Source organism: Lynx canadensis, chromosome X (assembly GCF_007474595.2).
Source record: "Lynx canadensis isolate LIC74 chromosome X, mLynCan4.pri.v2, whole genome shotgun sequence".
NCBI lineage: Eukaryota > Metazoa > Chordata > Mammalia > Carnivora > Felidae > Lynx > Lynx canadensis.
Genome location: NC_044321.2, coordinates 77,882,683 through 78,026,861, shown reverse-complemented (window position 1 = coordinate 78,026,861; position 144,179 = coordinate 77,882,683). Strand labels below are relative to the sequence as shown.

The 144,179-nt window shown below is 36.2% G+C and overlaps 1 non-coding gene across 1 annotated transcript; it reads left to right on the top strand.

The window, feature by feature from the left end:
* The first annotated feature begins 64,435 nt into the window (after positions 1–64,435).
* On the top strand, positions 64,436–64,542 carry LOC115508021. The gene has a single exon (XR_003966910.1). It is a non-coding gene; the product is annotated as a U6 spliceosomal RNA (small nuclear RNA).
* Positions 64,543–144,179: the final 79,637 nt, after the last annotated feature.

Genomic DNA, 144,179 nt, shown 5'->3' with positions numbered 1-144,179 from the left:
TTTTTTCTACCACCTCTTCAGGCTCTTCCAAATTATTTCTGAGTTAACTTCATAACAAGTTAAAATCTGGGTTTCAAGTATTTGCATGCATATTGTCTTCTCTGAGGGCTTTTGACCTGTGCACTGTTAGAATAAAAAATGATGACTCAGCCTGTAAGTTCGTCCTGTTTTAGGATCCATAATGAAGCACTATGAAACAAGTGTGTAGTTCTTTTTGTTTCTTAATCCTTAAGTATACCTCATTTCTACTTTAAAGTTTTGGTATTCCCAGAACTGAGCTCAGTGTCTTACACATATGGATCACTTGATACCTATTTGCTGGTTGTGTGAGCTTTAGACTAGCACTTCCAGGAATTGGATTAAGGTAGGAAGGTGGTCATGGTGACTATTTTTTTTTATTTTTTATAATTCTCAGTGTGAAAAGTGGATAAAACTAATATGGAGCTCTGAAGTAGGACAGAAACAGCAAGAGGAGTTTGTCTCAAGTTTATTAAAATTGGTGGAAAAAAGGGAAAAAAAGTCACAAAGCTTTTCAATGTCTTGCATAAATGAAGTTTAAAGGTTTCTATTTCATGTGGCAATTCACTACTTTTCTTTAAGTAGACACAGTGTTGCCTCTCCATACAAAAGGCAGAACCCCTAAAAGTTAGGCTGCTCTCTGCCCTTTTGAAAAATGGAGGAGACTGAAAATCCATCACTGGAAATTAAGAGCTGATACTCAGTTTTCATGCCAAGGAAATCAGAGGCCAAGAGAAAGCCAGTGGGAAAACATTTCAGTCACCCACAAAGCTGCAGGCAAGCTGAGGCTTTGAGAATGGTTTGTAGAAGGTTTGGTCACCAGTTAATAAGTTCTTCAGACAAGACTAATTAATTCTGTCTTGGCTGTTAGTTATGTAAAAATTTCCTGTTCAAAAGACCTGTGCCATGAAAGACATGGGCTATATTAAAGGCTGTAAGCTGACTTAACAAAACAAGTTTGGTAATGGAACTGTCAATAACAGGCATAGGCAAATATGCTACAGCTTGAGTCAGGATGGAGCCAGGCTTCCTGCATGTTGTTCCCTTCTACAGATGGGGCAGCACTTGGTAAAACTGACATGGATTTGGAATTTAAAGCTACATAGTGATTTCGGTATTTCATTTTGCTCTGAATCACTAAGGATGATTCAAAACTAAAACAGATGGCCATGCAGCTACTGTGGAATATCAGCTACAGGCCAACCTTTTATTTTTCTTCAGAGCATTACCTCTTACAACAATTTTAATTTCCAAAGTGTCTGAAATGTAGCAAAACATATTTCATTGGGAGAGTCTATAATATACCTCTTTTGCTTACAACAGCCTTTATAACTCTCAGGAAACTCTAATGCCTCTCAGAACTCAGAAAGCCAGCATGCACACTCAAAGTCTAGAGAATCTTGAAGCAGTTTGATAATCATCAGGAGTGGTTGGGAGGGGGATGTTGTTGGGATCGCACTTTGTTGTTTGCTTTTTTTCATTTGATTTTGTCTTTGACTAAAACAGTACAGGAAGAAGCATGATGACGATAGTTAACTTGGAAAAGATAATCTAGCAGGGCTAGCTGCCTCTAAAAGTCTGTTTCAGAAGTTTGTAGAACAGAAACTTAATAGCTTCAGACTTATGATGTGTGTGCATGTTGATTTATACATTCTTCCATCTCTCTTAGAGATCTTTATGTTTTTCACCTGAATGTCTAACTGCTAATAAAGTGGTCTTTTTTTTGCCTGTTCCCTTATTTCAACTTTTTATTTTGAAATAATTTTACATATACAAGACAATGGTAAAAATAGAAGAGAAAATTCTTGTATACCCTTAATCAGCTTCTCCTCATATTAACATCTTATTTAATAACCATGGTGAATTTATCAAAGCTAAGACATTAATATTGGTATATTACTATTAACCAAACTGTAGATTTTATTTCAGTTTCACTGGTCTTCCCACCAATTTTTTCCATTCAGGATGCAATCCAGGATTTCATATTTTATTTGGTCATCATCTCCTTAGTTTCCTATCATCTGTGTCTTTTTTTTTTCTTTCTTGATTTTTTTTATGACACTTTTAGAGAGTACTGACTGAACAAGGTAGTTTGTAAAATGGCTAATTTGAAATTTGGCTGATGATTTCTATGATTGAGCTGGAGTTACAGATTTGGGGGAAGAACACTACAGAAGTGATGTGCCCTTTTTTATTCACATCATATCAGGGTATACTGATACCAACTTATCACTCATGTTAATCCTGATCAGGTCCCCTTCTTTTAAAAAATGTACCTGTATAGTGGGTTTTTTAAGAATGTGGCTAAGATATTGGACAAAGTATGACGTTTCTATCACAATGGCTGACACTCAGTAAATGTTCATTCATTCATTAATTCATTCAGTATCAATTATTTATTGAGCCAACCAATGCAACCAATGTGTCAAGACTGTTCACACATTTATCTATTCAATGAACAAACATTCATTAAATGGCAATTTTATCCAAGGATGAGACTAAAGCAAGGCAAATGAGGGATTTGCCTTGGATGCAAAACTTAAATATAGCAGTAAACAAGTGCTAGTTAAAATGAGAATAGTCTATTATTTGAACACCACTGTTAATGGCTGATAAGTTACATCAACCTTGATAAAAGTTGAAATTTATTAGATCTTTGTCACTTAGAATTTGTATGACCTTGGGCTAGCCATTAACTAAGTCTAAGTTTCCACAAACTTAAAATGGGAACAATGATAACACCTACCTCATGAGGTTTCTGTGAAGATCAAACAAGATGCAAGATATAATATGATCAGTGCAGGACCTGGCACTTAGTTAGTTTGACCTTTCTTCTATTGTTTATAAGATTCTATCTTGTCTTATTCACTATTGAAATTAATCAGATAAATAACCCTACCAGCTTAGAACATCCATGCAACAACCATCACTGCCAAAAACACGGCCACCAATCTGTGTTATAATAAATGTTTAAAATGTAATAGCTTCTTTTATTATTACTATTGATGTTATTATTATTATTATTATTATTATTGCCTAGGAGGGTGAAATGGATCCCAACTACAGACACTTTTAGAGACTTCCCTTAAGAATTATCAAGAATTGTGTGTCTGAGATTTTACTCTAATTTCACGGTGCTACAGTTTCATGTATGCTGTTAAAAGACACAAAATTCCTGGATCAGAGACAAAAAATTTTATCACTCACAGCAATAGTGGCAGTCAGAGTACCAACATTTCCTTGAACCAGTTTCCTTGGTCCCAATTCCCACAGGGCAATATAAAGAAGGGTAGGTAATATCTGCACATACAGTGGATTGGTTACAAGAGAGGAATCCTGCACTTAGGAAACCCAAATCTTTTAAAATTGGCAGTAAGTATATCTTACCTTTGTTTCAGAGGGAGACACCAGCTCTAGCTTTTAACATTGTTAACTGTACAAGTATCTATGTAAAGATAATATAGAACAAACACAGTTTGTGCTGAATTCTGCTCACTAGAAGTGCAGAAACACAAAATATCTTTGAACGATTGTGCACAACAGAAAGTAGCATACATTTGCCCAATCTTATCTTTTCCACCCAGAAAGATGATTTCATTAGGGAAAAATCCACAAAGACAGGTGTTTCTTAACTATTATCTCTCCCCTGATTTTCCTTAAAGGCCTACTTATTTTGTTAAGTAGATCTCACTAGATTCTTAAGATGACAGTCTGACCTCTCACTCTGGAATGTATTCTAGACCAGAAACACCTGTGCTCTGTAGTGATGTGAATCATGCCTATATTCTGACACTTTTAGTTTCTACTTGGACCCTCTTATCCAGTCTAGCTCCATGGACTGCTCCTCTAGCTTCATTACTTGGCTTCTGCATTTCGTCTCTTTTTCTGGTGTAAGCCAATATCTAGAATTTGACCTCAGATTTTACTCTTGATTGATTAATGGGTTTATTTTCAAACTGTTCTATTTTTGGCTGATTTAAAAGTTTTTAGTGAACTTCAAATCATGTATGGCCTGAGAATGACCTGGTCTTGTTCCAAGGTGAGATTGACCTTCCTATCTGTGTGTGGGATCTGTGAGGAGCAGCTGGGAGCTGCTAAAGTAGTTCACATAGATCCAGACTCTTTCTTTAGCTTCACCTGATGAAGCTGTGGCAATTTTCCATCCTTGGTAGGGGCAACCTAGGGGCCCGGCATATTGGGTACCTCCTCCCCATGGACTACAATATCAATGACTACTTTCTACTCCTATATCTTCTTTTAGGGGGCTGTCCTGTCTAAGCAGTTCACTATTTTTTCTGTGGAAGTCTGGCACTACAGACCTATAGAAGTCTCCTCTTTAATTGAACTGTCACTTTGAGTGTATAAAAAATTGCTTTATCTGGCTGCAGATGCATCTTATAAGATACAGGGTCACAAGTGAAAGTGCTAGAGCTATCATTTATAAAGGCAGTTTCATTTATCTCACCTGTTTAATTCACAAATAACAATTTTTTATTTTCTGTTAAATAGCTCTTGATCTTAACCCAGAGGCTAAATCCCATGGAAATTTAGAATTAAATCCATTTATTTGTTTCTTAATTACACAAAGGGGAAAGCATAACATATTCTGAATACATTCTTTCCAGTGAGCATATATATCTTTGAAGGCCTACTGACTGTCTGCAGTATGAAAACAGTGAATAAGCCTAAGCCAGGGATTCTCAGGATAAAAGGAAGCACAGATATTTGGTCAGTTTTTCAGAAAGAAGAGCATAGATATGGGAAATGATTTTTTTTTCTATTTCCTTGAGGAAGAGCAAAGAGCAGAGTGTTTTTGTAGTGGTGGATATAGACACCTGTTGGTAATGATATAATAAATGATATAATAAAACTACCATTACAGATTCTTGATCATATTACTTACTCATAGCATCTTAAAATGGGAAAAGACTCTAGAAGTCATTAGGAAAAATTTTCTTGTTTTTATAAAAGATAAAGTTCAGAGAATTTATTTGCAAAAGTCACAAAAGTAAAACTACCTGCACCAGTATTTATACTTGTTTCTTAGTACTATAGTGCTAATTGGTTTATAATAGGTGATCCATAAATAAATATTAAAAGAATAAAGGGTTGATTGAAATGCTCTAACATATATTACCCTTCCTATGTGAATGATTCTTGTTTTAATAACCTTCATATTAAAGTGTAATATACATACTGAAAAATTCACAAATCATCCATGTACAGCTAGGGTGTGAATTCTTAACAAAATTAGCACACAAAACCACTACAGAAAAAAAAAGAAAAGTTTATTACTAGTATCCTTGCTGATGTCCTCTCTCAGTCACTACTTTTTCTCCCCAAATCACTATTCTGACTTACATCCCAATTGATTAGTTTTGTCTATTTTTTGAAATTCATTGGGGGCGCCTGGGTGGCGCAGTCGGTTAAGCGTCCGACTTCAGCCAGGTCACGATCTCGCGGTCCGTGAGTTCGAGCCCCACGTCGGGCTCTGGGCTGATGGCTCAGAGCCTGGAGCCTGTTTCTGATTCTGTGTCTCCCTCTCTCTCTGCCCCTCCCCCGTTCATATTCTGTCTCTCTCTGTCCCAAAAATAAATAAACGTTGAAAAAAAAATAAAAATAAATAAAAAAAAAAGAAATTCATTGAAATAAATCATATATACTCTTTTGTATCTAGCTTTATTAACCAAATATTATATGAGAGATTTAGCTATATCGTTGGGTGTAACTGTAATTTTTTCTTGCTGTGTAGTATTTTATTATGTGCCTATGCCATAATTCACTTATCAACTCTAATATTTATGGATATTTGGGTTATTTCCAGATTTCATCTTATGAATATTGTTGCTATGAACATTCTTATTCATGTCCTTACTGCACATTTGCATTTCTTTGGTGCACATATTGGTATATATAACAAAGAGTGGACTTGCTAATGTGCCACATGTTGTTGATACTGTTTCATATACCCTAGACCCATCTCTAAGGTCACCTACAGCTGCAGTGCGCCATTACTACAAATGCTAACAGTTTCCCATATTTAAAAAACTTTTTAAAAACCTTTATTTTTCAGAGAGAGAGAGAATGGGGGAGAGGGTTGGGGAGAAGAAAGAGGGAGAGAGATTGCAGTACATACACTAGAGATTAAATCATTCATCATATAGACTCTAATATAATTTAGTATTTGGCTACTTTTCAGATGATCATAGGACCTTATAATAGTTTCTCTCTTCTCCTACATTTGCATTATTGTCATCATTTATTTTAATTCTATGTAGATTTTAAACTCCACAAAGTATGATTATTGTTTCATGTAGCCAGTATGATTTATAATTATCCACACATTTAACATTTCAATTGCTTTTTATTCTTTTTTTTTGATTTCTGTGTACCTATCTGACATAATTTCCTTTTGCCTGAAAAAACCTTCTTTAGGATTTTTTGTTGTGAGTACATTGGTTACAAAACCTATTTATTTGTCTACAAATGTCTTAATTTTATTTCCAATTTTGAAGGCTATTTTTTATGGGTATAGAATTCTAGGTTGGCTCATAGTATCTTAAAATGGGAATTTTAATACAGTACTCTAAAGATATTCCATTATCTTGTGGCTTCCATAATTCTATCTTCTTTTCATAATTCTATCAAGAAGTTAGGGGTAAGATTTAGTGTTTATTTGAAAGAAATGGCTCTTTTTTTCCTCTCTAGATGCTTTTAAAATTTTCTTTTCTTTCACTTTTAAATAGTTTTACTCTGGTATGCCTAGATATACATTCTTTTGTATTTTTTTTCTGCTTAATTTGAAGCTCTTCTTAACCCTTTGGTTTGATATCTTCAATCAAGTTTAGAAAATTCCTGATCATTATTTCTCTAAATATTGCTTCAGCCCAATCTTTTTCTCCTTTTCTGAGATGACAATTAGATATATGTTAGGCTTTTTCATCATATTCTATGTTTCTTATAAATTTCTGTATTTTTCATTCTTTATTCTTACCATAATTCAGCCTGGATATTTCTTGCTAATATATCTCCTGGTGCACTAGTCTTCTGTTCAGCCACTTCCATTCTTCCATTAAATCCATTTTTATTGAATGCTAGACATTATGTATTAACATCTATAGAGGTTCTGTATAATGTGATATTCTTCAATAGGGGATAAACCTTATCTTTTGACAAGTAGCAAGAGTAGGAACTGATTACCTTAATCCAGTCATGAAATGAGCTGAATCAAGGCTGGATTTCAAATATTATAATGTTTGGTTTTATTCTGGTTTGCTGTCATTCTTAGGGTCTTTCTCTCAAGGGGTCCCAATTAAGCCTGGTGAGTTTTCTAGAACTCCTCCTTTGAAGGTATTGAACTCCAAATCTGTCTACATAGATCCATTGAATAGATGATAAATTTATTGTATTTGCTTTCTGATCAGCTCAGTTTCTAGCTCTGTGCAGCATAAGAATCAGCAAATAATCCAAGATATCCTGAATACTGGTCTCGCCTCAGTGAGTTTCTTTTCTTTCTGAGATCTTGGCCCCCTCAAATTCTGACTACATTGGACTTACCTTAAAACCCTGAGATTCTTTTTTGTATCTTATATAGCATTGCTATTTTTTTTTAAATGGGGCAGTTTGTTACATGCAACTCTTTCTTTTTAGGAGCAGAAGTAATAACTTATTCTTAAGCAACCACATTTTAAATGATTAAGATATACAAGGTTCCAAAATTTTGCAATATCTATTGAATAAATGTGCAGAAAGTAGTTGGGAGTGGTCTGTCTTGTTATGAGTTTTTTCTTTACGATAGAGTTTTATCAAATACATGTTATGCAAAAGACAGATGTCTCCCTGCTGCATTCAGCTTAATGTAACCTAAGAGTTGCAATTAATTAAAATTTACAGAGCATACAAAACTCTCTAACTCTCTAACATTACCTTACTTGATTTACAACGGAAAATTCTTGGTTTAACAGTCATGTGAATAGGGTTCCTATATATTGACTTAGATGCATGTATAATAATTATTCTTGCTGAACACTGAGCATCATGGATTTATAATCATCACTTAATTTTACTATGTAAGATTTTAAATTTTAACCTGTTGTCTGTCATATATACATAAGGAAACCTACTCAATGAGAGGAGCCTTCATCTCAGCTCATCCCGACACAGTTGGTATCAAGTTCCTTTCAGAGGAATCATCTACTATTACCTTTCACTATCCTTTTCACTTAGCTCTTCATTTCAACCATGTGCTCCCACTTATCTCTATTTACACTGTTAAGATTATTCATGCTTGGACACTGGCTACTATTCAAATGGACAGTGTATAAAAACTCATTACTTAGGTTGTCAATGTTTTTTGTTTTGTGTACTTCTCTTATGAATATTTTTCTTTGATCTTTCAGTATCTACAAAAATTCCAGGTTTCTGATGGTGTTAGAATTACACATTTGTCAACTGCAGGTGGGATGGAAGGGTCATGCTCCAGAGGGTTGAATATTAAAGTCTGCATGTACGCCAGAGGTGGGAGAGATACTAGAGGATTAGCTCAGAGAAGAGCACTAACATTTATTGATTTCTTACAATATTCTAGATGCTTTGCAAATAGTTCTAACATTCATATTGTCTTTTTAAAAATGTTTTAACATTTATTTATTTTTGAGAGACAGAGTGTGAGCAGGGGAGAGGCAGAGAGAGAAGAAGACACAATCCTAAGCAGGGTCCAGGCTCTGAGTGGTCAGCACAGAGCCCCATGTGGGGCTGGAACCCACAAACCATGAGATCATGCCCTGAGCCAAAGTCGGATACTTAACCGACTGAGTCACCCAGGTGCCCCTAACACTCATTTTATCTTGATAAGAGGGAATCACCCCCTCATTTTACAGAACTCAAGGCTCAGAGAGGTAAAATAGCTTTTCTAAGACCATGTAATATTGAAAGGTAGAACTACTATTTAAACTTTCAGGACTTTGCATCCCTGAGTTCTTTTCAAAGAAGCAAGTGATGGGAAAAAGTTTAGACATGGAGGCAGGATAATACAGTGATAGATGTATACATGTGTTCTGCTTTCCAGGGGAACTGAACTGAGGAACTGAGGATTATCATGCTAATCAAAAATGAGAATTAGTTTCAGGGTTTTTAGGATTAAATCTGTAGCAGGGGCTTCAGCTGAAGACAGCACAGGCTCCAGGAACTGAAGGGACACCAGGGAAAACTGAGGTTATAATGCTGAAACTATCAAATCTAAATGCCAAGTTTAGAGATCAAATGCAGTTTAAGGCAAGTTTCAAACCTTAACAGAAACAGGATGAATTGGCAGAAGTTCAGAATGAATATTGGGGAATGATTTCCAAATTATTGCCATCAATTAAGTAGGTATTTGTGACTCATCATTAAGAAACATGGTTTTTAGGTGGGTACTATAGGTTCAAAGGACCAGAATTAGATCACAAATTAGCTAAAAGAGACAAGAGTTACCAGTCTATTCAGCAAGGTAAAGGTTCTAAAAAAGGAACAGGTGAATGTACTGGAAAGTAGTGACTAAAGTTGTGTGGCACTAACACTTGCTGAGCACAAATTAAAAGCTGCCAAGTATTCTATCCCCCAGGTCAAACCCTTTGAATGAGAGATATAGAAAGCAGCTCAGCCAAAGGTTTGAACTGGCTAGGAATCCAAGACAAAGAATGACAAATAAGTCTAGTTCTCAAAATAGCAGTTGCTGCCACTAGTCAATGAACAGTTTTCCAGCTCACTCAATATAAAAGGTATTTTAATCTCCCTATTATCTTTTTAGCCACACTCACAGATCAGCATTGCCATCTATCTCCTTACACACCAAGTTCTGGCAACTACTTAAAGGAAACTGCCCAAGCTCTTTGGCTCAGTGCTCTGTCACAGTTCACAAGTCATACCCTGATTTTTTCTGCACCTGGAAACTGTGGGTGGGGCTGATTTTCTGCTAGACCTCAAAGACTAATGCACACCTGCACATTCTTTTGTTCCCATTGACAAGAAAACCATTTCACAAAACAGCTTGAAAAGAGTGTCACTGAAATTGACAAGCTTTGTCAAGAAATTTGTGCAACAATTTCTACATGGGCCTTGATTTTCATAAGACTGGAATTGGATGATATTTTACAGGATCTTAGAATTAGTATCTCTTTTTTTCATAGCATGTTTTCTCTTGCATTTAATTTAGTAACTTCTACTGGGAAGAGAAGATTAAGAATTACTTTCTTTTGGTATGAATGGATTCAAAAAAGTATCTCTCCTCTCCTTAGTTATCATGCTAATTTTGGGAATTCCAGGATGACTTCTACATTATAATGCTGTTACTTTGAGAAAGTATTACTTTAATTAGTGTCCCCTGCTAATTTGCTCAAACTAACATTCAAAGTTGATAAGTCTTCAAAAGGGAGAAAAACCTGCTGTAGCTAAGAGGTAATTTCAAGGTCAGAAAAATGCCAGTTTTTGTAGTGGAGTGAGTGTGAGAAGAAATCTAGGCTTTGGAAGAGTGCATTCACAATTTTCATTCAAACAATCCATGATGTTGTCAATCTTGGTGCACAGTAGGTATCCAACAAATGTTTCATCATGTTGCTGCAGCAAATTATTGGTGCCAGTCAAGGAGCTAGAATTGTGAACATTTGGTTTTAAGCAAAGGTTTAGGAAAAAGACTGTAGTAAGGGATCAGAAAAATGACTGAATCAGAATCAGAGCAGTAAACCAGGCTTAGGATATGTGGAAAACCAATGGTCAGAGACCAGGTGAATAGGAAAGAAACAAGATACAAATTAATGGAGAAACAATGCAGGATGTCTAAAGCTCAGGTTGTCTCTAAGGCAATGGGAGATACAAGAAGTCTAGAAGCATATGGCCCAAATATAGTCTCTGGAGATAATGGGAGTAAATAAGCTGAAACTGAAAAGACAAAATAAGGCAAAGAGACTAGGCTACATGTACCAAGCCAGTAGTTGTAAACTGGTGGTATTATTCTAGCTAGGGACAGGTTTTACTTTATTTTCACAGTATTTTGAAAGGGAGTGTGAGTAGACACACACTTGGTTGTAGTACAGTATTCTTAGCACCTGTTGTCCTATATTAGACCAATTTCATTTGTTATTCTTGCTTAGTTTATGTTAGACATTTCAGTTTGCTACTTCTGGTGGAGGCCATCTGCTTGACATTTTACTCCCACATCTTTTAAGTTCCTATGACCATTTAGTCCCAACCACCAGGAGTGGCTTTGCCCTAGTCTGGGACTTCTAAATCTGTTTCTAATTAAAAGGAAGTAAATGGGTCTGGTCTAGTTCTTCCATACTTCAGCAACATATTGACTGTGCTTCTTCTCTAGTGCATAATTTTGTTCCAAGTTGGGCTTTTTACTTATGGTTTGTAACTAAGTTCAATCCTTATACTTCAGTTTCAGTACCTGGATCCTTGACTTGTTCAATAGTATTGAAATCCTATTTTGGCATCTTGTCTAGTTCATTGATATGGGATAGCAGCCCTTACCTATGGAGTGAGTTTATTTGTGAGTCTTTATGTGGGATTTGTAGCCATTTTAAAGCCTTTGCTCAGCCACCTACCTATCTTCCATTCAAATGATCTAACATAATACAGCATGAAATATACAGCATGGTAGTTTTTAATTGGTGTTTTTCACAAAGTTATTACTACACAGTAGCAATATTTGTTGAAAGCCTAAATTATCAAATAGGCAGCCTGAAAAGGATGAAGAAAAAGTGGAAAAATAAAATTAAGGATGGGGAGGATGATATTACATATGTATGTGTAAAACATCTTGTCACACACATATGCACATATGCACAAATACAGTTTTTACAAACTGAAGTGAAATAACTGGGACCAAGTTTGAAAAGAAAACTTGATATGGTAGTTATTGGTGGTTTTTTGCAAATAATTCTTGCTCCTCTCCTTTTCTGGGCCCATTGTAGGATTGTGCATCTTGGCTCCCTCATGGTTTGGTGGAACTAGGTGATTAGTTTTGGCCAGTGGGTTGTGAGTGAGAGTGAAATACCTCATTTCAGGGCTAGAGAGCCAGAACATTTAATTGCCTGAGTGATATGGTTTCCAGATTTCTTTCCTTCTGCCTCTGTGACTGGGGATGTTTAAGATGGTGGTTGCTCTGCCAGCCTGAATTTCTGAGAGATCCTTGAGTAACTACAATTGAAAAGAGCACCCTTTAACCACCACCAGCACCTCCAGCAACCCATGGTGGAAATGTAGCATGAGGAGGAAATACACATTTGTTGTTTTAAGCCACTGACATTTGTGGGTTTTGTTACTATCCTATTAGTATAACCTAATCTAACTTGATGGATAGCTTTGATCCTAGCTTAGATATCATGCTCTTTTCTGTATGTTTCTCAAACAGAAAACCATATATCTATTGGTGATTGATAGTTGGGTTTTAAAAGAAAAAACTTATTTTCATTTATTTTGGATTTTTTTGGGGGGGAACTTATTTTTAATCAAAGTGGGGAATGTTGATTCACAAGAATGATCTCCACTAGCTTATTCTCAAATACTTGTGCTTAAAAATCTTCAAGTCATATACTGACCAGGATGATAAAGATGAGCTTGAAATCTCTATGAGAATAAGGGTATCAATAAAAACACAGTTTGCTGACCAAGCCTGTACATCCCAGTGTAAAAATGAAAATTTTATTTATTTTACAAAAATGGACTTTAGTAATCAGCTTTGGGTCAAAATGCCAAATGCTAGGGGACAGTAGAAGAATTTATGATGATGTATTATTTGAATGTGAATAAGAAATATTTGAGACTAGATAAGAAGTGTAGCATAAAAAGACAGGTAGAGAGCTGTTATGACATCCTATTCTCATACTTTGCCCAAATTCTAAGTAATATCTTCCTTTTACTTCATATTTGTTATTTGTTTCATTTAAAGTCTATTAGTGATATTATATAATCCATATGCTGTTAAATATCCTGATGTTGTCAGCATTAAATAATGTCATGAATAATTTCAAACTACTGAAAATTGAAATATTTTATAACTGAGATTTTTTTGTTGATTGAAAATTTTTGTGCAGAAATTTAGTCAACCTCCTATTAGGTTATTTCATCTTGCTAACATTTCTATAAAATGACCAGGAAGTCTATTTAAAAAGACTTTCCTTTTCTTTCTGTGAGCCAGTCCCTGAGCAAAAACTCACACCTCCTTTTTTTAATATAATATTTTACACTCATTTAAAATAATAAATAGGAAGGGCAGAAAGGCAGTGTGTGCTACATGGACTGGTGGGAGGGAGCTGGGGCAGTGGAGGGGCAGCCTGCCTGACAAGGCAGAGCCCCCGAGTCGGGCTTCCAAAAGCCTAGGGGCTGGACTATGTGACTTCTGACAGCCAGCAGGACTTAATATCTGGAATGTTAAAAGTGAAGAGCTCTGCTCTCAGGGAGCTGGGAAGGCAAGAGGACACCGGGAGGGAGAGTTGTTGAGCCCTGGAAGACAGAGCTCAGCTCCGCAGGGAACAAAGGCACTGGCAAGTGCCATCTCCTTCTCCTATCCCCCAGCCAGAATTCCAAAGGGAACCAGTTCCCATCACCAAAATTGCTTGCACCCTGCAAACACCCAACACTGTGCTTCTGTGGATCTATCCCTCCAAAAGGTCTGCCTCCCTCCAGGTGTTGAAGGGCCCCTCCTGCAGGGGACCACCAATGGCAAAGTGAGCTAAGCCTGTCCCTGCCACCCCTGTTCACCTTGTGGATCCACCCTGGCTAATATGCCAGATCCAATCGAAGAGGCACCACAAGCCTGGCAATGTGCAAGGAGCCCAGACAGGGGCCACACCACTCCACAGTGAGTCCTGCCCCTGGGAGAGGGGAAGATAAGGTACACACCCGTCTGACTGTGGCCTCAGTGATGGGCTGGGGGCAGACATCGGGTCTGACTGTGGTCCCGCCCACCAACACAAGTTACTCTGGACAGTACAGGGGAAGGGCCCTGCAGTTTGGTGCCACCACAGGGACTACCCAAAATGACAAAACGGAAAAAATTCTCCTCAAAAGAAACTCCAGGAAGCAGCGACAGGTAACGAGTTGATCAAAAACGATTTAAGCAATATATCGAAACAAGAATTTGGAATAATGGTCATAAAATTAATCACTGGGCTTGAAAAAGTATAGAGGACAGCACAGAATCTATTGCAATAGAGATCAAGGAACTAAAAAATAGTCATGAGGAGATAAAAAATGCTATAAATGAGGTGCAAAATAATATGGAGGTGACCAAAGCACGGATTGAAGAGGCAGAGGAGAAAATAGGTAAGTTAGAAGATAAAATTATGGAAAAAGAGGAAGCTGAGAAAAAAAGAGTTAAAAAACCTCCAGGAGTATGAGGGAAGAATTAGAGAATGAAGTGGTGCAATCAAATGGAACAATAGCCATATAATAGGAATTTCAGAAGAGGAAGAGAGAGAAAGGGGCTGAAGGTGTACTTGAACATCATCATAGCTGAGAAATTCCCTCATCTGGGGAAGGAAAAAGGCCTTGAAATCCAAGAGGCACAGAAAACTCCCTTCAGATATAACTTGAATCGATCTTCTGCATGACATATCATAGTGAAACTGGCAAAACACAAGGATAAAGAGAAAATTCTGAAAGCAGCTAGGGATAAACGTGCTCTAACATATAAAGGGAGACCCTAAGAATAGTGGCAGACCTGATTACTGAAACTTGACAGGCCAGAAAGGAATGACAGGAAATCTTCAATGTGATGAACAGAAAAAATATGCAGCTGAGAATCTTTCATCCAGCAAGTCTGTCATTCAGAATAGAAGGAGAGATACAGGTCTTCCCAAACAAACAAAAACTGAAGGAATTTACCACCACTAAACCAGTCCTACAAGAGACCCTATGTGGGATTCTGTGAGTGAAATGTTGCAAGGACCACAAAATACAGAGACATCACTAAAAGCATAAAACCTACAGACATCACAATGACCCTAAACCCATATCTTTCCATAATAACACTGAATGTAAATGGACGAAATGCTCAACCAAAACACATAGGGTATCAGAATGGATAAAACAAAACAAAACAAAACACAAGACCCATCTATTTGCTGTCTAAAAGAGACTCATTTTAGACCTGAGGACACCTTCAGATTGAAAGTGAGGGAATGGAGAACTATCTACGATGCTACTGGAAGTCAAAGGAAAGCTGGAGTAGCCATACTTATATCAGACAAACTAGACTTTAAATTAAAGGCTGTAACAAGAGATGAAGAAGGGCATTATATAATCATTACAGGGTCTATCCATCAGGAAGAGCTAACAATTACAAATGTATATGTGCTGAATATGGAAGCCCCCAAATATATAAAACAATTAATCAGAAACATAAGCAACCTTACTGATAAGAATGTGGTAATTGCAGGGGACTTTTAATACTCCACTTACAACAATGGATACAAAATCTAGACACACGGTCAATAAAGAAACAAGGGCCCTGAATGATACATTGGATCAGATGGACTTGACAGGTATATTTAGAACTCTGCATCCCAAAGCAACAGAATATACTTTCTTCTCGAGTGCACACGGAACATTCTCCAAGATAGATCACATACTGGGTCACAAAACAGCCTTTCAAATGTATACAAGAATTGAGATCCTACCATGCATACTTTCAGACCACAATGCTATGAAGTTTGAAATCAACCACAGGAAAAAGTCTGGAAAACCTCCAAAAGCATGGAGGTTAAAGAACACCCTACTAAAGAATGAATGGGTCAACCAGGCAATTAGAGAAGAAATTAAAAAATATATGGAAACAAATGAAAATGAAAAGACAACAATCCAAACGCTTTGGGATGCAGCGAAGGCAGTCCTGAGAGGAAAATACATTGCAATCCAGGCCTATCTCAAGAAACAAGAAAAATCCCAAATACAAAACCTAACAGCACACCTAAAGGAACTAGAAGCAGAACAGCAAAGATAGCCTAAACCCAGCAGAAGAAGAGAAATAATAAAGATCAGAGCAAAAATAAACAATATAGAATCTAAAAAAAGTGTAGAGCAGATCAACGAAACCAAGAGTTTGTTTTTTGAAAAAATAAACAAAATTGACAAACCTCTAGCCAGGCTTCTCAAAAAGAAAAGGGAGATGACCCAAATCGATAAAATCTTGAATGGAAATGTAATTATTACAACCAATCCCTCATAAATACAAGCAATTATCAGGGAATACTAGGAAAAATTATATGCCAACAAACTGGACAACCTGGAAGAAATGGACAAATTCATAGTCAACCATAAACTTCCAAAACTCAAACAGGAAGAACTAGAAAGCTTGAACAGACCCATAACCAGAGAAGAAATGGACTAAGTTATCAAAAATCACCAAACAAATAAGAGTCCAGGACCAGATGGCTTTCCAGGGGAATTCTACCAGAGATTTAAAGCAGAGATAACACCTATCCTTCTCAAGCTGTTCCAAAAAATAGAAAGGAAAGGAAAACTTCCAGACTGATTCTATGAAGCCAGTATTACTTTGATTCCTAAACCAGACAGAGACCCAGTAAAAAAAGAGAACTACAGGCCAATATCGCTGATGAATATGGATGCAAAAATTATCAATAAGATACTAGCAAATAGAATTCAACAGCATATAAAAAGAATGATTCACCATGATCAACTGGGATTCATTCATGGGCTGCATGGCTGGTTCAACATTTGCAAATCAATCAATGTGATACCTCACAGTAATAAAAGAAAAGAACCATATGATCCTGTCAATCGATACAGAAAAAGGATTTGACAAAATTGAGCATCGTTTCTATATAAAAACCCTCTAGAAAGTCGGGATAGAAGGAACACACTTAAACATCATAAAAGCCATTTATGAAAAGCCCATAGCTAATATCATCCTCAATGGGGAGAAACTGTGAGCTTTGCCCCTGAGGTCAGGAACAAGACAGGGATGTCCACTCTCACCACTGTTGTTTAACATAGTGTTGGAAGTTCTAGCATCAGCAATCAGACAACAAAAGGAAATCAAGGCATCAAAATTGTCAAAGATGAAGTCAAGCTTTCAGTTTTTGCAGATGACGTGATATTATACATGGAAAATCCAATAGACTCCACCAAAAGTTGTTAGAACTGATACATGAATTCAGCAAAGTTGCAGGACACAAAATCAATAGACAGAAATCCGTTGCATTCTTATACACTAATAGTGAAGCAACAGAAAGACAAATAAAGAAACTGATCCCATTCACACTTGCACCAAGAATCACAAAATACCTAGGAATAAACTGAACCACAGATGTGAAAGATCTGTATGCTGAAAACTATAGAAAGCTTATGAAGGAAATTGAAGAAGATACAAAAAAAAAGAGGAAAACATTCCATGCTCATGGATTGGAAGAATAAATATTGTTAAAATGTCAATACTACCCAAAGCTATCTACACATTCAATGCAATCCCAATCAAAATTGCACCAGCATTCTTCTAAAGGCTAGAACAAGCAATCTTAAAATTTGTATGGAACCACAAAAGACCCGAATCGCCAAAGTAATATTGAAGATTAAGACCAAAGTGGTAGGCATCACAATCCTATACTTTAGCCTCTACTACAAAGCTGTAATCATCAAGACAGCATGGTATTGGCACAAAAACAGACACATCGACCAATGGAATGGAATAGAAACTCCAGAATTGGACCCACAAAAGTATGGCCAACTAATCTTTGACAAAGCAGGAAGGAATATCCAATGGAAAAAAAGACTGTCTCTTTAACAAATGGTGCTGGTTGAAATGGACAGCAACATGCAGAAGAATGAAACTAGACCACTTTCTTACACCACTCACAAAAATAAACTTAAAATTGATAAAGGACTTGAATGTGAGACAGGAAACCATCAAAACCCTGGAGGAGAAATCAGGAAAAAACCTCTCTGACCTCAGCCGCAGCAATTTCTTGCTTGACACATCCCCAAAGGCAAGGGAATTATAAGGAAAGATGAAGTATTGGGACCTCATGAAGATGAAAAGCTTCTGCACAGTAAAGGAAACAATCAACAAAACTAAAAGGCAACTGATGGAATGGGAAAAGATATTTGCAAATGACATATTGGACAAAGGGCTAATATCCAAAATCTATAAAGAACTCACCAAACTCCACACCCGAAAAACAAATAACCCGGTGAAGAAACGGGCAGAAAACATGAATAGACACTTCTGTAAAGAAGACATCCAAATGGCCAACAGACACATGAAAAGATGCTCAACATTACTCCTCATCAGGGAGATACAAATTGCAACCACAGTCAGATACCACCTCACACCAGTCAGAGTGGCCAAAATGGACAAATCAGGAGACTATAGATGCTGGAAGGGATGTGGAGAAACGGGAACGCTCTTGCACTGTTGGTGGGAATGCAAACTGGTGCAGCCACTCTGGAAAACAGTGTGGAGGTTCCTCAAAAAATTAAAAATAGACCTACCCTATGACCCAGCAATAGCACTGCTAGGAATTTACCCAAGGGATACAGGAGTGCTGATACATAGGGGCACTTGTACCCCAATGTGTATAGTAGCACTTTCAACAATAGCCAAATTGTGGAAAGAGTCTAAATGTCCATCAACTGATGAATGGATAAAGAAATTGTGGTTTATATACACAATGGAATAGTATGTGGCAATGAGAAAGAATGAAATATGGCCTTTTGTAGCAACGTGGATGGAGCTGGAGAGTATTATCCTAAGTGAAATAAGTCACACAGAGAAAGACAGATACCATATGTTTTCACTCTTGTGTGGGTCCTGAGAAACTTAACAGAAGACCATGGGGGATGGGAAGGGAAAAAAAAAGGTTAGAGAGGGAGGTTCCAAACCATAAGAGACTCTTAAAAACCGAGAACAAACTGAGGGTTGATGGGGGGGTGGGAGGAAGGGAGGGTGGGTGATGGGTACTGACATGGATGCCTGTTGCAATGAGCACTGTGTGTTGTATGGAAACCAATTTGACAATAAATTTAATATTTAAAAATAAATAAATAAATAAATAAATAAATAGACAAAGACACACAAAGAAATTTACATCCAAATTAGCATATACTGCAGCAATGATTTTGGGAATAGATTCCTTAATGACACTTACCCATTTAACCCATCCCCCCTCCCACAACCCCTCCATGAACCCTCTGTTTTTTCTCTATATTTAAGAGTCTCTTATGTTTTGTCTCCCTCCCTGTCTTTATATTATTTTTGATTCCCTTCCCTTATGTTCATCTCTTCTGTGTCTTAAAGTCCTCATATGAGTGAAGTCATATGATTTTTGTCTTTCTCTGACTGACTAATTTCAATTAGCATAATACCCTCCTGTTCCACCCATGTAGTTCCAAGTGGCAAAATTTCATTCTTTTTGATTGCTGAGTAATACTCCGTTGTATTCATATACCACATCTTCTTTATCCATTCATCTATCGATGGACATTTGGGCTCTTTCCATATTTTGGCTCTTGTTCATAGTGCTGCTATAAACATTGGGGTGCATGTGTCCCTTCGAAAAGCATACCTGTATCTCTTGGATAAACACCTAGTAGCGCAATTGCTGGCTCGTAGGGTAGTTCTATTTTTAATTTTATGAGAAACCTCGATAGTGTTTTCCAGAGTGCTGCACCCAGTTTGCATTCCCACCAGCAGTGCTAAAGAGATCCTGTTTCTCCGCATCCTTGCCAACATCTGTTGTTGCCTGAGTTGTTAATGGCTTCCTGTCTTACATTTAGGTCTTTCTTCCATTTTGAGTTTATTTTTGTGTATGGTGTAAGAAAGTGGTACAAGCTCATTTTTCTGCCTGTCAGTGTCCAGTTTTCCCAACACCACTTGCTGAAGAGACTGTCTTTATTCCATTGGCTATTCTTTCCTGCTTTGTCAAAGATTCGTTGGCCATACGTTTGTGGGTCTATTTCTGGTTTCTCTATTCTGTTCCATTGATCTGAGTGTCTATTCTTGTGTCAGTACCATATTGTCTTGGTGATTTCAGCTTTGTAATACAGCTTGAAGCTCAGGATTGTGATGCCTCCTGCTTTGGTTTTCTTTTTCAAGATTGCTACTACTATTCGGGGTCTTTTCTGGTTCCATGCAAATTTTAGGATTATTTGTTCTATCTCTGTGAAGAATGATGGTGTTATTTTGATAGGGATTGCCTTGAATATGCAGGTTGCTTTGGATAGTATTGACATTTCAACAATATTTGTTCTTCCTATCCAGGAGCATGGAATCTTTTTCCAATTTTTTCTGTCTTCCTCAATTTCTTTCATAAGCTTTCTATAGTTTTCTGTGTATAGATTTTTTACCTCTTTGGTTAGATTTATCCCTAGGTATTTATTTTATGGTTTTTGTTGCAAATGTCAATGGGATTGATTCCTTGATTTCTCTGTTGCTTCATTGTTGTTGTATAGGAATGCAACCGATTTCTGTGCATTGATTTTATATCCTACGACTTTTCTGAATTCACGGATCACTTCTAGAATTTTTTGGTGGAATAGTTTGTGTTTCCGTATAGAGTATCATGTCATCAGTAAAGAGGGAAAGTTTGACCTCCTTTTGGCCAATTTGAATGCCTTTTATTTCTTTGTGTTGTATCCTTGCTGTCGCTCAGACTTCTAATATTATGTTGAATTACATTGGCGAGAGTGGACATACCTGTCTTGTCCCTGACCTTAGGTGGAAAGCTCTTTATTTTTTTCCCATTGAGGATGATAGTAGCATTGGGTCTTTTATATATAGCTTTTATTATCTTGAGGTATGATCCTCACATCCCTACTTTCTTAAGACTTTTCATAAAGAAAGGATGCTGTATTTTGTCAAATGGTTTCTCTGCATCTATTGATAAGATCATGTGGTTCTTGTCCTTTCTTTTATTGATGTGATTAACCACATTGATTGTTTTTGCGGATATTGAACCATCCCTGCATCCCAGGTATAAATCCCACTGTTGGTGAGAAAGCAAACTGTTGCAGCCGCTCTGAAAACAGTGTGGAGTTTCCTTAAAATATTAAAAATAGATCTACCCTATGACCCAGCAATAGCACTGTTAGGAATTTACCGAAGGGATACAGGAGTGCTGATGCATAGGGGCACTTGTACCCCAATGTTTATAGCAGAACTTTCAACAATAGCCAAAGTATGGAAAGAGCCTAAATGTCCATCAACTGATGAATGGATAAAGAAATTGTGGTTTATATACACAATAGAATACTACGTGGCAATGAGAAAGAATGAAATATGGCCTTTTGTAGTAATGTGTATGGAACTGGAGAGTGTTATGCTAAGTGAAATAAGTCATAGAGAGAAAGACAGTTACCATATATTTTCACTCATATGTGTATCTTGAGAAACTTAACAGAAGACCAAGGGGGAGGGGAAGGAAAAGAAAAAGTTAGAGAGAGAGAGAAAGCCAAAACACAAGAGACTCTTAAAAACTGAGCATCAACTGAGGGTTGATGGGGAGTGGGAAGGAGGGATGGGTGAGTGATGGGCATTGAGGAGGGTACCTGTTGGGAGGAGCACTGGGTATTGTATGGAAACCAATTTGGCAATAAATTTAATACTGAAAAAAAACAAAGAAACCCAAGCTTTAAGCCCCTCTTACTGCAAGAACTCAGGAGATTCAGCCCCTCTTGCTTTCCAAGCCAATTGCTATAAGGATTTGTCTTCTGTGTGTAGGCTTTGCTTTGTGCTAATCTCTCACCCTTCTCGGGGATCACAGCTTCCTCCCCTACATGGCAGCCATGATCCATTTTTCTCCCACCCTGTGTATCTCCCTACCTTCTTTGATCTGGCCTTTTCTCTACCTTTAGTTGGTGAGTTTGTCTTGCCAGGCAAAGGCAAGCTAGGGTCCTCTTACTTCACTGCCATTTTCCTAAGATCAACTTATTGGCATTATAAATAATCTCTGCTGCTAATTACTAGTTTCACAGATGATCACGTGACCATTTTTGTGTTTCTAAAAACCTATTATATAGGAATTGAGAAAATTAGCAACATAAGAAATTTATTGGTTTTTGGATGAGGTGAGGTAGGGTGAGGTCCCAAATTGTACAAATTTAATGTATAAAACTTATTCATGTTTATCTTCCTTTCATTTAAATATTCTACCTTCTTAATCCTCTCAGATTCCTGCAGCAAATTTCTCTAAGGATAGAAATAAAATCCCTTAGAGAATGACAGCCAAGGGGAATGAACTGGGTCAGGGAATTTTAGCTCTTTCCTGATAATTTCAATCTGACCCGAGTCAGTAATGAATGTTGTTTGATGCACTATGGGAAGTTTGATTGTAGTCTAGGGCCAAATCTAATGGGAAAGTATATCTATCAGCACAGCATATCACCACTGATCAATCACATTTATGATCTCAACAAAGGCAAAATGCTTCTCAAGGAAAACAGGTTGGTTTTTCTCGTCAAGGCTGAGATTAAAATCCTCTGAGCCAAGATTCTATTTGCCATCTTTAGTGTTAGTACTGCAGAAGTCAAGTCATGGACTTTTAATTTGATTAAAAACTTAAGTGCCCTCAATCCTAATACTTTAAGTTTGCATCATGCATCATTGAGTCATAAGATGGGAAACATCTGTTTGAATTTGCATGAAAGTATCAAACAGAGGCTTCTTAACACAGCTCATGAAGACCCAGCAAAAGCAGAACAACAAGCAGGTCAAAGGAGTGATAATGTTATGACCATATCCAGGTTCAGAAGTTTCCAGGAATGTCTTGTAATCAGGAAAGTCACCAGGCCATTAATCACTAAGGTCAGAGGAGGGAGACTGAAGTATATATCAAATGAAAGTCTCTATTTCATATGTAATTAGGATTGGGTATTAATTATAAATATGACATAATAAATATGGTGGGCAAAAGAATACCACATGACTCTTGGTTCTCAAATCAGTATATGAGCAAATATTACAATGTTTCCATTGTAGAATGTGATACAATAGACAAGGAGGAATTGATCAGTCTTTCCAAAAATTCTAATAAAGGAAGACCTGAGTTTTCCACTTTTACTTTATTAATCAGGAAGAATGTAGGGGTGCTTGGGTGGCTCAGTCAGTTAAACATGTGACTCTTGATTTCAGCTCAGGTCATGACCTCATGGTTCATGGGATTGAGCCCCGCATTGGGTTCTGCGCTGACAGTATGGAGCCTGCTTGGGGTTCTCTCTCCCTCTCTCTCTGCCCCTTCCCCAGCTTGCACACACACACACACACACACACACACACACACACACTCAAAATAATAACACACTTAAAAGAAATCAGGAAGAGTGTATGAGGAGTTTGCTTGCCCAAACTCAAATGCTCTAATACATTGGTTCTTAACCTTAACTGTATATTAAAATCAGTTGGTGAGCTTTAAAAACTGAATACACTGACTGGACCAAACCCCAGCAATTTTGATTTAATGGCTCTAGGGTGAGGTCAAGTACCCATAAATTAAAAAAAAAAATCTGTTTTTTTTTTTTTTTTTTTTTTTTTTTTTTTTTTTGCCAGCTGTTTGAGAGTGAGATGTAACACTATCAGGCTCTATTTACAGGCTAACTAGGGGACACCCAAGTGGTGAGACTTCAAGTGCTCTAAAATATCAGTTTTCTTAAAAATAATTCTGTCATCAGCCCTGCTACACTGCCTAAAATAACTATGTTAAGATTTGTATAGCTAGCTAACGTGCAGATGTTATCTAAGAAAGTTAACAAATTTATACTTTAGTTTTACATTTTAGTTTTACATTTTAACAGGAAAGCAGGGGCGCCTGGGTGGCGCAGTCGGTTAAGCGTCCGACTTCAGCCAGGTCACGATCTCGCGGTCCGTGAGTTCGAGCCCCGCGTCAGGCTCTGGGCTGATGGCTCAGAGCCTGGAGCCTGTTTCCGATTCTGTGTCTCCCTCTCTCTCTGCCCCTCCCCCGTTCATGCTCTGTCTCTCTCTGTCCCAAAAATAAATAAACGTTGAAAAAAAAAATTAACAGGAAAGCAGCTCTAAAACATGGAATGCTGTCTGAAGAGGGAAGTTATGACTATGGTGAACAAACTCCCCTGTTAATCTAGGATTGAGGAGTCTCCTGGGATGCAGGAATTTCAGTTTCAAAAGCATGATTGTTCTGTGCAAACCAATTTGAGTTGGCAGCCATTGGTGTGAGTGGAGCGTCAAGAACTATGAGGCTTGGAGCACCTGGGTAGAAGTAAGGAACTCTAAAGATGGAACAGAAATCAGAATGAAAGACGCATTCTGTTTACTTTATCATTTTGCCTGAATATGATATAACAACAGTGGGACAGGATCATTCTTTGGAATATCGAATATTGTAGATTATTTTTCTTAATTGTCATCAAAGGTATCATTAACACATGTTAAGGGTCAGATAGACCTGGGTTTGATTCCAGCTCCAATACTTGCTCTGAGACTTTGTCTAAGTTACATAAACTCTTTAAGCTGTATTTTCTTCATCCTGAATGAAGATGATAATATATAAATCATGAGGCATAAGTTAAATAATATATGTAAAGAATTAACACAGTATCTGGAATGTAGAAAATGGTTAATATATGTGAGCTATCATCATCATCATCATCATCATCATCATAGTCCTTCTCTACTGAGCTCATCACATTTTCTTTTTTAAAGAAATTGTACTATTTCCTTATAGGTTTTAGAAAACTGTTTAAAACCTATGTCTACAGATATTTACAATTCAGTAAAATAGTTTGTTTTTAGGCACTGTGTAAACACAGAGGAAGTGAATATCATGTGAAAGCCTGATATTATTAGAATTATTAGAATTATTATTAGAATTATTAGAATCCCTAAATTTGTAAATAGGTTGGAGGTATCAGGACAACATTTCCTTCTAGGTCCTTGGTTTAGTTAATTTTGCATTCTTCTCAAAACACGCCTTTGACCTTCAATTATATCTTTTATGGTTCAACCAGAAATATTTGTTCCTCATCTGATGTGTGCCAAGGACACAATAACAAATTAGACAGTCTTTTCCTGAAGGGAGTTTTAAGTCTAAAAACCATATTACTCTAGTAACAGAAGGTAACTTTCATGTGGGCTTGACTGTTTATCATCTGAACAATGTGTGAATGGTCAAGGTAAGCTTTGATCTCTCTCTTTCTTTCTCTCTATTTTACTTTATTTCTCTATGGTAACCCAATGTATGAGATTTTTGAGTCTTTATCAGCTGGAAAGTCAATGTCATTTGCCTTCCCTGAATTTTTAAATTATCAATGACTATTAAATGGTAGAAGGATTAGATTTCTCTTTAGTGGCTCCAAAGAACCAAACTAAGATAGATAAATGTGTTATCAGGGAAACAGAGTTTGGCTTGAATACAAAAATTTGCATGGGCTCCTCAGCTGTGGAAATATTTGAATAAATGCTAAATTACCATAGATCTGGGTGATTATAAGGTTTGTTCCTGTATTTAGCAGGACATTGACCTGGAAGGTCTTTCTTCTTAGTTCTGAAGTTCTATAGAACAAGGAAAGCTCTCTAATGGGTTAGATTTTCATGCTACTAGCAAGAATTGTTTTTTCAAAGTTTCTCTGTTGACATTCTTGGGCAGTTTAATCCCTTAAACATATTATTTTATTCTTGCTAAGTATAACATGGATAGTTTCTTATGTAAAGGGTACACATGAGTCTTTGAGAATTTACTATTTTCTTATTGTCAAAAGGAAATGTGTAGAATAAGACTCAACTCACAGTAAAAAGCAAGATAGAGACCATCTACGATGTGCAAAGCACTTCTTTTATCAAGGAATATACCCTCATCTTAGTTATTGCAAAGGAAAGATATTAGCCCCCACCTCATTTCTCCTGCTTGTGCTTTCTTGAAGTCTCCATTTGGCCTGGTGAATTATCTACCCACATGCTCAGCTTTGTTCCAGCTCTCAGAGAAATCCCATTTGAAGTTTATAATTTTTTGGTTCTTCCTACTGGTCTGACTCAGGACACAACATCCTAGAATTTCTGGGTTTTTGTGTTGTTCTTAAGTACTCTATATTAATCTGTACCATGTAGACTACATTGTAGTAGATTTACCATTGTAGTGCTGACAACTGGTTTTCTGTATTGACTCTTGAGTTTCAGTTCTTCCTTTCTGGGTACCACAATTTGTATATTTAAACTTTTGCTTTAAATTGTGCTCTGACATTATGTTCCAATAATCAGTATAATATATCTTTTTTCTTACATTATATTAGTAATAATAATAGCTATATATGCTGGTGCTTATTATGAGGCAGCCTTACCATACTTTAAAAATTGAGATAGAAAACTTGAATTTTCAGAGTAGTAAAAAAGTTTAAAGTGGGTGTTTCCTTCATATGAGAACAAACTACTGAAATGGAGGTTTCTTTTTTTTAAAGACAAGAAGTAATTGGTATCCCATATTTAATGATTGTTATGGGGATAAATATTTAATAGTTTTTTTTTTATCATTCAGAGATTAAAAAATAGAAAAGTGGTTAAAATAGAAGCAGTAGAAATTTCTATTGAACATATGAAAACCTTTATGGTTATCAAGGTGTAGCAAACCCATTATGGGCAGCTAGATACTGCTAATTAGTCTCTTTCTGCCTTAAAAAATTGCTTTAAAGTTGTATATAGAAGCCATTTCAATTAAAAAAATAATCTTATACAATTGGTCTTTAGGTACTGTGTAGACATACAGAAAATTTAAATTGTGTGGAAGATTGATATTATTAGAACTAAAATGCTTCTCTGCTTGACTCCTAGAAGTTAACAGGTCCTGGAATCTTTTGCTATCCAGCTACCTCAAGGCTGGAGAATAGAACTTCTAAAGGACATTCTAATTCTCAGATTCTCATCATTCTCTGAAGTTGCAATTGATAATGAAACTATTTGGATCAGGTAGGAAACATTTAGTTATTTCTCTGTCCACCAGAATTTTAAAGTACACATTTTACATGATTTTTATAGTGAAGAGGTAATTGCATATTTTATCTCTTTTAATGATCATAATTAAATATGATTCATTACTTTAACTTCATCAATAAATCAAAGTAGATCACAAGGCAAAATTATGTCCTATACAACCATCTATGCATTGTTTTAATGAGAAAAAAATTTTAAGGAAGAGGGAAAAGTCTCTGCTTAGATCCCAGTGTCACATTTTACTCTCTAAGACTATCATAGCCATTTTCTCAATATCTACCCTGTATTAAACATAGATGAATTCAAATAGGCCTACCACCTCAGAGTAAATGATTTCTGAGATACTTTCTGTTAACACTCTAACCTTATCAATGTAATGTTGTTTGTTCATAGTAAAGACTGGTGGATCCAATCTCATGAAGCTTCCACAAGTACCTGAAGGAGCAGACTCAGTTGCAGGAGCTACGACTTCAACCAGGAATACAAAGCATGCTGACCAAGGGGTGACAATCTGCAGGCATTGTAAAATAAGCTGTGAATGTGATAGGAGAATGGTCAGTAGTCTGTAAGGAAGCTGTGTGATGTCTAAATGGGTAGATAGAATGAAAAACCAGAAAATATGGGGGAATACATTTTAGGAGGAAATTGAGGGAAGTCTGAGACCTCAATTTTCTCACCTGCAAAATGGAGCTAAATATTACCTATGGGATAAAATATTGGGAGGATTGAATGAGATGTGCATAAAACATTCAGCACTTTGCCTGGTACTTATAAAGAGCTCAATAAATAGTAATTCCTATAAGACTATGACTAGTAAAAAGTGTGAATCCCTTGCCTAGTATTAATTTTTCAGTACATTTCTGGGTCATTTTTGCAGTAGTATTGAAACACTGACTTCTACTTAGCTTGAAGTCAGTTATGAATACCAAGCCTCTTAAGTGGTACTTATTTTAGTGAGGCCTCCTCTGTATCTGTGGTTATCTTTTCTTTTTCATTTTTAAGATTGTTCCTAATACTTTGTGCTTTCTCTTGTTGGCAATATTCCAGCTTCATAGGATCATTTACCAATATATCAATGTTCATTTTGCATGTTATTTCTGTGCCATAACCCTGTCAGTTTTAATAGCAGGTAGACATTTGATTAACAAATTTTAAATTTCTTAGTCATAGAGACCTAACCCAAAGCCCTGTCCCCTTGCCTTTGTCCGACAAAGGTGCTGGCTCTGCTCAAAGGTCCACAGACACCAAATAAAAAATTGTCAAAGAAGGTGGAGCATATTAAATTGTTTTGTAACTTGAATTTTTATGGAACTACTTGTGGGCCCTGTGACACCTAGTTCCAGTCTTACCTCTATGGCTGAATTAGATGGTTTATAGATGGCATCTGTTCCCAGCCACCCAAGATTTATGAATAGAAATTTTACTCCCACATCATGGGAACAACAGCATTCCTTTGAATGTGACTGTTATCACGACTCAATGAAACCCTCTCATTAATGTGTAATAAAATACAAAGTCAAATGAGATGCATTTTAGTGATTCAGTTTTAATATCCTGATTGAAGAATCCAAGGAAATCAATTTGGGATGTTAGAAGTGTCTGTGAAAGGTAAATATTTTTAAGTAACTATTTTTCATTGATGATTGTATTTAACACATCTTATGAAATACAATTTGTTTTTATTGGGAAAATGGAAAGAAATTAAGAATAAATAATTGAGTTCAGGTATAGCATGAGGCTGTCCAAAAGTTTATTAATTCATATTACATGAAGAAATTTGGAAACTAAATGGACATCATTTGGTTTAGCCTTCAAAGTAATTATTCTTCACTTGATTTAGCATACTATATAAACATGAAAATTAATGCCTATGTTAATTAACAAAGTTTTGTTAGCATTTTTATTGAGTATTGAAATGCACATGGATTAATTGTAAGCTTTATTGTATTGCATTCAAATAAATATCATATATAAAACGCACAGATCAGAACATGTTAAAATTTAGCTACAATATGAATTAATGCAAGGCACATTTGATCTCTGTTAGAGAAAAGAATTTCACTGGAGAAAAATAAATAATGAGGGGGATTGCTTCTGAAATATTATTTGGGATTATTAGAGGCCACAGGCAAATAAGAGGTGATGGCAGTCCCACTTCTCCCTTTTGTTAATGAGAAAATAATTCTTTGAGGATATCTTTGGTTTCAAGCAAAATCTTAGTTGGGCGGGCTTTGAAGATTTGTTCTTTATACCCTTTGAGAGAAGAGATTGCTAAGAAGACCTTAGAAAGATGTTAATCAAAATTGTTAAAGTTCCAGTATTCTAAATCTCCTTCATTGGAGGGGAAAAATCAAATAAATTTCCTTCTCAATATAGATCTCTATCTTGCTTACAGAATTTATCACTGTGAGTGCTTTGTAATATATTGAATGTAGGTCCAGTTTGAATTTCCCAAGAACCTTGATTTTACATCATCAGACAGCCAATTGACTTCTGCCTCAACTCACCAGAGTGGATCTAATGTTGTTCTCACAACAGTATCCTTTCCACCCCATTCCTCTCCGTAGTTGGGTTGATGCCTTGGTAGATGATTCAAGAAGTTAGATACCTCCTTAATTTTCTTCTTAGAATAAATTAAAACTTCATCTACTTCTTCCAGGATCCTCATAGAAGATTCCAACAAATGGGAGTGATTTTCACTTGAGCCATGAATTTCTTTTAATTTTTAATATGAAATTTATTGTCAAACTGGTTTCCATACAACACACAGTGCTCCTCCCAACAGGTACCCTCCTCAATGCCCATCGCCCACCCCCTCCCTCCCACTCCCCATCAACCCTCAGTTTATTCTCAGTTTTTAAGAGTCTCTTATGGTTTGGCTCACTCCCTCTCTAACTTTTTTTTTTTTGTTTCCCCTCCCCCTTGGGCTTTTGTTAAGTTTCTAAGGATCCACATAGGAGTGAAAACATATGGTATCTGTTTTTCTCTATATAACTTATTTCACTTAGCATAACACTCTCCAGTTCCATCCACATTGCTACAAAAGGCCATATTTCATTCTTTCTCATTGCCACATATTATTCCATTGTGTATATAAACCACAATTTCCTTATCCATTCATCAGTTGATGGACATTTAGGCTCTTTCCTCAATACGGCTATTGTTGAAAGTGCTGCTGTAAACATTGGGGTACAAGTGCCCTTTTGCATCAGCACTCCTGTATCCCTTGGGTAAATTCCTAGCAGTGCTATTGCTGGGTCATGGGGTAGATCTATTTTCATTTTGTGAGGAACCTCCACACTGTTTTCCAGAGCGGCTACACCAGTTGGCATTCCCAACAACACTGCAAGAGGGTTCCCGTTTCTCCACATCCTCGCCAGCATCTATAGTCTCCTGATTTGTTCATTTTAGCCACTCTTGGCGTGAGGTGATATCTGAGTGTGGTTTCAATTTGTATTTTCCTGATGAGGAGTGATGTTGAGCATCTTTTCATGTGCGTGTTGGCCATCTGGATGTCTTCTTTAGAGAAGTGTCTATTCATGTTTTCTGCCCATTTCTTCACTGGATTATTTGTTTTTCAGGTATGGAGTTTGGTGAGTTCTTTATAGATTTGGAATATTAGCCCTTTTTCTGATATTCCATTTGCAAATATCTTTTCCCATTCTGTCAGTTGCCGTTTAGTTTTGTTGATTGTTTCCTTTGCAGTGCAGAACCTTTTAATCTTCATGGGTTCCAATAGTTCATTTTGGCTTTTAATTCCCTTGCCTTTGGAGATGTGTCAAGTAAGAGATTGCTGCGGCTGAGGTCAGAGAGGTTTTTTCCTGCTTTCTCCTCCAGGGTTTTGATGGTTTCCTGTTTCACATTCAAGTCTTTTATCCATTTTGAGTTTATTTTTGTGAGTGGTGTAAGAAAGTGGTCTATTTTCATTCTTCTGCATGTTGCTGTCCAGTTCTCCCAGCACCATTTGTTAAAGAGACGGTCTTTTTTTTTTTTCAATTAGACACTCTTTCCTGCTTTGTCAAAGATTAGTTGGCCATACTTTTGTGGGTCCAATTCTGGAATTTCTGTTCTATTCCATTGGTCGATGTGTCTGTTTCTGTGTCAATACCATGCTGTCTTGATGATTACAGCTTTGTAGTAGAGGCTAAAGTCTGGGATTGTGATGCCTACTACTTTGGTCTTATTCTTCAATATTACTTTGGCTATTTGGGGTATTTTTTGGTTTCATACAAATTTTAAGATTGCTTGTTCTAGCTTCGAGAAGAATGCTGGTGCAATTTTGGTTGGGATTGCATTGAATGTGTAGATAGCTTTGGGTAGTATTGACATTTTAACAATATTTATTCTTCCAACCCATGAGCACGGGATGTTTTTCCATTTTTTGTATATTCTTCAATTTCCTACATAAGCTTTCTATAGTTTTCATATATAGATCTTTTACATCTTTGGTTATGTTTATTCCTAGTTATTTTATGATTCTTGGTGCAATTGTGAATGGGATCAGTTTCTTTGTCTTTGTGTTGCTTCATTATTAGTGTGTAAAAATGCAACTGATTTCTGTGCATTGATTTTGTATTCTGTGACTGCTGAAATCATGTATCAGTTCTAGCAGACTTTTCATGGAGTCTATTGGGTTTTCCATGTATAATATCATGTCATCTGAAAAAAGTGAAAGCTTGACTTTATCTTTGTCAATTTTGATGCCTTTAATTTCTTTTTGTTGCCTGATTGCTGATGCTAAAACTTCCAACACTATGTTAAACAACAGTGGTGAGATTGGACATCCCTGTCGTGTTCCTGATCTCAGGGGAATAGCTCTCAGTTTTTCCCCATTGAGGATGATATTAGCTGTGGGCTTTTCATAAATGACTTTTATGATGTTTAAGTATGTTCCTTCTAACCTGACTTTCTCGAATGTTTTTAAGAAAGGATGCTGAATTTTGTCAAATACTTTTTCTCCATCGATTCACATGATCATATGGTTCTTTTCTTCTTTTCTTTTCTTTTCTTTTCTTTTCTTTTCTTTTCTTTCTTTTCTTTTCTTATTAATGTGACATATCACATTGATTCATTTGTGAATGCTGAACCAGCGCTGGAGCCCAGGAATGAATCCCATTTGATCACGGTGAATAATTCTTTTTATATGCTGTTGAATTCGATTTGCTAGTATCTTATTGAGAATTTTTACATCCATATTCATCAGCGATATTGGCCTGTAGTTCTCTTTTTTTGCTGGGTCTCTGCCTGGTTTAGGGATCAAAGTAATGCTGGCTTCATAGAATGAGTCTGGAAGTTTTCTTTCCCTTTCTATTTTTTTGGAACAGCTTGAGAAGGATAGGTATTATCTCTGCTTTAAATATCTGGTAGAAATCCCCAGGGAAGCCATATACTCCTGGACTCTTATTTGTTGGGAGATTTTTGATAACTGATTCCATTTCTTTGCTGGTTATGGGTCCGTTCAAGTTTTCTATTTCTTGCTGTTTGAGTTTTGGGTGGGTGCTTAGGAATTTGTCCATTTCTTCCAGGTTTCCCAGTTTGTTGGCATATAATTTTTCATAGTATTCCCCGATAATTGCTTGTATTTCTGAGGGATTGATTGTAATAATTCCATTTTCATTCATTATTTTATGTTTGGGTCATCTCTCTTTTCTTGTTGAGGAGCCTGGCTAGAGGTTTATCAATTTTTTTTCAAAACACCAACTCTTCATTTCATTGATCTGCTCTATACATTTTTTAGATTCTATATTGTTTATTTCTGCTCTGATCTTTATTATTTCTCTTCACCTGCTGGGTTTGGGTGTCTTTACTGTTCTGCTTCTATTTCCTTTAGGTGTGCTGTGAGATTTTGTATTTGGGATTTTTCTTGTTTCTTGAGATAGGCCTGGATTGCAATGTATTGTCCTCTCAGGACTGCCTTCACTGCATCCCAAAGCGTTTGGATTGTTGTCTTTTCATTTTCATTTGTTTCCATATATTTTAAATTTCTTTTCTAATTGCCTGGTTGACCCATTCATTCTTTAATATGGTGTTCTTTTTTTTTTCCATATATGAAATTTTTTTTTCAATATATGAAATTTATTGTCAAATTGGTTCCCATACAACACCCAGTGCTCATCCCCAAAAGGTGCCGTCCTCAATACCCATCACCCACCCTCCCCTCCCTCCCACCCCCATCAACCCTCAGTTTGTTCTCAGTTTTTAACAGTCTCTTATGCTTTGGCTCTCTCCCACTCTAACCTCTTTTTTTTTTCCTTCCTCTCCCCCATGGGTTTCTGTTAAGTTTCTCAAGATCCACATAAGAGTGAAACCATATGGTATCTGTTTTTCTCTGTATGGCTTATTTCACTTAGCATCACACTCTCCAGTTCCATCCACGTTGATGAATGGATAAAGAAATTGTGTTTTATATACACAATGGAATAATATGGTGTTCTTTAACCTCCTTGCTTTTGGAGGTTTTCCAGACTTTTTCCTGTGGTTGATTTCAAGTTTCATAGCATTGTGGTCTGAAAGTTTGCATGGTATGATCTCAATTCTTGTATACTTATGAAGGACTGTTTTGTGACCCAGTATGTGATCTATCTTGGAGAATATTCTGTGTGCACTCGAGAAGAAAGTATATTCTGTTGCTTTGGGATGCAGAGTTGTAAATATATCTGTCAAGTCCATCTGATCCAATGTCTCATTCAGGGCCCTTGTTTCTTTATTGACCGTGTGTCTAGATGATCTATCCATTTCTGTAAGTAGAGTGTTAAAGTCCCCTGCAATTACCACATTCTTATCAATAAGGTTGCTTATGTTTGTGATTAATTGTTTTATATATTTGGGGGGCTTCCATATTTGGTTCATAGACATTTGTAATTGTTAGCTCTTCCTGATGGATAGACCCTGTAATGATTATATAATGCCCTTCTTCATCTCTTGTTACAGCCTTTAATTTAAGGCCTAGTTTGTCTGATGTAAGTATAGTTACTCCAGCTTTCTTTTGCCTTCCAGTAGCATGATAGATAGTTCTCCATCCCCTCACTTTCAGTCTGAAGGTGTCCTCAGATCTAAAATGAGTCTCTTGTAGACATAAAATAGGTGGGTCCTGGTTTTTTATACATTCTGATACCCTATGTATTTTTTTTGGAGCATTTAATCCATTTACATTCAGTGTTATTATGGATAGATGTGGGTTTATTTTTTCCTTTTTTACCTTCAAAAAAAAGTTAGAGAAGGAGGTAGCCAAACCATAAGAGACTCTTAAAAACCGAGAACAAACTGGGGGTTGATGTGGGGTGTGAGGGAGGGGAGAGTCGGTGATGGGTATTGAGGAGGACACCTGTTGGGATGAGCACTGAGTTTTGTATGGAAACCAATTTGACAATAAATTTCATATTAAAAAAAATAAAGATATGGGTTTAGAGTCATTGTGATTTCTGTATGTTTTATGCTTGTAGTGATGTCTCTGGTAGTTTGTGGTTCTTGCAACATTTCACTCACAGAATCCCCCTTAGGATCTCCTGTAGGGCTGGTTTAGTGGTGACGAATTCCTTCAGTTTTTGTTTGTTTGGGAAGACCTGTATCTCTTCTTCTATTCTGAATGACAGACTTGCTGGATAAAGGATTCTCAGCTGCATATTTCTTCTCTACATCACATTGAAGATTTCCTGACATTCCTTTCTGGACTGCAATGTTTCAGTAGATAGATGTGTTACTACCCTAATGTGTATACCTTTGTATGTTAGGGCCCATTTATCCATAGCTGCTTCAGAATTTTCTCTTTATCCTTGTATTTTGCCAGTTTCACTATGATATATCATGCAGAAGATCAATTCAAGTTATGTCTAAAGGGAGTTCTCTTTGCCTCTTGGATTTCAATGCCTTTTTCCTTCCCCAGATCAGGGAAATTCTCAGCTATGGTTTGTTCAAGTACACCTTTAGCCCCTTTCTCTCTCTCTTCCTCTTCTGGAATTCCTATTATACGGATATTGTTCCATTTGATTTCATCACTTCATTCTCTATTATCCCCTCATACTCCTGGAGTTTTTTTAATCTCTCTTTTTCTCAGCTTCCTCTTTTTTCATAATAATTTTATCTTCTAATTCACCTATTCTCTCCTCTGCCTCTTCAATCCATGCTATGGCCACCTCCATTTTATTTTGCACCTCATTGACTGCATTTTTGTAGCTCCTCATGACTATTAGTCCCTTGATCTCTGTAGCAATAGATTCTCTGCTGTCCTCTATATTTTTTTCAAGCCCAGCGATTAATTTTGTGACTATTCTAAATTCTTGTTCCGTTATATTGCTTAAATATTTTTTGATCAATTCGTTAACTGTCACTACTTCCTGGAGTTTATTTTGAGGAGGGTTCTTCTGTTTTGTTATTTTGGGTAGTTCCTGTGGTGGCTCCAAATTTCAAAGCTCTTCCTCTTTGCTGTCTGGAGTAACTTGCATTGGTGGGCAGGTCCACAGTCAGACCTGATGTCTAGCCCCAGCCCATCACTGGGGCCACTGTCAGACTGATGTGTACCTTATCTTCCCCTCTCCCAGGGACAGGACTCACTGTTGAGTGGTGTGGCCCCTGTCTGGGCTACTTGCACACTGTCAGGCTTGTGGTGCTGCTTCGATGGGATCTGACGTATTAGCCAGGGTGGATCCACAAGGTGCACAGGAGTGGCAGGGACAGGCTTAGCTCACTTTGCCATTGGTGGTCCCCTGCAGCAGGGGCCCTGCAGCACCGGGAGGGAGGCAGACCTGTCAGAGGGATGGATCCATAGGAACACAGCATTGGGCGTTTTTTGCAGTGCAAGCTAGTTTGGTGAGGGAATGGTTCCCTTTGGAATTTTGGCTGGAGGATGGGAGAGGGAGATGGCCCTTGCCAGAGGTTTGTTCCCCCACCGAGCTGAGCTCTGTCTTCTGGGGCTCAACAGCTCTCCCTCCCGGTGTCCTCTCACCCTCCCCACTCTCCGAGAGCAGAGCTGTATGTAAGTCCCTCTGGCTGTCATAAGTCACAAAGTCCGGCCCCTCCACTTTTACAAGGTGGACTTAGGCGGCTCTGCCTTGCAGGGTGGGCTTCCCCTCCATGCGCAGGCTCCCTTCCACCGGTCCGTGTAGCACACACAGCCTCTCTACCCTTCCTACCCTCTTCTGTGGGCCTCTTGTCCACACTTCACTCAGTAGAGTCCATTCTGCTAGTCTTCTGGCAGTTTTCTGGGTTATTTAGGCATATGTGGGTGGAATCTAAGCGATCAGCAGGACGAGGTGAGCCCAGTGTCCTCCTATGCTGCCATCTTCCCCTCTGAGTCTGACCCATGATTTTGAAATCATTTACATTTTGTGTCTAGATATGTTGAAAGGGAGACCAACTTACACTGAAAGATATGTATATATTACAGTAAAGATTCAATTCAAGATCTCTAATAGATTTTTTGTTCATTTTCCTAAATTTGACTTCAGGGAAAAAGAAGCAAATAAGACAATGAGCTCTCATCAGTGATTTATCCTAATAACTTCCTTGGTGTGTCTTCAAGACAGCATAAATTTGGTTTAGCACCCTAGACTTTTACCTACACTCCTGAACAACCAGTGCTGGTTGAGGCTCTGTAGGTCATCAAGCAACAAATATTTGTCTCACTTACTATCTAAACCACTAAGATTCAATTATTTTTCCATATTTTATTTACTATGCTATAAGAATGGTAGAATATACATTATAATAATGTTCAACAAAAATGTTGAAACAAAAATGGTTTTCAATAACCAGAAGACTCTATTTCTGAGCATTTCAGTCAAGTGTCCTTGAATCCAGACTCTCACTGGTCCAAAAATCCAGCTTGCTGCTCCATACTAGTTTAGATGAAGACTAATTTTTCCTGAACAAAATTTTACAATCAACATAGTAACTGAGGTATAGGAACTGGACCTGGCATCATAAGAATTAAGTTCAAATACAAATTTTGCTATTAATGAGCTGTGTACCTGGTTAATGAATGTCTTCAAGCCTTAGTTTTCTCATCTGTAAAATGGAGGTGACAGTACTCAAGGTACAAGGCCACTGTAAAAGTTGAATGATATAATACTTTGTTAACTGCAAAATTTCAGATATCATTTTATTATTCATACATGTGTACTTTAAAGGCAGGAGAATTGTCATATGGATTTTATACTCTCTAGACTATCCACATCACTCTGGTGCTTAGTCATCATGTTTTAAAGCATGTGAGTGCTCTCTTTCTACTCAATCTGCCCTTGAGTATTAGTATCAATTTCCGTATGATTGATAAAGATAAGGGGTAAAGAAAGATACAAACATGCTTTGGCATTTGGTACCAATTAACACAAAGCCCAAAAGATAATATATATGTATGTGACAAAACCTCACACTTCATAAAACTGCCCTTCTGGCCAGATATCCAGATACCACATATGATGGTTTAGTTTCCAAGTTCAGATGCCCTATATAATTTCATTTCTTGCTTACTCTAGAGTTCTAGGCCAATTGGACTGTCTTTAATTTACATTTCTTAGATATATTATATGGACAAATGTCATACATTCTCTTTCTTTTTATTGTAAGTTTGTTTGGGCTTTCCTAGAGGAAACTGATTAGTTTCTTGAGAAAATCCCTTTGCTCCCACCTACCTGTCCCTGTCCTTCTGCAGGAAAGCTAAGCATTTCCATCTCAGCACCAGTAGCTCATCATAGTACATTTCAAAAGAAGTGGTTAAGACATTCATTGTCCAGATAATTTTAAGCCAAACAGGACCAGACTCTGGAGAATGTCTTGGACACATCAATGCTATAACACTGTTTTCTCACCAAGAAGTAAAATTGATCTTTATTATTATTTTTTAATGTTTATTTTTGAGAGAGAGAGAGAGAGCAGGGGAGCGTCAGAGAGAGAGGGAAAGAGCAAATTCTAAGCAGTCTCTGAGGAGTCAGCGCAAAGCTGGATGCGGGGCTTGAATGCACAAACTGTGAGATCATGACCGGAGCCAAAGTTGGACCTCCAAGCGACTGAGCCACCCAGATAACCCTAAAATTGACCTTTAAATGAGCTTTTATTTTGCATTCTATCTTCTATAATTTTAAAGTTCACTTTTGCACTGTTTTCATTCCTTGCAAGTAACTTATGATATTAAATTGTCAGCTATCTGCAGGAATAGGGCTAACCTGTATAATTGAAATCCACTGATAATCACAAAGTCTTGTTTTCAATTTATATCTTCAACCTTCTTTCTTTTAAATCAACTTGAAATAAAAAAAGACAGACTTGCTAATAAACAGCAAAATGCAGTGCTTGTGCTTTCCTCCTTCTATTCTCACTCTGCACTGGAGATGTTAATAAACAAACATATTCGTAAAAGCCAGGCAATCAAGAAGAAGAAAAGTCGAGGTCACAAATAATCTGGAAAACGAATAATCAGTGCCTTGATAATGACAGGTGACTACACTCATGTTTGTGTACAATTCTTCTTAAGTGATACAAACATCTTTCTTATCACCTGGTACTTCAGGGATTTCTTCTTCTCCTTAGGTAAGGGAGCTACCTAAGGAACTAGGGCATTATCTAAGTTAGAATATGCCTCCTTCTTTGTCTCAAAATCATTCATAGAGGCATAGAATGACAGATATAGAAGGGATGTCACAAGTTATCAAGCAACACTTTACATTTTGCAGATAAGGAATTAAGATCCAGAGAGATAAATGACTCCTCCAAAGCAACATAACTGGTTAATAGCAGAACTGATACTAAAAGCCAGGTTTTTTATTACTTCTAGGTTAATTTCATCACATCACACCTGTCAATCTCAATACTTGAGTGCTCTAAAGTAGTCACTGAGAAGTTAGTTCTGTTGATTTTATCTCTTCATTTTTTCCCTGGGATGGAAGATATTAGACATTCTCTACTCTGATTTTCTTCTGTGTTCAGTTGGCTTTTCTCCATCCTCAATGCCACTGCTTCAGTTAAGGATATTATCATCCTTTGTACAAACTCTTGGGTTTGTCTCACAATGTATCTTCTGGATTCAATCCACTTCTCCATTAACCACATTTCTGTTAGAGTGGGGGTAGGTCTAATTATGGTCTTCTTATTAAAATAATTCAAAGACTCACTATTACTCATTTAACCTACTACAAAAGGAAGTCTAAACAGGCCTCATCATGTTCTAATTCTTAATTGCTTCTCTAACTTCATCTTTATTGTTTTTCTCAACCCTCATTAACTATTATTGTTGTATGACACAGCTTTAAAATAGTGCTCACAGTGTCCCTTAGAACCTATGTTGGTTCCTATTTCTCAAATTGTACATATACTATTCCCTGGAATAATCCCTTCCTTCTTTTGTTCACCTAGTAAAATGCTCAGGCTTCAACATCCAGCTAGTTTCCTTTTGATGAAGTCTCCATAACTCCAGCATAGTGAATTGCACTCTTTTTGTGACAGCACTGTACCATTTACATATTTTTATTATAGCTATGTGATAAACATTTGTATGTATCTCCTGTATTGTATACTTCTTGAAGGAAAGAACCTTGTCTGATTTCCACCCCTCTTCCTTCCATATCCATTCAGTGCCTGAATGTGGGGCTCAATAAATAAGCACTTGATGTGGCCATGCAAAGTATACTTTATAGGTCACAGAGATGGTCAGACATTTAATTTAATAAATATTAAAGATACACCTTTTTTAAGTTGGACTCTGTCATTTTAGTTAACATAACCTTCATGTTCATTTTAGAAAATGTTGATCAATTATACTTTTGAAGATCTTGCATAGGAGGCAGAAGATACAGAATTTGTTTAGAAAGCACATTTAAAGGTAAGCCTACAACAGAAAACTGTGTCACATATTGCTTTTTAATTTTTTTTTCAACGTTTATTTATTTTTTTGGGGACAGAGAGAGACAGAGCACGAACGGGGGAGGGGCAGAGAGAGGGAAACACAGAATCGGAAACAGGCTCCAGGCTCTGAGCCATCAGCCCAGAGCCTGACGCGGGGCTCGAACCCACGGACCGTGAGATGGTGACCTGGCTGAAGTCGGACGCTTAACTGACTGCGCCACCCAGGCGCCCCGACATATTGCTTTTTAATAAAGTAAATGGTTATTCAGCATTGTGCTCTTGGTGTTTTATCAAACCATAGCTTGGAGCAATTTGAGAATCTAATTAGATTAGGGGATAGCTTTAAACTATGGTAAAAATAAAGTCTTATTCCTGGGACTCCTGGCTGGGTCAGTTGGTTAAGCGTCTGACTTTGGCTTAGGTCATGATCTCATGGTTTGTGGGTTTGAGCCCCACATCAGGCTTTGCGCTGACAGCACAGAGCATGCTTTGGATCCTCTGTCTCCCTCTCTCTCCACCCCTCTCCTGCTTGTGTTCTCTCTTTCTGTCTCTCAAAAATAAACATAAAAAAAAGAAAGTCTTATTTCAGCGTCATGGAGATAGAATAGCACAGAATGTGAGGCTATTTAGCATTAAAGAGAATGGGGAATAAAGGTAATTATATCCTTTCTGGGGAAAAACTAGTAGCACCTAGTTATATTCAAGCCAAACCCTGGGCATGATAGGGAAGGTGGTATAGTTTGACTCGAATTCCCCTTTGACCATTTTTATGCACTATTTCCATATTTTTCTATTTCTTGTGTATCTGTCCTTGGGAATGCTTCTGACTCCCTGAAAGTTATGTGTGCTTACCTTCTCCAGCACATATCACTTCAATGATCTAGATGTTTCCAGATCACTTTTCAATACTTACATGCCCCAGTATACAACTTTTTGGAATCCTGCTCTGTGATGGGTCTACTGGGATGCTTTAATCAATTAATAGCTGAATGAGTATCATATGTAATATTTGCAATTTAAGTTACCTTCCAAGCATTGACCTTAATGAATTATTATAATGGCAAATATTTCAACCAATGTGTAGGAAATTTCTGTGTCTTCCCACAACTTTGGATATAAAGAGATGCAGAAGACATGGTCTCTACACTCTAGGTAATGAAGAAATAGGTATATGCTGTATCACATTAATTGATTTCTGGATGTTGAACCATTCTTGCATCCCCAGAATAGATTTCATTTGAATGTGGTGAATAATCTTTTGAATGTACTGTTGAATATGGATCATGAAAATATTGTTGAGAATTTTTGCATATGTGTTTATCAGAGATATTGGCTTGTAGTTTTCTTTTTCTTTTTGTGGTGTCTTTGATTTTGGTATCATGGTAATGCTGGCCTCATAGAATATACTTGGGACCTTTCCATCCTCTTCTATTTTTTTGGAAATAAATAATTTTCAGGAAAATAGGTATTAGCTCTTCCTTAAATGTTTGATAGAGTTTACATGTGAATCCATCTATTCCTGGAATTTTATTTTTTGCTTTTTTTTTGTTAATGATTCAATTTTGTTACCAGTAATTGGCCTGTTCAGATTTTCTATTTCTTACTGAATCAGTTTGGGAACAAAAATATTAGTTCAAAAGGATATATGTGCCCTATGTTTATTGAAGCATTATTTACAATAGCCACGATATGGGAACAACCTAAGTGTTCACTGATACATAAATGGATAAAGAAGATGTGATATATATATATGAATATTATATAATATTAATTCATATATGAATATTATGGATGCTTAAAATGGGTGAGATTTGCGACAACACTGATAGACCTAGAATGTACTATGCTAAATGAAATAAGTCAGACTGGGAAAGCAAATACAATATGATTTCACTTATATGCAAAATAAAAAAAAAACAAAACAAATGAATGTATAAACAAACAAAAAACAGAATCAGACCTGTAAATACAGAGAATAAAGTGATGGTTGCCAGAGGGAAGAGAAGTAAGGGGATTGGAAAATAAGTGAAATAGAGTGGGAGATACAGTTATGTAATTAACAGTTAAGTCAAGGAATAAAAGATACAGAATAGGGAATATAGCCAATAATACTGTAGTACCATTATATGGTGACAGATAGTAGATACACTTGTGACATAGCATAATGTATAGAGATGTTGAATCACTATGTCGAACACCTAAAACTTATGTAACGTGAGTCAACTATATTCAAATAAAATAAAATAAAAAAAGGAATACATAAGTAGATGTATAATGGTGTGATACGTTTATTGCTACAATAGAGAGATGGGGACAGAGGAAGGAAAAGGCCAACTGCCTGGAGAATTGGGATACAGTTCATAAAATAAATGAAGTCTGAACTGTTATAAAAAATTATCAGTAACTTGCAGATTGACGTTTAAAAATTACTCTGGCAACAGACGAGTAATTGGAAGAGGCAACAACTACCAACTACTTCAGTGCTCCAGGGGAGAGGTGATAATGGCATGAACTAAGACATTGTAAAGGAGACAAAGGAGAGTTGACAATTTTCATTCTCCATTTTGTAGATAGAATCAACAAAACTCAACTGGTGATATATATATATATATATATATATATATATATATATATATATGAAAAAGGAAGTCCCTAAGACAAATCCCAGGTTTTTGGTTTAGGCATCTGCATGGATAGTAGTGTTATGAAGTGAGATTAAAATTATAGAAGAAAGAGTGGGGCAATAAGACACTAACTTTTCCCTTATTGTTCAAAGGATGAATAATTCAGGATAGCCATGGCTGATGGGCACATATAGGTCAGTTTTCCAGCTCTTTTCTAGTAAGGAATTTCTGGTCAAACTGCTTAATCTGGATATCATTAATCATATTGTTCAGAGCCCTGCATTTGCATTATTAACTATTATCATGCTACATGTTTGAAGGCAGTATACTCAAGACCAACCTTCAATAGTGTGAGCTTGGGGATAAATAAAACCAAACTTATTTGCCAAAAAAATATTTTGCTCACTGTTCTATCATAGTACCTAAAATCCCCTGTCATTTACTGTGATAGTGTAGGCTTAAGGTACTGTAAAAATTAGACAAAATTTGTTTATTTTTGTAAATGGATACTACTATCCTGAAGGGTTAAGAAAAGGAAATTTTGAGAGGTAAGAAAAGGACATTTGAGAGCAAAGTATGGTTACCTTCCAGGTCTAGGAAGACGATCTATGGTAGGAAGACATGGGTTATATGTGACTAGCTTGTAGGCTCTTTGTGCCTGGTAGAGGAAGGGCACATTGAAGAAAATCTTTCTCCATTTTACAGTTTTGCCATTTTTAGTTTTCAAGGACTCTGTCAATGCTTCTTTTTATTAGAAAGCTAACTACAAGAGCATTATGAGATTTAATGAATGGTTGACAAATGCTTTGCAAAGATAATGTCATGTAATGATGATTTAAAGTTGAAACAGAAAGCAACTAAGACTCTGTTAAGGAATGTACCCTAAATTATTATTTTCTGCTAGAACATGGGAGCAGATATTATGAATATAAGTGAGGAGCAGAGGTGTTGATATGATTTGATAAAAAGCTTACACATCTCTGGTTGGAAGGTAAATTCTTTGTTAAGAAATGTTTGAGGAGTAGTGAAGGAGAGCTTGCTCCTATTTCCTAACCTCATAATGGCTCATTCTCTCGAGAGACAAATTAGAAGTTTTCATTTCTTTTCTTTCTTTTTAAATGTCTTTATTTTTCATAATCAATTCCTATTAAGTCATGCATTCAATGTCCAGACTGTCTCTATTATCTGTTCTTTTTTTCCAATTCTCCATCCTTTCTCAGGACCTCGGAATGATTTGTCTGTAAAAATTTTTTTCACTGAAGTATAGTTGACACACAGCTTCATTAGTTTAAAGTACACACCATAGTGATTCAACAAATTTGTATGTTTCAGAATGGTTACCTCAATGTTTTGATGGTCATATTGTAATATAATCCGAAATGATTTCTATACAATTTTAATTATTAATTAATTAATTAATTAATTAATTTTATGTTTTAATTTTGATTCCAGTTAGTTAACATACAGTGTAATATTAGTTTCAAGTGTACAGTATAATGATTAAACACTTCAATACAACACCTGGTGTTCATCGCAAGTGCATTTCTCAATCCCCATCACCTATTTAACCCATTCCCCCACCCACATCCCCTTATCACTTTGTGGAGAATCCTATTAGGTATTACATTAAATGAAGTGGGTTTAGAGGGAACATACTTCAACATAATAAAGGCCATTTATGAAAAACCCACAGGTAACATCATGGTGAAATCGTGAAAAACAGAGAGCTTTTCCCTTAAGATCAGGAACAAGACAAGGATGTTTACTCTCATGACTTTTATTCAACATAGTACTGGAAGTGCTAGCACAAAAATTAGTCAAGAAAAAGAAATGAGATATTGGTAAAGAAGTTAAACTGTCACTATTTGCAGATGACATGATACTATACGTAGAAAACCCTAAAGACTTGACCAGAAAAGTACTAGAAGTAATAAATGAATTCAGTACAGCTGCAAAATACAAAATTAATAACCAGAAATCAATACAATTTCTATACACTAATAACAAAGTAGCAGAAAGGGAAATTAAGAAAATCACACCATTTACAATTGCACAAAAAAGAATAAAGTATCTAGGAATAAACTTAACCAAGGAGGTAAAAGACCTGTACTCTTAAAACTAAAAACCTTGATAAAAGAAATTGAAGATGATATAAACAATTGGAAAAGTATTCCATGCTCATGGACTGGAAGAAAAATATTGTTAAAATGTCCATATTACCTCAATCTACAGATTCAATGCAATCCCTATCAAAATACTAGCAACATTTTTCACAGAACTAAAAAAAAAAAATCCTAAAGTTTCTTTGGAACCACAAAAGACCCTGAATAGCTAAATCAATCTTGAGAAAGAAAAATAAAGCTGGAGGCATCACAATTCCATATTTCAAAATATATTACAAAGCTGTAGTAATAAAAACAGCATAGTACTGGCACAAAGATAGACACATAGATCAACAGAATAGAATAGAACCCCAGAAATAAACCCATGATTATATGGACAATTAATCTATGACAAAGGAGGCAAGAATATATAATGGGGAAAAGAAAGTCTCTTTAATAAATGGTGTTGGGGAAACTATACAGCTACATGTATAAAAATGAAAATGGACCACTTAATTACATCATATATATAAATAAAATGGATTAAATATTTAAGTGCAAGACATGAAACCATAAAAATCCTATAAGAGAACACAGGCAGCAATTTTGACATCAGCCAAAGCAACATTTTTCTAGATGTCTTCTAAGGCAAGGGAAAAACAAACAAAAAATGATTGGACCTACATCAAAATAAAAGCTTTTGCACAGCAAGAGAAACCATCAACAAAACACAAAGATAACCTACTAAATGGAAGAAGATATTTGAAAATGACATATCTGTTAAGGGGTTTATAACAAAATGTATAAAAAACTTATACAACTCAACACCAAAAAAAACAGACAATCCAATTAAACAATGGCTGAGGTCCTGAATCGACATTTTTCCAAAGAAGATGTATATATGGCCAACAGACACATGAAAAGATTCTCAACATCACTAATTATCAGGTAAACTCAAATTAAAGCCACAATTAAATATCACCTTACATCTTTCAGAATGGCTAAAATCAAAAAGATAAGAAATAACAAGTGTTGGCAAAGATGTGGAGGAAAAGGAACCCTGTACACTGTTGGTGGGAATGCAAATTGGTTTAGCCCCTGTGGAAAACAGTATGAAGATTCCTTAAAAAAAAAATGGAGATACCATATGATCCAATACTTTCAGTATTGGGTATTTATTTATCCAAGGAAAAAAATTAATTAAAAAAGATATATGTACCCCTAAGTTTTTGCATCACTGTTTACAATAGCAGAGATATAGAAGCAACCTAAGTGTACATTGATAGATGAATGGATAAGGAAGAAGTGTTAAATATACAATGAAATACTCCTCCATCATAGAAAAGGGTGAGATCGTGCCTTTTCAGATAACATGGGTGGACCTAGGGGATAGTATGCTAAGTGAAATAATTCAGACTGAGAAAGACAAATGCTGTATGAGTTTGCTCATATGTGGAATATGAAAAAAAATGAATAAGAAAAAAGCAGAATCAGACCTACAAATACAGGGAACAAACTGATGGTTGCCAGAGGGTGTGGAGGTAGTGGGTTGGGCAAAATGAGTGAAGGGTAGTGGGAGATACAGGCTTCCAGTTACTGAATAAATAAGTCATAGGAATCAAAGACATAGCATAAGGAATATAGTTAATGATATTTTAATAGCATTGTATGGAAACACATGGTATCTATACTTGTGGTAAACATAGCATAAAGTATAAACTTGCCAAATCACTAGCTGTACACTGAAACTAACGTAACATTGTATGTCAACTATACACAAATGTAAAACATTTAAAAATTATTACATAAAATTGTTTTTGACTTTCTATGAATAGCCTATGAGTTAAAAGCATGAGATCAATATAAACCTTAAATATTGGTATTTACAGAGAACCTTACCTTAATACTACCTTGGGAGTTGATAGGAATAGTATTATGATCATTAACATAACAATGTACAGTAGTGGCAAAATAAGGCTTTATAAAATGGTTTAATAGCACTTTATACTATTCTTCCCCTATAAGGAATAGATAGATAAAATTATCCAAAATGAAGATGGCATAGCTTTGAGTGGCTATCCTGGTTATACTCCATTTCTTCCCGTGGTTCCATCTTCTTCCCATCTATATCCTCTTTTGTGTCTTGGTGTTGGGCCTCTTTGGACCATAATAAGTCTTTCTGTTATGGCTTCTTGCTGAATATATCCAATGAGATCTACTTTCAGACAATCAGAAGGCTGGAATAAAGAGAGTTCAGGCTACAAACTGGCTGTAGTTTTCTTTCTTTCCAAAAGGCTGGAGCTTTGGCTCTATCTGAATTCTGAGAAATCGTTCATCCCTTTAACCCTAAGGATGGTGATTTATATATTCTCTTGCTAGTCTGCAATTTTAATGCAAACTTGTTGGTTTTCGTTACCTAATTATTTTACTTTAACAACGTTAATATATTTTTAAAGTTCCTTTATTAAATTATCCTCAATTTTCCAATTTGAATATATGTTATTTGTTTTTTTTCCCCAGGACTCTGACTGATACAGTGACTTTACTAGACACTGGCCTATTTACTGTCACAAAGAAGTAATTTATAGAATACTCCCAAGCCAAAGCTGTGTTTTCTTAATTGTAGATGTTACCCAACATTTACTGACATGAGTAAGGATCCCATATAGTAGGTCAACTCCTTCAGTGATTTACGAGTACATTCTGTAACCAGTTTATCTGGGAGTTCTTGAGGGAGATATATTTCATATGGTTGCTGTATTAATTATGACAAGCTAAGCTTATGCTGCAGTAACAAATCTCAGGATTAGTACAACAAAATCTATTTTTTATTTAGTTGAAGTCTGCTGGCGGGGGGGGGGGTGTCTTGATAATTCCTCAGAGGTGGCTGTCTTCCATACAGTGACTCAACAATTCAGTGATCTTGTAAATCCATGATCCCAACCTAAGGTCTTCTCCCTAGCATTGTAATAGGAGAAGAGGCTGACAGAAGAATTGTCTAAGGACTTTTCACTACCCCAGACCATAAGGGACACGATCACATTTCATTGATGACTGCCAATCATACATAGCCCTGCCAAGCTTCAAGAGGGCTGGGGAAAGTTTTTGTATACCCAAGAAGAAGGGTCGTATGCCTAGGAAATGAGATTTGGTAAACACATCTGCTGCAGGTCCTATAATAAGATTAGTTTTATAGTTGAAGTGGGTATTTAGTTGCACATACTTAATTCTTCTACAGGTTAAAATTATTGTAGCTTTGATCTTCCATTTGCCTTGTAGGCTAAAGCCAATTTTTTTTTTTTTATGGAGCAGAACCTTTGTCTTGCCCTTAAGTACCCTCTTGGCATGTTCCCAGACTAGGGCTGTTTTCTTCTAATAAGGTGGGTGTCCTTGTAGGATACTTAGCACGTGCCTCTGAACATAAAACAGCAGAGTAGAATAGTTCCATAGTTCTATTACAGCTAATAATCAGAAAGAATAGCTTTGAAATCTTTGCATAAGGGATCTTACAAGAAAATATGCTTTGAAACGGGCTGTTGTATTTCATGTGAGGTTGCAGTTAAGGTATTGTTTACCACATTTCACAGCATCCTCTCTATGAGGGCCCAATTCTTCTCTTGATAACAGGAAAAGTGTTTTTTCTGAATAGCTTAAAATAATGTCAGAGACAATGAAAATTGTGTATATGACCATGTTTTCCTTTCTTGTTGTCTTCTAATTCCTTAGAAAGCAACTTTGTTGTTTCCTTCTAGTAAATATACCTTGCTTTACAATACGCATTTGGATTCGCCACTCATTGCATCTTATTTTTCCTGAAATTACTTTCCTTTGTCCTGATTTTTTTTTAAATTTTTTTAACGTTTATTTATTTTTCAGACAGAGAGAGACACAGCATGAAAGGGGGAGGGGCAGAGAGAGAGGAAAACACAGAATCGGAAGCAGGCTCCAGGCTTTAAGCCATCAGCCCAGAGCCCGACCAGGGGCTCGAACCTGCGGACCGCGAGATCGTGACGTGAGCCGAAGTCGGACGCTTAACTGACTGAGCCACCCAGGCGCCCCTGTCCTGATTTTTAATAAAATTTATTGTCAAATTGGCTTCCATACAACATTCAGTGCTCATCACCCACTTTCCCATACCTGCACCCCCCATCAACAGTAAGTTTGTTCTCTGTATTTAAGAGTCTCTTATGGTTTGCCTCCCTCCCTGTTTGTAATTTTTCCCCTTTCCCTCCCCCCATAGTCTTCTGTTAAGTTTCTCAAGATACACATATGAGTGAAAACATATGGTATCTTTCTCTGTATGACTTATTTCACTTAGCCTAATACCCTCCAGTTCCATCCACGTTGCTGCAAATGGCCAGATTTCATTCTTTCTCATTGTCAACTAGTATTCCATTGTATATATAAACCATATCTTCTTTTTCCATTCGTCAGTTGATGGACATTTAGGATTTTTCCATAATTGGCTATTGTTGAAAGTGCTGCTATAAACATTGGGATACACGTGCCCCTATGCATCAGCACTCCTGTATCCCTTAGGTAAATTCCTAGCAGTGCTATTGCTGGGTCATAGGGTAGATTTATTTTTAATTTTTTGAGGAACCTCCACAGTTTTCCAGAGCAGCTGCACAAGTTTCCATTCCCACCAACAGTACAAGAGGGTTTCTGTCTACTGATTTGTTCATTTTAGCCACTCTGACCAGTGTGACGTGGAATCTCAGATAGGTTTTGATTTGTATTTCCCTGGTGATGGATGACGTTGAGTATCATTTCATGTGTCTGTTGGCCATCTGGATGTCTTTTTTTGGAAAAGTGTCTATTCATGTCTTCTGCCCATTTCTACACTATTTGTTTTTCTGGAGTGGAATTTGGTGAATTCTTTATAGATTTTGGATACCAGCCCTTTATCTGATATGTCACTTGAAAGTATCTTTTCCCATTCCATAGTTGCCTTTTAGTTTTGTTGATTGTTTCCTTTGCAGTGCAGAAGCTTTTTACCTTCATGAGGTCCCAATAGTTCATTTTGGCTTTTAATTCCCTTGCCTTTGGAGGTGTGTTGAGTAAGAAATAGCTGCAGCTGAGGTCAGAGAGGTTTTTTCCTGCTTTCTCCTCCAGGGTTTTGATGGTTTCCTGTCTCACATTCAGGTCTTTCATCCATTTTGAGCTTATTTTTGTGTGTGATGTAAGAAAGTGGTCTAGTTTCATTCTTCTGCATGTTGCTGTCCGGTTCTCTCAGCACCATTTGTTAAAGAGATGGTCTTTTTTTCCATTTGATATTCTTTCCTCCTTCGTCAAAGATTAGTTGGCCATATATTTGTGCATCCCATTCTGGGCTCTCTATTCTATTCCATTGGTCTATGTGTATGTTTTTGTGTCAATTCCATGCTGTCTTGATGATTACTGGTTTGTAGTAGAGACTAAAGTCTGGGATTGTGATGCTTCCTGCTTTGGTTTTCTTCTTCAGTATTACTGTGGCTATTCGGGTCTTCTGAGGTTCCATACAAATTTTAAGATTGTTTGTTCTAGCTTTAAGAAGAATACTGGTGCAATTTTGATTGGGATTGCATTGAATGTGTAGATTGATTTGGGTAGTATTGACATTTTGACAATATTTATTCTTCCAATCCATGAGAATGGAAAATTTTTCCATTTGTTTGTGCTTCCTTCAATTTCCTTTATAAGTTTTCTATAGTTTTCAGCATGCAGACATTTTACATCTTTGTTTAGGATTATTCCTATATATTTTATGGTTCTTTGTGCAATTGTAAATGGGATCATTTTCTTGATTTCTCTTTCTGTTGCTTCATTATTGGTGTATAGAAATGCAGCCGATTTCTGTACTTTGATTTTGTTCCCTGCGACTTTGCTGAATTCATGTATCATCAGTTCTAACAGGCTTTTGGTGGAGTCTGTCGGGTTTTCCATGTGTAATATCACGTCATCTGTGAAAAGTGAAAGTTTGACTTCTTTTTATCAGTTTTATTTCTGTTGTGTTATATTATTTACATGTCTATATGCTGTCTTCCAAAATAGCATATAACTACATATAAATCCCATTTCTGGTACATGTATGAGTCCTTAAATATGAAATTTTGCTACTAGCTAGTGTGGTTTCAGCCTCTGGAAGATTTCTGTCTGTAGTAGAAATTTAGCATTTTGTGACAAGAAAACAACATAGAGTTTCTAGATTTTTTTTTCATGTAAATAAGCAAACTCACTATAAAAGAAGGCAGTATGTCATGCAAGGTTGTCAGGAATAGCATCTCTAAATTTATCCCATTGTCTAACATAAAATGATTAAGTAGTCCTGTTATTAATTAAGATGAAAATGTTGCAAAATACATGAAGGAATGCTCTTATTTACTTTGGGCTTGAAAATTATCTCAACAGTGAACAATTTTATTCAGGTGTTGAAACCTGAAATATAAGCAGCAATAAATGTTTTGAGGCTCAGGGCTTGCTAGCTAATTTATCTGGCTCCTAAATGTCTGATTCAGAGCCTGGAAAAATATTTGTAGTGGTTTTGGACATTCATTTATACATTGAAAGAAGTATGTTTTTCTTTGCTGCTTTTACTCTGAGGAAGATAAAAGATATACACATCACATCTATCTATATAAATATCTATGCACACATGCATATATGTATGCATCTTCTTTCCATTATCATGTATCTATCTTTTAACTGTCTCCTGCTTTCTTTTCCTTTGTTATTTCCTTCCTCTTCTCTTAGTTTGGTGTCTCCACTGCTCATTCTCTGTCACTTATTGATATCTTTTCCCATCTCCTCTGTTCACAATCTCTTTCATTTTTAGTCCTGTTTCTCTTCTTGTCTGATTATTATTTCATTATTTTCCCTTTCTGTTCACTGGCCTTATTTCTATCTTCTCTCGCCAACTTCCAACTTCAGAGAATGGGCTGCAAGTGGGTTGGTTTCTACCCTCCTCCTGTTTCTCTTTGCTTTCTCATTTTGCTTGCTGCCAGATGAACTGGTTACTACAACAGTGTTTTCAAAGACAGAGCTACTTGATGCTGGTAGATTCTGTGACAGGAAAATAAATGGTGTCACGATTCTTATTTCAATTTTTAAGGGAATGTCCTATTTGCTATTAGCTTTACTAAACTGGATAAAATTTATCCTACATATTTTTCTTCTGAGAAAAATTTAAAAGAGGTTAACATTTAAAAGAGGTTATTAACATAAAAAAAGAGGTTTTCTTTTTACAATGGAAACAGACCAATTAGAATTCATTCTCCCCTTCCCCATGTAGCAGTTGCTGACCTCCTTCTATCTGCTGTATTCTTTCTCTTCATGAGAAAGATTCCACATTTACAATAGTCTTCTAATTTTTAGCTTTGAGAGAAATAGTATTCCCATCATGAATTACAAAAGTATTCTTTTGTTGAATTTAGTATCTTAGGGAAGTGGCCAAATTTCAGTTTGCCACCTAAAATGACTAAGTCAATTGTTTTCTTCCTCACATCTTGTTAAATCTGTTGAACTATGTGACATTCTTGTGCTGGTGCTATTGCTTTTTAAACATGGCTGCATTCCTGAGGAAGGTGATAGTAGGGAAATTGATTCATGTTACAGAAAACTGAGTTACCCAATTCGATGGATTAGTGATTGCCCCTATCAAATCTTGAGTTCTATTTATAATTTTACTTGCCTGCAAAAATGTTAATTCATTTAAGAATCATTTACTTTAGTACTAACAATATGTCAGGTACTTGCCTAAGTCTAAGGTTGAGATACTATCCTCCCAGAGTTTACAGAGCAAGAGTTCTCTGTCTAGGCCACATATTGGAACCACCTGGGGAATTAGATGTACTTACATTTGAGTCTCAGCCTTAGCAATTATGATTTAATTGGTTTAGTTGTGGGCTGGACATATCAATTTTTAAAAGCTCCGTAGATCATTCTAATGTTTGGCCCAGGTGGGGATCCACTAATCTAAGGTAGCGGTTCTTAGTGTGTGGTCCTAGGCCAGCAGCATCAACATTGATATCACCTGTGAACTTACTAGAACTACACATTATGAGGGCCTACTCTTGGTTTAGTAAATCAAAAACTCTAGGAGTGAGGCCCAGAAATCTGAATTTAAAGAAGTCCTTTAGGAATGACATGAAAACTTTTTTTCTGTTAAAGGCCATATGGTACATATTTTAGGCTTTGTGGATCATAGGTCCCTGTCACAACTCATCTCTGCTGTTATAGCACTAAAGCAGGCATGGACAATATATAAAAAGATGGCGGTGGCTATGCTTGAATAAAACTATTTGTAGAACAGGAATCTAGGCTGGATTTGGTCTTTGAACACTCATTTGTTGACCCCTACTTTAGGTGATTTTGATACATGCTAATGTTTGCGAACTACTAGTCCAGGGGAAATGACAAATGAATAGGAAAAATTGCTATCAGGTATGATAAATTATTTGGTAGGGAATAAGAGGGTGTTATGACAGTGTACTAAAAGGCACCTAGGTTCCTGGATAGCTCAGTCACTTGAGTGCCTGAAACTTGATTTTGGCTCGGATCATGATCTCAGGGTCATGGGATCAAGCCTTGTGTTGGGTTCTGTGCTGAGTGTGGAGCCTGCTTAATATTATCTCTCTTTCTCTCTCTCTATCTGCCCCTCTTCCTTGCTGATGCTCTCCCTCTCAAAAAAAATGGTAAAAATAATAAAAATTAAAGGCACCTAAATCAGATTTACTGGGTAGGAGAATTCTAACAGAAAATATCAGCTAGTAAGAGGTAAAAAGACAAAGAGAAAACATGTTTGGCAAGACGAACTTTTATGCCACTTTTTCAGAATATGTACCCTCTAACTCCAATCAGATCTGCCTCCTTACTGCCTTATTCAACTGTCAAGGACACCCCAGATTCCATGATTTTGTTTATACTACTTCCCATTCTTGGAATTTGCTTCCTTTTCTTCCTTATCCCTTTATTCCACCAATTTTCTTTTTTTCTTTTTCAATATATGAAGTTTATTGTCAAATTGGTTTCCATACAACACCCAGTGCTCATCCCAAAAGGTGCCCTCCTCAATACCCATCACCCACCCTCCCCTCCCTCCCACCCCCCATCAACCCTCAGTTGTTCTTAGTTTTTAAGAGTCTCTTATGCTTTGGCTGTCTTCCATTCTAACCTCTTTTTTTTTCTTCCCCTCCCCCATGGGTTTCTGTTAAGTTTCTCAGGATCCACATAAGAGTGAAACCATGTGGTATCTGTCTTTCTCTGTATGGCTTATTTCACTTAGCATCACACTCTCCAGTTCAATCCAGATTGCTACAAAGGGCCATATTTCATTCTTTCTCATTGCCATGTGGTACTCCATTGTGTATATAAACCACAATTTCTTTATCCATTCATCAGTTGATGGACATTTAGGCTCTTTCCATAATTTGGCTATTGTTGAGAGTACTACTATAAACATTGGGGTACAAGTTCCCCTATGCATCAGTACTCCTCTATCCCTTGGGTAAATTCCTAGCAGTGCTATTGCTGGGTCATAGGGTAGGTCTATTTTTAATTTTTTGAGGAACCTCCACACTGTTTTCCAGAGTGGCTGCACCAGTTTGCATTCCCACCAACAGTGCAAGAGGGTTCCCATTTCTCCACATCCTCTCCAGCATCTATAGTCTCCTGATTTGTTCATTTTGGCCACTCTGACTGGCGTGAGGTGATATCTCAGTGTGGTTTTGATTTGTATTTCCCTGATGAGGAGCGACGTTGAGCATCTTTTCATGTGCGTGTTGGCCATCTGGATGTCTTCTTTAGAGAAGTGTCTATTCATGTTTTCTGCCCATTTATTCACTGGGTTATTTGTTTTTTGGGTGTGGAGTTTGGTGAGCTCTTTATGCATTTTGGATACTAGCCCTTTGTCCGATATGTCATTTGCAAATATCTTTTCCCATTCCGTTGGTTGCCTTTCAGTTTTCTTGGTTGTTTCCTTTGCTGTGCAGAAGTTTTTTTTATCTCCATAAGGTCCCAGTAGTTCCTTTCTGCTTTTAATGCCCTTGCCTTTGGGGATGTGTCAAGGAAGAAATTGCTACGGCTGAGGTCAGAGAGGTCTTTTCCTGCTTTCTCCTCTAGGGTTTTGATGGTTTCCTGTCTCACATTCAGGTCCTTTATCCATTTTGAGTTTATTTTTGTGAATGGTGTGAGAAAGTGGTCTAGTTTCAACCTTCTGCATGTTGCTGTCCAGTTCTCCCAGCACCATTTGTTAAAGAGACTGTCTTTTTTTCATTGGATATTCTTTCCTGCTTTGTCAAAGATTAGTTGGCAATACGTTTGTGGGTCTATTCTGGGGTTTCTATTCTATTCCATTGGTCTATGTATCTGTTTTTGTGCCAATACCATGCTGTCTTGATGATTCCAGCTTTGTAGTAGAGGCTAAAGTCTGGGATTGTGATGCCTCCTGCTTTGGTCTTCTTCTTCAAAATTACTTTGGCTATTTGGGGCCTTTTGTGGTTCCATATGAATTTTAGGATTGCTTGTTGTAGTTTCGAGAAGAATGTTGGTGCAATTTTGATTGGGATTGCATTGAATGTGTAGATAGCTCTGGGTAGTATTGACATTTTGACAATATTTATTCTTCCAGTCCATGAGCACAGAATATTTTTCCATTTCTTTGCATCTTCTTCAATTTCCTTCATAAGCTTTCTATAGTTTTCAGCATACAGATCTTGTACATCTTTGGTTAGATTTATTCCTAGGTATTTTATGCTTCTTGGTGCAATTGTGAATAGGATCAGTTTCTTTATTTGTCTTTCTGTTGCTTCATTATTAGTGTATAAGAATGCAATTGATATCTGTACATTGATTTTGTATCCTGCAACGTTGCTAAAGTCATATATCAGTTCTAGCAGACTTTTGGCGGATTCTATCAGATTTTCCATGTATAATATCATGTCATCTGCAAAAAGTGAAAGCTTAACTTCATCTTTGCCCATTTTGATGCCTTTGATTTCCTTTTGTTGTCTGATTGCTGATGCTAGAACTTCCAACACTATGTTAAACAACACCGGTGAGAGTGGACATCCCTGTTGTGTTCCTGATCTCAGAGAAAAAGCTCTCAGTTTTTCCCCATTGAGGATGATGTTAGCTGTGGGCTTTTCATAAATGGCTTTTATGATGTTTAACTATGTTCCTTCTATCCCGACTTTCTCGAGGGCTTTTATTAAGAAACGTTGCTGAATTTTGTCAAAGGCCTTTTCTGTATCGATTGACAGGATCATATGTTTCTTATCTTTTCTTTTATTAATGTGATGTATCAAAATGATTGATTTGTGAATGTTGAACCAGCCCTGCATCCCAGGAATGAATCCCACTTGATGATGGCGAACAATTCTTTTTATATACTGTTGAATTCGATTGGTAGTATCTTACTGAGAATTTTTGCATCCATATTCATCAGGGATATTGGCCTGTAGTTCTCTTTTTTTACTGGGTCTCTGTCTGGTTTAGGAATCAAAGTAATACTGGCTTCCTAGAATGAGTCTGGAAGTTTTCCTTCCCTTTCTATTTCTTGGAATAGCTTGAGAAGGATAGGTATTATCTCTGCTTAAAAGTCTGGTAGAACTCCCCTGGGAAGCCATCTGGTCCTGGACTCTTATTTGTTGGGAGATTTTTGATGACCGATCCATTTCTTTGCTGGTTATGGGTCTGTTCAAGCTTTCTATTTCCTCCTGATTGAGTTTTGGAAGAGTGTGGGTGTTCAGGAATTTGTCCATTTCTTCCAGGTTGTCCAATTTGTTGGCATATAATTTTTCATAGTATTCCCTGATAATTACTTGTATCTCTGAGGGATTGGTTGTAATCATTCCATTTTCATTCATGATTTTATCTATTTGGGTCATCTCCCTTTTCTTTTTGAGAAGCCTGGCTAGAGGTTTATCAATTTTGTTTCGTTTTTCAAAAAAACCAACTCTTTGTTTCATTGATCTGCTCTACAGTTCTTTTAGATTCTATATTGTTTATTTCTGCTCTGATCTTTATTATTTCTCTTCTTCTGCTGGGTTTAGGCTGTCTTTGCTGTTCTGCTTCTATCTCCTTTAGGTGTGCTGTTAGATTTTGTATTTGGGGTTTTCCTTGTTTCTTGAGAAAGGCCTAGATTGAAAAGTATTTTCCTCCCAGGACTGGCTTTGCTGCATCCCAAGGCGTTTGGATTGTTGTATTTTCATTTTCGTTTGTTTCCATCTATTTTTTAATTTCTTCTCTAATTGCCTGGTTGACCCACTCATTCGTTAGTAGGGTGTTCTTTAACCTCCGTGCATTTGGAGGTTTTCCAGACTTATTCCTGTGGTTGATTTCAAGCTTCATAGCATTGTGGTCTGAAAGTATGCATGGTATGATTTCAATTCTTGTATACTTATGAAGGGCTGTTTTGTGACCCAGTATGTGATCTATCTTGGCGAATGTTCCATGTGCACTCGAGAAGAAAGTATATTCTGTTGCTTTGGGATGCAGAGTTCTAAATATATCTGTCAAGTCCATCTGATCCAATGTCTCATTCAGGGCCCTTGTTTTTTTTTGGCCATGTGTCTAGATGATCTATCCATATCTGTAAGTGGAGTGTTAAAGTCCCCTGCAATTACCACATTCTTATCAATAAGGTTGCTTATGTTTGTAATTGTTTTATATATTTGGAGGCTCTTGTATTCAGCACATAGATATTTATAATTGTTAGCTCTTGCTGATGGATAGACCCTGTGATTATTATATAATGCCCTTCTTCATCTCCTGTTACAGCCTTTAATTTAAAGTTTAGTTTGTCTGATATAAGTATGGCTACTCCAGCTTTCTTTTGACTTCCAGTGGCATGATAAATAGTTCTCCATCCCCTCACTCTGAATCTCAAGGTGTCCTCAGGTCTAAAATGAGTCTCTTGTAGACAGAAAATAGATGGGACTTGTTTTTTTACCTATTCTGATACCCTATGTCTTTTTGTTGACACATTTAGCCCATTTACATTCTGTGTTATTATAGAAAGATATGGGTTTAGAATCATTGTGATGTATGTATGTTTTATGCTTGTAGTGATGTCTCTGGTATTTTGTCTCACAGGATACCCCTTAGGATCTCTTGTAGGGCTGGTTTAGTGGTGACGAATTCCTTCAGTTTTTGTTTGTTTGGGAAGACCTTTATCTCTCCTTCTATTCTAGATGACAGACTTGCTGGATAAAGGATTCTCGGCTGCATATTTTTTCTGTTCATCACATTGACGATTTCCTGCCATTCCTTTCTGCCCTGCCAAGTTTCAGTAGAGAGATCGGTCACAAGTCTTATAGGTCTCCCTTTATATGTTAGAGCACGTTTATCTCTAGCTGCTTTCAGAATTTTCTCTTTATCCTTGTATTTTGCCAGTTTCACTATGATATGTTGTGCAGAAGTTCGATTCAAGTTAGGTCTGAAGGGAGTTCTCTGTGCCTCTTGGATTTCAATGCCTTTTTCCTTCCCCAGATCAGGGATGTTCTCAGTTATTATTGTTTCAAATACACCTTCAGCACCTTTCCTTCTCTCTTCCTCCTCTGGAATACCAATTATGTGTATATTATTTCTCTTTAGTGCATCACTTAGTTCTCTAATTTTCCCCTCATACTCCTGGATTTTTTTATCTCTCTTTTTCTGAGCTTCTTCTTTTTCCATAATTTATATTCTAGTTCACCTATTCTCTCCTCTGCCTCTTCAATCCGAGCTGTAGTGTCCCATTTTATTTTGCAACTCGTTGATAGCATTTTTTTAGCTCCTCCTGGCTGTTGTTTAGTCCCTTGATCTCTCTAGCAAGAGATTCTCTGCTGTCCTTTATACTGTTTTCAAGCCCAGCGATTAGTTTTATGACTATTATTCTACATTCACTTTCTGTTATATTGTTTAAATCATTTTTGATCAGTTCGTTAGCTGTTGTTATTTCCTGGACGTTTTTCTGAGGGGAATTCTTCCGTTTCGTCATTTTGGGTAGTCCCTGGAGTGGTGCAGGACTGCAGGGCACTTCCCCTGTGTTGTCTTGAATAACTTGCGTTGGTGGGTGGGCTGCAGTCAGACCTGATATCTGCCCCAGCCACCGCTGGGGCCACAGTCAGACTGGTGTGTGCCTTCTCTTCCCCTCTCCTAGGGGCGGGATTCACTGTGGGGTGGTGTGGCCTGTCTGGGCTACTTGCACACTGCCAAGCTTTTGGTGCTGGGGGTCTGGCGTATTAGCTGGGGTGGATCAGCAAGGTGCACACGGGCGGGAGGGGCAGGCTCAGCTCACTTTTCCTTTGGAGATCTGCTTCTGGAGGGGCTCTGTAGCACCAGGAGGGAGTCAGACCTGCTGGAGGGATGGATCCGCAGAAGCACAGCATTGGGTGTTTGCGCAGTGCAAGCAAGTTCCCTGGCAGGGACTGGTTCCCTTTGGGATTTTGGCTGGGGGATGGGCCAGGGAGATGGCGCTGGCCAGCGCCTTTGTTCCTCTCCAAGCTGAGCTCTGTGGTCCGGGGCTCAACAACTCTCCCTCTCGTTGTCCTCCAGCCCTCTTGTTCTCTGAGCAGAGCTGTTAACTTATAACCTTCCAGATGTCTAGTCCAGCTTGCTGTCCGAACACACTCCATCCAGCCCCTCCGCTTTTGCAAGCCAGACTCGGGGGCTCCGCTTGGCCACTGGGCCGCCCCTCCATCCCGGCTCCCTCCCGCCAGTCCTTTGAGCGCGCACCGCCTCTCCGCCCTTCCTACCTTCTTCCGTGGGCCTTTCGTCTGGGCTTGGCTCCGGAGACTCCGTTCTAGTCTTCTGGCGGTTTTCTGGGTTATTTAGGTAGGTGTAGGTGAAATCTGTAGTTCCACCTATTTTCTAAGGCCCAGTTCAGATTGCAAAGGGAGTTTAAAATGCCCTCTTTGTCACAACACATGTTAGATGTTAGTATGTCAGAGAGATTCCAGCTGCTCATGAGAAGGCAGATACATAATCTGTGGGTCAAGAAGCAAGAAATGTTCTAAAATCAACTGCAAATTTGCATGCCATATTGGAAGGAGGCACATCCTTTTGGTGAAACTGGTGGATAAATATTGAGTATTTGAAGATCATAAGCAAATAATAAGAAATTTCTACCATTTAGAATTAGAAATTGAAGCAGGAAGGAACTGTTCCAAAAAAATCAATTGGGATGAGATTAATGGACACACAAAGAGAAACCTAGCTAGACTAAATTTGTCCAATAAAAAAAAATTAAACCATTATAAAGATTATTAGTTTTCCTTAGTGAGAAACACTTAAGGTTAATATCCAGATTCACTCTCTGTCCTTTATGGATGTTGGTATTTGTCCATTTAGAATAAACCATTTTTACTTTTTATTATGAACAGTGAATTGATATTTTAAATACTTTCATTACCCAAATAAAGTTTTATGCTGAAATATCTTTATACTTTTAAATCAATGTGTTTACAGTGGGCAGCCTCTACCTGAGTATTAAGGACTTGGTTGGTTAGATTGTACAAAATCTGATAAGCACTCTCTTAGAGAATTCTGTCTTTTTTTTTAAATTTTTTTTCAACGTTTATTTATTTTTTTTGGGACAGAGAGAGACAGAGCATGAACGGGGGAGGGGCAGAGAGAGAGGGAGACACAGAATCGGAAACAGGCTCCAGGCTCTGAGCCATCAGCCCAGAGCCTGACGTGGGGCTTGAACTCACGGACCGCCAGATCGTGACCTGGCTGAAGTCGGACGCTTAACCGACTGCGCCACCCAGGCGCCCTGAGAATTCTGTCTTAATGAAACTTACTTTATTTTGGTTTTGCTGTAAGTTCTACAAAGGTCTGAAAAAGAGAAAAAGAATACATGTGAGAAAGAGAGACAGGAGTGTGTAGAAGACTAATTAGACACAACTTTAATATAGGGCATATGAAGATGATGGGAGTTGTGTCTAGAGAGATAGGCAGGAACTAGAAAGTGTAGGACTTCAGGTCCTATGCTAAGTTGTTTGGACTTTATCCTGACACACATGGCAGCCAATTGTATTTAAATATTTAAGGGGAGTGTCACAATTTATTTTATATGTTTACAAAGATACTCTACAAAATTACATGGAGGGGGCGCCTGGGTGGCTCAGTCGGTTGAACAACTGACTTCAGCTCAGGTCCTGATCTCACAGTCTGTGAATTTAAGCCCTGTGTTGGTCTCTGTGCTGACAACTCAGAGCCTGGAGCCTGCTTTGGAGTCTGTGTCTCCCTCTCTCTCTGCCTCCTCTCTTGCCCCCCCCTCAAAAATATATAAACATACAAAATATTTAAAAATAATAAAATAAAAATTATGTGGAGAAATAAACTGGAGAGAGATAATCCTGGGCAGGAAGAAAGCAGTGAATTCCATTTGGGGTATGTTGTATTGAGTTACCTGTGAAACTTACCTTTTTCCTCACCATTCCACAACCTCATAAGTCAGTTGATTGAACCTCTCTGTTCAAACCAAAGTTCTTCCTGGATTCAATAACTCACCTAATGAACTGAAAATTAACTATTAAGAATCACAGATTATTAATAACAGATTAAAAATAACAGATATTAAAACAAAATTAGATAAATCAAATAGTCTAGCCTCCTTATTTTACAAATAAGTGTTATTTAACTATAAAACGTTTTATGTAAACCTCAGGGTAATCACAAAGTGATTGTAGTAGACTCGCAAAAGGTAAAGAGAAAGAAATCAAAGCATGCCACTAAAAATAAGTAAGTAAATAAATAAATAAAATCACAAAGGAAGACAGCAAAAGAGAGAAAGAAGAGAACAAAAAAAACTACAAAATAGTCAGAAAACAATGAACAAAATAGTAATAGTAAATCCTTGCCTATTAGTAATTATTTTAAATGTAAATGGATTGAACTCTCCAAACAAAAGACTTAGAATGACTGAATGAATTTAAAAAATTTAAGTTCTGCACACAAGAGACCCAGATTAGAATTAAGGACACACATAGGCTGAAAGTGAAGGGATGGAAAAAGATATTCCACGTAGTGGTAATCAAAACAGAGCAGGAGTAGCTATACATAAATCAGACAAAATAGACATCAAATAAAAAATTGTCACAAGAGACAAAGTCATATATATACAATGGTAAAGGAGTCATTTCATCAAAAGTGTACAGCAAATGTAATATCTATCTGTCATCTACACACACACACAAACACGCACCTCAGATGTCAAAAACCATATATATAAAAAGCCGATATTAACAGAACTGAAAGGAAAAATAGCAATACATTAATAGCTGGGGACTTCAATACATCATTTAATCAATGGATAGATCATCTAGAGATAAAATCAATAAGGAAACAGCAGACTTGAACAACACTGTAGACCAAATGGACATAAAAAAGACATATAGGAAGTTTTTTAAACATCAGCAGAATACACTTTTCTCAAATACCCAAGGAACATTCTCTAGGACACATCACATGTTAGTCACAAAATAAGCCTTACAAATTTAAGAATATTGAAATAATATCACACACCTTTTCCAACCAAAATGCAATGAAATTAGATATCAATAGCTGAAAGAAAATTGGAAAATTTACAAATGTTTGGAAATTGACAAACATACTCCTGAACACCAGAGTGTCAAAGAAGAAATAAAAAAGGAGAAGTGGGGTGCCTGGCCGGCTTAGTTAGTTAAGCATCTGACTCTTGATTTTAGCTCAGATCATGATTTCAAATTTCATGGGATCAAACCATGCATCTGGCTCTCTGCGCTGATGGTGTAAGCCTGCTTGGGATTCTTTCTTAACCCCTCCCCCTCTAAATTAATTAATTAATTAATTAAACAATTTTTTAAAAAGGAGAGAGGGAATAAGATGGTGGCATTGTAGGAGGACCCCAGGCTTGCTTCGTTCCTTGAACACAGCTAGGTAACTATAAAATCATTCTGAATAGTCAAGAAATCATACTGAGGACTGATAGAACAAACCACACAAAAAGAGGGAGAGAAGAGACCAGTTAGAGGAAGGTAGTAAGTGCAGAGATGTGGTTTGGAGGAGAAACAGATCACAGGTGCTTCAGAGGGGAGGGACCCCTGGTTGTGGAGAAAGGTGAGAGAGAAAAAGAAAAGTGCACAAGTGATTTCATGAGAACACGTACTCAAAGCCAGTGGCTAGGAAAATGAGATGGGCTGATTTTCAGGAGTTTTTGCAACCAGTAAGGCTCAAAGACTGGAGTTTTATAGGTCCACAGCATGGCTGGTATATCGCCGTATGGTGTGCTGCCCTACTCCTTGGGAGAAGGCAGGCATGTAACCCAGGGGCAGAAGGCACGTTTTGAGGACTGCCTAAGATGCATGGGGAAAGACTGTTCTCTATTCTTGGAGCACATCTGTGAGACATGGCATTGCGTCTCTGTGGACAAAAGAGCTGGTAGGAACCATATTGTTCCCATGCCCTTCAGCATAGGCACAGAGACACTTATTGAGCTTATCCTGGACACTGGCCTGCTTTGCTCCAAATCCCATGCCCCTGTGCTCTGACATGACTGACCTTCTGGGTCAAAGCTGCATCGGTCCCAGTGAAATGAAACCTTTTCCCAGAGGACTAACACAGGTATTCATTACAGAAGGTCCCTGAAGTTTGCAATTTTAAAAGTCAGCAGGCCTGACTAGGGTAGAGACCAACGTGTGCTGTGCTGCTTCAGACAGGCAAGTGAACTAGAGACAGTGTGAAATCAGCAATCTGAAAAATGCCTGTAACACACAGGAGAAATTATTTGCTCCTCTGAAAGTGCTTCCTGAGAGCAACAAGCACAGAGTCCCCTCTCCAGGGACAAAGAAGCAGGCTGGTGCAATTTCCCTCTCCTGCCGCTCAGAATAAACCAACTTCAGTAAACAGCACAGTGCCAACATTGGCTGGCTAACCTGCTTACACCGAATCTGGATGCCCTGTGTTCTGCTGGTACTGCTTTTCTCAGGCAGGTATGCCTTAGGATCAGCTCAGCAGGCTCTTCCCCCAGAATACCAAAGACAAAATTAAAAAAAATAAATAAATAAAACAACCCACAAGCACTTATGTCTACTATCCATAGCATTCTGCAAAGCTTCAGTTCTAGTGGAAATAGCATTAGGTATCTTTTAACAAGCAGACCAGACCATACATAGTTGAAGCTGGACACACTCTGGCCAAGGTCCAAACACTGCTCACTGAAAGCAAGGAGAAACTCTGCAGCTGACTGACCTGAGGAATAGAGCAGCCAAAACACAGCAGCAGAGTTCATGAAGTACACATCAGAGACACTTCGTGAGCACCAGTCCTGGACATTATATGACCTCTTCTTTATAAAGTCATTACTGTCAGTAACAGGAAACAGTTTTTCCTAACACAGAAAAGAAGACATAGTCTTAGACAAAATGCCAAGATGGAGGAACTCATCCCAAAAGAAAGAAAAAGAAAATATCACAGCCAGGGATCTAATAGAAACAGATATAATAATATGCCTGATCTAGAATTTAAAGCAACAATCATAAGGATACTAGCTGGACTTCGGGAGAGCATGGACAGCATCAGAGAGGCCCTTACCATAGAGATAAGAGCTAAGAAACAAACAGGCCAAAATGAAAAATGCAATAACAGATTTGAAAATGACTGGATGGAATTACCACAAGAATGGAAGAAGAGGAATGAATAAGTGATGTAGAAGATGGAATTATGGAAAATAATGAAGCTGAACAAAAGCGGGAAAGAAAAATCTTGGATCAATAAAATAGAATTAGGGAACTCAATGACTCCAAGAAACATAATAACATTTGTGTCATAGAAGTCCCAGGGGAAGAAGAGAGAAAAAGGGGGAAGAAAATTTATTTCAAGAAACAATAATAGAAAACTTCCCTAATCTGTGGAAGGAAACAGATATACAGGTCCAGGGACACAGAGAACTCCCATCAAAATCAACAAAAGCTGTGCTTGCTTCAGCAGCACATATACTAAAATTGGAATGATACAGAGAAGATTAGCATGGCCCCTGTTCAAGGATGACATGCAAATTCGTGAAGCATTCCATATTTGTAGCAAGATGTCTGAACCAGAATTTAGAATCATGGTAATAAGAATACTAGCTTGAGTCGAAAATAGATTAGAATCCCTTTCTTCACAGATAAAAGAAGTAAAAAATAGCCAAAATGAAATTAAAAATCCTATAACTGAGCTGCAATCACGGATGGATGCAGTGGCGTCAAGGATGGACAAGGCAGAACAGAGAATCAGCGATGTAGAGGACAAACTTATAGAGAATAATGAAGAAGAAAAAAAAAGAGGGAAATTAAGGAAAAAGAGCACTATTTAAGAATTAGAGAAATCAGAGACTCATTAAAAAGGAACAACATCAGAATCATAGGGATCCAAGAAGAGGAAGAGAGAGAAATAGGTGTAGAAGGGTTATGTGAGCAAATCATAGTGGAAAACTTTCCTAACCTGGAGAAAGACACAGACATCAAAATCCAGGAATCACAGAGGACCCCCATTAGATTCAATAAAAACCGACCATCAACAAGGCATATCATAGTCAAATTCACAAAATACTCAGGCAAGGAGAGAATCATGAAAGCAACAAGGGAAAAAAGTCCCTAACCTACAAGGGAAGACAGATCAGGTTTGCAGCAGAACTATCCACAGAAACTTGGCAGGCCAGAAAGGAGTGGCAAGATATATTCAGTGTGCTGAATCAGAAAAATATGCAGCCAAGAATTCTTTATCCAGCAAGGCTGTCATTCAAAATAGAAGGAGAGATAAAAAAGTTTCCCAGACAAACAAAAATTAAAGGAGTTTGTGACCATTAAACCAGCCCTGCAAGAAATTTTAAGGGGGACTCTCTGAGGGGTGAAAAGATGGAAAACAAAAACAAAAACAAAAAGACCAAAAGCAACAAAGGATTAGAAAATACCAGAGAACACCACCAGAAATTCCAACTCTACAAGCATCATAATGACAATAAATTCATATTTTTCACTACTCACTATAAAGGTCAATGGGCTCAATGCTCCAATAAAAAGACATAGGGTAACAGGATGGATAAGAAAACAAGATCCATCTATATGCTGTGTACAAGAGACCCCTTTAGACCTAAATACACCTACAGATTGAAAGTAAGGGGATGGAGAACAATCTATCATGCTAATGGTCAACAAAAGAAAGCTGGAGTAGCCATAATTATATCAGACAATCTAGATTTTAAAATAAAGATGTATCAAGAGATCCAGAAGGGCATTATATCATAATCAAGGGGTCTATAGACCAAGATCTAACAATTGTAAACATTTACCTGCCAAATGTGGTAGCACCCAAACATATAAATCAATTAATCACAAATGTAAAGAAACTCATCAATAGTAATACCACAATAGTAGGAGACTTCAACACCCCACTCACAGCAATGTACAGATCATCTAAGCAAAAAATCAACCAGGAAATAATGGCTTTCAATGACACACTGGACCAGATGCACTTAACAGATATATTCAGAACATTTCATCCTTAAAGAGCAGAATATGCATTCTTCTCCAGTGCACATGGAACATTCTCCAGAATAGACTATATACTGGGACACAAATCAGCCCTAAGTAAGTACAAAATTATTGAGATCATACCATGGATATTTTCAGACCACAATGCTGTGAAACTCGAAATCAACCACAAGAAAAGATTTGGAAAGGTAGCAAATACTTGGAGACTCAAGAACATCCTACTAAAGGATGAATGGGCTAACCAAGAAGTTAAACAGGAAATTAAAAAGTATATGGAAGTCAATGAAAATGATAACATCACAACCCAAAACCTCTGGGATGCAGCAAAGGCGGTCATAAGAGGAAAGTGTATAGCAATCCAGGCCTTCCTAAAGAAGGAAGAAAGATCTCAGATATACAACCTAAACTTCCCCCTTAAGGAGCTGGAAAAAGGACAGCAAATAAAACCCAAAACCAGCAGAAGACAGGAAATAATAAAGATTAGAGCAGAAATTAATGCTATCAAAACCAGAAAAAAACAGTAGAACAGATCAATGAAACCAGAACATGGCTCTTTGAAAGATTTAACAAAATTGATAAACCACTAGCCAGTTTGATCAAAAAGAAAAAAGGAAAGGGACCAAATAAATAAAATCAAGAATGAAAAGGAGAGATCACAACCAACACAGCAAAAATAAAAACAGTATAAGAGAATATTATGAGCAATTCTATGCCAATAAATGGGTAATCTGGAAGAAATGGATAAATTCGTAGAAACATATACACTACCAAAACTGAAACAGGAAGAAAAAGAAAATTTGAACAGACCCATAACTAGTAAGGAAATCGAATTAGTAATCAAAAATCTGCCAAAAAACAAGAGTCCAGAGCCAGATGATTTTCAGGGGAATTCTACCAAACATTTAAGGAAGAATTAACATCTATTCTCTTGAAACTGTTCCAAAAATTAGAAATGGAAGGAAAACTTCCAAACACTTTCTTTGAAGCCAGCATTACCTTGATTCTAAAACCAGACAGAGACCACACTAAAAAGGAGAATTATAGACCAAATTCCCTGATGAACATGGATGCAAAAATCCTCAACAATATATTAGGAAACCGGATCCAACAATACATTTAAAAAATTATTCACAACGACCAAGCGGGATTTATACCTGGGATGCAGGGCTGGTTCAATACCTGCAAAACAATTAATGTGATTCATCACATCAATAAAAGAAAGGACAAGAACCATATGATCCTCTCAATAGATGCAGAGAAAGCATTTGACAAAATACAGCATCCTTTCTTGATAAAAACCCTCAAGAAAGTAGGGATAGATGGAGCATAACTCGAGATCATCAAAGCCATATATTAATGACCCAATGCTAATATCATCCTCAATGGGGAAAAACTGAGAGCTTTCCCCCTAAGGTCATAATAAGACAGTGATGTCCACTCTCACCACTGTTATTCAACATAGTATTGGAAGTCTTAGCCTCAGCATTCAGACAACATAAAGAAATAAAAGGCACCCAAATCGGCCAGGAGGAGGTCAAACTTTCACTCTTTGCAGATGACATGATACTCTATATGGAAAATTCAAAAGATTCCACCAAAAAACTGATCCATGAATTCAGCAAAGTTACAGGATATAAAATCAATGCACAGAAATCAGTTGCATTCCTAAATACCAACAATGAAGTGACAGAAAGAGAAATCAAGGAATCGATCCCATTTGCAGTTGCACAAAAAAACCATAAAATACCTAGGAATAAATCTATTCAAGGAGGTGAAAAATCTACACACTGAAAACTATAGACAGCTTATGAAAGAAATTGAAGAAGACACAAAAAAATGGAAAAAGTTTCCATGCTCCTGGATAGGAAGAATAAATATTGTTAAAATGTTGATACTACCCAAAACAATCTACATATTCAATGCAATCCCTATCAAAGTAACACCAGCATTCTTCACAGAGCTAGAACAAATAATCCTTAAACTTGTATGGAACCAGAAATGACCCTAAATAGCCAAAGCAATCTTGAAAAAGAAAACCAAATCAGAAAGCATCACAATCCCAGACTTCAAGCTATACTACAAAGCTGTAATCATCAAGCCAGTATGGTACTGGCCTAAGAACAGACACTCAGATCAATGGAACAGAATAGAGAACCCAGAAGTGGACCCACAGACGTATGGCCAACGAATCTTTGACAAAGCTGGAAAGAATATCCAATGGAATAAAGAGAGTCTCTTCAGCAAGTGGTGCTGGGAAAACTGGACAGAGACATGCAGAAGAATGAACCTGGACCACTTTCTTACACCATACACAAAAATAAACTCAAAATGGATGAAAGACCTCAATGAAAGACAGAAAGCCATCAAAATTCTCGAGAAGAAAGCAGGCAAAAATCACTTTGATCTTGGCCGCAGCAACTTATTACTCAACACGTCTCAGGAGGCAAGGGAAACAAAAGCAAAAAATGAACTACTGGGACCTCATCAAAATACAAACCTTCTGCACAGTGAAGGAAACAAAACTAAAGGCAACCAACAGAATGGGAGAAGATATTTGCAAATGGCATATCAGATAAAGGGTTAGTATCCAAAATCTATAAAGAACTTATCAAACTCAACACCCAAAAAACAAAGAATCCAGTGAGGAAATGGGCAAAAGACATGAATAGACACTTCTCCAAGGAAGACATCCAGATGGCCAACAGAGGGTTGCTGGAGGGGTTGTGGGAGGGGGATGGGCTAAATGGGTTCGGGGCATTAAGGGATCTACTCCTGAAATCATTGTTTCACTATATGCTGACTAATTTGGATGTAAATTTTTATTTATTTATTTATTTTTAATTTTTTTTTCAACGTTTATTTATTTTTGGGACAGAGAGAGACAGAGCATGAACGGGGGAGAGGCAGAGAGCGAGGGAGACACAGAATCGGAAACAGGCTCCAGGCTCTGAGCCATCAGCCCAGAGCTTGACGTGGGGCTCGAACTCACGGACTGCGAGATCGTGACCTGGCTGAAGTCGGACGCTTAACCGACTGCACCACCCAGGCGTCCCTGGATGTAATTTTTTAAAAATAAAGATAAAATTTAACTAAAATCAACAAAAGCAGATGAACACCAAGATATATTATAGTTAAGTTTGCAAAATATAGAAATAAATTTTAAAAAATCCTAAATGTACCAAGACAAAAGAAGTTCCTAAATTACAAGGAAAGACCAATAAGGTTAGCAGCAGATGTCTCCACAGAACCATGGCAAGCCAGAAGTGAATGACATGATATATACAATGTGCTGAATGGGACAAATCTGCATCCAAGAATACTCTATCCAGCCAGGCTATAATTATGTTAGAAGGAGAGATAAAAAGTTTCGCAGACAAAAATTAAAGGAGTTTGTGGCTGTTAACCCATCCCAGCAGGAAATCTTAAAGGGAACCCTTTAAATGGGAAAGAAAGACCAAAATCGACAAAGACTATAAAGGAACAGAGAAAATCTCCAGAAACAATGATTAAAAAAAAAGTAAAAGAAAATGGTGCTAAATACATACCTACCAAAAATTACTCTGAATGTAAATTAACTAAACACTCCAGTGAAAACACATAGGGTGTCCAAATGGATAAAAAAAAAAATCTATATGCTGCCTACAAGAGACCATTTAGACCTAAAGATACCTGCAGATTGAAAGTGAGGGGATAGAAAAATATTTATCATGCAAATGGATCTCAAAAGAAATCCAGAGTAGGAATGCTTATACCAGACAAACTGAACTTTAAACCAAAGACTGTAATAAGAGATGAAGAAGGATGCTATATCATACAAAGGGGACTATCCAGCAAGAAGACCTAACAATTGTAACTATTTATGCCCTCAACTTGGAACTTCCAAATGTATAAAACAATAGCTAAAATAAAGGAACTCATTGATAATAATACAATAATACAATAATAGTTGGGGACTTTAACACTCCACTTAGAGCAAGATCATGTTAGATGACAGATCGTCTAAGCAGAAAATCAAAAAGACAACAGTGGCTTTGAATGACATACTGGACCAGATGGACTTAACAGATAAATTCAGAACATTTCATTCTAAAGAAGCAGAATACACATTCTTTTCTAGCGCACATGGGACATTCTTTCTCCAGAATAGATCACATATTAAGTCACAAATGAGGCCTCAACAGGCACAAAAAGATTGAAATCATACTATGCATATTTTGTGACCACAATGCTATGAAACTTGAAGTCAACCAGAAGAAAAAAATTGGAACGACCACAAATACAAGGTGGTTAAAGAATATCCCAAGATGGCCAACTGACACATGAAACAATGCTCCACATCACTCATCATCAGAGAAATACAAATCAAAACCACAATGAGATACCACCTTACACCTGTCAGAATGGCTAACATTAACAACTCAGGCAACAACAGAGGTTGGCAAAGATGCAGAGAAAGAGGATCTCTCTTGCATTGTTGGTGGCAATGCAAGCTGGTGCAGCCACTCTGGAAATCAGTATGGAGGTTCCTCAAAAAACTAAAAATAGAACTACTCTACGACCCAGCAATTGCACCACTAGGCATTTATCCAAGGGATATAGGTGTGCTCTTTCGAAGGGACACATTCACCCCCATGTTTATAGCAGCACTATCAACAATAGCCAAAGTATAGAAAGAGCCCAAATGTCCATTGATGGATGAATGGATAAAGAAGAAGTGGTATATATATATATATATATATATATATATATATATATATATATACAATGGAGTATTACTCGGCAATCAAAAAGAATGAAATGTTGCCATTTGCAACGACGTGGATGGAACTGGATGGTATTATGCTAAGTGAAATTAGTCAGAGAAAGACAAAAATCATATGACTTCACTCATATGAGGACTTTAAGAGACAAAAGAGATGAACATAAGGGAAGGGAAACAAAAATAATATAAAAACAGGAGGGGGACAAAACAAAAGAGACTCATAAATATGGAGAACAAACTGAGGGTTGCTGGAGGAGTTGTGGGAGGGGGGATGGGCTAAATGGGTTCGGAGCATTAAGGAATCTACTCCTGAAATCATTGTTTCACTATATGCTAACTAACTTGGATGTAAATTTTTAAAAATAAAAAATAAAATAAAATAAAAAGAATATCCTAGTAAAGAATGAATGGGTCAACCCGGAAATTAAAGAAGAAGTTGATGATAGAGTAGTTCTAATTTTAATTTTTTGGGGAGCCTCCATACTGTTTTCCAAAGTGACAGCACCAGTTTGCATTCCTGCATGCAGTGCAAAGGGTTCCTCTTTATCCACATCCTTGCCAACACCTGTTGTTTCTTGTGTCATTTATTTTAGCCATTCTGACAGGTATGAAGTGATATGTCATTGCAGTTTTGATATGCATTTCCCTGATGGTAAGTTATGATGAACATATTTTCATGTTTTTTGGCCATCTGCATGTCTTTGGAGAAATGTATGTCCATGTCTTCTGCCCATTTTTATAATTGGATTATTTGTTCTTTGGGTGTTGAGTTGTAGAAATTGTTTATATATTTTAGGTACTAACCCTTTATTGGATATGTCATTTGCACATATTTTATCCCATTCTGTAGGTTGCCTTTTAATTTTGTTGTTTCCTTTGCTGTGCAGAAGCTCTTTTTTTTTATGCGATCAGAAGCTATTTATTTTGGTGTATCCTGAATCATTAATTTCTGCTTTTGTTTCCCTTGTCTCAGGAGGCATATCTTGAAAAAAGTTGCTATCATTCATGTCAAAGTGATCACTGCCTGTGCTCTCTTCTAGGATTTTAGTGGTTTAAGGTCTCACATTTAGGCCTTCAATCCATTATGAATTTATGTTTGTGTATGGTGTAAGGAAGTGGTCCAGTTTCATTCATTTGCATGCTGCTGTCCAGTTTTCCCAACATCATTTGTTGAAGAGACTATTATTTTTCATATTGGATACACTTTCTTGTTTTGTCAAAGATCAATTGACTACATAGTTGTGGGTTTATTTCTGAGTTTTATTCTCTGTTCTATTGATCTATATGTCTACTTTTGTGTCAGTACCATACTGTTTTAATCACTACAGCTTTGTAATATAACTTAAAGTCTGAAATTATCATGTGTCCAGCTTTGCTTTTCTATTTCAAAATTGCTTTGGCTATTCAGGTTCTTTTGTGGTTCCATACAAATTTTAGAATTATTTCTTCTGGTATTGTGAAAATGTATTGATATCTTTGTAGGGATAGCATTAAATATGTAGATTACTTTGGGTAGTATAGACATTTCAACAATATTTTCTATTATTATCCATAAGCATGGAATGTCTTTACATATCTTTGGTTCATTTTAAGTTCCTTTCATTAGTGTTGCATAGTTTTGTGTAAAAGTTTTTCACCTCTTTGTTTAAGCTTATTCCTAGGTATCTTATTATTTTTGGTACAATTGTAAATGGGATTATTTTCCTAATTTCTTTTTCTGGTACTTCATTATTTTTGTATAGAAATGCAACAGAGTTTTGCACATTGATTTTGTATCCTGTGCCTTCCTATTTCTTAAAATTTATTTTATTTTAAGAGAGAGAGAGTGGAGGTGAGGAAGAATGAGCAGGGGAGGAGTAGAAAGGAAGAGAGAGAGAGAGAGAGAGAGAGAGAGAGAGAGAGAGAGAATGAATCCCAAAATCCCAAGCTGGCTGGCTCCATGGCTCCATGCTGTTAGTGTGGAGCCCGACATGGGGCTCAGTCTCAAGAACCCTGAGATCATGACCTCAGGTGAAATCAAGAGTCACTAACTTAACCAACTGAGCCACCCAGGCGCCCCATGACTTTTCTGAATTTATCAGTTCTACTTGTGTTTTGGTGGAGTATTTAGGGTTTTCTGTATGTAGTATTACATCATCTTTTTTTTTTTTTGTAACATACCGCTTTATTTTTTTTTCCAATATATGAAATTTATTACCAAATTGGTTCCCATACAACACCCAGTGCTCATCCCCAAAAGGTGCCGTCCTCAATACCCATCACCCACCCTCCCCTCCCTCCCACCCCCCATCAACCCTCAGTTTGTTCTCAGTTTTTAACAGTCTCTTATGCTTTGGTTCTCTCCCACTCTAACCTCTTTTTTTTTTCTTCCCCTCCCCCATGGGTTTCTGTTAAGTTTCTCAGGATCCACATAAGAGTGAAACCACATGGAATCTGTCTTTCTCTGTATGGCTTATTTCACTTAGCATCACACTCTCCAGTTCCATCCACGTTGCTACAAAAGGCCATATTTCTTTCATTCTTTCTCATTGCTACGTAGTATCTTCAAATAGTGAAAGTTTTACTTCTTCCTTACCAATTTGGATGCTTATTTCTTTTTGTTGTCTGATTGCTGCGGTCAGGACTTCCAGTATTCTGTTGAGTAAAAGTGGTGAGAATGGAAATACTGATCTTATTCCTGACCTTAGAGGAAAAGCTTTCATTTTTTATCTATTTAGCATGATGTTAGCTGTGTTTTTTTCATATATGGCCCCTATTATGTTGAGGGCCTCTAAACCTACTTTGTTCAGGATTTTTATCATGAGTAGATGTTGTACTTTGTGAAATGCTTTCTCTCTGTCTATTGAAATCATCATACTGTTTTTATCCTTTCTCTTAATGATGTGACATATCACATTGACTTTTGAGTATTGAACCACTCTTGCATCCAGGGAATAAATCCCTCTTGGTCAGGGTAAATGACTATTTTAATGTATTGTTCAATTCAGTTTGCTAGTATTTTGTTGAGGATTACTGCGTCCATGTTCATTAGAGTTATTGTCTATATTTATTTTTTGTGGTGTTTTCATCTGCTTTTGTTATCAGGGTGATAACTCGTAGAATTAATTTCAAACTTTTCCTTCCTTTTTTATTTTTTTGAAATAGAGTGGAATGGGTATTAACTCGTCTTTATTTGGTAGAACTTGCCTGTGAAGCTGACTGGTCCTGGACTTTTGTATTATGGGATTTTTTTTCTTTTATTACTATTACTGATTCAGTGTCTTTGTTGGTAATTGGTCTGTTCAAAATTTATATTTCTTCCTACTTCAGTTTTGGTAGTTTATATGTTTCTAGGAAAATATCCATTTCTCCCAGGTTATCTAATTTGTTGGTATATAGTTTTTCACAATATTCTATTTTAATTTCTGGTATTTTTGTAGCATTGGTTGTTATTTCTTCTCTTTCTTTGGTGATTTTGTTTATTTAAGTCCTTTATCTCTCTCTCTGTCTCTTTTGACAAGTCTGGCTAAAGGCATATCAATTTTGTTGATCTTTTTAAAGAATCAGCTCCTGGTTTGATTGATGTTTTCCATTGTCTTTAGTTTCTATATCATTTATTTCTACCCTAATATTTATTATTTGTTATTTTATGTTTTTTTGTTCTTTTTCTAGCTCCTTTAGGTGTAAGGTTAGATTATTTATTTGATGTTTTTCTTATTTCTTCAGGTAGGCCTATGTTGCCTCCAACTTCCCTCTTAGAACTGCTTTTGCTGCATCCCAAAGGGTTTGGACTGTTGTGTTTTTATTTTCATTTGTTTTTCACATAATTTCTTATTTCTTTTTTTTTACTTCTTGGTTGACACATTCATTATTTAATAGCATGTTATTTAACTTACATGCATTTGTAGTCTTTCCAGATTTTTTCTTGTGGTTGATTTCTAATTTCATAGCATTGTGGTCAGAAAAGATGCATGGTATTACTTTCATCTTCTTGAATTTTTTGAGGCTTATTTTGTGGGCTAGTATGTGATCTGTGCTGGAGAACGTTCCATGTGCACTTGAAAAGAATCTGTAGTCTGTTTTTTTAGGGTGGAATGTTCTGAATATATATGTTAAATACATCTATTCCTATGTGTTATTCATAGTCATTGTTTCCTTGTTGACCTTCTGTTTGCATGGTCTGTCCATCAATGTAAGTAGTGTGTTAAAGTCCCCTACTTTAATTGTATACTATCAATTAGTTCCTTTATGTTTGTTACCAACTGTTTTATGTATTTGGGTGCTTCCATGTTGGGTGCATACATATATTTAAAATTGTTACATATCTTTGTTGGATTTTCCCTTTTATTATTATATAGTGTCTTCTTTATGTTTCTTTACAGAATTTGTTTGAAAGTTTATTTTGTCTTATAGAAGTATTTCTTTGTTTTATTTATTTATTGAGAGAGAGAAAGAGAGAGAGGAGAGAGAGATAATCACAAGCAGGATCCACACTGTCACTGCAGAGCCCAATGTGGGGATTGAACCCATGAACTGTGAGATCATGACCTGAGATGAAACCAAGAGTCAGATGCTTAACCAACTGAGCCACTTGGGTACCCCTTGGTAGAAGTATGTCTACTGAGGCTTTGTTTTACATTCACTTTCATGATCAACGTTCTTTCATCCTCTTACTTTCAGTCTGCAGGTGTCTTTTGGTCTGAAATGGGTTTCTTGTAAGTAGCATATAGATGGGTCAATGTTTTTTATACAATATGTCACCCTATGTCTTTTCATTGTAGCACTTAGTTCATTTACATTCAAGGTAGTTATTGATAGATATGTATTTATTGTCATTTTGTTACTTGTTTTGTAGTTGTTTTTGTAGTTTTTCTCTGATCCTTTCTTCTTACTCTTTTTCATGTTTTGCTAGTTTCCTTTAGTGATATGCTTGAATTTCTACTCCTATTTTTTGCATATTTCTTACAGTTTTTTTTATTTGTGATTATATTTGACTTATATATAATGTCTGCATATAACTTTAGGCTCACCATTACTTAATTTTGAACTCATTCTTTACTTCTCTCCCTTCCACATTTCAGGTATTTGGCATAATATTTTATATCCTTTTATGTTTTTGCTTTTCTTGGCTTATTTTTACAGATATACTTACATTTTCTTGCTCTTGTGCTTCCTATTTTTCTTAGTTTTACTTATGGATTTTTTTTTTTGTCACTCAGAGTTCCCCTTAACATTTCTTATAGGGTTGTTTCAGTGATCATAAATTCTTTCAACTTGTGTTTGAGGAACTCTTTATCTCTCCTTCTATTCTGAATGATAGTTTTGCTGGATAAAGTACTCTTGGCTGCAAATTCTTCCCTTTTAGCACTTTGAATACATTATGCTGCTCCCTTTTGGCCTCCAAAATTTCTGCTGAAAAATCGTTGATAGCCTTATGGGGTTTCCCTTTTATGCAATTGTCTTCTTTTCTCTTGCAACTTTTAACATTCTTTATCACTGTTTTTTTTTTTTTTGCCATTTTGATTACTATATTCCTTTGAGTGGACCTCCTTGAGTTGAATTTGTTGGGCGATTTCTGTGCCTTCTGAATATGGATTTCTGTTTTACTCCACAGATCTGGGAAGTTTTCTGATATTATTTCTTCAAATATATTTTTCAACCCTCTTTTCTCACTCTTCTGGAATCCCTATTATGCACTGTTATCACACTTGATGGAGTCACTGAGTTCCCTTAATCTAATATCATTTTTATCATTCTTTTTTCACTAAGTTCTCTAAGTCTTTCCTCATGCAGTGTTTTTTGTCTTTCACCTGTTCAGCTTGATTGTTTTCCACTACTCTACCCTCCAGGTCAGGATATGTTCCTCTGTTTCCTGTAGCCTAGTATTTATTCTATCTATTGTATGTTTAAATGCATTTTTTGAGTTCTTCATCTCTGATATGTTATTTTTTTAAATCTTTTTTCAAGGGTCTCACTCATATCCTCCACCCTTTTCTGAAGCGCAATGAGTATCTTTATGATCATTACTTTAAATTCAGTATCAGTCATGTTATTTATTTCTCTTTTGCTTCGATCTCCTGCTATGGTTTTTCTTGTTCTTTAATTTGGGACATATTTCTGTGTCTCTTCATTTTGTCTGTCTCTCCAAGTCTGTTTCTATGTCTTTGGAAAGTCAGCTATGTCTTCTGTTCTTGGAAGTAGAGGCTCTATGAAGAGGTCCTGTAGTACGCTGCAGTGTAGTGTCCCTGTTCACCAGAACTTAGCACTTCAAGAGAGTCTCCTAAGTGTGTTGCTTGTGTCCTCCTATTGTGTATGAGTCACTTTTCCTTTCAATACAGATGTCCACAGACTCTTTGCCAGTTTTGGGTTGTGCTTGCTCTATGTGATGTTAGTGAGATCCTGGCAGGAAGGCTCTGAGGCGGTGTGACTACATAAGGGCAGTGGTGTTTGCAAAATTTGCACTGAGCTGCTAGTCCTAGGCAGGATCTCTAACATCCCATTGGTCCCTAGGATGTGGGTGTGAGGTAGTGGTAATAGTTGCTGGGGGTGTACAGATCTGTATGTATGGTGCCTGGGCAGGGTGTATGTGTGACTTTGTCAAAATTTGCACTGAGCCACTAGTCCTAGGCCTGATTCCTTGAAATGTAGTGGCCACTGGTGGGAGGAGGGGCAGGGTATGTATGGCAGTGGCTGGGCAGGGTGCATGGGGCATTAACAAAATTTTTGCTCAGCCCAGGCTGAGGCCAGCAGGTTTGGAGTGGGTGTGTCCTCAAGAGAACTCATGGGTGGGGTGCACAGCTAGCAGGGTAGGTAGCTAGTATCTGTGCAGAGCCATTTCCTGTGGGTGGCTCTGTGTATATGGTGAGGGTGGGGGAAGAAAATGGTGCCTGCTAACTCCTTTTTCCCCAAAGAAGTCCCCCAACATACCCTGAAATCAGTATAAACAGATTTTCTTCCTGTTGTGAAAGCTGTTGCTTCTATGTTACCTCTCCTCAGGCTGTTGTCTTTTTAAAGGCAGGCACCCGCTCTCACTTGCCCTCCCATCTAGCCTAGTGCTGAATTAGCTGACTTTTAAAACTCTAGGCTCCAGATTCCGCTAGTTATACAAAGTCACAGAATTCAGCCACTCTGGTTTTCAAGGCCAGATGTTATGGGAATTTGTTTTCCTCATGTGGGCTTCCTGGTGTTTTCCTTTCTCCATGACCACAGCTTCCTCCCTCCTGCAGGCAGCTCCTTACCACCATTTCTGCCCTTTCTAACCTCTGAGATATGGCTTATTCTCTACATTTATTTGCGGAATTTGTTCTGCCAGTCTTTGGATTTCTCTCTATTTTATTTACTTGGGTGTTAATGATACCTAGTTGGAAACATGGGACAATGTGAGCTTAAGATCCTCCTACTCCACTGTCTTCCCAAGCCTTCTATACCATCCTACTTTTAATGTGTGTGTGTGTGTGTGTGCACGTGTGTGATGGTGTATCAAAAGGTATGCAGATATCCATACATATACACTATTTTATAAAGAAAACATCATAGATAATATTAGCCAAGGTTAAATTTTAACAATAGTTGGATGGCTCTCTTACATTTAGTGGAAACTGAACCAACAGGGTGGGGGGGCCTCCCTAGTATATTTTTATGATTATACATTCCACTATTGATCCAATAAATTTTTACATTGCAGGGAAATATTTATTCCATGAGTTTCAGATTACACTAATATTAGCCATTAATCAATCATTGAAAAGTACATAAAGTACATGTTTTCATATATTCCTTACATGTATAAGTTTATAAACATTGTGGAGCATTTGAAAATTTCTGTTTATACATAAATGTCCCCCAATTTAAATTAAGCATTTAAAAAATGTTGTCAAAATTAACCTTACCTCATTTACACAAGTAAGTTGACAAAACTAGAAGAACTTAGTTTGGAATTGTTCAAGTTATTTTTAGATGGGTGTGTGTCTACAAATGAAGACATCTTTGTAATTGGACATAATATATATAATTTTTCTATTCAAAATAGCATTGAGAGAAAGAACTTTTGTATTCAATGTGGAAAGAATGAAATCCCAAACACTTATGGTATGTGTAAGAGAAGGAATTGAGAAAAGCAACAAAAGAAAACTAAGGTATTTGTGTAGGTGTTCTTAAAATGATGAAACATTGCCCATGGTGACATTTTCTGAGTATAATGTCTTATAACTTATAGTTTTTCCATTCTTTTTGGGGGGCCTTAGTATATATGAATGGTGTAGATGTTAATTCTGGGGAAGTGACCTTTTCTGTACATATTTATTATTTTCCTCTAAGGCTTATTTTAAAAATAACTTTTTAAAGTTATATTAAGAATTCCCAATGACACCAACAAAATTTAAAAAATAAGTATACAATCAGATTATCAATACCAGTGGAATTTATAACATGCAACACATTATTTGGTATCTATCTGGACATGAATAATGTAAGCGGTTATGCATAGAGATTAATTTTATCCTTGAAATTGTCAGATGTTTTCCTTTTCAATTTTTGTAGCCATAACCATGTCCAGCCACTAAAATTAAAGATATGCCATATTACTATCACTTAAATTCTCCTTTCAGTTTATCTGTCTGTATATACCAAGTTGCAAGTACGTTTGCCTTTCACTGTCATTTCTCTTAATTCCTAAAACCATTTTTTCTTTGAATTCATTTTTCATTTTGTGGCAGAAGATATCCTCTCTGAGACTCAGTTTGTTTCTCCTTTTTTGTTTGTTTTCCTGCCTCAATAGGTTCAATTCTTGTCCCTCCAATATGGCTATTTTCTTCATGTTACATCCTCCTTTGCAAATTTAGTTAGCATTAGTACCAAAGCATGAGAATCCATTTTTTTCTTAAGAGAAAACACTATTCATAATTTTGGTCAGTATTCCAGAGGGAAGGTTTTAATGAAAGCATGATTATTCTTTTTGCCTCCATCTTTCTGGCTTGGATTAGTTTACAACATGCCATTTGAAACACATGCTGTGTTTTATGCTTCTCATGTTCATCATGTAATTTCAAAGAGGAAATGAGAAACTCATCTTAAACCTAACCTTATTTAATTTAAGAAAAGAGCATAAAATAGACAAAAATTTTCAAATGTTTCCTTCCTTTTGTCCTTAAAAACATATCTAGTTTTTCCTCTGGATCCTATCAGGGGGCACCTTATTGGCTTTATTTCTTGACCTGGAACACAAGGTTTCAAGTAAAATCCCCTTTTGATTCAAATCTATTTTATCTACAGGAAGACTGAAGGGGAAAAAAAATCTATTTTCTTTTAAATAACTTTAAAATGTGCCTTCATGAGTTCTTTAACCAAGAAATACTGATTGTGTCAATCTGAAACTGGGCTAAGAACAGATCTGAGTTTCTTTTTGTTTTTACTTTTTATGTTTAAGACAAGTAAAATTAAATTTATAGGATTTATCAAGATATTTGGCATAAATCAAAGGTCATTTTGGCTTTTATGCAATGTGAAAATTACTAAATATTTGTTAACACCCATAAAGGAATTGTTTATGAAAAATATTTTCAAAAAGAACACTTTCTCGCCTAAGAATGTGCCTTTATTTCATAATCAAGGATGTTGAATTGCACAAAGAAAGTTTGAATTTTCCTTAAAGAGATGTAACTTTCACAGTCAAAACAGTCTTTATTTTAAATCTATTTTTAAGAAAGTATCCTGATAAGTTTTTTATCCTCTTCCTATTAATCTGTAGTGGCTATATCTTGCTAGGCTTGTTCAATAGGCATGTTTCTTGAAGGAAGTCAGAATAACTAGTAATCCATGACTCAGTGTTCATGGTAGTGAAGCCTAAGTTATACTTTTTTTTCTTTAAATCACAAATTACTGGCCATCTGGTCTTTCAAAAATATCTATACCTTTGGGATGTTAAAAGAACATTTCACAAAGATATTCTGAAAATATTACTACCAATATGTGAAAATCTAAAAATTTTCTGCTTATCAATTTTTCACTTTTATATTATTTGAATACTTGTGCTGATATGAGTATGTGTTAGTTGCCTGCTCAGGTTTAACTTGTTTCTGCTGCATTTTTATTATGAGGAATTATTTTTTATGAAGTAATCAAAATTCTCCCATAAAATATTTTTGTTTAATTTACCTCTGATCCTTTTATTTGGTTATAAATTGTGCTTTAGGCCAAGAGCATGTTATTTTGTATTTCCAGTCTCTCCTGCTTTCCCTTCAAGGTCTTTTCTTACTACTTTTAGGCAAAGTAGTGCTTCAATTGATTAGGTTAAGGCTAAGGCTGGGGGTGGTACACATTTCCAATGGAGTTGACAGAGATGGAAATAAGGTGGAAGCAACATGATTGTACTGGGCTTGTGAGGAGTTAGATAAGTCTAGAAAAGGAGTTATCAGAGGAAAGGAGAAAAGTGATGGTAGGCAAGATTTTGGTTTTCAATACTATTCTCTAATAAAAGGAGATAAGGCTTCTTGAAGAAATGGCTAATCTTAGGGCTGGGGCATGGGATATATAGGGTGAGCCCAGCACATTTTATAGTGCCATAAATTAAGGAGTGCTCAAAAAAAATAAGGGTATGTCAAAGGGAGACAGGAGCCTACCTGAAAGGGCTCCCAATGACCAAAACCAGAGTACTCTGTTGAACAAAATAAATGGTGTAGTATTAGATTATAACTGAAGTATAAAATAAATATACATGAGTCCAAACAGACATAAATAAATTATTGAATAAATACACAGATGAATAAGTAAAGGAGAACAGACAAAACACATGCATAATTTATGCAGATAACTTTACTTCCAGAAAGCAAAACTTAATTTCACCTCCTTGAGTGAGGGTTTAACTTAATTACTCACTTCCAAAGTATAATATTTGGAAAGAGTTTAAAAGTAATTATGTGATGGAGAAACCTGGCACACATTACTATTTAAGCCAGGTGATCAAGACTAACATTATCAGTGATAGGACATGTTGATCACATGTACCTTACATATAATGGGATGAAATGGCACTTTACCTCTGTGGTCTTATTCTCCAAACAAACAACCTCAGTTTAACCATGAATAAAAAAAGTCAGACAAACCCAAATTGACAGTTGTACTGCAAAATACTGGACAAGTGTTCCTCAAAACTGTCAAGGTCATGAAGATAAGCAAGAAAAGTGTGAAAACTGTCACAAGTCAATGGAAACTAAAGACATGGTTACTAAATGTGATGTGTGGGATTGTCAAATGGGAAAAAAAACATAGTTAAAAAACTATTAAAATCTGAATAAAGTATCAAATTTGGTTAGTAGTAATGTACCAGTGTTACTTTCTTTGTTGTGACAAATCAAGCATGGTTATATAAGATTCTAACAACAGGGGAAACTGGGTTAAGAGTAAATGGCAATTCTCTGCATTATTGTTGCAACTTTTCTATACATCGAAAATTATTCCAAAATAAAAAAAAAGTTTGTTTAAAAGAGTAAATGGTAAGGAAGTCTTCCAAAAGGGATAGACCATAGCTATAAACTTTGTACATGTTATAGTTGTCCTTTTGAGCTAGGTGTCAGTCTGTTTATAAGCAACAGAAGGTTGATTATTGGTAAGTATTATCAAGGAAATACCCGGAGAGGATGATGAAATTTCTAGTTAATGGATGTTGTTGAGATGGTGATGTGTATTTCTAGTACTTGTAGCATGTGAGAGGAAAAGAGTCTCAGATGGAATGAGGCGCTGGATAAACTAGATGACTATTTGTAGACTCAAATTCAAGGATAGGATCTGTTGGAGACAAAAAAGGAGATTAGGAGAGATAGGGAGGAAGGGAGAAGGGGCAGAGGGAGAAAGGAGTAAGGAAGGGAAAGAGAATGAAAATGGTCTCCCACTAGGAATACTCTGGCATTGTGATATGTTTGTAATCAAATAGAAGACAGAAAAAGCTAGAGTCAGGGTGAGTTGTTGCTGGTAGGAGATCTGGGAAAGGTAACACAATTTAAAATGTCACATATGCAGGTGAGACTTGGGAGAAAGGAAAAAAAAATATGATACTTTAATTTCTTTCCAGGCTGAAGGAAGAGAAATGGGGAGAAGAGATTATATAAGTACCTAGAAGGGAAGGGAATGATTGTTCAATTAAACTACAGTAAAAATCCAATTAAGCAAAGACTGCTATATCAGACATTTAGACAAATGATCCCATATTTACCAAGAGTGTAAATGACTGACATCTTGGGAATGATCCCAAGGTATATATAGTTATCTAGCTACCAGGTCTAGAGGCGATTGAGGAAAATTTATATCTGTGGTGATGTAAGGGATAGAATCAAAATTGTTGGAACATCACTTTAGTAAAACCTCTGCATAGATTTATTTTTTCTTAGCAGTAAAAGAGTGATATTAGGAAAACCTGTGATTGAGATAGTACTGAAAGATATCAGCAGAGCATTTGGATTAGGCAGTAAAAGTAAAAGAAAGAGTAGAAGTTGAGGCGGCCAGACTTCTCTTGGAGTTGGGATTATGAAAATAATGAACAGAATTATGTGTTTTAGGATGAACAAAAAGAGTACCAAGCTTGCTCATAGCTTTCAAATATGGGGAGCAGAAGCAGCATGTGGGAATATCACTTTGTATTGCCTTTGACAAAAAGAATGGTCTTAAGTAAACAAAATTCTCTAATAGCACCAAAAAGTATTTAAAGAAAAGAGAGTGGGTAGCAGAACGATGTCTGCAGAAATAACAATATTTTATCCAAAAGTGATCAAAGAGGAGAGAATTCTGCCTCAACTTTTGATGCTACATTGGTACTACAACCATGGTTATACCAAGAGTAGGACTAACTCCAAGTCCATAATTTCAGTGTGATATTTTTCAACAATGATGCAGTGGCTGAGAATAATTTCAAATTGATGAGTTCAGTAATTGACTCTGAATTATCTATCATCTTTGAAAGAGTGGTTTAAAAGCAGTTTATATACTAAGCTGATCCTATGAAAAGTTCTTTTTTCTTTTGAAAAAAGTTAATTGAATAGCAACACATATCATATTCTCGTTTTCTCATCCATGGAGATTTTTCAGGCCAAATTCCCAGTCAAGGTACTGCAGTTGGTGACAGTATGTCTGAACTGATGGCAATATACTCATGTGGAAATAGTTCCCAGGTTATTGATATTGAAAATTGTAAAATCAGAGCAAACACGGGGACTTTGCTATAGTGCATTGCTAGAATGTATTCAAAATATGAGCAGAAGGAAATGCTTTAAGAAGAGACTTATAAGGGGTGATAATAGAAACAGCTTAAAGTAGGAATGGAAGAGAAAAGGAGAGAAAAAGATGCAAACAGGCAAAAGAAAGAGCTGCAGGAACTCAAGGTGAAATCTTTCCCTCTCAAAAACAGGATCACATAGAGAAGGAAAGAGCTAAGCTGCCATTGATGGCAAGAGGATGAAGACAGAACTGAGTGAGAAAAGTAAAGAAAAGCTGGTCACACTCCTCAAAGGACATTCTGAATCATTTCAGGGACACTTCTTAAAATTGTAACCATTTTCGTTTGAATGGGACTTTAAGATGAGAATTGAGGGAAATCCTTCAGATGTAAAATTGAGAAAAAAAATTCAAAGGCATTTTGGAGGTTTCATCTTATGCTCCACCTGCTTGGCACTGGCTAAATTCTCACACTGCAAGATTGTTTAATGAATGTGAGGCAGTAGGTAAAGGAATTGCAGCAGCTTGAGATTTATGTAGAGACTATGCCATCAAGGCTTTTGCTCCCTCTTGCAACTTCACAAAGGGTATGAATTACCAGACAAGGATCTCTGAGATTTGTAAATCATATAAAACATGATAGTGATGTTTGGAACTTGCGCTTCTTGCAATCTTAGGGATTTATGTAATCCTTTCTTGCATGCCCTGTGATTGCCTTTATAGATAGATTAATAAATGACTCCTAGTATACAGAATATGTGGGAGACTGCACAGCATGGGACCAAGACCTGAGTGTTCAAATGTTGGAAGACAGCTGGAACACACTTGTGCAAAGGCAATCAGAGCCTCTAGGTACATTCAATACTAACTTAGAGCGTCTAGTGAGAATTTGGAAACTCTCACTGAATTACACATTTATAAATTTAGTAACATGGAATTCTTCCCTCTATTTCCCTCTTTTTTATATATTTTGATCTATACTATTAGTTTACTAGAGAAATTTGGCTGTGATATGCTGAGCTGCATTACCATAATAGAGTGAGCCAAAATTATCTTTGGGAGAATTGTGTACGTGTTTCTGTCCTATAATCCAGAGATCTTGAAAAAATCTTGGTTTGATCTAAGTTTCTCTCCTGCCAACGAAGGATAGCAGTGACTGAATTAGCAATCTCTAAATTAAGCTAGGCTTTGTGTCTTTGTTTAAAATGATTTCTCCAAAAGTATAGATGAGGCATTTCCATAGGTTTACATTGCTTTCTTTCATATTGTTAATGGTTTCTCCAAATATATTAATTACTCAGTGTGGAAGATAAATGATGTTGGAAGCTGTATTAATTCCTTTAGGCTTTCAGAAGACAATATACACTAAGATAAGAGCTTGATAGGGCTAATTCTTATTCCTGGAGAAAGCCCCAGAGTTTTAGATGACCAAGCACCTGCCTTAGGATTGGTCTGATGAGAAGTGGTCACAGGTCTACTCACACTGTTCAATAGCTCTTCCACTCAGGCCTAATTGGCTACAGTTAGAACTTCTAACGGATCCAGGTCATTGGATCCTCAGATACAAATTCCTAATGTGGTTACAGAAGTTCTTGTTAAATGTTAAATCACCAGATTAAAAAGTCAGGGTTATGAGGGGAATGTGCATTTATCTCAAAATAAATGTTATATCTAGACAATTTACACATAACCTCTAAACTCCCTATATACTTTTCATCCACACACTACCCTCATTGAAAATTCTATTTCAGAGTCAGATTTCTGGAAGTAATTAGCGAATAAGATACACCTACATGTTCCTGAAGACTGCTGTCTTTTGGAGGGAATTTTGTACTACATATGCCTCTGGTGAATTGCTGATAGAGCTTAAAACAAGATTTAGAGCTTTTGAAAACTTTTTTTGTTTTTTCATTTTTTACTTACTAGTTCATTTGAACTCTTTGGCTTCGTCAAGATGAAATGTTTTATAATCAAATGGCCAAAGATAAACAGATGGAAAGTTTACAAACACAGGATTGCAGAGATTTTTAGGCAACTCTCCAAATAAAGATATGACTAGGGAAATACCCTAAAATTAAAGCTGATTAGTTGTATGCTTCCCTCTGAACTGAATGCTTTTAGTTTGCAACCTTCTGTGAGTCCCTTAGGATTGGTTCATTTTATCCTTTTTTTTGTTTTATTATACATATTAGTCACTTAATATGTGTAAAAATTATGGAAAAATATTAATTTTATGTATATGTATATATAAACATTTACACACATATGACTACACACATATCCTTTTATGTGCTACAATAATAAGTTTTATTTGGCAATTTAACTCAGAACTGTAGGTTTTTATGTGGTATACTTAAAACAATGTGACAGCTTCACTCTGAATACTAAGGATTATATGCTGTCTACAGTCCACATGGGCAGAACCTTAGTGTATACTAAAACAAGTTGCATGTGAATTGAGGGTAACATGAAAACCCCCAAATGATGCTACTTTAAAGGGACCACTTGAAAATTGTTTTCTTTTCTTTGGTGATGGTTTACATAAGTAGCCTGAGTCTGTGTTGAATCTCAGTGTTGTGCATCAGTCCTATGGCTATTTACTTTTTCTTTTGACACATATCAATTCAGTTATCTCAACTTGTTGAATGTGATGTATTTGGCAGATGTAATATCACATATTCTTTTTCATGTTTGTACCATGACTAGGTTGTGAAAATGGCCCACACATCTTAGGTTCAACCTGTTGAGCTTATGTCCAATACAATTTCTTTAATGCTTGACTATAATACCTCCATACTTTATAGTAATATTCAGTTACATGTGACTTCTATCCCTTATCAGAATTCAATAAATATTTGTTACTGACTGCTGCTGAGAAGCAATATCTGGACATTTCATAAAACCAGCATGATGGTTTTGTTTGGAGGGCAGCATTTGTTAATCATTTTAATGTGCTATATTTTTTGGTTAACTTTTCCTTTTTCATAGATATCCAGGGCTGGAAAGGACTTGAGAGATCATATAATATACACAGAATCCACATCAGCTCTGTCCCTGCCTTTAAGTAACACCACAAAGACTTCATATTTATCAGGAATTCATCTGTTTTTATAAATATCTTTGGGAAAGGAGATTCCTGACTCCCATAATTTACTCATTTTGGTAACTGGTAATCCTTATTGTCAGAGAATTCTTCTTCTTCTTCTTCTTCTTCTTCTTCTTCTTCTTCTTCTTGAGAATTCTTCTTTATGTTGAACAGGGTTTCATGTTTCTGGTAAGGACAGTTCCTTTTAATCTGCCATAGTAAATATGGGCAATTGTTACTTTTCTGAAAAAAATTCTGAAATAACCCTTAGCCCTATCTTATCTGGCTGAAGTATTTCAATTGCTGCGTACACCTTATTTGAATATATTTTAGTTACATATGTCACTCTTTTTAAGGTGCTCTTCAAATTTTTATATCTCTTTTAAAATTAATATTCCAACATTGGACATAGTACCCTGAAATTAATGCATGGGTGGGAAAGAATCCCATCTCAAAATCTCAATTGTCCAAAGTATTTTTTCCACTTAGACCAACCCCAAACTGCTGAAATCCAATTATATGAAAAGAAAAATAGTTTCTGCCAATACTGATTCTTGCTTTAGTACTCTTCAATGTCAAGTCTGGACATTTTTTTTTTCTTTCCATTTTAAACACCCTCAGAAAAGAAGAACTTGTTCTACACATTTTCTTAATTTATCTCATTTTGCACAATATTCAAATAACTTTACTGACTGCCAAGTCAGTGATTTAACAAAGATTTTTAAACTCTAAACATATGGCACTATGCTTGCTGTAGCTCTATGCTGCCTTTAGATAATATGGCTACTTTATGGCTTGAGCTTGGCTTTCAGTATTAGCAAATTTTGAGGTAAGCCTGTTGCTGTGATCAGATTTCATTCTGAAGAGGTAGAGTATTTATGAAGAGGCAATATTCTGTTTCTCTGAATCTCTATATATGAGAAGTATAGGGTTATTTACTCAATGATTTATTTACCATTTATTAAAACATATTTATTAAGCATATACTGTGTTCTAGGTTAGTATTCTGGTGTTCAATATTAGGTACTGGTATTCAGTGGAATACAAATCATACATGAGACCTTCCCTCATAAAATTTTCAGTTTAGTGGAGGAAGTACATATTAAATAGAGAACAATACAAATGTATATAAAATGAAAATGCTGTAAAGGGGAGGTTTAAGATGTCATGACAGCATGTTATAGTGGGGACCTGGCCTGTCAGAGAGGGAAAAAAAGCTTCACTGAGGAAGGAGTACTTGAGTTGAGACCTGAAATAAGATCATGGGTCCACTAGGTTTTCACTAACCTCCATAATGTCATTGTACCTGACTTCAAAACTCATTAGAGTTTTGGGAAGAAAAGTAGGGGTCAAGTATGGAATGGCAGAGCCAAGATGGTAGTTGTATGCTATAATGCAGGTACAGTAGACCTGGTAAGCCAGGTAAACAAGTAGTAGATATATAGACAAATTTCTACTTATATTTAACAAAAAAATAGGAAAAAAAATCTCCTGCCTCAGGTTTTCAATCTGGAAGGAAAGAGGAAACAATTCAACACTGGTACATAGGTATGAGGATCAGAAGGCAATAAGTATGGTGTGGCAATGAATTTTGTGATAACTTTTTTTCTTAATTGGTAGAGTGGATATCACCTCTTAACACTGAGGAATGTTATTTTTTCATGTCTAATGTATGTATGTATGTATGTATGTATGTATTTAAATTATTTAATTTTATTTAAATCCAAGTTAGCTAATATATAATGTAATAATGGTTACAGGAGTAGAATTTAGTGATTCATCACTTACATATAACACCCAGTACTCATCCCAACAAGCATCCTCCTTAATGCCCATCATCCATTTAGCCCAACCCCCACCCCCCTGCCAATCACCCCTCCAGCAACCCTGTTTGTTCTCTGTATTTAAAGTCTCTTATGGTTTTTGTTTTTCTCTGTTTTTGTTATTTTTCCTTACTTCCCCTATGTTCACCTATTTTCTGTCTTAAACTCCGCATATGAGTGAAGTCATATGGTATTTATCTTTCTGACTTATTTTGCTTAGCATAGTACACTCTAGTTCCATTCACATTGTTGCAAATGACAAGGTTTAATTATTTTTGATCGCCAAATAATATTCCATTGTGTGAGTGTGTGTGTGTGTGTGTGTGTGTGTGTGTACACTGCTCATCTTTATTCTTCAGTCGATGGATATTTGGACTATTTCTATAATTTGGCTATTGTTGATATAGCATTGCCATAAACAGTGGGGTGCATATGCCCTTGTGAGTCAGCATTTTTGTATCCTTTGCAAATGCCAGGTCATAGGGTAGTTCTATTTTTATCTTTTGAAGAACCTTCATAGTGCTACCCAGGATGGCTGCACCAGTTTGCATTGCCACCAGCAGTACAAAAGTGTTCCTCCTTCTCCACATCCTTGCCAACATCTGTTGTTTCCTGAGTTGTTAATTTTAGCCATTCTGACAGGTGTGAGGTGGTATCTCATTGTGGTTTTGATTTGTATTTCCCTGATGATAAGTGATATTGAACATCTTTTCATGTGTCTGTTAGACATCTGGGTGTAATTTTTCAAAAAGTGTCTGTTAATGTCTTTTGTCCACTTCTTCAGTGGATTATTTGTTTTTTGGGTGTTGACTTTGATAAATTCTTTATAGGTTTTGGATACTATCCCTTTTTCTCATATGTCATTTTCAAATATCTTCTCCCATTCTGTCAGTTGCCTTTTAGTTTTGTTGGTTGTTATTTGATATATAGAAGCTTTTTATCTTGATGAGGTCCCAATAGTTCATTTTTGTTTTTGTTTCCCTTGCCTCCAGAGACATGTTTAGTAAGAAATTCCTCTGGCTGAGGTCAAATAGGTTGTTGCCTGTTTTCTCCTTTAGGATTTTGATGTATTCCTGTGTTACAATTAAGTCTTTCATCCATTTTGAGTTTATTTTTATGTATGGTATAAGTGGACCAAGTTCCTTATTTTGCAGGTTTCTGTCCAGTTTTCCCAACATCATTTGCTGAAGACACTGTCTTTTTTCCATTGGATATTCTTTCCTGAATTGTTTAACTTTAGTTGGCCATAAATTTGTGGGTCCATTTATAGGTTCTCTACTCTGTTCCATTTATCTATGTGTCTTTTTTTGTGCCAGCACCATACTGTCTTGATGATTACAGATTTAAAAAACAGCTTGAAGTCCGAAATTATGATGCTTTTAGCTTTAGTTTTCTTTTATAACATTACTTTGGCTATTCGGGTTCTTTTCTAGTTCCATACACATTTTACAATTGTTTCTTCTAACTCTGTAAGGAATGCTGGTGCAATTTTGATTGAGATTGCTTTGAATATATAGATTGCTTTGGGTAGTATTGACACTTTAACAATATTTTTTCTTCCAATCCATGAACATGGAATGTCTTTCCATTTTTTCGTGTCTTCAATTTTTTTCATAAACTTTTGATAGTTTTTTCCCCCATTGAGGGTGATATCAGTTGTGGGTCTTTTATATATGGCTTTTTTGATCTTGAGGTATGTTCCTTTTATCCCCTACTTTCTTGAGGCTTTTATCAAGAAAGGATGCTGTATTTTGTCAAATGATTTTTCTGCATCTATTGAGAGGATCATGTGGTTCTTATCCTTACCCTTACTAATGTGATGTATCACATTGATTGATTTGTGTATATTGAACCACGTTGCATCCCAGGAATAAATCCCACTTGATCACAGTGAATAATTCTTTTAATGTGCTTTGAATTAGATTTGCTAGAAGATTCTTGAGAATTTTTGCATCCAGGTCCATCAGGTACAGTAGCCTACAATTCTCCTTTATAGTGGGGTCTTTGATATTGGAATCAAGGTAATGCTGGCTTCATAGAATGAGTTTGAAGGCTTTCATTCCATTTATATTTTTTTGGAGCAGTGTGAAGAAGGCAAAGATATGGAGAAAGGAGAACTCTTTTGCATTGTTGGTGAAAATTCCAACTGGTATAGATACTCTGGAAAACAGTATGGAGGTTCCTCCAAAAAATAAAAATAGAACTACCTTAAAACCCAGCAATTGCACTACTAAGTATTTACCCAAAGGATACAAAAAATGCTGATTTGAAAGGGACACATGCATATTCAAAGTATGGAAAGAGCCCAAATATCCATCAACTGATGAATGGATAAAGAATAGGTGGTGTGTGTGTGTGTGTGTGTGTGTGTGTATACATACTATGGAATACTACTTGGAGATGAAAAAGAATGAAATCTTGCCATTCGCAATGATGTCAATGGAGCTAGAATGTATTATGCTAAGCAAATAAGTCAGACAGAGAAAGACAAATATATGATTTCACTCATATGTGGAATTTAAGAACCACAACTGATGAACATAAGGGGAAGAGAAGGAAAATTAAGATAAAAATAGAGAGGGAAGCTAACCATAAGAGACTCTTAAATACAGAGAACAGACTGAGGGTTACTGGAGGGGAGGTGGGTGAGGGGATGGGCTAAATGGGTGATGGGCATTAAGGAGGGCATGTGTTTCAAGGAGCACTGGGTGTCATATGTAAGTGATGAGTCACTTGGTTCAATTTCTGAGACCAATACTACATTGTATGTTAACTAAATTGAATTTAAATAAATACATTGTTATTTTCAATTTCTTTCATCAGTTTTCTAGTTTTCAGCTCACAGATCTTTTACCTCTTTGGTTAGGTTTATTCCTAGGTATTTATGTTTCTTGGTGCAATTGTAAATTGGATAGATTTATTGGTTTCTCTTTCTGTTGTTTCATTATTGGTGTATACAAATGCAACCAATTTCTGTACATTGATTTTGTATCCCGCGACTTTGCTGAATTTGTGTATTAGTTCTAGTGGCTTTTTGGTGGAGTCTTTTGGGTTTTCCATGTATATTATCATGTCTTCTGTGAAAAGTGAAAGTTTGACTTCTTCTTTGCCAATTTAGATACCTTTTATTTCATTTTATTGTCTGATTTCTGAGGCTAGGATTTCCAACACTAAACAACAGTGGTGAAAGTGGACATTCCTGTCGTGCTCCTGATCTCAAGGGGAAAACTCTGTTTTACCCCATTGTGGATTATATTACCTGTGGGCTTTTCATACATGGCTTTTATGATGTTAAGGTATGTTCCTTGTATCCCAACTTTCTTGAGGTTTTTTATTAAGAAACGATGTGTGTTTTGTCAAATGCTTTTTCTGCATCTATTGACAGGCTGATATGGTTCTTTTCCTTCCTTGTATTAATGTGATGTCTCACATTGATTGATTTGTGAATATTGAATGAGCCCTGCAGCCCATGAATGAATCCCACTTGATCATGATGAATAATTCTTTTAATATACTGTTGAATTCAATTTGCTAGTATCTTGTTGAGAATTTTTGCATCCATGTTCATCCGGGATGTTGGCCTATAAATCTCCTTTTTAGTGGGGTCTTTGTCTGGTTTGGAAATCAATGTAATGCTGGCTTCATAGAATGAATCCAGAAGCTTTCTTTCCAGTTCTATTTTTTTGAAACAGCTTAAAAGGATAGATGTTAACTCTGCTTTAAATATCTGGTAGAGTTCCCCTGGGAAGCCATCTGGTCCAGGACTCTTATTTGTTGGGAGATTTTTGATGATTGATTTTATTTCTTCACTGGTTATGGGGTTTTCAAATTTTCTATTTCTTCCTGTTTGAGATTTGGTAGTGTGTGGGTGTCTAGGAATTTGTCTATTTCTTCCAGATTGTCCAGTTTGTTGGCATATAATTTTTCATGATATTCTCTAATAATTCATGGTATTTTTGTAGTGTTGGTTGTGATCTACCCTCTTTCATTTGTGATTTTATCTATTTCAATTTTCTCTCTCCTCCTTTTTGAGAAATCTGGCAAGGGGTTTATCAATTTTGTTTATTCTTCCAAAAGAACAGCTCTTAGATTCATTGAGCTGTTCTACTGGTTTTTTTTTTTTTTTGATCCTATATTGTTTATTTCTGTTCTAATATTTATTATGTCTCTTCTGCTGGCTTTGGGGTTTCTTTGCTGTTCTGCCTCTAGTTCTTGTAAGTGTGTGGTTAGATTTTGTATTTGGAATTTTTCTTGTTTCTTGAGATAGGCCTGGATTGCAATGTACTTTCCCCTTATAACGGACTCTAATGCATCCCAAAGTGTTTGGACAGTTGTGTTTTCATTTTCATTTGCTTCCATATATTTTTTTAAATTTCTTCTTTAATTGCCTGGTTGACCCATTCATTCCTTAGTAGGACGTTCTTCAACCTCCATGGATTTGGAGGCTTTCTAAATGTTTTCTTGTGGTGGATTTCAAGTTTCATAGCATTGTGATCTGAAAATATGCATGGTATGATCTCAATTCTTTTATATTTATTGAGGGATGTTTTGTACCCCAGTATGTGACCTATGTTGAGGGATGTTCCATGTGAACTCTAAAGAATGTGTATTCTGCTGTTTTGAGATAAAAAATTCTGAATATATCTGTCAAGTCCATCTGATCCAGTATATCATTCAAGGCCATTGTTTCTTAATTGATTTTCTGCCTAGATGATCTGTCGATTGTTGTAAGTGGAGTCTTAATGTCCCCTGCAATTATCGTATTCAATAAGATTGCTTATGTTTGTGTTTAATTGACTTGTATATTTGGGTGTCTCAAACTGCAGGCATAAACATTTATAACTGTTAGGTCTTTTTGATGGATAAACCCCATAATTATTATATAATGCCCTTCTTCATCTCTTGTTACAACCTTTAGTTTAAAATGTAGTTTGATATGTGTATGACCACTCCAGCTTTCTTTTTAATTCCAGTAGCATAATACATGGTTCTCCATCCCCTCACTCTCAATCTGAAGGTGTCCTCAGGTATAAAATGAGTCTCTTGTAAACAGCATATAGATGGATCTTGTTTTTTATACATTCTGTTAGCCTATGTCTTTTGATTGGAACATTTAGTTCATTTACATTCAAGTGATTATTGAAAGATATGGATTTAGTGTCATTGTGTTATCTGTAGGTTTCATGCTTGCAGTGATGTCTCTGCTCCTTCATAGTCTTTGTAGTGTTCCACTCACAGAGTCCCCCTTAGGATCTTTTGTAGGGCTGGTTTAGTGGTCATGATCACCTTCAGTTTTTGTTTGTCTGTGAAAGCCTTTATCTCTACTTCTATTCTGAATGACAGCTTTGCTGGATAAAGGATTCTTGGCTGCATATTTTTCCTATTCAGCACATTGAATATTTCCTGCCACTCCCTTCTGGCCTGCCAAGTTTCAGTGGACAGGCCTGCTACCACTCTTATGTGTTTGCCCTTGTAGGTTAAGGCCCATTTGTTCCTAGCTGCTTTCAAAATTATCTATTTTTGTATTTTTCCAGTTTCACTATGATATGCCGTGGAGAAGACCTATTCCTGTTAAAACTTAAGGCAGTTCTCTGTGCCTCCTGGATTTGTACGTCTGCTTCCTTCCCCAGATTAGTGAAGTTCTCAGCTATAATTTGTTCAAGTAACCTTCTGCCCCTTTCTCTCTCTCTTCTTCTTCTAGAACTCCTATGATATGGATATTATAACATTTCCTTGAATCACTTAGTTCTTTAATTTTCCTCTCGTGGTCTAGTATTTTCTTATTTCTCCTTTTCTCAGTTTCATCATTTTACATAATTTTATCTATTTCGCTTATTCTCCCTATGCTTCCACCATCCTTGCTGTCACAGCAACTAGTTTATCTTGCACCTCATTTACATCATTTCTTAATTCATCTTGAATATTTCTTAGTTCCTTGATCTCTGCAGCAATATATTCTTTGCTGTCTTCTATGCTTTTTTCAAGCCCAGTTATTAATCTTATGACTATTATTCTAAATTCTTGCTTAGATATATTATTTATATCTGTTTTGAGCAATTCTCTAATTGTTATTTCTTCCTGGAATTTCTTTTGAGGAGAATTCTTCTGTTTCATCATTTTGGCAAGTTTTCTGTCCCTTATGTGTTTTAATACTTTATTTTGTGTCCTGCACTTGCAACTACATCTATATTAAAACAGTCATACACTATCAAAGGCCTAGCCCTCAGGAGGTGATTTTGGGAGAGTGTTTTGTGCTTTCTGTTGTTGTGACTCTGGTTGCTTTATCTCCCTACTCATAGTGGTGCTTTGGGACTTCCACTAGGTGTGCTTTGATTTGCTTGTTGACATAACCCTGGAAAAAAATTTATATAAGTGGGGAATTGTGGAAAAAGCCTTATCCCATGCAAAGAGAGAAATGACATGGATGGAGAAAAATAAAAGAAAAAAAAATGACCGGGCAGAGAATCAGAGAAACTATTTGCCTTAATCCAGAGAAAGAGAGAAGAAAAAGAAGAAGGAGATACAGAAGAGGTGTAAGAAGAATAGATTAAAAATGTCTGCTTAAACAAACCAACAACAAGAATAACCAGAATAGAGAAGGGAATAAATATGAGGAAGAAAAGGAAGAAGAAGAATAAGAAGGAAAAAATATATATATAATAAGAATTGGGGCACCTGGGTGGCTCAGTTGGGTGAGCGTCCAACTTCAGCTCAGGTCCTGATCTCACAGTTCATGAATTCGAGCCCCACATCGGGCTCTGTGCTGACAGCTTAGAGCCTGTAGCCTGCTTTGGATTCTGTATCTCCTTCTCTCTCTGCCCCTCCCCTGCTTGTGCTCTGTCTCTCTCTCTTTTGCTCTCAAAAATAAATAAACATTAAAATATTTTAATAAGAATTGACCAAGAATCAAATCTGAAAATGTAATATCTGGTGGTGTTATCTGGACTGATATCTGATGGTGCTGGACTGATATCTGATGGTGCCTTGGAGCTAGTGGCTGCGCTGGTCTGGAGGAGGGGCTCTCTGGTTCAGTCTGCGTCAATATTGATCTGTTAGATAAGCAGTTACCAGGCATGGAGGGGTGTGGTTAGCTATATGGGTCCTGCCTCCACTGTGGGTTTGCTGTCAGTTTCCTGAAGTCCTTCCTTGTTGGTGATGGGGAGAAGAATGGCAACACACCAGTCTCTCCTTCCCAAACTGGGTGTCCCAAACCACTCTGTTCAGGCCATCCTTACAGTGCCCCGTGGGCACAAGCGGGCTGGTTTGTTCTACTCCACAGTCTCCTGTGCCTACCAGACACTTGGCTGAGATTCAAACCTTTATGTTTTAAAGGATCCCACTCTGCATACCTATTCCTGTTCCAAGGTAATGTCACTCTGCCAGCCTGCTGACAAAGGGCCTTTGGCTGTCAGGCGCCTGCAGGGTCTTTTGTCCTTGAATGGCTATATGTCTTCTTTCCATAGCAGTCAACGGAGAGGATTACTCTCTCCTACTGCGTCTATGAGCTAGCTCCCAAGTCCATGGCTGGCTCCCCTCTTCCCCAGGCACACACACAAGGCATTTGAACCCAGTCCAGAGAAATCCCCACAGTTAGAAATTGGTTCTTTCTCCATTTTTTCCATCCCCCGGTCCATGGTTTTTCTCTTGTTCAAATATAATCCTACACTTCCACAGCCTCTCTTTCTTTTCCTTTTGTCTCTCCACAGAAGGGGTCCCTCCCCTCTGTGCCTATGCTGCCCATTTTATCTCTCCCATTTAGCAATCACACACCTATTGCCTGCTAAGTTGTCCCTGTAGGCCCCTGTAGATATTTCTGTCACTCTGTAACCTAGATTCCTGGAATTCCAGATCTTCTGGCCTCAATACTGCTGTGTTTGGGGGATGAGGGAACTTTGGGTCCCCTCCCACTTCTCTGCCATGTTCTTCATTTCCCTCTTTAATGTCTTTCAATGATGTTTTGTAATTTTCAGTATATCAGTCTTGTACTTCTTTTGTTAAATTTATTCCTAAAATTTTATTCTTTTCATTGCTACTGTGAGTGGAATTGTTTCTTAATTTAATTTTTGGATTGTTTTGTTAGGACATATAAATAAAATAATTTTTTTTTCAATTGATATTATATTTTGAAGCCTTGCTCAGCTAGTTCATTTATTTTAATTGTGTGTGTGTGTGTGTGTGTGTGTGTGTGTATTCCTTAGGATTTTCTAAATACAAAATCATGTCATTCTCAATTTAAGGTCTTTTCACATTTTCCTTTCCAATATGGATATTTTAAATTTCACTTTCATTCCTAATTGCCCTGGCTATAACCTCCACTACCATATTGAATAGAAGTGGCAAGAGTAAATATCTTTGTATTGCCCTTAATCTTAGGGGAAATTCCATCTATCACCATTAAATATGATGTTAGCTGTGGGATTTTTGTAGATTTTTAAAATCAAATTGAAGAAATTCTCTTGCATTTCTATTTTGTTGAGTGTTTTTATCATGAAAGTATATTGGATTTTGTCAAATTATTTTAATTCACTACTTCTGTTAAGGTAATCATGTGGCTTTTGGCCTTTATTCTGTTAATATGGTGTAGTACATTGGTTTTCATGTGTTATGCCAATGTTGAATTCCTGGGATAGATCCCACTTGATTATGGTGTGTAATCCCTTTTACATGCTTCTGGGTTTGATTTGCCAATATTTTGTTGAAGATTTTCATGTCTATGTTCTTTAGGCATTATTGTCCTGTCTATTTTTTTTATTCTTGTTATGTGTTTGTTTATGGTATCATGGTAATTTTGGTCTCATAGAATAAAACAGGAATTAGCCTCTTTTCTGATTTCTGGAAGTTTTTATGATGTTATGGTATTGATTATCCCTTATATATTTTGTAGAATTTACCAGTGAACCCATTTAGGCCTGGGCTTTGCTCTAGAGAAATTTTTTTTTTAATTTTTTTTTTTCAACGTTTATTTATTTTTGGGACAGAGAGAGACAGAGCATGAACGGGGGAGGGGCAGAGAGAGAGGGAGACACAGAATCGGAAACAGGCTCCAGGCTCTGAGCCATCAGCCCAGAGCCCAACGCGGGGCTCGAACTCACGGACCGCGAGATCGTGACCTGGCTGAAGTCGGACGCTTAACCGACTGCGCCACCCAGGCGCCCCTATGGAGAAATTTTTTAAATCACTAATTTGCTCATTTTATCTGTTTTAATTTTATTTGATGCTCTATTTCTTGTTGAGTCAGTTTTGGTAGGTTGTGTATCTCTAGGAATTTGTTCATTTCATTTAGGCTATCTAGTTTATTGGCACACAATTGCTCATATTATTCCCTTATGATCTTTAAAGGCAGTAGTGATGTTTCTTCTTACATCCCTGATAATCATGATTAAAGCCTCTTCTATCTTTTTGTGGTCTGTTTGTGAAGAACTAATTTTGGTTTTGTTAATTTTTTCTAAGGTTATTCTCTATGTCATTTATTTCTTTTCTAATCTTTATTATCATTTACTTCTTTCTGTTGGGATTGAGTTTAGTTTTCTCTTATTTTCCAGTTTCTTAAGGTGAAAATTTGTTTAATAGCTTCTTTTTAAGTACAGAATTCTACAGCTATAAATTTTCTCTAAGCACTGCTTAGATGCATCCCATAAGTTTTGTGTTATATATATATATATATATATATATATATATATATATATATATTTCTAAGTAACCAATTTCTATGACCTGTTATCTAGTTAGGACAGTGTTGTTTAATTTACACATATTTGTAAATTTCCCCATTTTTTTGTCTTCATTTACAATTTTGTTCTGTTGCAATCTAAGTATATACTTTTTATGATTACAGTTATGTTAAATTCGTTGAGACCTGCTTTATGGCCTTATGTATGGTATTCTGGAGAATGCTACGTGTACACTTGAGGATAAAATATTCTTTTCTGTATGGAACAGTGTTCTATTGACTTTAAATCTGCTATTTTCCACTCCAAGTGAATTTCTCATTTTAGGCATAGAACTTTTCAATTCTAAATTGCTATTTAGGGGGTGCCTAGGTGGCTCAGTCAGTTAAGCATCGACTTTTGGTTTTGCCTGAGGTCATGATCTCACAGTTCATGGGTTCGAGCCCCATTTTGGGCTCTGTGCTGACAGTGTGGAGCCTGCTTGGGATTCTACTTCTCTGCCCTTCCCACTCTTTTCTTTCTTTATTTTCTTTATTTTCTTTTCTTTTATTTTATTTTTTATTTTTAAAAAATTTACATCCAAATTAGTTAGCATATAGTGAAACAATGATTTCAGGAGTAGATTCCTTAATGCCCCAAACCCATTTAGCCCATTCCCCCCCCCCACAATCCCTCCAGCAACCCTCAGTTTGTTCTTCATATTTATGAGTCTCTTATGTTTTGTCCCCCTCCCTGTTATATTGTTTTTGTTTCCCTTCCCTTATGTTCATCTGTTCTGTGTCTTAGAGTCCTCATATGAGTGAAGCCATATGATTTTTGTCTTTCTCTGACCAATTTCACTTAGCATAATACCCTCCAGTTCCATCCATGTAGTTGCAAATGGCAAGATTTCATTCTTTTTGATTGCTGAGTAATACTCCATTGTATATCTATATCTATATCTATATCATCTATATCTATATCACATTTTCTTTATCCATTCATCCATTGATGGACATTTGGGCTCTTTCCATACTTTGGCTATTGTTGACAGTGCTGCTATAAACATGGGGATGTGTGTGTCCCTTCAAAACAGCACACCTGTATCCCGTGGATAAATACCTAGTAGTGCAATTGCTGGGTCGTAGGGTAGTTCCAATTTTAGTTTTTTGAGGAACCTCAATACTGTTTTCCAGCCACTCTCTTTCTTTCAAAATAAATAAACTTTAAAAATGTATTTGGTTTGTAACAATTTCTATTTTTTATAGATATTTGCTATTTGGTTAGACTTTGTTTTCATGTTATTCTTTAATTCCTTTCCCTTTAGCTCAGGTCATGATATCGTGGTTTGTGGATTTGAACCCAATTTGGGCTCTGTGCTGACAGCTCAGAGCTTTGAACCTGCTTCAGATTCTGTGTCTCCTCTTTCTGATCTTCCCCTAGTGACACTCTGTCTTTCTCCCTCAAAAATAAATAAACATTAAAAATGTTTAATTCTTTGTTCATGGTTTTCTTTAGCTCCTTTAACATACTGAAGACAGTTGATTAAAGTCTTTGTCTAATTTGTAGTGACTTCCCAGGGACAGTTCTAATGACTGCCTTTTTTTAATTTAAAAAGTTTTTTTTAAGTTTATTTATTTTTGAGACAGAGACAGGGTGAGAGTTGGGGAGGGGCAGAAAGAGAGGGAGACACATAATCTGATGCAGGCTCAAAGTTCTGAGCTGTCAGCACAGAGCCCAACACAGTGCTCAAACTCCCAAACCACCAGGCGATCATGACCTGGACTGAAGTTGAATGCTTAACCAACTGAGCCACCCAGGTGCCGCTCTAATGACTGCTTTTTAAACCTGTATATGCACCATAATTTCCTGTTTCTTTCATGTGTCATCACTTTTTTTTGAAAATTAAACATTTAAAATATATAATGTGACAACTCTGGGAATTTGATTCACCCCCAGTCCAGGGTTTGTTGTTGTTGTTTCTATTTGTTGTTATTGTATATGTTAGTTTAGGTATTTTTCTGAATTAATTCTTTTAAGTGAGTATTCTTTTTCATATCTTAGATCTTTCATTATCTTAGTTTTCAGCTAATAACTGGAATATATCCTTTAGTGCCTTGAGTCTCTCTGTCTTTGCCAAATAGCTCTGTGTTTTTGACCATGCTTCCTGATAGCACAGAAGATCAATGTCAGAAAGATATGAGAGATTAGGGCCTTCTCATGTCTTTCTAGAGATTGTACACTATCCTGAACATGCATGTGGCTTTCTTGATTCGTAAGAATATATTGGAGGTTTATCAAAATTCCCAATGATGTTTCATTTCTAGTTTTTCTTTGTCATACTTTTATTACCCCCACAGATATTCCCACCTAAGGCAGATGCAATGTTAACCTATTGCTGCTGATTGTTTTTTTGGCAAATGCCCTATGGGTAGGCCCATTTTCATGGAGGTCTGAGTCAGATAAAATAAAGACAAGCTTTGAGAAGGGAGTTTTCAGGAGTCTCCAGACAGATAAAACTGTGACAATTACTTTGGAATAAGGATTTTAGGCACCCAAAATCCATTCATACTCCTCCATCGTCTGCTAGGCTGTTGGTTTCTGCAGCTTCAGTTATTGTGAGGCTACCAAATTTCAAGGTCACTGAAGAGCTAGAGGGAATGGGAATAGAACAAGTTCAAATGTCATAAAAATCATTGTTTTTACTAAAATTCAGCCACTTTTCTTGAATAAACACTTCTTGGAGTGTTGCAGACTTTTGGTTAATTTTCCATTGTTCTGAAAAAATTAACAATGTTGCCACTGTTCTGGTGCTTTTGTAAAAGAGCCAATTTTCAGTTTTTACTTCATTATCCCAGAAGTGTTTCTTTAGTAAGGGCAATTTGTGTTCCTAAATTCAAATAAAGTACTCTTAACTTTTTTTTTCAATATTTTAAATATTTATTTATTTTTGAGAGAGAGAGAGAGAGAGAGAGAGAGCATGAGTGGGGAATGGGCAGAGAGAGAAGGAGATAAAGAATCTGAAGCAGGCTCTGTGCTGTCAATACAAAGCCCAACGTGGAGCTTGATCCCACAAACCATGAGATCACAACCAAAACCTAAGTCAGATGCTCAACCAACTGGGCCACCTGGTTGTCTCACAAATAAAGTACTCTTAAAATGTCATGGTGGGGTGAAGAAAATCACAGACTTGGAAATTAAACACACTGTAGATCAAGTCCTGGCTCAGTTATTGAGTGGTTGTGTAACCTTATAGAAATGACTTATCCTCTCTGCATTTCAATATTCTTATTTATTCCTTGAGTATGATAATAGTTGCTTCATAGGATTGTTATGAGAATTAAATGAAATAATAAATATAAAGATTTTGGTACTTAGAAGTTATTCAATGCATGTTAAATTTGCCACACACCTTTTGTTTAACTGCAAATTCAGTGATTTCAATACAGTATGTTATTATGCCCTGTACTAGATTTGCCCAATTTATTTGGTACAAAAAATATGTAATAATTTTATTAAGATGCTCAGGCAGTGGTTACCACCACATTAGCTGTCACCTTTTAGATACATACTCATTTGCAAGGTTCCTTTAGGACTTGGTTGTTGCATGACAACTCCATTTTCATTTGTGCCTCCCAGAATCGGGTTGGCTTTACTAACAGTGTTAGTATATTGCTGACTTATTTTCAGCCTCTATCACCATTCTCCATAGATCCTTTTTAGGCCCACTAACATATGGCCAGTTATTTCCTTTATTTATTATTTATTTATTGTTAGATTTATATAGTGTTTTATTCCCTAAAAGCTTAAGGCACTTTACAGAGAACTTAAATACATGGCCCATTGAACATTACATATCTAAAATGAAATTTAAAATGGGGAAAGTAGGCAAGCAAGCAGGAATGGAAAATCTAAGGGATAATAGATGATCAAGTGAAAAGGAGGAAAGGCATGTTTGGCTGTTCTTTTTCTTCTTTTGATATAACACTCTGAGAACTTATCCCTGGTGATTTTTTTTAAACTTTTAATTTATTATTATTATTTTTTTTAATTCAGGTCTTTGATCCAGTCTCAAGAGGTCTGAAGGCATTTGCAGTTCAAAAAAGATAGATCTGTTTTACCTGTACAGATTTGGGTGAACAGAAAGAACAACTAACTGTATTATTTTGCCCAAATCATAGATTTAAATGGCAAATAACATTGGTCTCAGAGTCAATTCCTTTCTTAATGGGGGAACATGCTAGTGAAGTGTGAACTGTTTGTAGGAAAACTGTATGTTGTATGGACAGGGTTATTGTATTCCATGTTTAATGATGGCAGATGGTGCTATAAGGAACAGTATGCTTCATAGGCTGTGAGTTACTAAGAACATCACATTGACATAAGTTATACTGAATTACAAATATTACTGGGAATGAAGTTGCAAAGAAGAATGATAATAATGCCTTTTTAGAGTCCTTCTGACTCTGGCATCCTGCAGTGAACACTTTGTTTACAAGCATAAGTAAAATGGGTTTGGTGTTTAGAGTACAGATCTAGTATTATACAGGATATTGAGGGATATGTATGAGTGGATATTAGCCTACTGCCTCATTCATCGACTTGCTGAGAAATCACCATTTGAAATCACCCACAAGATATTGTTACATTTTTGTTTTAATGAGAGTGTTATACACACACACACACACACACACTTCCCTTCTAATTCATTAAAAAGTGGCTTATGTGACCAGGATTTATTATTCACTTTTGTTATTTTTATTCCCACTAATATTTATCCCAGAAAGGCAAAAATCAACTCATAACTCACTAGCTTGTTAGCCAATTAGTAGAAGAAGCATTTGGAATTATTTTTTTTCTGTTTCCTGTTCCCATGAATGAAGGCATGTTAACTTTGACTTTTTTTCATGATTCACAATGGTTGGGGGCTCCAGGGTTTTGCCAAATATTTCATTAAACTGCACCTTATGTGAGACTTTGTGTGTGTGAATTTCACTTAAAAGAGATGTGTCAAGAGACTATTCAGAAAAGGCAAACCAAATTCATTTTCAAAAACTAAATGCATTTTCTACAAGGCTTCTACTGTGACACAAGCCCTGGATAAGGATCTTTATCTAGATATTCTTGGATCCAGGCCTATTTCTGTTTACTCTCTGTTGGATCCTACTACTTTATGATTGCTCTTTGTAACATTCTATGCCTTCAGGAAAAATAATTGAGGCCCTTAGAATTTGGTTACAACCCTAAAAAGAATCCTTCTCGGAAACAATTATGGTAGTTGTAATTCTGTTTCAAAGGTTTGGCTGTTTCCCTGAATTTTGGTTTTTATTCCTTTTTTTTCAACTACATTAAACCATGTCTTGGGTACTACTTTAATATTAACCTGATATTTCTATAATATTTAATATAGTAGTCTTATTAAATATTTTGGTTAAGCCAATAGAGTCTATTTCCTTCCCTTTTGCAATAGCATGTGACAAAATAACTTCATTTTTAGAGATATGGCATACATGGTGCATGGTGCAGGGTAAAAACAGATTGTTTTAATATTTGTGATGAGCAACTATTTTGTAATAATTAATTACTCTCTCATATCTTTGAAAAGTATACTGATGTGGTCTTAGTTCCAAGTGAAAAACAAAATTAGGGAGTTCTTCAAATTTCACTTGTAAACTATAAGGATATAATGAACCAATATTACTAATTATTTTAGAGAGCGTTTTTACTTAACATTTTTTGCCAGTCCAAAGAAATTTGGACTTTCTCATCATTGATTTGAAAGTAACAATATCCTCAGAATAATTTTGTCCTGTTTTTGATAGCTTTTTCCTTTCCCTGATTGATTTCATGTTAATCTGGCCTAATTATTTTCAGGTGCATGATTTCAGACTTTGTTGAAAGGTTGAAGGGCTGGCAGTGAGTTGGCTGTAACATTCAAAGCTAGGACAATAACCTGTATTTTTTTTTCTGTTTAATTATTGTCTCACATCCTGGAGTCAGATAATATGGTGCCTAGGCAAACATTTTGCTATGTGATCTATAAAAATCAATCAAAGTTTGGAATAAAGTTTTAAGATACCAACCTTCTAGACTATGGAGATAAATTCACTGATTGTGGAGACAAGGGCACTGTCTTTGCCCTTTCTCTCAAAGCAAGTTACCAGCCTCAAACACAGACTGCTATTTGAGAAAAGCATGCATGTAATAATGGGGAATGCCTCCTGGTTTGGTAAATGGCAATTTATCCCTGCTGATACATCCCTGCTCCATCAGTCCAATTAAAAAAAATGAATTATATCCATATATTTCCTATCAACCTATCCACAGTTATTCTGTCTTCTGGCTCATTGGAAAAAAAAAAAAGATTGTAATAATTGCCACATGGACATTGAGTTTAAAATGACATCTGACTGAGCAAGAATTTTTTTTTCTTTTTTCCTTTTTTATTTAAAAATTTACTTTAATTCCAGTTATTTAGCATTATAGTGTTATATTTAGTTACAGGTGTATAATATAGTAATTCAACAGTTCCACATATCACTCAGTGCTCATCACAAGTGCACTCCTTGATTCCCTTCAATGATTTAACCCATCTACCCATCAGTTTGTTCTCTATAATTAAGAGTATCTTTCTTAATTTGTCTCTCTCATTCTTTTCTCCCATTGCTCATTTGTTTGTTTTCTTAAATTTCACATATGAGTGAAAGCATATATAATTTCTTCTTTATCCATTCATCAATCCATCGTATTTGGCCAGCTTCCATAACTTGGCTGTTGTAAATAATGCTGCCATAAATGTAAGAATGTATGTATCCCTTTCAATTAGTGTTTTTGTATCCTCTGGGTAAATACTCAGTAATGTGATTGCTGGATCATAGGGTAGATCTACCCTCAACTTTTTGGGGAAACTTCATACTGCTTTTTACAGTAGTCGTACCAGTTTGCATTCTCACCAATAGTGCAAGAGAGGTCTTTTTTCTCCACATCCTTGCCAACATTTGTTTCTTGTGTTGCTGAATTTAGCCATACTGACATGTGTGTAGTGATATCTCATTACAGTTTTGATTTGCATTTCCCTAACATTGAGTGATGTTGAGCATCTTTTCATATGTCTTTTGGCCATCTGGATGTCTTCTGAGAAATGTCTGTTCATGTCTTCTGCCAATTTTTTAATTGGATTATTTGTTTTTTGAGTGTTAAATTGTATAAGTTTTTTATATAATTTGGATACTAATCCTTTATTGGATATGTCATTAGCAAATACATTCTCCCATTCATTAGGTTCCTTTTTAGTTTTGTTGATTGCTTCCTTTGCTGTGCAGAAACTTTTTATTTTGATGTAGTATGAATATTTTATTTCTGCTTTTGTTTTCCTTGCCTCAGGAGACATATCTAGAAAAAAGTTGCCTTGGCCATTGTCAAAGAGGTTACTGCCTATGTTCTCTTCTAGTATTTTATGGTGTCAGATCTCACATTTGATCCATTTTGAGTTTATTTTTGTTTATGGTGTAATAAAGTGCTACAGTTTCTTTCTTTTGCATGTTGCTGTCCAGTTTTCTGAAAGCCGTTTGTTGAAGAGACTGTCCCTTTTCCATTGGATATTATTTCCTGCTTTGTCAAAAATTAACTGACCATGTAGTAGTGGGTTCATTTCTTGGGTTTATAGTCTGTTCTATTGATCTATGTGTCTATTTTCATGCCAGTACCATAATATTTTGATTACTACAGCTTTGTAATATAACGAAGTGCAGAATTGTGATGTCTCTAGCATTGCTTTTCTCTTTTAAGATTGCTTTGGCTATTCTGGGTCTTTTGTGTTTCCATACAAATTTTAAAATTGTTTTAGTTCTGTGAAAAATGCTCTAGGTATTTTGATAGGGATTGCATTAAATGTGTAGATTGCTTTGGGTAGTATAGACATTTTAACATTTAACAAGAACAATAATTGTTCTTCCAATCTATGAACACAGAATGTCTTTCCATTTCTTTACGTCATCTTCAATTTCTTTTATCACTGCTTTATAGTTTTCAGAATACAGGTCTTTTACCTCTTTGGTTAGTTTTATTCTTTGGTATCTTATTATTTTTTGTGAAATTATAAATAAGATTATTTTCTTAATTTTCTGCTACTGCAGTATTAGTAAATAGAAATGCAACAGATTTCTGTACATTGATTTTTTTATTCTGTGACTAAATTTGTATATAAGTTCTAGCAGTTTTTTGGTGGAATCTTTTAGGTTTTCTATATAGAGTAGCATGTCATCTGCAAACAGCAAAAGTTTTACTTTTTCCTTTCTGATTTTGGAAGCCTTCATTTCTTTTTTGTGGTCTGATTGCTGTTGCTATGACTTTCAGTACTATTTTGAATAAAAGTAGTGGGAGTGGATATCCTTGTTTTGTTCCTGACCTTAGAGGAAAAGCTCTCAGTTTTTCCCCATTGAGTATGATGTTAGCTGTGGGTTTTTCATATATGGCTTTTATTATGTTGATGTATGTTCCCTCTAAACCTGCTTTATTGATGTATTTTATCATCAATATATGTTGCACTAGGTCAAATGCTTTTTCTGCATCAGTTGAAATGATCATATAGTTCTTATCCTCACTCTCATTCATGTGATATATCACATTGATTGTGATATGTGATCTTCCAGAGTATGGGAGAGGAGGGCAAGAAAGAAGGAAGGAAGGAAGGAAGGAAGGAAGGAAGGAAGGAAAGAAAGAAGAAAAGTCAGAAAGGAATAGAATAGACAGGGTGAGAGAAACGATGGGAGAAAAGAGGGAGGATAGGAAGAAATAAGAGAACACCCTTCTAAACATCCACTGTGCAAATATATGCATAGATATTAATAGAAAATTTTACTTAAATGATATCATGTTATATATGTTGTTGTAACCTTTTTCCATTGAGTAGTATGTTGTAGATATATTTATATGTCAACAAATAAAATCTAAATCAAAACTTTAATTGCTAAATAGGGCTGGATAAGCCATATCTGTGTCAGCTACAAACCTCACGTTCTGTTCCCTATTCCCTCTTATTCTCCTTCTATCCTCAAGACTTTTTTTCTATATTCCCTTTCTCCCTCTCTCTCCAATGAGATAGTACTCTCTAGGCTAAACCAGTTGTACCATGGCCAACATTGGTTTAATTCCTCACTGACATCAAGTGTGGGATGCTGGATACTACTGATTTCTGATATTAAGTAATGTTGAGACCTCATAAAAGAGAGAAAATTCAACTTTTTTGTCATTAAAACTTTAAAGCTCTATTTTAACAAACTTTAGAAACTATTTTTTTAGCTGTAAAATACATTACAGCTTCCAGATAGGGAAAATAATTCAGCTGACATTGTGGTGTTTCTATTGGCTTATAAATAATTTATATGTATTGGTAATAAATAAAGTAAAACATGAATATGAACAAATAGTAGTCTTAAGCTTAAAATTTCACTTCAATTTCTGGAAAAGAGGGAAGAAATTTTCCTCCATGATTATTTTTGGCTTGATCCATTAAATTAGGGTGATATAAACACAAGAGACCATGTAGATAAATGCACATGAGTACATTGGACCTGGTGTTGGAAAAACAATAGAGAGCTCTGGAGATTCCAGAGAGCATCCTCTGCATCCTCACCAACACTTTTTTTTTTTTGTCTTTTTGATACTAACCATTCTAACTGGTGTCAGGTCATGTCTCATTGTCATTTTGATTTACATATCCCTGATGCTTAGTGATAATGAACATCTTTTCATGTGTCTGTTTGCCATCTGTATGTCTTTAGAAAAATGTCTGTTCAGGTCTTCTGCCCATTTTTAAAATCAGATGGTTTGTACATTTGGTGTTGAGTTGTATGAGTTCTTTATATATTTTAGATATTAACCCCTTATCAGACATATCATTTGCAAATATTTTCTCCCATTTAGTTGGTTGTCTTTTTGTCTTTTTTTTAAATTTTTTAATGTTTATTTATTTTTGAGACAGAGAGAGACGGAGCATGAATGGGGGAGGGTCAGAGAGAGGGAGACACAGAATCTGAAACAGGCTCCAGGCTCTGAGCTGTCAGCACACAGCCCGACTCAGGGCTTGAACTCACGGACCATGAGATCATGACCTGAGCCAAAGTTGGCCGCTTAACCGACTGAGCCACCCAGGAGCCCCTCTTTTTGTCTTCTTGATGGTTTCTTTCACTGTGTGAAATCATTTAGTTTAACATAGTCTCAGTTATTTATTTTTGCTTTTGTTTTCCTTTCCTGAGGAAATAGATCCAAAAAAATATTGTTAAGACTGATGTCCCAGAGCTTACTGCCTATGTTTTCTTTTAGGAATTTATGTGTAAGGTCTTATATTTAAGTCTTTAATCCATTTTGAACTTACTTTTGTGTATGTTGTAAAAAGTGGTCCATTTTATTCTTTTGCATGTAGCTGTCCAGTTTTCTCAACATTATTTATTGAAGAGACTGTTCTTTCCCCATTGCATATTCTTGCCACCTTTGTCATAGATTAATTGAGCATGTAAGTTTGAGTTTATTTCTGGGATCTCTATTCTGATGTCTATTTTACAGGATATTTTTCTAAAAATAAAATTACTAAGGCAATGGATCCAAACAGTTTTAAGTGTTTAACACCATATGCTTAACTTTAAGAAAGGTTTTTACCAGTTTACATTCCCATTGTTGTGTCTGTTTTATCTTTTTGCCATCATTAGCTATTATCATAAAACAATTATTTGTAAATATGATAAACAATAATGTTATTTTTGTTCTGTAGATAATCTTACCTTTTTTTGGCCTTCTGGGTTTCTTACAATGTCAAATCAATCCATCTTCTTCGGTATTATCTTTCACTAGTTTTATGCATAGACAGTGTTTTCCTATTCTCAGGTCAAATACATATTTGCTTATATTTTCTTATAGCTTATATTTTCTTATAGTATTTTTATATATCACTTGATATTTAACTCTTTAATGTTATTGGAAGCTTATTTTCCCTCAGCTCTGCCACACTGCATTTCTAAGGGAAGGAAAGGACAATGATTCTCATTCATGAGGCATATGGCACATGAAGACAAACATTATGTGACAATCAGTTGTATTACCTTTATATTACCAGCTTCTTATGCTGAAATGCTGAAAAGTTGTTAGAGTGATTAGAGTAACTGATGTCAAGGAGTGCTGGTCTGGGTTGGTGTTGTAGAGGAATTGAGTCTTGAGCAGAGTTTTGGTTTAGAGGAGGAAGTAATATGGTCAGATATATTCCATTCCTGGACATGGTTCAGAGTATAATAATAATAATAATAATAATATAATTTGTATATATACAAAAGCCTTTATCTCTCTCTCTCTCTCTCTCTATATATATATATATATATATTATGTATAATAATTTGTATATATACAAAAGCTTTTATCTCTCTCTCTCTCTGTCTCTCTCTCTCTATATATATATATAAAGGCTCTCTCTCTCTCTATATATATATATATATAGAGAGAGAGAGAGAGTATGTGTGTATGTATGTATTATATTGACTATTTGAAGTCTCATATCTTCCTTTATTTTGTCCTTTCCTTAATGTCATAAAAGAGTCCTGGTACCTTGATACAGAATTGTAGAATATTAGAAATGAAAATTATCTCAGAGACCAGTTTATGTTATTTAGATACAAAATTAAGTTTTGGATGATGAAATTATTTGTCTTAAATCACACAGTTGAAGTTTGCACTAGAATACAAATAAATCTATGACTCCTCATTTAGTGCTCTGTCCATTACAACAAATTGGAGAAAGGTTTCTTTTCTTAGATTGTAGATATTCATTATGAAGTAACATATTGAGTTCAAATATTTAAAGTGATCTGTTTTCATATCTTATCACATGCATTTATAATTGAAGACACAAAGTATAAAATATGTACAAATATAAAAGATTTACTTTGTCTATAAGGAAACCATATAAGCATGCTAACAAACTTTTTTCTCTTCCCTAAAGAATAATATCAAATTCTAATTAGTTTCATCATCACTTCTACTTTATTCTTTTAAGTGGCATAATTATTGTGACATATGGCTAGACTACATCTAAATTTTAAACTTTGTGATTTTCAAGCTTAATCATTTCTGCTGTTTAATATTTTTTCAGTTATACTGAGACAATAAAGCATCAGCTTTCAGACATACTCTAGAATTTGAATCCTTATTGTGCTGAGCTTTGGTAATTTTTTAGTTTGCATTTTTGACATAAATCAATCATCCAGGGAATTTTTGATGCACATCTTGTATGTGCCTACTCTAGTGCTGGAAACTCTTGGGAACATATTGGTACTTGCTATCCCATAATGAGGATCTAAGTTTTTATTGAAAGGATTAGCTTTGTATTTAATGTTATATATTGGTAAGGTAACCAAGATTCAATTTGGGATCACATCAGGAAACCTGGATGAAGGAAATTATGAGATTAGACATAATAATTACCATCATTATTATCAACAACTACACAAATTTGTTAAGTGTTTAATATGTGTTAGGGGCATAAGTAAGTGGGAAAAATTTGTGACCATAAGGAGCTTATGATACATTTAGAAGAATAACACATTCATGAAAGAGTAAATAATAATGGCGACTGGCATATCATAGAAACAAATTTAATTGAAGATGTGTAATATCATAAATGCTGGACTTTAAGGGAATGATCAAATACACATGGGGTTAAGTTTGTGTTCAAGAAATACAAACAATTATAAGAGAATATTATAAAAAATATATATGCAAAAAAAAAACTGGGTAATCTGGAAGAAATGGAAAAATTCCTACATGTAAACTACCAAAACTGAAACAGTAAGAAGTTTTAACAGACCCACAACCAGCAAATAAATTGAATCAGTAATCCAAAATCTCCCAACAAACAAGTCCAGGGCCAGATGGCTTCTGAGGGGAATTCTACCAGACATTTAAAGAATTAATACTTATAACTGTTCCAAAAATAGAAATGAGAGGAAAACTTCCAAACTCATTATAAAAGGCCAATATTGCATATATTACAAAATCAAACCCCAATAAAAAAGAGAATTACAGGCCAATATCCCTGATTCACATGGATGCAAATATTCTCAAGATACTAGCAAATAAAATCCAACTATACATTAACATAATTATTCGCAAACAAATAGGCTGCAAGGTGGTTCAATATTTGGAAATCCATCAATGTGATACACCACATTAATAAAAAAGGATAAGAACCATATCCACTCGATAGATGCAGGAAAAGCATTTGACAAAGTACAACATCCATGCTTGATAAAAACACTCAACAAAACAGGGATAGAGGGACCATACCTCAATATCATAAAGGGCACATATGAAAGATGCACAGTTAATATCATCTTCAATGGGGAAAAATAGAGCTTTTCCTCTACAGTAAGGAACAAGACAGGGATGTCAACTCTCACCATTACTATTTAACATAGTACTGGAAGTCTTGGCCTCAGCAATCAGACAACAAAAATAAATGAAAGGCAACCAAATTGGCAAAAACAAATCAAACTCTCACTATTTCAAGATGACATGCTACTCTATGTAGAAAATCTGAAAGACTCCACCGAAAAATTGCTAAAAGTAATACACGAGTTCAGAAAATTTTCAGCATACAAAATTGACACACAGAGATCTGTTGCATTTCTATATACTAATAATGAAGTAGCAGAACAAGAAATTAAGGTATAGAGTCCATTTACAATTGCACCAAAAACCATAGGATACCCAGGAATAAACCTAACAAAAAAGGTAAAAGATCTATACTCTGAAAGAAATTGCAGAGTACACCAAAAAACGGAAAAACATTCCACACTCTTGAATAGGAAGAAGAAAGATTGTTAAAATATCTATATTACCCCAAAGAATCTACACATTTAATGCAATCATTATCAAAATACCAACAACATTTTTCACAGATCTAGAACAAACCCTAAAATTTGTGTGGAACCACAAAAGACCTCAAATAGCCAAAGCAATCTTGAAAAAGAAAAGCAAAGCTGGAGGCATCATGATTCGAGATTTCAAGCCATATTACAAAGCTGTAGTCATCAAGACACTATGGCCCTGGTACAAAAACAGACACATGGAGCAAAGGAGCAGAATAGAAAACTCAGAAATGGACCAACAACTATATGGTCAACTCATCTTTGACAAAGCAGGAAAAAATGTCAATGTGAAAAGGTGTTGGGAAAATGGTGTTAGGAAAACTGGATAGCATTATGCAAAAGAATGAAACTGGACCACTTTCTTACACCATACAGAAAAATAAATTCAAAATGGATGAAAGACTTAAATGTGAGACAAGAAGCCATCAAAATCCCAGAGGAGAACACAGACAACAACGTCTGTGACCTTGGCTATAGTAACTTCTTACTAGACATTTCACCAAAGGCAAGGAAAATTAAAGCAAACATAAACTGTTGTGACTTCATCAAGATTAAAAGCTTCTGCATAGTGAAGGAAACAGTCAACAAAACTAAAAGTCATCCTACAGAATGGGAGAAGATATTTGCAAATGAAATATGTGATAAATGGTAAGTATCCAAAATCTATAAAGAACTTATCAAACTCAACACCCAAAAAACAAATAACCCAATTAAGAAATGGGCAGAAGACTTTAACAGACATTTTTCCAAAGAAGACATCCAGTTGGCTAACAGACAGATGAAAAGGTCCCCAACATCACTCATCTTCAGGGAAATACAAATCAAAACTACAATGACATACCATCTCACACCTGTCAGATGGCTAAAATTAATAACACAGGAAACAACAGATGTTGACAAGGATATAGAGACAGCGTACCCTCTCACACTGTTGGCAGAAATGCAAACTGGTGCAGCCCATATTGAAAACAGTATGGAGGTTCTTCAGAATGTTAAAAATAGAACTACCCTGTGATTCAAAAATTGGATTACTAGGTATTTACCCAAAGGATACAAACATAATGATTTGAAGAAGTATATGCACCCCAATGTGTTCAGCAGCATCATCAACAATAGCCAAACTATGGAAAACACCCAAGTTTCCATTGACTGATTAATGGATAAATAATATATATATATATATACATATATATATACACACACACACATATATATATCTGTGTTCATATATATGTATATATTTATATATTTCATATATATTTATATATAAATAAATGTATATATTTATAAAGAATATATATATATTTTATTGAAAGCCTCCCATACCTTATGCATGTTTAATGACTTTGCTTTAGCCTTCAAATCGGTAGCTCTTATGTTAATTGCACAGAGGCTTTTGGATAACTCTTTTCCCAACAATTCACATCCAAGTAAATTTATTTACTTTTTATTTCAGCTGGTTGGGAGTATCAGTGGAGTAAGCTTTTTCCCCAGGATGGAGATATGCAGCACCTCCAGAAAGAAAGCAGACATTCAGGGCTAGCTGGTTTAAAAAGAAGTATTTTTTTTCCTAGATTTGTATACATGGCAGTCAATTTGGGACCCAAATTATATAGGATTGAAAAGAAACTGATTTTACCTTGCTGAATTATCTGTGTATGTCCTCTACTGATTGATCAAAAGGAAATGGGGGTTGTGGCATTGCTACATACACTCAAACAATCTGCCTTCAGCCAGGGATGGAATGCCTGCTACAATGTGTGTTATATGCCTAGCAAAGGCTGCAGAATACTTTCTGCCTATTTTGATCTACATAAAGAAATTGCTGGGGCGCCTGGGTGGCGCAGTCGGTTAAGCGTCCGACTTCAGCCAGGTCACGATCTCGCGGTCCGTGAGTTCGAGCCCCGCGTCAGGCTCTGGGCTGATGGCTCGGAGCCTGGAGCCTGTTTCTGATTCTGTGTCTCCCTCTCTCTCTGCCTCTCCCCCGTTCATGCTCTGTCTCTCTCTGTCCCAAAAATAAATAAACGTTGAAAAAAAAAATTAAAAAAAAAAAAAAAAGAAATTGCTTTGTGTTGCTGGAGAATAGCTGACCCCATCATCCTAGTCACAATTTTATCCTTGAATAATGAGGAGAAAATCTCCCTGCAGCAAATATTCAGTTTATGCTGTTTTTTCTCACATCTAAAAGAAAAAAAAAGTTTATGAAATTATGATGTTATCCTCAGCTTAATATAAGGGTTTGTCCTTAATATCTTAATCAATAGTAAAAGTTAGAAAGGTCAGCTCATCTCTAAACTAAAGCTAGAATCAGCTGTCTGCCACAGAAATGAAATCTGGTAAAGAAGGCTGCAGGTTCATCTAACAGCTCCAGGCCTGCATTTCAAATGCATGAGTTTAATAGTTGGCCTTCAGTATTTATCTATGACATCTTGACTAAGGGTCTTTAGAACTTGAATAGCTTATGTATAAATTCCTTTAAATCCTTGTTAGTGTTTCTATTTCAATCATTCTGCTCAAAACTGTGAGCAAGAGTTTGAAGTATGTCCCCATAAGAGCCCAGAAATCAATTTTTGAGAATCACTATGGCATTTGTTATTCACATAATTAGGCATTCATTTAACAAATATTTTTTGAGCACCTGTTGTATTCCAGGCACTGGGATAGGTACTGGGATACAAATAGACTTGCAATCCAGGTTAATAAATGCTCTATGGGCCAACTTAATTTCCATGCAAAAATCAATTTTCTTTTTACTACTTTAAATTGACCTGAGAGATCTAAAATCAGGTGCTTTCCTCATTCTACACATATTTTTACTTTTCTTTATTTTGAGATATTTGGATTTGAGTTCAAATTCTGGTTCTGATATTTATCAGCTGTGCGATCTTGGGTACATCACTTAACCTTACCTATTTTCCTTATTTATTTTCCTTATCTGTAAAACATGGATAATAGTAGTAATTTCCTCATCGGGTTGCTTCAAAGATTAAACAAGACGCTGTCTGACATACAATTACAACTTAGTAAACATTATGTTATACCAGTTCTTTTAGTTTGGAAGAAAATATTTTTGCTTTTCTTCTATTGTTTATGCGTGAACAAGAACAATGAGCATACCGGCAAATGGTGAATTCTTGTCTCCTTTCCTCTTTTTTAAAAAATTTTTAATGTTTATTTTTGAGAGAGAGAGAGAGACAGAGTGCGAGTGGAAGAGCGACAGAGAGAGAGAGATACAGACTCCAAAGCAGGCTCCAGGCTCTGAGCTGTCAGCCCAGAGCCCAACATGGGGCTGAAACCCATGAACCATGAGATCATGACCTGAGCTGAAGTCGGATGCTTAGCTGACTGAGCCACCCAGGCGCCCCTCTACTCTCCTTTTAATAAGGTCAAAGATTTAATGTAAAATAGCATTGAAGCTATTTAAACATTCTGTTTACCTTAAAATAAATAAGCCTATGCTATCCAGCTTGATGACAGAACCACTCAGATTTGATTAGAAGGTTAGTATTTATGTGTTTACTCTTGGTATTGAAGCCAATTTTATCATTATTTCTATTTCAAAATCAGGTGGCTTGACCAATTTACCTAATTCCCATCACCGCACAACCTACATGTACCCAATAAGCCCTGAGAGGCACATGAGTAATACGTTCTGTGAAAGTGAGAGTTACTAGAATTGTGAAAACAATTCCTCTTTCCTTTTTTCTCCCCATATAAAAAAAGGTTTTCCTTTAAGAAGATATTTTTGTGAGCCATGTTATCTAGTGGTAAAAAAAGAGAATATTGTTAGCTTATTCTAAATTAAGATATAAGACATTTTCAATTATTTCATATAGAAGCAATGACTTTTGGCCTATGAGAACATAATCATCAGGGTAGCAATCTTCCCACTCCTTCTAAACTGTGTCATATGTATTCCCTCAAGCCGCACAGTTAAGTATTGGAGAGTAATAGGTGTCTCAAATGAAGTTAGTAGTTTTATGTGAATGAATGTCATCTACAAGGTAATTTCCCCTAAAAATCAACATGTCCTCAGAGCTGACCTTGATGTCTTATGGTATTAACGAACTCCCTAAAGGTAACATGGGTAACAAAAATTATGATGTTTTTCTTTCTGCAAATTGTATCATAAAGTTCAGCGATCATTCATGTACAAAGTTCAATGTAATATTCTTTGGTTCAGTCAAGATTGTTATTATGATATAGCTGATTTTAGGTACATGTTAACACATATGCAAACCTTTTATTCTGTGTATTCAGAAACTGGCCTACATTAAGATAGGCATGCCTTATCTGCAAATGAAGCCAAAGACCTTATCCTAACATGACAAAATATCAAGGACTATTTAAAGCTTTCAGCACAGTTGGTTCTAACTTCAAATAAGCAAGCTGAACAAACCTTTACTTAAAGAGAAAATTATCTGTTACTCTTGGTTTCTCTAACTAATTTGGGAAAATTTCTCAAATCTTAATTATCTCAGGTGCCATTGAATGTGTTGTACACCATTCCTGATAACCTTGACTTTGCATCATTAATAGGCAGCTTTAACAAATGTTGACATTCAAGTTGTTATTGGCTTAATAATTCTCTATATTTCATCAGGACTCTTGAAGAATAGGCCAATTTCCACCTAGGGGTTGTGGGTAGTGACTGTAGACGTGAATCCTCACTTTTGAAATTGATGGCTCTAATCTCTTTTTTTCCTGCTTCTCACATATTTACCTTTTGGGGGGGTATATTTAAGTTCTATTCTCAGCAAATTTCAGTTATTCAATACACTTTTATCAACTATGGTCATCATGGTTTACATTAGATCATCAGATGTTATTCATCTTATAGTTGAAAGTTTATACCCTTCTACCAAATTCTCCTTATTCCTTCCACCCTCAGTTCCTGATAACCAATATCTTAAAAAATAATTCTAATCTCTTTGAACTCGCCTATGTCACAGAGCTGTTTTGTGAATTAACATGGGAATGCCCATATAAAGGACCTAGAATGGTGCCTGTCATATAAGGGATATTTGGTAATTAGTAGGTATCATCATCATCATCATCATCCCTTAAAATTGGCCTCTGACAAAATACTTAACACTGATTATATCACATGAAAGATGATACCAGATATTTTTCCTTCCTGGAGAATTGGAGAAGGCTGTGTTCAGCATGCAGAGTTGATAAAAATCTTCACCAATGGGTATATCATGGAAGAAGTACTATGGAACCACCCATTTCCTGGGACTACCAACACAAGGTAATGAGGCACAGAAATCCAGAGACCAACTTCAAATACTTTGGAAAGTATCAGTCTCCTGAAACACATTGAGGAGCTCAGCTACCTGGTTAGAATTTACTGTTACCAGTAAAAAGCTGGCTACTATAAACTTGGTTGTCCTGTGATAAGCAGAATTTAAAATTCCAGAAGCAGTGTTGTATAAAATAAATGACTTGTATAGAATTGTGTGACTACAGGTTGAGTACATCAACTCAATCATGTTTTTCACTAATTATTAATTTCAAGCTCTTGAAGCATTTTGTTTTGTCACTTGTAAAATTGTGACTCAAACAAAAAATAAAGAAAAATGAAATCAAAGCTCCTACTAATCCATTAAAATATTACAAGCAGTAGTGATGGCTCACAGTATTTAATAATCCATCATTGTACCCTACTCATCAGTCCTAGAACTGGCATGCCTAAAAGGCTTATATTAGAACACAAATGTGGTTGATCATTCACAACAGTGTGTTAAGATACTGTTGGGGCTGCAGTACTTGGGAAACACACTTAAATGGGACTTTCTACTGATACTTAAGTGGTAAGACATCTTCAGTAGGGCTTTCAGTGAGGCTACGGCTGTTGAGAAAAATAATACAAACCTGTGTGTGTGGGGGGGGGAGATTTTAAATGAAAAAATATCAAAAGGTTAATATTTATCATGTAAGATACATCCAATGGCTAGAGCAGTATCTTATTAACTGATTCATTTTACATTGTATTCCTAGACCTGAGCACAGTGCTCAGTCCATAGCTAATATGCATCAAACTGAATTGTATAAAAAACTTGACTGATACACTCAATATTTCTTTTTTCCCGAGGTTGTGGAGCAGGGGGATGGACAGGAGATCTCTGTCTACTAACATCTTTGGAATAAGCATTTACTTACTAGTCTTCAGTCCCATGGGAGGGATCAACACTGCAGCACTTTCACATGTCATGTCCTCTGCCAATTTCTTGGAGGTCTTAAAATTCCCAACTCTGAACTATTGAGAAAAGAAAAAGAAGCTAAAAGTTCAGATATGAGCTCTTCAATCCACATTTTATAGATGAAATATTTAGTGTTTTAAATTAAACATGCCTAAAACTCTTATTCCAGTGAGGCTTTTGCAACCATCCTGCTTACAGAGCTCTAACCTTGGAACAGAATCTGCATATGAATCAAGGTCAGCATGTTGGAGTTTCTCTAACTAAAGTCTAAATTGAAAATCTCAACCTGAGAAAACAGCACGGGCTTGGGTAGAGGGTGGGAGTAGAGAACACTGGGGGATGACATTTAGGGGATTAATGCAAAATATGTATGATATTTGGAATTTAAAAACTGTTGCTCCTTCTATCCTGCTTGGTATTTTTTTATTCAAATTAAGCCATTGGAAATGGAAGACAAAATCATTTCTAGAGGCTGCTGAACAACGTGAATCAAAATTTAGTCTGTGTTGATAGACATATAACGTCCATTTTAAATAAATCTATGGTCTCACTCTATGCTGCAGTTGGTCATCTTATATTTTTGTATAGTATTCTGTTCTCGGTATCACATTTTATAAAACTAAGATGGATTCAGATGAGGGAGACCAGAATGAGGGTGGGTTTGAGAGGAACTGATGGGCATAAAAAGAATAATTCATCATGTTAAAACTCTTAAATGGCTTCTTATGGTATTTAGATAAAGATCAACATCAAACTCTCACTAGAGCCTCAGGTGCTTTAAAGGTGAAGAAAACAGGAAAACGAGTTTTATTTCTAGCAAGGCATGTCCTAGCTACTTTTACTTCCCACATTCCCTACCCCCTCTCACATCCTCCATCCATTATCTGCACAACTCACTTAATACAATGGTGCAGTACAGTACAGTTCAATAAAATACAAACCTATCTTTGCACTACCTAGTTCTGTCCACTTTTCCTGCCTCATTGCTTCTGTATTTACAGTTACTCTTTCTTATGTTTCAGTCACACTAGCCCTATTTCTGTACATTGCATGTACCAAGTTTTTCTTGCCTCAGGAACATTGTATTCTAGTATCTAACATACTTGTTGAAAAGTCACCTGTCAGAAGCAATATTTGCTCCTGTGAAGGTATTATGTCCGTCCTCCCTTACCCTGCCTCTGGCTGCTTTTACTACTTTACTTGTCCCTGACTTTTAGAGATTTTACTATGATATTACTAGGTGTTTTTTTTTCCCTACTACGTGGGGTTCAATGAGCTTCTTAAATCTGTGGATCTTTTGTCAACTTTAGAAAAAACTTTAAACAAATATTGCTTCTGTGTGCTTCTTCCTTTTTTTTCTTCCAGGCCTCCAGTCACATGTTGTAAAATCTGTTCTGGAAAATTCAGACCCCAATTTTTGTCTGCTTAGCCCATGAAGTCACCAAAATTATCTGTTGGCATCTTTGACTCTTAGCTATCGCCTTCTGCTTAGCTTTTAATTCTCTCCTGCCCTTAATGAAAACTTGGCAAATACGCTTAGGAAGAAAGCAGTGTACAGAGAGTTGGTCTCATCTTGGTGAGCTTTCTCTCTGGGATATTAACCCCTTAGTTCCTGGTTGACTGGGCAGCAACCTACGCCTTCAAATAATTTTTGTTTTGATATTTTATTCTGGTTTTTTTTTTGTAGTTTATAGTTTTGGAGTTTGGTGAGTTCTTTATAGATTTTGGATACTAGCCCTTTGTCTGATATGTCATTTGCAAATATCTTTTCCCATTCCATTGGTTGCCTTTTAGTTTTGTCGATTGTTTCCTTTGCAGTGCAGAACCTTTTCATCTTAATGAGGTCCCAATAGTTCATCTTTCCTTTTAATTCCCTTGCCTTTGGGGATGTGTCGAGTAAGAAATTGCTGTGGCTGAGGTCAGAGAGGTTTTTTTCCTGCTTTCTCCTCTAGGGTTTTGAAGGTTTCCTGTCTCACATTCAGGTCCTTTATCCATTTTGAGGTTATTTTTGTGAGTGGTGTAAGAAAGTGGTCTAGTTTCATTCTTCTGCATGTTGCTGTCCAGTTCTCCCAGCACCATTTGTTAAAGAGACTGTCTTTTTTCCATTAGATATTCTTTCCTGCTTTATCAAAGATTAGTTGGCCATACTTTTGTGGGTCCAGTTTTGGAGTCTCTATTGTATTCCATTGGACTATGTGTCTGTTTTTGTGCCAACACATGATGGCACATGATTACAGCTTTATAATAGAGGCTAAAGGCTGTGATTGTGATGCCTCCCGCTTTGGTCTTCTTCTTCAATATTACTTTGACTATTTGGGGTCTTTTGTGGTTCCATACAAATTTTAGGATTGCTTGTTCTAGCTTTGAGAAGAATGCTAGTGCAATTTTGATTGGGATTGCATTGAATGTGTAGATAGCTTTGGGTAGTATTGACATTTTAACAATATTTATTCTTCCAATCCATGAGCACAGAATGTTTTTCCATTTCTTTGTATCTTTCTTCAATTTCCTTCCTAAGCTTTCTATAGTTTTCAGCATACAGATCTTTTACATCTTTGGTTAGGTTCATTCCTAGTTATTTTATGCTTCTTGGTGCAACTGTGAATGGGATCAGTTTCTTTATTTGTCTTTCTGTTGCTTCATTATTAGTGTATAAGAATGCAACTTATTTCTGTACATTCATTTTGTATCCTGTGACTTTGCTGAATTCATGTATCAGTTCTAGTAGACTTTTGGTGGAGTCTATCAGGTTTTCCATATATAATATCGTGTTATCTGCAAAAAGTGAAAACTTGACTTCATCTTTGCCAATTTTGATGCTTTGATTTCCACAACTCATCTTTTTAAGTCTCTGTAGAAATCTTACCAACATTGGATAAAGTAAATTTAGTGACCAAACTAAGGGATAAAAAAAAATGAGCAGAAATATATAGCTTTATTATCTCTTTTTTAGTATATTTTGATTCTTTTAGAACTAAAACTCCTTGAAGTTGCTAGATTATCAATTTTACTACTATTTCTACATGAGAGATGTAGATTTTACTACTACATGTAGATTTACTACATGAGAGATGAGAGATTTTACTACTATTTCTACATGAGGAGATGGTAAGATAATTGAGAGACAATGAAAGAAGTGAAGCAGGTGCCAGGTGAGTATTTCATTTACAACTACCTGTAATATAAACCTCTGTCCCTCCCCATCCCAACCACCAAACATTTACGCTATGCAACTCCTTTTAATTTAGTACTCTTGAATGCCGTAGGATTTATGTGATCATGTAATTTGGGTCAAGCACTGCAATGAGTTTGGAACCCTGCCAAATATGTTTTCTTTTGCCACTGTTAGTAGCCTCAGATTTCATGAGCCCTTCCAGAAAGCTGTCCTTTCTCTGTGGTATCATAAGCTATATTGTTTCTCTTTCCATTTTGTGACATAATTATTGGTATAACTGTCATTTGTATTACTCAACCATGAGCTTCTTGAACACAGAGACTGAATTTTACTCACCTTTGTGGCCAAACTATCACCCAGAACTATATGGGAGTCATACTAATAAGGACTTAATATTTTTTAATGAATGAGTTGAAGGTAATAAAGTTGGCATTAAGTATTTGTGAATTGAATTGAAAACAGTTAGTGTTTCTTTGATGAAATTCTTCATAAGTATCAAATTATGACAATTATGTTCATAACTATGAACAGTCTTTCAGAACTTCTTATGAATTTTTGTTTTTATGTGTATTCAATCTAATTGTTCATATTTATGGTTTTTTTCTATGCATTGCCTAAATTAAAATTTTAATATATTAATATATTTTATAGGACAGCACAACCACTCACTTTTTAAAATGTCTGAGTTCTTGAAATGCCATTTGTGGTGAATCATATGTAAAGGTTAATCTGGGAATGCCTAATGAAATTTTGGTCTTATTTAAATTTGGCCTTATTTATCTTCCCAAAACTTAAAAAAAACTGTTTTCATCCATAATCTCTTTGTATAATACTTTTAAGCAACATGTTTAATAAAAGTTCATTATCTGAGAACCCTGTTATTTCATCTTTCTCTTCATGCTCTTTTTATTGATCTATTCAATACCTTCTTGGTGTTCAAAGCAGCTCATAGTGGTTTTTTCTGGACTGAATAACATTTCTTTTGTTGAATCAGGAAAGATCTTCATCTAAAGGAAATACTCAAAGAATTTTACATTTTATTCTTGGAACTGAGGCTTGCCAACTGAGTCTAGTGATAAGCTTGTGAACTTGCCTTGATTTTTCATTGCTGAACACATGATAAGTACATAATAATGGGTTTTATGTTGTAGGTATGATTTGTACTCCTCATATCTTGCTTCAGCCGCTTGGGTTCCAGAGAAATAGTTTTGCTTTTCCAAAGAAATTTTGATTTATTAACATCTGCAAAATACTAGAATAGTCATAGAAATCAAAAAAGTCAATTGCTAGATGTTTCATTTAGAAAATTCCAATCTTGTAGAAGTTTTCAGAATGCAAATGCTTAGTGTAATGTAGAGTCCAATGAAGATGCCAACAAAAATAGACTTCACCGGTTTGGAACGGTGATCCTTTGGTAAATTTTCATCTCTTCTTTCTGTGGTGCTTTCTATCATTATTCCCTCTTGATTTAATATATTAAGGCTTCAGCTTTTCCATTTGTGAAATACCTACCACATAAAACCAAGGATTAAATAAGATAACACAAAGTTTATCATATACTATTATATTCTGCATAAATATAATGGATTATTTATTAATATTAATAAAGATAACACTTTCTCAATTTATTACTTAAAGCTAGTTTTCACAAAAGAAAGCAATAAGATGAATAAAGATACACTAATTTTTTATAGTATTCCCTGATAATTGCTTGTATTTCTGAGGGATTGGTTGTCATAATTCCATTTTAATTCATGATTTTATCTATTTGAGTCATCTCCTTTTTCTTTTTTAGAAGCCTGGCTAGAGGTTTATCAATTTTGTTTCTTTTTCAAAAACCCAACTTGTGGTTTTAATTGATCTGCTCTACAGATTTTTTAGATTCTATATTGTTTATTTTTGCTCTGATCTTTATAATTCCTCTTCCTTTGCTGGTTTTGGGGTGTCTTTGCTGTTCTGTTTCTATTTCCTTTAGGTGTGCTGTTAGGTTTTGTATTTGGGATTTTTCTTGTTTCTTGAGATAGGCCTGGATTGCAATGTATTTTCCTCTCAGGACTGCCTTCACTGCATCCCAAAGCGTTTGGATTGTTGTATTTTCATTTTCATTTGTTTCCATATATTTTTAAATTTCTTCTCTAATTGCCTGGTTGACCCATTCATTCTTTAGTAGGGTGTTCTTTAACCTCCATGCTTTTGGAGCTTTTACAGATTTTTTCTGTGGTTGATTTCAAGCTTCATACCATTGTGGTCTGAAAGTGTTCATGGTATGATCTTAATTTTTTTTGTACTTATAAAGGGCTGTTTCGTGACACAATATGTGATCCATCGTGGAAAATGTTCCACGTGCACTTGAGAAGAAAGTATATTCTGTTGCTTTGGGATGCAGCGTTCTAAATATCTTCGTCAAGTCCATCTGATCCAATGTATCACTCAGAGTCCTTGTTTCTTTATTGATCCTTTGTCTAGATGATCTATCCATTGCAGTAAGTGGGGTATTAATGTCCCCTGCAATTACCACATTCTTATCAATAAGGTTTCTTATGTTTTTGAGTAATTGTTTTATATATTTGGGGGCTCCTGTATTCGGCTCATAGACATTTATAATTGTTAGCTCTTCCTGATGGATAGACCCTGTAATGATTATATAATGCCCTTCTTCATCTCTTGTTACAATCTTTAATTTAAAGTCTAGTTTGTCTGATATTAAGTATGGCTACTCCAGCTTTCTTTTGACTTCCAGTAGCATGATAAATAGTTCTCTAATCCCTCACTTTCAATCTGAAGGTGTCCTCAGGTCTAAAAAGAGTCTCTTGTAGACAGCAAATACATGGGTCTTGTTTTTTTTTTTTTTTTTATCCATTCTGATACCCTATGTCTTTTGGTTGATGCATTTAGTCCATTTACATTCAGTGTTGTTATAGAAAGAAATGGGCTTAGAGTCATTGTGATGTCTGTAGGTTTCATGCTTGTAGTGATGTCTCTGGTACTTTGTGGTCCTTGCAACATTTCACTCACAGAATCTCCCTTAGGATCTCTTGTAGGACTGGTTTAGTGGTGATTAATTCCTTCAGTTTTTGTTTGTTAGGGAAGACCTTTATCTCTCCTATTCTGAATGACAGACTTGCTGGATAAAGGATTTTCACTACATATTTTTCCTGTTCATTGCATTGAAGATTTCCTGCCATTCCTTTCTGGCCTGCCAAGTTTCAGTAGATAGGTCTGCCACTAGTCTTATGGGTCTCCCTTTATATGTTAGGGCCTGTTTGTCCCTAGCTGCTTTCAGAATTTTCTCTATATCCTTGTATTCTGCCAGTTTCACTCTGATATGTTGTGCAGAAGATCGACTCAAGTTATGTCTGAAGGGAGTTCTCTGTGCCTCTTGGATTTCAATGCCTTTTTCCTTCCCCAGATCAGGGAAGTTCTCAGCCATGATTTGTTCAAGTACATCTTCAGCCCCTTTCTCTCTCTCTTCCTCTTCTGGAATTCCTATGATATGGATATTGTTCCGTTTGATTGCATCCCTTCATTTTCTAATTCTCCCCTCATACTCCTGGAGTATTTTATCTCTCTTTTTCTCAGCTTCCTCTTTTTCCATAATAATTTTACCTTCTAATTCACCTATCTCTCCTCTACCTCTCCAATCTGTGCTATGGCCACCTCCATTTTATTTTACACCTCATTTATAGCATTTTTTAGCTTCTCATGGCTATTTCTTAGTCCCTTAATCTCTGTAGCAGTAGATTCTCTGCTATCCTCTATGTTTTTTTCAAGCCCAGAGATTAATAGCAATCCCTAACCACAATTGCTATGTAGAAAAAGGTATGAGAACTTCTGTAGCAGTTTCTGTTTCTGTGACAACAGAAGAAATGATTTTAAACAAAATATTCTTGAATACATTGAATAGTTCAAAGTAAACAAATTAGTATATATTCTATTGATTATCAACTTAATGACAACTAATTTTATATTGGTCATGTTTGTATTTTGTTGAACAAAGTGAACTGAAACACACTCTTGGGCTATGACACTAAAGTCAATGTCTATTGCCATCATTCAGCATTCAGCATAAAGCTCGACATATATTACATCCTACTTACTGATTAGATAATGGGGTGTTTGGGATTCCTAAGTCAGTGTACTCTAGCTGTATTTGAGAATTCCATATATCTGTTCTTGTATTTATATCTAAATTAAAAATTACTAGAAGCATTTTCAGGATCATCTTGATTTCTTCATAGCTCAATACAACCTCAGAAACTTAGTATCCATATTTGTTCGTGTGCTCTGAGTCAAGCTGTGTGTGACTGCTGTATGACTGGCATGTCCTCGTGTAAAATGACAACTGTTCTATGTCCACTCTTTTGGTCATGTTGACTTGTTTTACCAGCTGCAAAGACTAATACCCTTTAATTTTTTTGATGTTATTTATTGTGTGAGAGAGAAAGTGTGTGCATGAGTAGGGGAGGGGGAGAAAGAGAATCCCAAGTAGGCTCTTGACACAGAGTTCAATCTCACATTTATCCATTTTGAGTTTATTTTTGTGAGTGGTGTAAGAAAGTGGTCTAGTTTCACTCTTCTGCATGTTGCTGTCCAGTTCTCCCAGCACCACTTTTTAAACAGATAGCCTTTTTTCCATTGGGTATTCTTTCCTGCTTTGTCAAAGATTAGTTGACCATACTTTTGTGGGTCCAATTCTGGAGTCTCTACTCTATTCCATTGGTCTCTGTGTCTGTTTTTGTGCCAATACCATGCTGTCTTGATGATTACAGCTTTGTAGTAGAGGCTAAAGTCTGGGATTGTGATGCCTCAGACCAAGGGCTAGTATTTAAAATCTGTAAAGAATTCACCAAACTCCACACCTGAAAAATAAATAATCCAGTGAAGAAATGGGCAGAAAACATGAATAGACACTTCTGTAAGGAAGACATCCAAATGGCCAACAGGCACATGAAAAGATGCTCAACATTGCTCCTCATCAGAGAAATACAAATCAAAACCACACTCAGAAACCACCTCATGCCAGTCAGAGTGGCTACAATGAACAAATCAGGAGACTATAGATGCTGGAGAGGATGTGGAGAAATGGGAACCCTCTTGCATTGTTGGTGGGAATGCAAACTGGCACAGCCGCTCTGGGAAACAGTGTGGAGGTTCCTCAAAAAATTAAAAATAGATCTACCCCATGACCCAGAAATAGCACTGCTAAGAATTACCCAAGGCATACAGGAGTGCTGATACATGGGGCACATATACCCCAATGTTTATAGCTGCACTTTCAACAATAGCCAAATTATGGAAAAAGCCTAAATGTCCATCAACTGATGAATGGATAAAAAAATTGTGGTTTATATACACATTGGAATTCTACATGGCAATGAGAAAGAGTGAAATCTGGCCATTTGTAGCAAAGTGGATGGAACTGGAGAGTGTTATGCTAAGTGAAATAAGTCATACAGAGAAAGACAGATACCATATGTTTTCACTCTTATGTGGATCCTGAGAAACTTAACAGGAGACCATGAGGGAGGGGAAGGGAAATAAAAGGTTAGAGAGGGAGGGAGCCAAACGATAAGAGACTCTTAAAAACTGAGAACAAACTGATGGTTGATGGGGGGGGGGGTTGGGAGGGAGGGGAGGATGGGTGATGGGTATTGAGGAGGGCACCTGTTGGGATGAGCATTGGGTGTTGTATGGAAACCAATTTGACAATAGATTTCATATTAAAAAATAAGAACAGAAGGTCTTATGTAAATATATATATATATATATATATATATATATATGCTTGTGGGAATTAAGTTAGACAATGGACATTAAATAAACTTTCCTCAAAAAAAATAAAGGTACACTATAATGTAATTACTAATAATAGTTGAATTTGCCACATGAGTTTCATATGCATTACAAAACCAGATAAATTAATCTCCATTGATGGAGATTCATGTGTTTATATAACAAGCATGAAGGCAGCATCGTGTAGGATATTTTGAGGTAGAATCTTTCCATAAAACCTGAAATAATATTTCAGTAGTGGACATCTAATTTTCCTGTAAATGAAGCTTTTATTTTAGGATGGGGTGCAGCATTTAAAGAGATCTGTAGGTATTTCTATGTTGTTTAAACATGGATTGCAGGTGAAGGGGTAGAGAGCTATGTGGCTGGAAAGACAGGTAAGATATTTTGTGATGGATAGGCTATTTGATGCTAAGGAGTTTGAATTTTCTTCCTGAAAAAATAATAAGCTCCTAAAATTTAATCAAGACATAATCAAATTTGTAGGGTTTTTTTTTTTTAGAGAATTCCTTAAGAGAGTAACAAACAGTAAGTCAGTATGGGAGTGACTGTGGCTGTAGTATGGGGAGTAATTGGAGTGGGGGAAAGGAGAAGTAAGGATCAATTGGGAGACCACTGAGAAAATGCAGGATAGAGGTGATGTGAACTCAAAGTATTTGCTAGACAGAAGCAGATGCATCTGATAGGTCAGGATAAGAAATATTAGTAGTTTGGGGGAAGTGAAAATAGCCCAATAGAGCTGAATGAGTGCCAAGTGGATTGTGTTGAAAGGGCAAAGGGGTACTTAGGAATAAGATCATGCAAGACTATGCAAATTATATGCTGTAGGCTGAAAGTTTGTGTCTTTCCAAAATTTGCATGTTGAAAACTAATGCAAATACTAATGGTATTTGGAAGTGGGACCTTTGGGAGGTGATTAGGCTGAAAGTTGTGTCTTCCCAAAATTTGCATGTTGAAAACTAATGCAAATACTAATGGTATTTGGAAGTGGGACCTTTGGGAGGTGATTAGGTCATGAAGGTGGAGTCCTCATGAGTGGTAATTTTGCCTTTATGAAAAAGACCCCAGAAATCTCACTTGTAACTTCAATCATGTCAGGATACAGCAAAAGGACACCATCTATAAATTAGGAAACCGGCTTTCCACAGACACCAAATCTACAGGGTCCTTGATCTTGGACTTCCCAGACTCCATAATTGTAAGAAATAAATTTATATTGTTTATGAGTCACCCAGTCTATGGCATTTTGTTGTAGCAGCCTGAATGAAGTAAGACATCATATAAGGAGTTTGGATTTAAACCATAGTCATGAACAATTTTAAGCAGGGGTGTAAAGTGACAGAGCATTTTGGAATAAGAGTTGTGTAAATGCTTGGTAAGGAAAAATAGAAACAGAAGTGCCAAAATGTTCTGTATTGTATTTTTTAAAAGTTTTACTTTTAAGTAATCTCCACACCCAAAGTGGGGCTTACACTCACAACCCCAAGACCAAGAGTCACACATTCCACCAACTGAGCCAGCCAGGCACCTCCCTTCCTTTTTTTTTAAGATTCTATATTTACAAAATGTTCTTTAATTTAAAGAATTACTTAGTTGTGCCCCCTGAATTTTCCAGTAGAGTTGTTTTTTTTTTCCAATTTACATGTTCAAATTGGTGAGGTCCAACACTCCAATTATATTTATTATCAAAAAAAGGAAAGGTAAGTGTGTATCTAATTATTGACTTTTATTAATTTCAGAGAAAACAAAAGATAATAGTATATTTGTCTCCAATTTTGTTTTCTTTTATCTCAAATAATAGTGAAATGAGCTTGATTGCATTATTAGTATACAGGGGATAATATCCATATAGTATAATGTTTCATGACTTCAACATCCATCCTCTCTTTAACCTTTATTCATTTTGCTTTTATTTTTGCTGTCAACAGAGCTAGAATTCATACCAACCAAAAGAAGATAATTGATCTATACAACTTATTATTTTCTTATAGCAAAAAATGTTTTTAGACAGATGTCCTTCATGTAAATGGAACTATTATAGCCATACTTTCTTGAACCTGGAGGTTTCTTTTCACCTTTGTGCTGAGGAATAAATTACTGGTCAATGTTTCCTTGGGGTTAAATTCCCCTATGCCACAGCCAGGGCTGATGAGCCACCTGTTATGGTGAACTAGCCTCTCTATCTCCATGTAGCATCAGGCCGGCTTTTCATATCATCAAAACTTCCAGTTTCTTAAATGATGTGATTCAAATGCCTTGCTGACAATGCTCTTTGCCCAGAATACTTCACTAGTTATACTTAGGGCTTGTAATCTCAACGTTAACTTATTGAGGTTCGAAGGCCATTGTGATCTGAAAGTGGTACGTTTTTAAATTATTATCAACACTTTATCACAAAATTAGCTTTTACTTATGGGGGTGTCTCGGTGGCTCAGTCAGTTAAGCGTCTGACTTCAGCTCCAGTCATGATCTCATGGCTCGTGAGTTCACGCCCCACGTGGGGCGCTGTGCTAACAGCTCAGAGCCTGGAGCCTGCTTCGGATTCTGTGTCTCTCCCCCTCCTCTGCTCATGCTCTGTCTCTCTGTCTCGAAAATAAATAAACATTAAAAAATTAACAAAAGTTAGCTTTTACTTTTAGTTTCTAGGCTCTGAGGAAATGAAACACAATGAAGGTAAGTTTCAATAGAAAGAGGAAGTCGGGAAGAATTTAGAAAAGTTACTGCTGCTAGTAAAAGCAAAAAGTTGGAATATGGCAGTGTAGGACCAGAAGCAACAGAAAAGACCACATTTGTGGATCCCAAAAGGGGAAGAGTTACTGTAGATGGTGATTCTAAAGGCATAACAAATAGACTTCTACATTTTAAGCAGTTTTATAGATTGTGTTTATGCTACAGAAGTGATTTTTGATGCAGAAAGAAATATATCAAAAGAAAGAAATTATTCTTGATTAAATATGCTGTAATCAGATATTTTCTGCAGCTGCTTGAGGACTCTCATTTACCATATCCATAGGTAGGTGACACTGTCTAGTGCCACTTAAGCTTAACTTATTTATGTCATTAATTTGTTTATTCTACGGCAAAATTGGCCAAGAAGGCTAAGGAAAGGATTATTTAATTTCAGCCAGCTGTGTTTGGCTTTCAGAACTTCCTATATAATCCCAGTGCCACTCACTATCAGGTTTGCATTCAGACTGGAATGCATTTATAGTTGTATAATCAGAGCCGCCAAAGCCCCTTTTAGTCCCTCAAAGAGGCAAGGTGGCACAAAGATGGATAATAAAGGCTTTGAAGTGAGACAGACCTGGGTTAGCATCTCATTTCGGCAGCCTACTCCCTTGTAAACTTGGCAAGTTATTTTTTTCTGAATTTCCATTTCCCCATTTGCTACATGAGGATATTAATAGTACTTACTTTGTAAAGTTACTGTAAGAATTAAATATTATGGGATTATGAATGTAAAAGTTTTTCACAATGCTTGATACATTGTAATCAGTCAATAAGTATTAATTATAACTGTGGTATTTACATTACTTATAATTTTACAATTTCCCCATTGTAAACCAGGCAGCTTGCTTGCTGTCTGTCTGTCTCTCTCTCTCTTTCCACAAAGATAGTATGAAAATGAAGAGGTTGAGTATGTTTGAAAGAGGTAGGTGAGGCTTCTGCATCACTGTTCTCCCCAGTGCCTCCTTTAGCCTGTGTCTTTAAGGGGAAGTGCAAACTGGCTTGGTAATCATTATAAATAAATAATTGAATCCTTTTCTCTTCATTTGTCCTAAACCTACCACCTTGCCCTGGTTGCTCTGCAGTGACCAACACTGATAGATATCCACACTCCTGACACTATCTTCAGATACCTTATGTCAGAAACTTGCCAATTGAAGAAATTGATCCATCACCATAACACTATTCCTCTTCAAGGTCATCTTCCTTATATTCCCCTGTTCAGGTAAAAGTTGCCACTGACAATCACATCTGAGCATTTAAAATCTTATCACCTCTGAGAAGCTATCTGCTATAGCTCTTGTCTCCAGAGAGATTCTGTGTGAGAGAGAAATACAAAATAATTTATTTATAACTTCTCAGTGTCTACACTCATTCCTGATTCTGATGGGGGATAGTGTTGTCAGGTTGCAGTTTTGAGGCTTGTTCTTTTAAGCTGAATATTTCTAAGACAGGCCCTTCTCTACTATATTGGACAGATTTTTTTTTTGAAATTTGGATACTGTATGGATGGATTTTCCTTTTATCTTTTGTCTACTCTTATTCCAGGGGTACTGTGAGTGTTAGTTTATATTTTAAAAAGATCTCTGAGCTCCTTGGGTGAAAGACATCACAGAGAATGAAAATAAATAGAAAATAAATAAGTCATGCTAATTGGTTGCAACAGATCTGTAAAGATGCCCCAAGGCTCTATTTCTCTAGTCCAGCATAGTGCAGTGTTTATCATACATACAAATTCAAGAAATCTCCTTGGAAGGGAGCAAACAAAATTTTAGGTTCTAAAAAGCAATATACAAAGTCAGAGCAAAATGTCAAGGGAGTCAACAAATAGCTACGCAGACAACCATCCTGAGATACAAAGGGAAAAAAAGAATTTTAGTTCAGGATGATGCAAATTATGGCTATATTTTGAACACATAAGGAAATACAAGTTTGTGTTATTCCTAAGCATAATATGCCAAATACAGGCTAAGTGCTATAGCTTCAGGGATCTCTATTTGATTGATAGTACAGTTAACAGATGACATGTGAAAGGCATGGAGTAGATGTGAGAGACAATAAAGAGATTTAAGTGGTTTTAGTCCCATTGTATAAGAAGTTGAAAGTTTTATTTATGAGCTAGTCTCTGGGCATTTGAGCTAAAGGGCAGGGCACATATCTTTTACTTCATGACCAAGACTCATACTTTTACAGTAATGATTTCTTTTCAGCTGCAGTTGAAAAGAATTACAGATAGATGAGCAAAGTTTGTGTTCAACACATTTTTATCATTGTTTTTTCCCCCATTGCCTTCCCCATGCATTCACTGCCTTTATTCTATCTTTTAGTTACTTTAACCATCCTGGGTAGTCTCCTGAACCCCAAAATGTTCTTGCCTGCCCCATACCCCTCTACCCATTAAAACTTAGCTTTCCAGTGTCATACTCACTTGAGGCCATTATCTTTAAGTAGACTAATTTGTTTTACTTCCCAGGGCATCCTTTTGACCTGGGCCCTTCAGTTATTAAAGCCAGTTGAGAGACAGACACTTGAAATTCTAGAAATTGTACTTGCGTCAGTGAAGGAAAGATTTTTGTTTGTGTAGGGAAGGCAGAGGATGCCCTGAGAAGTAAAACAAATGAACAAATGAAGGCAGTGTAGCACCTGTCACTTAATATCCTGAAGTTGTCTGGCTATTGTATACGTTATTTATAGTTAGGGAAGCTGTAACTATAAATAATATGTGCAGATGTCACTGGAATAGCCTGATAGAACAGTGGGGGAAATCTTGGTTTGGTCCTCTAAAGGGTGGTGGCTATGTTCATAGCTCTACACTGCCACAAGGCCATTTCAACCCTTGAGAAGAAAGTTTTATATAAAATCTTTTCTTCAGAATTTGAGAAATACAGGCAAACTTAGCATCATTTATAAGAGATATAGGGAAGAAAGAGAAATAAATGGTTGTAAAAGATGAAATACAGTGAAACAAATATTTTCTTTACATTGCATAATAGTCATTGTTTTTTCAGTTGTGGTAACAAAAAATAACTTTGGATAGGTTAATAGGCCTTTGGTGTAATTATTATAATTGAGGCAAATTTGTGTTATTCCTGATGAGTGGAAATAAAAAAATTCAAGACTGGCTTTATGATTTATATTGTAAAATACAAAAAGTTAATTATAAAATAAGAAAATAGTAGATCAAAAATGGGATAAATAGAAGGTAGGAGAGAAAAGGACAAGTTTTAACATGGGTTGGATATGACTTGGAGTATCTAGAAAGGGAAAGGGAAGGGAAAGATGTTCAGATTAGCTACATGTTATAATGACTTAGATTTTGAAGAGATAAGTGGATGAGTAAGGTTAAAAAAAAATTATGGTGTGTATACTTTGGAACCTCTTTGTGGCATATCCTAATATCTCAGGAAGTATTTTAATAGTTTTCACTTATTTTTTGCATTTCTTTACATGAAACATTGAATTAAAATTGAAACACATGGTGGCTTAGCTTTATATGGGTTGTGCAAAAATATAAATTTGACTAGTGGAACCCAACGGTAATGGTATGTTGTGTTGCCCCCCCCCCATTCATATGTTGAAGTTCTAATATCCAGTACATCAGAATGAAACTGTATTTGGAGCTAGAGACTTTAAAGAGGTAATTAAGATTCAGTGACATCATGAATGTGTACCCAAATCCAATATGATTGGTGTCCTTTCAAGAAAAGGAAGTTAGAACATACACATGCACGGAGGGGAGACCATGTGAAGACACAAGGAGAAAATGACCATCTAAAAGCCCAGGAGAGAGGCCTCAGAAGAAACAAACCTGTCAACATCCTGATCTTGGACTTCTAGTCTACAGAACTGTAAGAAAATAAATTTTGGTTGTTTAATTTTTTCCAAAGAAGACATACAAATGGCCAACAGACACATTAAAAGATGTTCACCATCACTAATTATCAGGAAATACAACCACAAAGAGATATTACCTTACACCTGTCAGAATGGCTAAAATAAAATAAAAGAAGTATCAAGTGTTGGCCAAGATATGGAGAAAAAGGAACTCTGTGTACTGTTGGGGGTAATGTAAATTGGTACAACCATTGTGGAAAACAGTGTTGTGGTTCCTCAAAAAATTAAAAATAAAAATACTACATGATCCAATAATTCCACTAATGGGTGTTTACCCAAAGTAAATGAAAACACTAATTTGAAAAGATATATGCATTACTATGTTTATTGTAGCATTATTTACAATATCCAATATATGAAAGCAACATAAATGTTCATCAGTAGACAAATGGATAAGGAAGATGCAATCTATCTATCTATCTATCTATCTACCTATATATATAATCACACAGAGACATACACATAATGAAATATATAGCCATAAAAAAGGATAAAGTCTTGCCATTTGTAACCACATGTATTATGCTAAGTGAAATAAGTCAGATTGAGAAATACAAATACCACATGACTTTGCTCATATGTGAAATCTATAAAAACAAAACAAATGAATAAACAAGCAAACAAAAAGCAGAATTAGACTTATAAATACAGAGAACAAACTGATGTTTGCTATAGGGAAAGGATGGAAAGATGGACAAAATGGGTGAATAGGAGTGGGAGATCCAGGCTTCCAATTATAGAATGAACAAGTCATGGGAACAAAAGGTACAGCATAGGGGATATAGTCAATTATATTGTAATAACACTGTGTGGTGACAGATGGTATCGACACTTGAGGTGAGCATAACATATAGAGAAACTGAAAGCACTCTGATGTACACCTGAAACTAATGTAACATATTGTGTCAACTATACTCAAATTAAAAAAAATAATTAAAAAGTTTGTTGTATAATTCACCCAGTGTGTAGTACTTTGTTATAGCAGCCCTAGCATAATAATTCAAGCAGAAAAACATGTGGGACTAGAATGCTGAAAGAACTAGAATAATGAAACAAAAAGACTAGAATAATGAAAAAGAAAGCTGCCATAAACCTAAAGAGTACTATTGCTTGATTCTCTTTCTATACATCATTTTTCTCTTATTGAAGATTAGCTTTTTTCTATGCCCAGGTGGCAAAATGTTGCTCTACAACACTTAAATTTGAACCATATAAAAAGTTTGACTTGCGATTTTGAATCTTAGTTTTAAATCTCCAGGAGAAAATTTTACCTGCTCAGATTGGTTCATATGTCTGCTTCTTGCCAAAGAGCTGTAACTCAGTGCAGGGAAGATAGTGGCACATCAATGCAAACATGATTGCCAAGGGCATATTCCTGTTATTCCTCTGTTATTACCTGTTTTTGGTCATTTATATCACCTCCATTGATTCTATTATTAATCACAAATATTTTAAAAGAGATATCTAAAGATATTTTATCTCACATTTTAAGGTATTCTATATGAGGAGGTATTTTTATGTCCAGTAAGTTCACTTTATTGCCAGAAACATATATACTTTGTCTATAACATGCCAAGCAAGCTCAGTATTCTGTACCAGGAGACATTTCTCTGAACATACAGTCCACCATATTGCCAGAAACATATAGAGTATTATATCATGTTTATATATAATACTACAGGTATTATATATGTTTATATGTTTATAAGTATATGCTTATATTAGGATAGATCAGTTGCTGGATATATAATACATATAATCAAGGCATAGATCCTTCAGTTTGTGTTCAATAGACTGAAGGAGGCAAAAGTGGGAAGAAAAAATTAAAGGATGCTATCAATAAAGAAATGAAGAGCATAATGATTTCATTGTAAAAATGTATCTATATCATTCATACAATCTAGGATAAAAGATGGACAGGTAAACCATTTTAACCATTCAGCAGGTGGTTAAATAGCACTCAGATACAGGGGGAGACATTGAAATTTTTCTCTAAATGGAAAGCAAAGTAAACACTTATTTTTAAGAATTTCAATTTCAAGTGAGACATTTACATAGCACCACCAGCATCTTAATCTTCTGAAAGGCTTTTTATAAGTTATTTCAAGGTCTCTAAAATAATGTTCCTTTTTATAGTTTGACAGCTTGGCATTAAAAACAGAGCTGAATTCTGCCCTTCATGGTACAGTATGAAAAAGGAACATGGATTCTATTTCTTTTTCTTCTTTCAAGAGCTCTTTGACTTTTCAAGCAGAAACTGAAGCTGGGGTGCCTGAGTAGCTCAGTCAGCTAAGTGTCTGACTTCAGGTCATGATCTCACAGTTCATGGGTTGGAGCTCTACATTGGGCTTTGTGCTACAGCTCAGAGCCTGAAGCCTGCTTTGGATTCTGTGTTTCCCACTCTCTCTGCCCCTCTCCCACTCATTCTCTCTCTCTCTCTCTCTCTCTCTCTCTCTCAAAAATAAAAGTCAGTATCTTCTTGTGGTAGAAGTTAAATCTTTTGTAAAGAGAAAATGTGGCAAATTTTAAATGTAAAATCTCTTCTCTATTCCTCTCATTCCAGTTGTCTAACAATATGGTCCAGGTACCTCTTACTTTCTCCTATAACAGTATGAGATGATCAGAGGCCATCTCTGATTGTGGACCCCATCTCTGAAATTACCAATTTTCAGGAATAATTCATCCACCTTTAAAGTTCCTACTAGAACATAACAAGTATGTCACATACACAAGAGGAATAAAGACTGTTGGCAGAGATATATGGTCTATAAGAAAAGGATTCTAGGGTCCTTGACAAGGTCAGTTTTTTCCGTTAGGAAGTATAGCCACAAACACTTAGGAAATAGTGAATTCAACCAGAGGTAGGAAATGATATATCTTCCATCTACACCTTTCTGGAGGTGCTACTGTAACCATAACACATACCGTGTTATACCAATCTATACCCAGTCTGTAATACTACTAGTTTCATTAATTTTATTCTTTCACTACACAAATATGCACGATATATTGAAATTTCAAAAATAAGTAATTGCATCTTGTCTATGATTAAAAACAACCTTATGATAAAGAGATTATTACTTTTATTTTAAAGGTGAGAAGATTGAAACATGGAGAAATCATACTCCTTGAAAAATCAAGGATTGCATATAAAAATAGATACTAGCTAAGCTATAATCCAGGCCACCTGATTTAAAAACTTATTATGTGGCAGAAACTATGTTAGGTGCTGGGGATGCAGTAGTAACCTGTTCTCTTCAAGCTCAATGGCTAGCATGGAAGACTTTAATTATACATTTATCACACACTGTAAGAAATAGATATAAAATTACAAATGTGAGAAGTGTTATAAAGTAGAGGCATATGGTCAATGAGATTCCATAATATGAAGATTTGACTTATTCTAGGTGATTAGGAAAGGCTTCCCTGAGCAACTAATGCTTAAGACTAATTGATAAGTTGAGTTGGCATTAATTGGTTAGGAGAGAAAGATAGACATTCCATGGAGACAGGATACTATGTGTAAATATACTAAATTGGGAGGAAAAATAGTAAGTATTAAAGAACCAACTAAGACCAATGTGGCTAGAGCATAGTGGTGTAAAGACAGAAGTGGGTATGCTGATAGGAAAAAAAAGTGGTCCCAGAATAAGAGGTAATAAAATAAGTAGAATAATAAGAGGTCTTAGAATAGAGAAGTATTTCCAGGTTGCTCATAAAGGGCTTAGACCAGGTACATTAATGTATTAGTTTGTATCCTAATGTCAGTGAAAAACTAGTGGAGAGTTACAGGAATGGATAGATACGTTGAGACAGCATGATCACATTTTCATTCTGAAAATACTATCCAGACTGTAGTATTAAAATAATATGGGATACAGATAGATACATGTACATTATTGAGGAAGCACTTGAATTTATCTAGACAAAAAATAATGTTGATTTGGGCCAGGCTAGAGGAAAGAAGTGCACATATTTGGGATATATATATTAAGTAAAACTGGCGGATTGGATATGAAGACCAAGGGAAATGAATGTATTAAATGTCAGGGGACATAAACAGATTTATATTCTAAAAGGTGATTTCTGAGCCAGTGATCTTTCTCTTTCATCATGGTAACTCTATTATGCTTTAAAAAGTCTTATCTGGAGAGCTAAGACAAAACTGAGTGAGCTTTAATCTTATTTTAATATAATAAATCTTGTTACTACTCTTATCCCTATAAAAAGATAGAATTGCTATGTTTTTTTTTCTTTTTGACATTATTTTTAGGCTTTATTTCAGTTTTTCTTCAGTTACTGTTTTTTTTTTTAATATAATTTATTGTCAAGTTGGTTAACATGCAATGTATTCAGTGTGCTCTTGGTTTTGGTGGTAGATTCCCAGGATTCATCGCTTACATACAACATTCAGTATTCATCCCAACAAGTGCCCCCCTCAATGCCTATTACCCATTTTCCCCTATCCCCGACCCCCCAACACTCAGTTTGTTCTCTGTATTTAAAAGTCTTTTACAGTTTGCCTCCCTCCCTCTCTGTTTGAAACTATTTTTCCCCTCCATCCCCCCATGGTCTTCTGTTAAGTTTCTCAAGTTCCACATATGAGTGAAAACATATGGTATCTGTCTTTCTCTGACTGACTTATTTCACTTAGCTTAATACCCTCCAGTTCCATACATGTTGCTGCAAATGGCCAGATTTCATTCTTTCTCATTTCCAAGTAGTATTCCATTGTATATATAAACCACATTTTCTTTATCCAGTCATCAGTTGATGGACATTTAGGCTCTTTCCATAATTTGGCTACTGTTGAAAGTGCTGCTATAAACATTGGGGTACATGTACCCCTATGAATCAGCACTCTTGTATCTTTTGGATACATTCCTAGTAGTGATATTTCTGGGTCGTAGGGTAGTTCTATTTTTAATTTTTTGAGGAACCTCCACACTGTTTTCCAGAACAGCTGCACCAGTTTGCATCCCCACCAACAGTGCAAGAGGGTTTCGGTTTCTCCATATCTTCTCCAGTATCTGTTGTATGGTTTTCAAGTCAGACAGCTAATAAGTGGCAGAACCATGATTGGGTCCAGATTCCACAAACTCTCTATATAACAGTGGCTCGGGGTGCCTGGGTGGCTCATGATCTCGTGGTCCATGAGTTCGAGCCCCCCATCCGGCTCTGTGCTGACAGCTCAGAGCCTGGAGCCTGCTTCCAGTTCTGTGTCTCCCTCTCTCTCTGTCCCTCCCTCGCTCATGCTCTGTCTCTCTCTCTGTCAAAAATAAACATTGAAAACATTTTATATATAACAGTGGCTCATTTCAAAATGGGGAGTCCTTATGTTCATATTTGATTGCAGTTTGAGTGAGGAGTCTGAGGTTGGGAAGGAGGGTTGTTCTCAGAGATGGTAAACAAGATGGCTATGAGAGATTCTAGGGCAAGAGAGACAAATGATGGAAATTCCATAAAACACTAGAGTTGATAAATTAGGGTAAAGATTACTATGTTTGGAATATGTGCTATTGTTGAACTGGCTGATGAGTACACTGTAACCACTTCCTACTGTTGACTAGTTATGTTTAATGAAAAAAATATTAAAATGTGTCTAGACCTGGTGTATATCAGTGTGCACTACTCTATAGTGACTACCACCAATGGGTTTGTAGTCAATGGGAAAGGAGTTATTTCTTATCAGAGCCATGCCATTTGCACTGCAGAGAAGAATACATTCTGACATATGTACTGTGCCTATTATTTTCACATTTTATTTTTGTTCAATATTATTGAGAAAGAACTGACATACATCACTATATAAGTTTAAGGTGTACAGCATGATGGTTTGGTTTAGATATGATTTGAAAGGATTACCACAATAGGTTTGGATAACAGCCATCTCTTATGGAGACAATAGAAAGAAAAGAAAGAAGAAAAGAATAAAGGGAAAATACTTCTTGTGATAAGAACTCCTAGGATTTATTCTTCCCTCCATATCTGGTAACCACAAGTCTGAGTTCTTTTTGTATAGTTTCTAAAAAAAATATTTATTTTCAGAGAGGCAGAGAGAGCACAGTGGGGGAGAGGAAGAGAGAAAGGGAGAAAGAGGAATAATCCCCAGTAGGCTCCACATGGTCAGTGTACAGAGCCTGTCATGGAACTGTAACTCACAAAATGGTGAGATCATGACGTGAGCTGAATCAAGAGTCCAACACTTAACCATCTGAGCCACCCAAGTGTCCCAGTATAGTTTGTTATTGTTTTGTTTATGATCGACATATAAGTGAGATCATACAGTATTTGTCTTTCTGTAACTTATTTAATTTAGCATAATGTCTTCAAGGTTTATCTATGTTTTGTCACATACGGAAGGATTTTCTCATTTTATAATAACTGGCTAATATTCCTACACACACACACATGCGTGCACATGCACACACACGCGCACACACACACACACACACACTTTATCCATTTACCCATTGATGGACACTTAGGATGTTTCCATGTCTTAGCTGTTGTAAATAATGCTGCTAAGAACATGGGGGTGCAGATATCCTTTCAAGTTAGTATTTTTGTTACCTTTTAATATTTTCCCAGATGTAGAATTGCTGGATCATATGTATCCTCCATACTGTTTTCCTTAATGACTATACAAATTTACAATCCCACTAACAGTGCACAAGTGTTCTCTTACATATCCTTGCCAGCATTTGTTATATCTTTTCTTTCGGATGATGGCTATCCTAAGACGCATAAAGTTTGAATTTCCTAATGACTAGTGATATTGAGCATTTTTCATGTACCTGTTAGCCTTTCATATATCTTCTTAGGAGAAATATCTACCCAGGTCATTTGCTAAGTTTTAAATTGGGTATTTATTTATTTATTTATGCATCCTATTGAGTTGTATGAATAATTTATATGTTTTGGATATTTAACCCCTTGTCAGATATATGGTTTGCAAATATGTTTTCCCATTCCATAGGTTGTCTTTTCACTTTGTTGATGGTTTTCTTTGCTGTGCCAAAGTTTTTTTTTATCAAGTAGTCTCACTTTTTTTTAATCTTGTTTCTTGTGCTTTATGTGTCATTTCCAAAATGTCATTACTGAGACCCATATCAAGGAGATTTTTAATGATTGTTTAGAAGTTTTTTGGTATCAGGTCTCCTGTTTAAATCCTTAACAAATTTTGAGTTGATAGAGGAAGAGTTAAGATAGCAGAGAAGTAGGGGGCCCCTGGGCTTTCCCTGTCTCTCAAAGACAGTTGTATTGAAGTCAGATCACTTGGAACACCAAGGAAATCGACCTGTGGACTGGCAGAAATAGCTCCATGCTTGGAGGGAGACACCATGGCAGTTGTGAGGTACATGGAAGTGAATTAGAGGACAGAAAAACTGCAGTGCCACAGAGGGGTGAGAACCCTTTTCATGGAGAGACAAAAGGGAAACAAAGAAACAAGGGTTGAGAGAGTGTGGCATTGGGTTTGCACAAAAGGAAAACCTCTCTAGACCACCCACTGGGGAGCAAGAAGTATGGAGTTTCCCAGGCTTTTTTAAACAGCATTTGGGGCTCAAACTCTGAGGTTTTGGAAGTGGGTGACTTTCACTAGAGTGGAATGTAGTACACACTCTTGGGAGAAGGAGGGAGCTGGACCCTGAATGCATAGCATGGTGTAGGGATCTCCAGGGCACATTGGAAGAGAAATTTCCCCTTCTGGGAGTACTTTTGGAAGAGGGTATATTGCTTTTCCAAGAAGAAAAGACTCTGTAGGCACCAACAAAACGCGTTTAATCAGCAGGGGACAGAGGGTCCCCAAGAGGGAATATAACTTTGTTGCTACTTTTAGCAGAGCTACACCATAGATTCCACACACTGAATAGGCATGGGACTGTTTTTCTGGGACAAAGAACATCAGTCAGAATGTGGATAGGTTCTCCTCCAGAGGAGGGCGGTGGGTCCACATAGTGCCAGGTCCTTTAAGACTTTGAGTTTTAAATCACAGCCATGTGCCAAGGAAAAAAACACCAGAGGATTATGATGCAGGATGAACTGACTGCTATTATTTGAGGGCTGCCTGAATAGCAGGGATTGTGAGATCCCCTGTCCAGGGATGAGAGTTTGGGGTGGCACTGTTCTTCCCCAAATAACAACACAGTGGGACTTCAGAAAAATGGGTCAGTGGCCCCCAGTGGAGGAGGGACCCACTTACACCAAAACCTGCCCCCTTGTGCCTTGCAACTGATTATTTACCAGGACAAAGTGACTCTGAGCCAGATCAGCAGGGTTCTTCTCCAGAAAACCAGCACAGGCAACATCCTACATGTGCCAAGTGTATTGAAAATCAAGTACTTCAAAACAACACCTGCAGGTCTGGTGGAAATAGGATCAGGCTTGCTTTCTTTCTTTCTTTCTTTCTTTCTTTCTTTCCTCATTTTTTCTTTTACAATCAGGTTCATAATTTCTTGTTTGTTTGTTTGTTTCATTTTCCTCTCTCTCTCTCTGTCTCTCTCTGTCTCTCAGGGGATCAGGCTTAATTTTCTCATTTATTTTTCTCTTTTTTCCTTTCTGTTGTTTTTCTTTCCTTTTTCTTCGAAATTAGCCTTATAGTTTTGTGATTCTCTATTTGTTTTTTTTCCTTTTCTTTTATAATTTTGGGATCAAGCATTTATTTTCCATTTTTCCAGGCTTATTTTATCAAACAAATCAAAGCACACCTACCTAAGGGCCAAGACACTCCCCATTGCAAGCAAAGAGGATTTCTGCAGAGGACTGAACAGTGGGAAGAGCAACCAAAACACAACAGCAGAGTGTGCACAGCATACCCCAGAAACATTTCCTGAAGTTCCAGGTCCTGGACAGTGTATGGCCTATTATGAATATAGCATTACCCTCAGGTGCAAGAAACATAACAAGCCTTTAAAACATGCAGAAGAAAGAAATGTAGCAAAATGACAATTGAGAAATTCCTCCCAAAAGTAAATTCAAAAGAAATCACATCCAGGAAATTGCTCAAAAGAAATATAAGCAATATATCTGAAGAAGAATTTAGAATAAGAGTCAAAAGATTGCTAGCTGGGCTTGAAAAAGTACAGAGAAGACACCAGAGAAACCCGTGCTACAGAGATCATAGAAAACCCAGTCAGGCTGAAGTAAAGAAATACTATAACTAAAGATGCAAAACTGACTGGATACAGTCACAATGAGGATAGAAGAAGCAAAGGAGAGAATACATGGTATAGAAGATAAAATTATGGAAAATAGTGAAGCTTAAAAAAAGGGGAAGAAAGCTAGTAGATCACAAAGGGAGAGTTAAGGAACTTAGTGATTCCATAAAACAAAACAATATCCATATCATAGGAATCTCAGAAGAAAAAAAGTGGGAAAAGAGGGTAGAAGTTTTATTTGAACATATTATAGCTGAGAACTTCCCTAATCTGGGGAAGGAAATTGGCATTCAAGTCCAAAAATAACAGAGAAGTCCCCTCAAAATCAATATTCCTATTATAATGATGCTTGCAAAATACAAAGATAAAGAGAGAATTCTGAAAGCAGCTAGAGACAAAAAGTCCTTAACCTACAATGGTAGACACATCAGGTTTGTGGCAGACCTGTCCACTGAAACTTGGCAGGCCAGAAGGGAGTGTCAGGAAATACTCAAGGTGCTAGATGGGAACAATATGAAGCCAGGAATGCTTTATTCAGCAAGACTGTATTTTGAGATAGAAAAATAGATAAAGAGTTTGTGAAACAAAAAAAAAAATAAAGGAGTTCATGACCACAAAACCATGCAAGAAATTTAAAAAAATGTTTTATTTATTTTTGAGAGAGAAAAAAAACAGACTGAAAATGGGGGAGGGGCAGAGAGAGAGGGAGACACAGAATTCAAAGCAGGCTCCAACTTCTGAGTTCTCAGCACAGAGCCCAATGAAGGGCTCAAACCCACGATCTGTGAGATCCTGACCTGTGCTGAAGTCAGTCACTTAACC